Source organism: Erinaceus europaeus, chromosome 6 (genome assembly GCF_950295315.1).
Source record: "Erinaceus europaeus chromosome 6, mEriEur2.1, whole genome shotgun sequence".
Lineage (NCBI taxonomy): Eukaryota > Metazoa > Chordata > Mammalia > Eulipotyphla > Erinaceidae > Erinaceus > Erinaceus europaeus.
In genome coordinates this window covers 11,993,074-12,126,846 of record NC_080167.1, presented here as the reverse complement: position 1 = coordinate 12,126,846, position 133,773 = coordinate 11,993,074, and the positions used below count along the sequence as shown (strand labels likewise).

At 54.0% G+C, this 133,773-nt stretch overlaps 6 protein-coding genes across 14 annotated transcripts in view; 3 read left to right on the top strand and 3 right to left on the bottom strand.

Moving 5' to 3' along the window:
• Positions 1–19,009: 19,009 nt before the first annotated feature.
• On the top strand, positions 19,010–50,510 carry DTX1 (deltex E3 ubiquitin ligase 1). Of its 4 annotated transcripts, XM_007528847.3 has the most exons (10): positions 19,046–19,087; positions 19,719–20,546; positions 35,734–36,424; positions 45,996–46,057; positions 46,499–46,660; positions 46,875–46,936; positions 47,718–47,876; positions 47,955–48,116; positions 48,193–48,282; positions 49,461–50,510. In XM_007528847.3, the coding sequence occupies exons 2-10, from the start codon at positions 20,294–20,296 to the stop codon at positions 49,677–49,679; spliced, it is 1,860 nt and encodes a 619-aa protein (XP_007528909.1). In that variant the 5' UTR covers positions 19,046–19,087; positions 19,719–20,293; the 3' UTR covers positions 49,680–50,510. The 4 variants fall into 4 exon arrangements, with proteins under 4 accessions (XP_060049032.1, XP_060049030.1, XP_007528909.1 ...); XM_060193049.1 differs by having other exon boundaries at positions 19,010–19,098; positions 47,718–48,116; XM_060193047.1 differs by having other exon boundaries at positions 19,038–19,087; positions 47,718–48,116.
• Positions 50,511–51,290: 780 nt separating this feature from the next.
• On the bottom strand, positions 51,291–82,462 carry RASAL1 (RAS protein activator like 1). Of its 3 annotated transcripts, none has more exons than XM_060193045.1 (21): positions 81,735–82,462; positions 78,442–78,498; positions 76,498–76,611; positions 76,339–76,400; positions 66,153–66,282; positions 64,323–64,404; positions 64,115–64,246; positions 61,717–61,805; positions 60,862–60,982; positions 60,599–60,752; positions 60,149–60,213; positions 59,942–60,054; positions 58,976–59,168; positions 56,644–56,781; positions 55,720–55,864; positions 54,602–54,774; positions 53,851–53,925; positions 53,549–53,681; positions 52,759–52,879; positions 52,129–52,205; positions 51,291–51,991 (listed from the first exon to the last, which is right to left on the bottom strand). In XM_060193045.1, the coding sequence occupies exons 1-21, from the start codon at positions 81,797–81,799 to the stop codon at positions 51,852–51,854; spliced, it is 2,379 nt and encodes a 792-aa protein (XP_060049028.1). In that variant the 5' UTR covers positions 81,800–82,462; the 3' UTR covers positions 51,291–51,851. The 3 variants fall into 3 exon arrangements, with proteins under 3 accessions (XP_060049028.1, XP_007529494.1, XP_060049029.1); XM_007529432.3 differs by having other exon boundaries at positions 53,785–53,925; positions 81,735–82,457; XM_060193046.1 differs by lacking the exons at positions 76,339–76,400; positions 81,735–82,462 and having other exon boundaries at positions 53,785–53,925.
• Positions 82,463–96,061: 13,599 nt separating this feature from the next.
• The window catches only part of CFAP73 (cilia and flagella associated protein 73), a 129,346-nt gene continuing 91,634 nt past the window's right edge, over positions 96,062–133,773 (top strand). Inside the window, exons 1-8 of one of the 3 annotated variants that reach the window (XR_009550392.1) lie at positions 96,062–96,209; positions 97,372–97,471; positions 98,274–98,378; positions 98,501–98,701; positions 100,594–100,815; positions 100,909–101,067; positions 102,777–102,857; positions 102,992–103,471. Coding sequence is in view for 1 of the 3 variants with exons in the window: in XM_060193042.1 (XP_060049025.1) it covers positions 96,154–96,209; positions 97,372–97,471; positions 98,274–98,378; positions 98,501–98,701; positions 100,594–100,815; positions 100,909–101,067; positions 102,777–102,857; positions 102,989–103,027 (963 nt within the window). In the remaining 2 variants the exon portion in view is untranslated. Of the gene's footprint in view, positions 96,210–97,371; positions 97,472–98,273; positions 98,379–98,500; positions 98,702–100,593; positions 100,816–100,908; positions 101,068–102,776; positions 102,858–102,988; positions 104,073–133,773 lie in introns of those variants that run through there. The other 2 variants (XR_009550391.1, XM_060193042.1) reach the window with 2 other exon arrangements.
• Positions 104,202–119,997, bottom strand: DDX54 (DEAD-box helicase 54). The gene is made up of 20 exons (XM_007528836.3): positions 119,799–119,997; positions 117,654–117,783; positions 116,754–116,824; positions 116,098–116,286; positions 115,944–115,993; positions 113,560–113,601; positions 113,368–113,463; positions 112,669–112,790; positions 112,501–112,562; positions 112,291–112,422; positions 110,836–111,046; positions 108,487–108,621; positions 107,578–107,808; positions 107,419–107,492; positions 106,793–107,011; positions 106,264–106,406; positions 105,939–106,052; positions 105,657–105,758; positions 105,458–105,570; positions 104,202–104,711 (listed from the first exon to the last, which is right to left on the bottom strand). Exons 1-20 carry the CDS (start codon positions 119,955–119,957, stop codon positions 104,479–104,481), a joined length of 2,628 nt encoding a protein of 875 aa, XP_007528898.2. The 5' UTR covers positions 119,958–119,997; the 3' UTR covers positions 104,202–104,478.
• On the top strand, positions 120,144–127,458 carry RITA1 (RBPJ interacting and tubulin associated 1). The gene is made up of 3 exons (XM_007528826.3): positions 120,144–120,670; positions 123,677–123,997; positions 126,587–127,458. The coding sequence occupies exons 2-3, from the start codon at positions 123,708–123,710 to the stop codon at positions 127,071–127,073; spliced, it is 777 nt and encodes a 258-aa protein (XP_007528888.1). The 5' UTR covers positions 120,144–120,670; positions 123,677–123,707; the 3' UTR covers positions 127,074–127,458.
• Positions 131,122–133,773, bottom strand: part of IQCD (IQ motif containing D) — a 25,265-nt gene continuing 22,613 nt past the window's right edge. For both annotated transcript variants that reach the window (XM_060193041.1, XM_007529409.3), the window contains 3 exons: positions 133,045–133,278; positions 132,243–132,314; positions 131,122–131,554 (listed from right to left, as the gene is read on the bottom strand). In XM_060193041.1, coding sequence (XP_060049024.1) covers positions 131,234–131,554; positions 132,243–132,314; positions 133,045–133,278 — 627 coding nt within the window. In that variant the 3' untranslated portion in view covers positions 131,122–131,233. The remainder of the gene's footprint in view (positions 131,555–132,242; positions 132,315–133,044; positions 133,279–133,773) is intronic.

Here is a 133,773-nt window from a genome sequence, read left to right as displayed (position 1 = left end):
CGCACCTGGTTGAGTGCACATATTACCATGTTCGGGGACCCAGGTTCGAGCCCCCACGTCCCACCTGCAGGGAGGAAACTTCACAAGTGGTGAAGCAGTGCTGCAGGTCCCTCCCTCTCCCCCTGTTCTCTCCCTCTCTCTTCTCCCCATCTCAGTTTCTAAGTGCCCTGAATTTGTAGGCACATCAGACAGAGGTGCGAGTGATCCAAGCCCTCTCCCTGTGGCTGGTACCTGAAGAAGGGACAGTCTTTGGGGACTCTTCCCCTTTAACTCGTGGGCTCTGCACACACTCCAGGCCGTGTCTGAAGCAAATGGAACAGTGGGGCTCCTGAATTAGGCCAACGCTGGTGTTGGAATCCCCCACATGTCCAGAGCCAGAGCAAAGCAGCAGCTCACACTGCAGGGTGATGAAGGAGAGCCCTGAGCTCACAGCTACCCGGCCAGGGCAGAGCCTGTCGTCTGCCTCAGCCTGAGCCAGACACGGAGAATGAGGACAGGGAAGTTATAGGGCCAGGCCACTTACGCCCAGGGCTTCTGATATACCCAGAGCAACCAGAACACAGAGCCTAAGTTCCTTAAGAAGAATTGGAGGGACATCAGGTTAAGTGCCCATATCACCATGCGCAGGACCTTGGTTTGAGCCCCCAATCCCTACCTGCAGAGGGGATACTTCCTAAGCAGTGAAGAAAGTCTGTAGGTGTTTATCTTTCTCTCTCCCCATATCTCTCAATTTCTTTTTTTTTTAAGAGATTTTATTTATTTATGAGAAAGATAGGAGAGAGAGAAAGAAGCAGACATCACTCTGGTACATGTGCTGCCAGGGATTGAACTCAAGACCCCATGCTTGAGAGTCTAATGTTTTATTACTGTGCCACCACCTGGATCACATCTCTCAATTTCTGTACCATCAAATAAAAATAGAAAAAGAGAGAGAGAGGGAGAAAGAGAGAGAAAGAAGGAAAAATTAGCCACCAGGAGCAGTGGATTCATAGTGCCAGCACTAAGCCCCAGCAGTAACCATCGTGGCAATTAAAAAAAAAAAAAAATGAAGCCGAGTGGGCTGGGCGGTGACACACCTGGTAGAGCACACTCATTACCATGGATGGGTCAAACGCCCGTTGGTCTCCATCTGCAGGGGAGAAGCTTCACAAGGAGAGGAGCAGTGCTGCAGGCATCTTTCTTTCTCTGCCCCTCCTCCCAATTTCTCTCTCTCTATATCAAAAAAAGAAAGAAAGAAAGAAAGAAAGAGAGAAAGAGAGAGAGAGAGAGGCATGGCCACTAGGAGTGGTGAGACCTGAATCCCTACAATAATGATGGAAAAAGGAAGGGAAGAAGAGAAGGAAGAGGGAGAGAGAGGGGGAGGAGAAGGAGGAGGAAGAGAAGAAGACAAATGAAGGGTGGGGCCAGGCAGTGGCACACCTGGTTAAGCGCTCACATCATAGTGTCCAGGGATGCAAGTTCAAGGTGGCCCTCACCTTCAGGGGGAAAGCTTTGCCAGTGGTGAGGCAAGGCTGCAGGCGTCTCTCTTTCTCCCTCACTATCTCCCCCTTCCCTCTCAATTTCTGGCTGTCTCAATCCAATATATAAAGATAAATAATGTGTGTGTGTGTGTGTGTGTGTGTGTTGTGTGTGTGTGTGTGTAAAAGGGAAAAAAAGGGACAAAAATTTAAGGGACACTTAAGGACCCAGTACTAGATGTTGTGACACAGTGAACTGAGACGAGCAAGAATAAATAAAGCCACCCAAAGCAGGAAAGGGCTGGCCAGTCTTTTGCCAGCGTCTTCTCGGCAGTAGCTACTTCAGTAGCTACTTATGTTCATAAAGAGCAAAGACAAGGCCAAGGGAAGTGGTGCAGTGGTGGCACACTAGCCTTTCATGTCTGAGACCCCAGAGGTCCCAGGTTCGGTCCCAAGCACCACCTGAGTAGCACGTGATCTCTCTTCCTCTCTGTCTCTGTCTTTCTCTGTGTGTCTCTCTCATGAAGATCAGGAAGCACATCTTGGTCTTAAAAGAGCAAACAGAAGACAGAGATCATAGCAACCAAGAAATGTGGTCACCACGAGAGTGACAGTGTGTCATAACAAACCAACAGCATTTTCAGAGAACTGAAGACGGCAGGGAGCTGGCCATCAGGAAACCCAGCACTAACTTCTTCCCAGTATAAACAAACAGCTGTTACTGATGAGGGAAGTTAGCCTTTTTTTTTTTTTTAACCAAAGGCATCTATTTAACATATGTCGAATGGGTGACAAATTGAATATGTCACCATTTCTTCCTCTCTGCTGCCATTGATGACTTGGGCAGAGATTGTCTGGGGTTGAAGCTGCAAGGGGAGATGTGGCTGTGGACTTCCACGCCACGGAGGGGTCAGACTGTCAGCTCCCAGACACATGGTGTAATCGGGACACCAGGGGGACAAGGACAGCCAGGCGCCATGTGCCCCCTAGTGGCCAAAAAAAAGAATAAAGTGTGGGCTGGGTGGTGACACACCTGGTAGAGCACACTCATTACCATGCACACGGACCTGGACTCACACGCCCTCCGGCCCCTGTCTCAGGGGAGAAACTTCACGAGCAGTGGAGCAGGTGTCTTGCTTTCTCCACACCCCCCCAATTTCTCTCTGTCTTTATCAAGAAAGAAAGGAAGGGATGTGGGGGCCGGTTCTTCACTGAGCATCGGAGGAGTGGGGAGACGGGCCACACCGGGGGTCCTGGGGACCCTGCTGACAGTGAGCAAAGAGAAAACACGACCACTCCAGGAGAAGCTTCAGGGAGACATCTCATTTATTTGGGGGTCCAAGCAGGTAGACATACCCAAGGCTTAGGAGAAGGTTAAGATCATCACCAAGCCACACACACACTACAGGGCTAAGTCGTGATCTATCAGGTGAAGTTACTATATAAGGTCTGGTCATGAGCTCACCGTGCACAGGCAGGCTTCTCTCTAAAGGTAACTCACGAGCACCTCAGGGCAGGGGGGAAGGAAGCAGTTAAGCAAGACCAGGATATTTGCGGTGGGTTTCAGTTGGCCATTTACGGTCATCTATGGCCTAGTTCAACAGAAACAAGGAAGTATGTGCAAGAAGGCTCCCAGTCTGGAAAACTCCATCCATCTTAAAAGACTTTTTTTATTTTATTTTATTTATTTATTTTCCCTGTTGTTGCCCTTGTTGTTATTGTTGTGGTGGTTATTAGTGTTGTTGTTATTGATGTCATTGTTGTTGGATAGGACAGAGAGAAATGGAGAGAGGAGGAGAAGACAGAGAGGGAGAGAAAGATAGACACCTGCAGACCTGCTTCATCACCTGTGAAGCGACTCCCCTGCAGGTGGGGACCCGGGGGCTCGAACCGGGATCCTTACGCCAGTCCTTGCGCTTTGTGCCACATGCGCTTAACCCACTGCGCTACCACCCAACTCCCAACTCCATCCATCTTAAGGTCATGGGGTCAAGTGGAAACCTGCCTACCGCCCCTCCTGTGAGGAAGGGGCTCAGGGTCAACCCTCTCAGATAATGTCTAGATTTCCCAGACACTGGGCCTTTCCCCACAAAGGGAGGGAGGGAGGGAGAAAGAGGTCAGAGAGACAAGAGTCAGCAGGGAGACTGGGACGATAGCTCAGCCAGAAGAGCACAGGACTTGCATGTTCCCAGTTTGATCCCTGGTGTCACATGTACCAGAGTGGTGCTCTGGCTTCTCTGTCCATCTGCCAGTCTCAAAATAAATCTATTAAAAATACTATAAATCTTTTTTAAAAATAATGAGGGGCCTGGTGGTGGTGCACCTGGTTGAGCGCACATGTTACAGTGCACAAGGACCCAGGTTCAAGCCCCCAGTCCCCACAAACAGGGGAAAAGCTTTGTGAGTGGTGAAGCAGTGCTACAGGTGTCTCTTTATCTCTCTCCTTCTCTATCTCCCCCTCTCAATTTCTGACTTTTTCTTCTGAGATCAGACAAGATCGGGCGTGTTCAGGATGGTATGACCGTAGACTTCTGTTTCTATCCAACAAATAAATAAAGATAATTTTTAATTAAAATAATAATAATAATGAGACAAGGAGAGTGATGAGGAAGGATGTACTTTCACCACCACAGAAGGAGACTGAGGTAAGAACAGAAATGAGGGAGTCGGGCGGTAGCACAGCGAGTTAAGCGCACGTGGAACAAAGCGCAAGGACTGGTGTAAGGATCCCGGCTTGAGCCCCCAGCTCCCCACTTGCAGGGGAGTCACTTCACAGGTGGTGAAGCAGGTCTGCAGGTGTCTGTCTTTCTCTCCCCCTCTCTGTCTTCCCCTCCTCTCTCCATTTCTCTCTGTCCTATCCAACGACAAGAATAATAACTACAACAATGAAACAACAAGGGTAACAAAAGAGAATAAATAAATAAATATTTTTTAAAAAGAACAGAAAGGGGGCCGGGCAGTAGTGCAGCATGTTAAGCGCACATGGTGCAAAGCGCAAGAACCAGCATAAGGACCCCAGTTCAAGCCCCCAGCTCCCCACCTGCAGGGGAGTCGCTTCACAGGCGGTGAAGCAGGTCTGCAGGTGTCTATCTTTCTCTCCTCCTCTCTGTCTTCCCCTCCTCTCTCCATTTCTCTCTGTCCTGTCCAACAACAATGACAACAATAATATTAACAACAACAACGATAGACAACAAGGGCAACAAAAGGGATAAAACAGCCTCCAGGAGCAGTGGATTCGTAGTGCAGCAGTGCAGGCACTGAGCCCCAGCAATAACCCTGGAGGAAAAAAAAAAAGAACAGAAATGAGAGGACCAGGTGTTGGTGCGTCCAGCTGAATAGCACACACACTACAATGTGCAAGGACCCAGGTTCAAGCCCCTGGCCCCCACCTGCAAGGGAGAAGCTTCACAAGCAGTGAAGCAGTACAGCAGTTATCTCAATTCCTCGCTTTCCTGTCAAATAAAAGAAAAAACACCAAAGTAAAAGACTCTGGGGTGGGTGGGTGGGTGGGGAGAATACAGGTCCATGAAAAATGACGAATGAAATAGTGGGGGATGTATTGCTAAATGGGAATCTGGGGAATGTTATGCATGTAAAAAAAACAAAAAAAGGAAGAAGAAGTAGAAACGCAAAGCAGAAATTGACTGAGTTTGGAGTATGGCACCAAAGTAAGAAAGCAGAAGTATACTAGAGTTTGCAGTGAGTACCTCCCTAATACTTCCTCTCCACTTTTCCAAGCTTTGGGTCCATGATTGCTCAACAATTTGTTTGGCTTTGTATGTTAACTCTCTTTTCAGTCACCAGGTTCCAGGTGTCATCAGGATGCCAGCCAGACTTCCCTGGATTGAAGACACCACCAATGTGTCCTGGAGCTCAGCTTCCCCAGAGACCCATCCTACTAGGGAAAGAGAGAGGCAGACTGGGAGTGTGGACCGACCAGTCAACGCCCATGTTCAGCGAGGAAGCAATTACAGAAGCCAGACCTTCTACCTTCTGCAACCCTCAATGACCCTGGGTCCATGCTCCCAGAGGGATAGAGAATGGGAAAGCTATCGGGGGAGGGGGTGGGATATGGAGATTGGGCGGTGGGAATTGTGTGGAGTTGTACCCCTCCTACCCTATGGTTTTGTTAATTAATAAAAAAAAATAATAAAAATAAAAAAAGAAAAGAAAAGAAAAGAAAAAAATAGTAATAAAAAAGAAGAGGGGCCAGGTGGTGGCGCACATGGTTAAGCGCACACATCACAGTGCACAAAGACCAGGGTTCAAGCTCCCAGGCCCCATCTGCAGAGGGGAAGCTTCAGAGCAGAGAGCTTCCTTCCCTGTGGCAGAAGCCGAGGGTGTTTTGAAGAAGTACACCACCAGCAACGTGAGGGTCCAGGAAGCAGATTCTCCTGAAAGGATTTGGGGGGGGCAGGTGAGAGGAAAGGAGAGGGAAGGGGAAGGGAAAGGAGCTGGGGGATAGGGGGATAAGGGAAGGCTTCTCTGCTTAAATTGTTTTGTACAGTTTTGACTTTTGAAACCATGTTGGTTTTCACTAAAAATGGGAAACATGAAGCCAGCCAGGACAAGAAGGGAAATTGGAAAGTAGCTGACAAGCAGAACAGAAGAACGAAGCCCGGTTTCTGAGGAGTGGCTCTCGGTGAGGAAGGGTGAAGAGAACAGCACTAGAGACTCCGAGCCCAGGAGAAACCTTCACCGCAGTAACTGGAGCTTGTGCTCCATGATAGCTCTCTGTGCCGAGGACAAGCAAGTGGTATAATGTGGATAATGGCAGCCATTGTGGAATGCAACCCGGCACTGTGTGGGGTTGCTGCTTTTACGCTCACACACTGTGGTATATACAAGCACCTGTGAACACATGCACAGGGCGAGGAGATAGCAGAACGGTGATGCAGACACACTCTCATGCCTGAGGGTCCCAAGTACCAAGTTCAATCCCGACTACACCACCAGAGCTGAGCATTGCTCTGGGAAAAATAATTAAATAAAATAAGCTCATACACACATAAACACACACCAACATCTGGCCCCTCAGAGGGCACACAATCATTGATATTCTTTTTTTTAAATATTTATTTATTTCCTTTTGTTGCCCTTGTTGTTGTTTTTAATGTTGTAGTTATTATTGTTGTTGTTATTGATGTTGGATAGGACAGAAAGCAATGGAGAGAGGAGGGGAAGACAGAGAGGGGGAGAGAAAGATAGACACCTGCAGACCTGCTTCACCGCCTGTGAAGTGACTCCCCTGCAGGTGCGGAGCCAGGGGCTCCAACCGGGATCCTTCTGCAGGTCCTTGCACTTTGTGCCACCTGCACTTAACCCACTGCGCTACCACTGGACTCACCAGTCATTGATATTTTTGTCTTGATCAGCCCCCCCCCCCTTGCCTGGTGCTGGGTTTCTAAAAACTATTCTCCCATCAAAAGAAGCAGAATTTCTGGGAGAAAAGGCTGTTTCCAGAACTGGGGCAGGGAAAATACAAGAGGAGTCTGGAACATCTTATTCCAGAAAGCAAGGGGATACTCAGAGAATGGTGGGGATGCAGCTGAAGGACAGGGCAGGGCTGCGTTCTTGGAAGGTTCCCAGAGCCGTAACCTGGGACAACTTGAGCATCTAAACAAAGCCCAGCAAATAGTTACAAACCAGTAAGAGTCCCCTAGTGCTGACATAAATCAAGCAGTTAACTCTCTGAATGAAAGGAGGGGAGAACGCTCATCCTATGAATGAATGCAAGAAAGAGAGAAAGGAAGGGAGGGAGGGAGAGAGAAGAAAGAACTGAGTCACACCTGAAGGACCATGTGGGCAGAGAAGGGGGCATTTAGTAATATCCAGATGCAGAGAGAACCATCATCAGGGAGCCAGCTCCTCCTTAGTGTCCTGAGGGGCCCCACACTAGTAAGAGAAGTCCCCAAGAATAGCCCAGGTACAATTTCCACTCTCAAGGAGCAGGAGTCTGGAAACAGAGTTCAGTCGTTAGATGGAAACCAAGACTCCTGTCTGGCTCCTGACACACCTGCTCTTTGAGAGACCAACGCCCACCCCAAGTCCCTTTCCATCTTTACCATTTGGTGGCTCCTGGGGCTGGCTCAGACCCCCTGTCTTCATTATATTATTCTAGAAAGCTGGAATTTCTGGAGGTCTTGAAAAATTATAGACCATACTGTCATCCACCTTTTAAAAACAATTAATTTATTTTAATGAGAGAGATACGGGAGTAAGAGAGAGACAGAGACCAGAGCACTGCTCAGCTCTGGCTTGTGAGGAATAAACCTGGGACCTCAGAGCCTCAGACATGAGAGTGTGGTTGCATAACCATTATGCTGTCTCCCCAGTCTGCCATCCTCATGTTACAGGAAAGGAAACTGAGACCCAGAGAGATGAAACCTCTTATCTAAGATGCAGATAGGCCTCTAGCCTAGAATGTTCTCTCTCTCTCCGTCTCTCTCCCTCCCTCCCTCCCTCCACCTCTTTCTTTTTCTCCCTCCCTCCCTCCCTCCTTCCCTTCCTGTCTCTCTCTCTCTCTCTCTCTCTCCCACCCTCCTACAATTCAATTCAAGCTGTTTCAGTTTGTTGGCCTGCAAGCATTTCTGCAAGCATGTGCAGAGCACTTCTGGACCGGAGCCCACAGTGACTGTAGGGAACGCTGCCATCGCGAATAACTTTCCACAGGTACTCAGAGTCCTTCGCCATCCCCAGTCCCCCCTTGTCTCCCTCATTCCCACTCAGAAAGGAAAACACCAACTTTCAAATACTTGTATGTATGATCTGAGCACATCAACTCACGTGCATGGCGTCGGCTTGAACTCTGGTCAGTATCACAGGCCCACTAACAAGCAGCCCCAGGGGCACCAGCCTCAGGGGGCTTTATCTGTCCTGCTCATCCCTCATCCTTCCTTCCCATTCCTTCTCTCCACATCCTGTCGGGTCCTTTATTCTAGACCAGCTCCCTGCTCTTGCTGCTACCTTGTGGTGAGATAAAGGATTACATCACTCTGAGTAGGAAGCAGGACTGTGAGGTGATGAGGGAAAGGTTCATTTTGGATGGTAACCCATGCAGTAAGACCTGTGGAGGCGGGTGTGGGAGGGTGGGAATCTGATACTGCTTCATAGTATTCAGTTGCTACTTACTTAGGAGAAAGAAAAAAAAAAAGCAAACGTTTACCAATATCTCTAAAAATAAGGGTTTTGTTTCTTTCCTTTTAATTCTGCTTCCCACAAAGGTGAAGACAATGGAGAGGTTACTGATTCAATCCACTGTGGTGATTCTGAAATCACTCCACGTGACATATGCAAGAAGCAGGTGCTTCTCATTGACCTCAGGTTTGTCCATCTGGGATTCAAGTTTGCAAATCCCAAAGGCAGCCCTACTCTGAGGGATCTGATAGTAAGAATTGGTGGGGGAGGGGGACACCCAGTAGATAGCACATGTCACCATGCACTCAGACCCAGGTTCAAACCCCCGGTGCCTGTGTGCAGTAAAGCAGTGCTACAGCAGGTGTCTCTCCTCCTCTCCCTCTCTGCCCACCCACCCAGAAAGCCCACTCCTGGGGTCTGGGTGATGGTGCACCTGGCTAATTGTACATCGTACTAAGCACAAGGACTCGAGCTAGAATCTGAGTTCCAGCCCCTGGCTCCCGACCTGCAGGAGGGATACTTCATAAACAGGTTTACAGGTAATGTATCTTCCTCTCCCCCTCTTTATCCCCCACTTCCTCTCTCAATTTCTCTCTGTCCTATCCAATAAAAGTGGAGGAGAAATGGCAGGACCAGTGAGTTCATAGTACCAGCACTGAGTCCCAGTGATAATCCTGGATACAGACAGAAAGAAAGAAAGAAAGAAAGAAAGAAAGAAAGAAAGAAAGAAAGAAAGAAATCCCACTTCTAACTTCATCTCCAAACAGTGAGATGCAGAAATATGCAAGAGAATGTTCATAACACTACTCACATTAGCTGAAACGTGGAAACCACATAAGTGTCCATTAACAAGTGAATGATTTAGCAGAAAGTGGACGGACTGTAACTCAGTCATAAAAGAAATTCAGTGTGTCTGGGAGGTGGCACAGGGAGTAGGGTGCTCAACTTGAAGCATGAAGTCCAAGATCGACCCCCAGTATCCCATGTGTCAGAGTCATGTTCTGGACTGACTCTCTCTCCCATCACTACCTTGTGTTAATAAGTAAACTGTTATTACACAAAAAGGAATGATGCTTTGACACACATCGCATTATGAATAGGTCTAGGAAATAGGCTAATGAAAACAGACAGACTGGTGGCAAATCCAGAGGAACAAAGCAGGTGGGCTCCAGGCAGACTTGACCTCAGCACTTACAGAAACCACATTATCTGTCTCTTGGAACTTCCGGGGCAAACACCTTCGAACTAAGCCAGAAAGCAATTGTGTTGGGAAGAGGTCAAGCAGGCAGTTGTTTGAGCAGTCATCCGGATTTCTCACATGAATGACTATGGGCTTGTTGCTGGGGAGGAGAAATCAATAGCCCATCATTTAGCACTGAGAATAAGTAGTTGGAGCTTGTTAACCCATGAACTCTTTCTCCGCCTGTTTCTCCTTAGTTTTCATCATCATCTTCTTTTCTTCCCATCTTCTTTTTCTTCATCTTCAGTGCATTTTAGGGTTCTAGCTGATTCTGTGTACCTGGATGGCAGCCTTCTGATAAAAAAAAAACAAAAAACTTGCTTTGCTTGTCAGTGGCCTCTTGAGTTTTTGGGTTAACAGAGATTCCTAGAAGCAAAAGGAAGAAATCACAGGTGGTCACTGCTGAGCAGGTGCAGAGCTCACGTTTAAGATGGTGGGAAGCTGGAGCAGAGCAATGGATCACTCAGCTGAGCGTGCATGTTACCATGAGTCAGGACCCAGGTTCAAGCCCCCAGTCCTGCAGAAGGAAGCTTGACAAGTGGTGGGACAGTGATGCAGGTCTCTCCCATACCCCACTTGACTTCTCTCTGTCTCTATCAGAGAGGAAAGAAAGAAAGAAAGAAAGAAAGAAAGAAAGAAAGAAAGAAAGAAATGCAAAATAAACGGCCACTGGGAGTGGTAGGGTCATGTAGACACTGAGCCTCAGTGATAATAACCCTGTTGAGGAAAGAAAAAAATAAAGATGATGATGATGGTGAAAAATTTCAGACCTAGAGATAATGGTTACACAGATGTGAGTGTAATTCAAACGCAATGTGCACAGCCAGCTGGACAGGGCTGTGGTGGGCTGGCCAGGGAGGGAGCTTACAGCAGAGCGAGTGTCGCGCATGTGTGAGACTCTGAGCTCAATCCATGGCACCAAGAAAATGAAGAAAAATCATTGAAGTTGTGATCAGTGGGGCCAGAGGTGGTGCATACGGTAGAGCATACATGCTACAGTGCTCAAAGACTTGGGTTCGAGCCCCTAGTTGCCACCTGTCTGGTGGTGAAGCAGTGATGTAGGTGTCCTTCTTTCTCTCTCCCTCTCTCCCCTTCCCTTCTCAGCTTCTTTTATTATTATTTTTTATTCTTTTCTAAAATTTATTTTCCCTTTTGTTGCCCTTGTTGTTTTTTATTATTGTTGTAGTTATTATTGTTGTCATTGATGTTATCATTTTTAGATAGGACAGAGAGAAATGGAGAGAGGAGGGGAAGACAGAGAGGGAGAGAAAGATAGACACCTGCAGACCTGCTTCACTGCCTATGAAGCAACACCTCTGAAGGTGGGGAGCCGGGGGCTCGAACCAGGATCCTTACGCTGGTCCTTGTGCTCTGCGCCACGTGTGCTTAACCCACTGCGCTACTGCCCAGCTCCCCCTTCTCTGTTTCTTCACCTCTGTCAAAAAGAAAGGAAAGGAGAGAAGAAGGGAAGGAGAGAGGGAGGGAGGAAGGGAAGGGGGAGAATGACTGCTGGGAGTAGTGGGTTTTTGTACAGGCACTGAGCCCCAGAAATAATCCTGGTGACAGAAAAAAAGAAAGGAATTAAGGAAGGGAGGGAGGGAGGAAGAAAGAAAGAAATGAGAAAGGAAAGAGAAAGAAAAAAGAGACGAGCAAAGAGCTGGATGGGGGATATAGCATAATGGTTATGCAAAAAGACTCTCATGCCTGAGGGTTCCGAAGTCCCAGGTTCAATCTCCCATAACACCATAAAGCAGAGCTGAGCTGTGCTCTGGTAAGAAGAAAGGAAATAAGGAGAGAAGGAAGGGAGGGAGGGAGGGAGGGAGGGAGGAAGGAAAGAAGGAAGGAGAAAAATAAGACAGGGCCCAGGTGGTGGTACACCTGGTTGAGTGCACATGTTACACTGTGCAAGGATCAGGGTTTGAGGCCCCAGTCCCCACCTGCAGGGGGAAAGCTTCACGAGTGGTGAAGCAGTGCTGCAGATGTCTCTCTGTCTCTCTTCCTCTCTGTATCCCCCTCCCCCTCTCAATTTCTGGATATCTCTACCCAATAAATAAAGACAATAAATAAGTAAGTAAGTAAATGAATCATTTTTAAAAAAGAAAGAAAACAAACGGAAAGCCAGCTAGACGACGAGAACTAACTAACGATGAGTCTGCAGAAGCAAAGTGGGATGGGGCGCCCTGGCTTCTCTTTCTCTCATTCTCCCCATGTTAATAAATAAAATTTGTTTTGAATTACCTGGAACACACACCCCCAGGAAAGTTACTATTAAAAGCAGAGAGAAAACACCAGGTTTGGGGAGGGATGTCGAAAGCCTAGAGCCGGAGGCACTGGCAGGGAAGGAAGGGACGTGGTGGCACCTCCTTTACCCGAGTCCCCCACAGCCAGGTCTCCACAGAAGGGGGCAGGCAGTGTGGGGGAGTTGTCTACATATGAGATGGAAGTGGAGGACAAAATTCCTTCATGGCACACACCGGGCCCGAGACACTCCACAGCCAGGTGCAAACCAGAGGCACCGGATAGCAGGGCCTGAGAGAGACCTGTGCGCATGCCCACAGCAGCACTGCTCACTGCTCCCTGCTCACTGGAAGCAGCCTGAGTGGGGGGTGGACAAAGACAATGGGGTCTTGGAGCAGGACCTAGCTCATCTAGTAGGACACGCACCTTAGCAAGCCCAAGGGCCTGGGTGTGAGCCCTGGCACTACATGGCAACACCTCATCACAGACCCCTGCAAGCGTCCACCCGGCTTTGACCTAGCACGTTATGACTGGGCCCTCCTCAATCGCTATCGAACAGGCCATGGCCGGTGCGCCGCTATGTTCCATCGCTGGGGAGCCAGAGACGACCCGAACTGCCCCTGCGGCTCCAGACAGACTATGACCCACATAGTCAACGACTGCCACCTCTCCAGATTCAAAGGAGGTCTCGAAACTTTACCTCAGGCTCAACCTGACGCTGCTGACTGGCTACGGAAGAAGGGCAAACGCTAGAAGAAGAAGAAGGAGACGGCAGCACCAAGGACAGCACCGGGAGAGCTCCCTGCGCCCTGGATGGTGGAACCCTGCTGAGGAAAGTCCTTCTCTCTCCCTCTCCACCCCACCCCACCCCACTCTCTCTCTTCCCTCCCCCTCTTTCTAAAACAAAGAATTAAAAAAAAAACAAAATAAAACTGCTGGCAGAGGGAAGTTTCACAAGCAGTTAAGCAAATGTTGCAGGTGTCTCTCTGTCTCTCTATTTCCCCTCCCCCCTTCAATTTCTCTTTGTTCAGTCAGATAAAAAAAAAAAAATGCCTCCAGGATCAGTGGATTTGCCATACAGACACTGAGGCCAGAGATAAGCCTATTGGCAAATAGATAAATATCTACAAACTAGTCCTTTGCTATGTGTGAGACTCAGGTTTGAGTCTGTCTGTCTGTCTCTCTCTCTCTCTCTCTCTCTCTCACACACACACACACACACATTGAAGGAAACCGGTGTTCTACTCAATCTCTCTCTCTCTCTCTCTCCACCCCCCCTTTCTGCTTCTGTCTTTACCTGAAAATAATCTTAAGTGGGAGGTAGATCAGCAGTAATATCACATACAGATGAGGTGCTGTGTTCCTTCCCTGGTGCCACCAAAACTGAGGCAGAAAGAGAGAGAGAGAGAGAGAGAGAGAGAGAGATGGAGGAAGGAATAGGAGAAAAAGAATAGAAAAGAAAAGAGAAGGAAAGGGAAATGAGGGCTGGGGGGGGGTAGCATATGGTTATGCAACAACTATTTTCATGCCTGAGGTACCAAAGGCCCCAGGTTCAATCCCCAGCACCACCATAAGCCAGAGCTGAGAGGAGAACAGAGCAAGAAAGAAAGTGAGGCCCAACAGGCATTGTCCTGCCCTTAGTGGGCAGGGAATTCCAGCCATGGTGCGGCTTGTGCTTCAGGGACACACACTCAGTGCAGTGAGCCTGTCACAGGGAACAGACTCCATGTGGTCACATGTGTACACAGCATCTGAAGCAAGTCAGTCCACAGAAGCAGCAGGTGGAGTGGTGACTGCCGAGGTTCAGAGAGGGGAGGAAAGCAAGGAGTTATTGCAGGGGGTTGGGGTTCCAGCTTCACGGGGAATGTCAGTAATGCTAAGCCCCATGTGTGTTCAGCATAATTATTAGGAGCGAATGAAGTACGTGACCTGGAAACCCCTCCAGCATGCATGCCATGGCCAAAGTCAGCCACCAGGGGGCGGTGTGCTCACGCTCATTTCATGTCAGCCTCCTCCCGCAGGTGGAGCCGGTGTTACTGGAGGGGAAAAGTAAATAAATAAAAATAAAAGTATCCGGGACCCATAGGTAGTCAGAGCCCCTCTTCCCCTTCCAGCCCGTTGGGAGCCCCAGAGCTTCCCTGCACCCCAGCCGCCTGACTCTGGGTCCCCTCCAAGATCCGTTTCCTCTGTGATGGGGTGAGTCCATGTACTCAGGTACCCTCCAGATCAGCCAAAGGCTGGGAGCCACAGGGGAAGTGGCAGGGGCCACCTGCTCTACCTCCCCACAAATACACACACATGTCACCCAGAAAGAGGGACTCCGAGATGGAAATGGGTCAGAGACCTCTTAGCTCAGGGACAGACCTGGGTTTTCCTGCCAGAAAGTTCTAGACCTTTGTCTCTCTGAATGTGTGACACCCTGGGTTTTACTTCCTTATCTGTTTTCCATCTCTCTTTCCTACAAATCTGGGATGCACTTCCCCATCCCCTGCCAGGAAGGCCAATAGCCCATCATCTTGGTCTCTCTCTCTCTCTCCATCTCTCTCTCTTTCTCTCTCTCCTTCTCTCTCTCTCTCTCTCTCTCCATATTAGTTTCTTTTTCTTTTTTACCAGAACACTGCTCAGCTCTGGTTTATGATGGTGCTGGGGACTGAACCTGGGGCTTTGGAGCCTCAGGCAAGAGAGTCTCTTTGCATAACCATTATGCTATCTATCCCTACCTGCATGTTTGTTTCAAGAGAGCAGAGCACCACCTGAGCACATGCAGGGCCTCACATGTGTGGGTCCTGTGCTTCACCCACTGAGCCATCTCCACAGATGACTGTCTTTTGTGTTCACTGTGTTTATTCCCGGTGTCTAGTCTCCTGAGAGCGGCACCCTCAACAAATACTTCCTGATGGGATGAGCGAGTGCAATGGCCAAAAATGAGATTCCAGAGCTCAGGGGTACTGTGGGCCCAGCTGCCGTCAGGTGGGCTGGCCAGCTCTGTTTCTAGGCTCCTAATTCCCCTTCCCCCACTATGGACACCTGAACCCCAGAACCAACGAAAGCTGGGGTGGTGGAACTTGCACTAGGTGATCCTCCACATCCCTCCCCCCCCCCCAGAGTTCTGTGTGCAGTTAGATTGAGACCCAATACCTTGGGTGGTTCTTCTTCTCACTCAGAGATGACCCAGGGAGTCTGTCCCTCACCCACCCCCATATCTCCACATGCCCCTCAACCAGAGTCGGGGTGACAGTTGCCTCTCAGAGCTTGTACTCCAACTGTCCAGGACCCCACATAGCCTTTCTGGTCATTCTTCTCATCCTGTGTCCCCAGTCCAGGCCCCACAACTGGGCAGACAGGAAGAGAGCAGTCAAATGTAGCCACTGTCAGACTCCTTCTAACACACATCAGAACAAATAAATCTTTTTTTTTACTTTCTTAATAAATATTTGTTTATTGGATAGAGACATCCAGAAATCAAGGGGAAGGGGGAGAGAGAGAGAGGCAGGGAAACACCTGTAACCCTGCTTCACCACTTGTGAAGCTTTTCTCCTGCAGGTGGGGACCAGGGGCTGAAACCTCGGTCCTTGGGTCCTTGCTCACCTTAATGTGTGTGCTCAACCAGGTGCGCCACCTGGCCCCCCAACACATAAATCTTCAATACCACCTGTCCCCAGGGTTAGAAACCCCACACCTACCCCTGCAGAGGCCCATGAGCTGGCAAGGTAGGTCTCCTCTCATCTCCCCACCAGTTTCCCCAATTTTCAACCCTGTCCTCCAGCATCCTGTCATTCTTTCCCATATCTGAGTATCTGCACTTGTCTGTCCCTTCTGTCCCTCCTCCACTTACCCACAGGAAGACTATGGGCACCTCAGGGAATCGCTTCCTCTGAGAAGTCCTTCCCGGTTTCATAGATCTGTGGGATCCCCCTGGGTCATGGAGGCCCTCATGACACCCTGAACTTCTCTTTCATGGCTCACGCAAAGCCCCATAAACACACTTGCATGACTTCTGTGTGACTCGAGTACACAGGAGTGCCCCGGGCTCCTCCGTATGGTCCAGAGCCTAGTCTGGTGTTTTCTGAACAGATGGGTAGGGGGATAGATGGACAGGGGCAACTGAGGGAGGAGGAAGGGGGACATACTTGCATGGGTAAATGGATGGATAAAAGGATAAATAGATGGGCAGAAGGATGGGTTATGGTCGAGACAAGGAAGTACAGCCACGCGGAGAGTCTGCCATCACTGAGGGACACAGAGCTGAGAAAATCTCTGTGAGCCCCGTGCAACCAGCCCCGGGGTTGGTGTGTAACTCAGAGACCTACAAAAGTGACAGGACGACCTCCTCCTGTCTTGTCATATTGCTGTCACTCTGCTCGGTGACCTCAGTGAGCTTCACAGCCACACAGGAGGGAGCTAGAGGAAAACACAGAAAAGGGGGCTTGCCGGGACTCTGTCCCAGGAGTGGGGAGCACACACACACACAATGTCTGCCTTGTTTGGCTTCACCTCTGGATTCTCAACCATCCCCCGGCTGGCTCCTTGAAGACCAGCCCCCCCATCCACCCAGTGTCTGGGTGCAGGACTTTGTGCTTCCAGGTGTGTCACAGCTCAGATGAGGGGTCACAAGGGCCACAGCCCACCAGGGGCTCAGCTGGAGACCTTCATTAGTGGCTGAGCAAACACAAGGGCAGCACGCACTGTGGGAGGTGCAAAAGGGCCTGGGATTCAAATCCCAGCTCTGCAGACGCCCAGAGAATCCTGAGCAAACTGAGAAAGGCTGCTCTCTGAGCTTCGGTAGTTTATTTTCCACCTATAAAATAAGGACAGGTGGATGCATGCATGCGTGTGTGGATGATGGATGGATAAGTGGAGGGATGTATAAGTAGATGGATGGATAAGTGGAGGGATGGATGGACAGGTGGATGGATGCATGCGTGCATGGGTGAGTGGATGATGGATGGATAAGTGGATGGATGGGTGGATAAGTGGATGGATGGGTGGATGGATGGATGGATGGATGGATAAGTGGATGGATGGGTGGATGGGTGGATGGATGGATGGATGGATGGATGCATGGATGGATGGATGGATAAGTGGATGGATGGGTGGATGGATGGATGGATGGATGGATAAGTGGATGGATGGATGGATAAGTGGATGGATGGGTGGATGGATGGATGGATGGATGGATGGATGGATGGATGGATGGATGGATAAGTGGATGGATGGGTGGATGGATGGATGGATGGATGGATGGACAGGTGGATGGATGCATGCGTGCATGGGTGAGTGGATGATGGATGGATAAGTGGATGAATGGATGGATGGATGGATGGATGGATAAGTGGATGGATGGATGGACAGGTGGACGGATGGATGGATGGATCAACAGGTGGGTAGGTGGTTGGATAGTTGTATGGAGGATGGGCAGATGGAAGATAAACAGGGCCGTCATGAAGAGAACTATTATATCAGTGGTTGGTACTTGCAGGTGTCCATAACACTACCATCTCCTGAGCAGCAGCTACACCCCACAAAGGTGACATAGTGGGTTTCTCTCATAGGGTCTCACCCCAGCAGAATCAGAATTCATGGAAGTGGTTGTGAGGCGGGAGTTACATCAAGGCAAAGGGGAAGGCAGATGGGATGGCTTTAGGGAAGGCTTCCTGCAGGAGGTGTCATTTAGTGAAGCCTTAAATAGCATTATAGAATCTGGAATCTCGGGTTCTTCTTTCCGATTTGCTGTTACACCCATGTGACCTGGAGCCAGCCTCTTCCTTTGTCTGGGGTCCCAGGTCCCCTTTTGTCATCGGCTCAGAATCCAAGTCACAGCCTCCTTTGAGAAGAAGTTGTTGAAAGCCAGAGCCCTTCACCCACTCACCCCCCCAAAAAAATGGACAGATACATCAGTACTTGGGGGCTCTTGAACCCCCCAAACAGCCATCTATGGGCTGAAACTCAAGTCACCAAGCTTAGTGCCCTCAGGCACAGTCCTTCATGGGGGTGGGGGTGCAGACTAGATCACTGGCCCCATCTGGAACAATCCATGGGGTCTTGGGGTACTGGGCTGTGGGTATCCAGGAGACCACATCCCTGCCGTTGGTTAAGCTCAGTGCTGGGCAAGATCTCTGAGCAGTCTACCCCCTACCTAGCCTGGCCTGGTGTGTGTGTGTGTGTGGGGGGTCTGCTGCTGGCAGACACCCAGCTGGCCACTGACACCTCCCAACCTGGGGTCTGACCACTCATGGCTACCACAGGAGGGACAGCTGGCCAGCCCCTTAAATCTGAGCTGCTACCACCCAGCCAGCCCTCACCCAGCACTTACTGGGCATCTGGTTTTCAGGCACCCAGAAGCAGAACGGGGCACATTCTGCCCTCACTTTCTCCCACCCTCCTCCCGCAGCACCCCAACAGGCTGCCGTGGCTCCCCCACTCACAGAGGGGAGGGCGCTTTGGGGAAAGTGGGCTCTGAGCTGCTGACTCAGTTGTGAGATAGTGTCTGGACACTCACCTAAGCTGCTGTGTGACCCCAGGCCTGCCTCTTACCGTCTCTGGGCCTCGGCCTTCCCAGGGGGACACTTCAGATACCGCACTTGCATTTGTCCCCACATGGGCCTGGGGCCCCACCCCTCCTCCAGGGGAGCAGGGGAAGGAGAGAAGGTGACCCCATCTTTCTGCCTAGGCCCCCGGGGCGCCAGCTTAGTGAGCACCACCTGAGCGCACCAGGCCCCGGCTGGACAGAGGAGAGGTAAGATGGCCAGGGTTCAAGCAGGTGACCCCCTGCCCCCCGCGCCCCGCGCTGCGCCCGGTGCCCTGAGCCCTGCTTGGACTCCCGAGGCCCCGTGAGGTCTGCGGTGGGGGAGCCCTAGCCCAAGATTGGGGGGGCGGGCCAGAGACACTGGGGCCCATCGTCTCCTCCCCTTCCTCCTCTCCGCTCCTCCCCGCCCTCCCCCAGCGCTGCCGCCGCCTCCCACCCGCGGGATCTGGCGTCCAGCGGCGGCTCCTGAGTCCGTCTGTCGGTCTGTCGGTCCATCGCTGGTAGTCTGTCCGTGGGGCGCGGGCGCGGGGCCGGGCGGGGCGGGGCGGGCGCGGAGGCGGAATCGGCTCCCGCGCTCGGGGGGGGGGGGGGGGGGGGGGGGGACAGGAGGCGGCGGAGCTGGAGCGGCGGAGCGGGAGGCAGAGCCGGAGAGGCGGTGAGCCGGGCGCCGGGCGCCGGGCGCCGGGACCCCACCCCCGGGGAGCCCCGGGCTGGGGAAGGGGGGCTGCTGCCAGGGAGGGGGGCGCGGGAGGCGGCGAGGATCCGCTTGGCGAGGTCTCCTTGGTGACGCGACCCCCATCCCGGGGGCCCTAGGCCGCGTCCCCCTCCTTGTCCCCGCGCACCCCGAATCCCACCCCCACCCGGGCAGGGCCGGGGGCGCAGCGCACTGCTGCTGAGGACTGGGCGCGGGCGGAGGGGTGTCTGTGGAGCTCGGCCCCTAGGTCCAGCCCAGCCTTCGGGCCTGGCCCCCAAGGGAACAGGGCCTTCCATCTCCCCCGACCCCCTCTTGCCGCCCCCCCCCAGGCTCCCCATTGTTCTCCACCAAACCTCTTCTGGGAAGGGGGAGGGGGTGCTGCTTTCTCCTCTTAAAGGGCCCTCTCCCCTCCTTGTGTCCCTGCAGGTCGCGAGCACGAGTGGGGTGGGGCGTGCCCACGCCCCCGCCCCTCTTACCCCCCCTCCAGGCCCGGGAGCCGCAGTCCACGCCGCTGGGGAGTCGGGGTCCACGCCGCACCCCTCCCCCTTGTCTTCTCAGCTACCCAGGCCTTTCCAGGACACAGAGCAGGGACAGGGACACAGAGGGACAGGAACGACCCCCCACACACACTTAGCAGAAGCCCAGTGGTGTGGTGGGAGGAAGAGGCAGTGGTCTCAGGGAGTGGGCCTAAGTCTGGGCACAGGTGCAGCGCAGAGAGCAGAGGCCAGGACTTGGGGTGACAGGCCCAGTGCCAGTGAAGAAGGACAGTGGCCCAGCAGGACAGAGACAGGACTTGGAGGGTGCAGCTGAGCCGGGGGGAGCTAGGGATTTAGAACAGCACCTCCCATCCTAAGAAAGGCTCTGCTTCCCAGGATGCCAGCCAGCGAGCTGAGCCAGGCCACCAGAGCACTCCTGGACTGAGAGAGAGAGAGAAAGGGCCGGGTGGAGGGGGGCTGGGCCATCCCTGTGGGGTCCTGGCCCCCAAGGCGTTGGCCGCGGCCATGTCACGGCCAAGCCAGGGCGTGGTGGTCAGCGGGCTGGGCTTCCCGCCGCAGAATGTGGCCCGGGTGGTGGTGTGGGAGTGGCTGAATGAGCACAACCGCTGGCGGCCCTACACGGCCACCGTGTGCCACCACATCGAGGACGTACTCAAGGAGGATGCTCGTGGCTCCGTGGTACTGGGCCAGGTGGACGCACAGCTGGTGCCGTACATCATCGACCTGCAGTCCATGCAGCAGTTTCGCCAGGACACGGGTGAGCAGCCCCACCCACCCCCTATATCCACCCAGCCCCCTGAAGCCCTCCTGACTCCTGAGGCTTCAGCCTCAGCTCAGCTCCCATCACCTTTCCCCTGAGCCTCTGCTTCCTCATCTGTAAAATGGACATGCTGAGGTCTCCCACCTGCCTGAGGATTGAATAAAATCCAGCTCACGGTGCCCAGAGCCCAGGAGAGTAGCACTACTGGGTTCTAGTACTCAGCCTGCTCCTAGGCACTTCCTGGTCTAATTCTTCCCAACAGCCCTCACAGTGTTGCTCTCAGCAATCCCATTTTACAGAGGACAAAACCAAGTCTCGCTGAAGCTCGGTTCTCTTTGGGACCCTGTGCTGGCTCCCGACAGTGGTGGGGTCAGGGTGGTGAGGGTGAGAGGTGGGGGTGGCGTTCCTGGATTGGGGGTGGGGGGACAGCAAGGTGGGGGAGATCGTGGTGGTGTTAGTGATGGCATTAATTGAGGGAGCTGCTGGTGGTGATGGTTGGTGTTGGTGGCCCTGGAGGTGTTGATGGTGCTGGCAGTCTCGGCAGTTGTGTGAGAGGTGATGGTGGAGGTGAGAATGGCGAAGGCTTCCTTCGGCCTTTTGGTTCTGAAAGTTGCTGTGCTGGTGTCTGTCACTGGATGAGGGGCAGTGGAGACTGGCAAGGCCCTGCCTCAGGGAGTCATCCACCCCCAGGACACAGGGCATGGTCCACCCCAAGAACTGTCCAGTAGAGGTTTGGGGGAGTCCTTGTGAATTCCTGAGTGACAGAACTGCATGGGACATGGGGCCGGTGAATTAGCTCACCTGGTTTATACATTGCTTTTCCATGTGTGAGACCCAGGTTCGAGCCTGGCTGCCACCCTAGTGAAAGAAGCTTCTGGGGAGTCGGGCGGTAGCGCAACGGGTTAAGCGCACGTGGTGCAAAGCTCAAGGACCGGCATAAGGATTCCGGTTGGAGCCCCCGCTCTCCACCTGCAGGGCAGTCACTTTACAGGCGGTGAAGCAGGTCTGCAGGTGTCTATCTTTCTCTCTCCCTCTCTGTCTTCCCCTCCTCTCTCCATTTCTCTCTGTCCTATCCAACAACAACGACATCAACAATAATAACTACTACAACAATAAAAGCAACAAGGGCAACAAAAAGGAAATAAATAAATAAATAAATATGAAAGAAAGAAAGAAGCTTCAGGGCTGTGAAGTCTCTCTCTCTCTCTCTCTCTCTCTCTCTCTTTTTCTGAAAAAGTCAGCCAGAGAGGTGAATCTCCAATGCTGAGAGAAAGAAAGAGAGAAGGAAGGAAGGAAGGAAGGAAGGAAGGAAGGAAGAAAGGAAGGAAGGAAGGAAGGAAGGAAAGAGCTGTATGGCACAGCCTTGGTCCTTCTGTCAAGACCTGTGACCACCCAAGCTGGCAGTCACTAGCCACCTGTGACCAGGTACTGAAAATTCAACACCAGGTCAGGTTCACTCGCCTTCTCCACCAGTCGCCTTGTCAGCGGCCACTGTGTCTCTCGGCTTTCCTGTGGTGCATGGGGACACTGCATGGCACCTGCCTCGAGGTGGACGCGCTGGTGTTTCAGTAACTGGTTACTCCCATGTGCCATCATAGGGCCACCTGCTGAAGGTCAGAGATGGGGCCTTAGCATAAGCCTCTCCTCGCGAAAGATGCTGGTGCCCCCGTGTTGGGGACGGGGGATAAAGGTGTGTAGCAAGCAAACACCCCACCTCAAGGATCACTACTGGTTGTAGGTCTGAGGGCATAAACTAGATCTGATTTGAGCAGAGATCTGAAGACAGCAGGAGGGACCGGTGTTCTGTGCAAAAGCCCTGTGGTAGAAAGGAGGTGCTCGATGGGCTTGGCACTTCTGGACCTACCGTGTGGGCCAGCATCAGCCACGCAGGGTGGAGTGTATGTGTGTATTGGGGGGGAGGGTCTGGATTTTACCTTGAGAACAGAGGAAGCCCCTGTTGAGCTCTTTGTCCATTCTGAGTTGCTGGCGATGTAAGAGGGGCCGGTGTACCTGCCCCATTCTCTCTGCTTTCTCGTAACTGTCTGAGGGGAGGGCCGGGGCTGACTGCAGGAGGAGGTGGTTTTCTCCTGGGCTTGAGTTCGGCATTTCAGACAGTGCTGGGTGTAGAATTTTCCAGAACCTGACTTTGACAGGTGGGCTGGCTCTTAACAGGAACAGCCTCCCTGCCCCCACCCTGAGTTGTCAAGCTGACCATTTTGCCTTTGACCTCCCACTTTTAGGGGGATTTCTTGATTCTGAGTGCCCCAACTTCCTCTAGCCCCCCTTTCTGCAGGCCTCTTACTCCCAGTGGCATCCTTACTTTCTGGCTGGGTCCCCTGGAGGTCCAGCCTGTCACTTCCCCAGAGGCCCCTCCCCTTGTACCCTCTCCAGCTGCTCACTCCACACCTCCTGGCTGTTTGCAGGGAAAGGAAAAAGAACACTCCCTCTTCCACCCGCTCCTGGGACCCTGCCAAACCCCCCAGGGAGAAAGGAAAGCCTGGAGACCTCTGTGTGGGAGGAGGGGTGGGCAGTGCGGGGAGACCTTAGTGCCAGGAAAGCACCGGAGGGAGGGCAAGGTGCCTGCCCACCGGCCACATCACAGCACACCCCCAGTCCTCTCCGAGGCTGACACAGCCCGCTTGTGCCCTTCCTTCTTGGGGCCTCAGTCGCCATGTCCCTGCAATGGGCTGTGTGCACAGAAAGGACCAAGGCTCTGACCTTCCCTCAAACACTGAGCAACCCCCCACCGTGTGCCCCACCTGTGCTGACCACTGCAGATGCAAAAGGCATAAGTAGGAAAGAGACCTTTAACCTTGAAAAGGGCATATAGCTCAATGGGTAGAGCCCAGCACTTGTCTGCACAAGACCCTGTGCTCAATGCCCCAGATACTCTGATATCTCTCTCAATGCCCCAGATACTCTGATATCTCTCAATGCCCCGATACTCTGATATCTCTCTCAATGCCCCAGATACTCTGATATCTCTCTCAATGCCCCAGATACTCTGATATCTCTCAATGCCCCAGATACTCTGATATCTCTCTCAATGCCCCAGATACTCTGGTATCTCTCAATACCCCAGATACTCTGATATCTCTCAATGCCCCAGATACTCTGATATCTCTCTCAATGCCCCAGATACTCTGATATCTCTCAATACCCCAGATACTCTGATATCTCTCTCAATGCCCCAGATACTCTGGTATCTCTCAATACCCCAGATACTCTGATATCTCTCTCAATGCCCCAGATACTCTGGTATCTCTCAATACCCCAGATACTCTGATATCTCTCTCAATGCCCCAGATACTCTGGTATCTCTCAATACCCCAGATACTCTGATATCTCTCTCAATACCCCAGATACTCTGATCTCTCTCTCTCAATGCCCCAGATACTCTGATTTCTTTCTCTCTCTAAATAGCCCCTCCCCAAAAAAAGAATGCAGACACACAAAAGTATTTGAATTGCAAAACCTAGAACTCATCTACCCATACTGACACAAACACAGCTCCTAGCCAGACTGTTAAACTTTAAAATTCACAATAAACCTATGGAAGCCAAAATTTGTATTTTGTGTGTGTGCGTGGGGGGGGGGGGGGTGCCCAGCCATATGAGTGCCCTGCCACGAGGTTAGGGAGTAACTATCAGGGGCCTTGCAGCCTCTGTGGTCACCTGGGGCTCCAGCAGCTGTGAGCCCCAGGAAAAGAAACCAACCAGTTGAGTTGCCACAAAACTGCCTTTTGAATTCCCGTCATGTTCACGGGTCACAAAACCGCCTTTTCCTTTCAGCAACTGAGAAGCACCATTCACATTCTGAGCCTGCAGGCTGCAGCTCGCACGCAACCCCTGGCCTGCCCTGGCTTTTCCTGCCATTGGGCGACCAGGCTGATGTGGGGCACAGGGGCATGGCAGCGCTGAAACACATGCACACAGCACCAGCCTAGAGCCCAGCTTCTGGCCCGCCCGGGCCCTGTCTGTGTGTCTGTCATTCAGCCAGTGGAAAAAAAATAATAAACCCAGGTGTGGACTCAGACTGCAGGGGGGAGTCAGGCTGGGCCCCGGGGGGACTGCTGTTTGTTCAGCCCGTGCACCCCTTCACCTCTGCCCTGCTGGGCTGTTTCCATTGCTCCCCCTTGGGATGAGGGCAGGGGAGGAGTGTCTGGGAAGCTGTGACCTTGGGCCACCTGCAGTTAGCTCCCTGACAGCAGTGTCCCAGGCTAGGGGGAGGGGTAGCAAATCATTGGGAAGAGCTGAAGTGGGAGCTCTCTTTGGAAGGCAGGCATTTCCGGAACATTCCAGCTTCCCTCCCATTTTCCTCTGTCTCCTGTGTTCCCCACCCCAGACACGCCAAGGCATCACAAAAGGGGAGCCCTAGATGAGGGGACCTGGGGAGGCACAGCAGCCGGCAGCATTGCTGGGTCCTTGCTGGGTCTGGGAGCCTCCTTGTAGCAGAAGGGGGGTCAGGGGACTTAGGGCAGCTGGGGCCACACTGTCCTGAGAGGCCCAGTCCCCACAGCTGGGCAGGATGTGACCCACTACCTTCAGTCCATGTCCAGACCTGCCCCCCCCATGTGGCACAGAGGACAAAGTCCCCCAGCCTCCCCTCCCTCTGTGGTGACAGCCTTCCACCCATTCTGTAGAGGGGACACTGAGGCTAGGGGAGGCCAGCTGAGAGTGGCCACCATGCCATTGTCCCTGAGGCTCCACGCCAGCTGTGTCTGGCACTGACAAGTTGCTGAGCCCAGCTAGCAGGTGGTGGCTGGCTCCTAAGTCTCCCAGTCCTCCCTCCAGTCTCTGGGGAGCGAGAACGCAGTCCATCCTGAACTAGGGCCCAGAGAGGGTGAGTGACTTGCCCAAGGTCACGCAGCAACCAATCAGTCCTACCCCAGCCCCAGCCCTTTCAGGTGAGGTGCAGTGCCCAGGCTCCCCACACCTCCCCCCGCCCCCGAGAGCTCTGTTGGGGCTTGTTGTCAGAGGCTGAACCAAAGCAGGAACAGCCCCTAGAGGCCTCCAGGGCCAGCGCCCCGGTGACTAGAACCCAAGGGACCCCCTGATAGCTACACTGGGAGGCCCCAGGGCTGGGCCTGACACCAAGCACAAGGGCACCAGGAGTCTGGGCAAGAAGGGACTGTCCCTCAGGTGGCGAGTCCTGCCTGTCAGGGCACAGGTGGGGTCCCCACAGCCTGCACTCTCCCATCACAGACCCTCCCTCTGGCCTGCAGCCCTTCTAACACCACCAACTCACACATCACCTGGCACTTGGTCCCTTCATGGAGCCGGCCCAGTCCTGAGTCCTGAGGTCTCAGAGAGACAGACAAGACCCCCGCCCTGCAGGCTACAGGGCCCAGAGGGGGTGCAGAGAAGTGCACCAGCACAGCCGCTCACCCCTCGGACGTCTGGAGTCCAGGTTGGCTCATGGCCGGCTGTGTGACCGAGGGCAGGCCCTCGACATCTCTGAGCCTCAGATCCCAGAGTCCCTTCCCACCCCAGCTGGGCAGAGTGAATAGTTAGCATGTGCACTAGAGGAGGGAAAGGACCCCAGTGCCTTACTAGAGAGATGCAGGTTGTCTTCAGTCAGCTGATGGGGGCAGCGTGTGTCCTGAAAGGGAGGACTTCCTAGAGGAGGTGTCCTCCAAGAGTCTGTATCTGACTGAGATAAATATAAACGATGAGGGAAAAGGTAGATAGCATAGTGGTTATGCAAAGAGACTCTCTTGCCTGAGGTTCCAAAGTCCCAGGTTCAATCCTCTAGCACCATCATAAACCAGAGCTAAGCAGTGCTCTGGTAGTAAAAGTCATAATCAAACCATGAGAGGAGCCCTTCTGGGTGGAGGGAACAACAAGGTCCTGGAAAGGAAGCACCAGGCCTGGGTGACAGTGGAGGCTGAGATGTGGAGGGAGAGAGAAGGAGGCCTCTGGGGACCCCCAGGACAGGCTGAGCTGTCAGGTGCCGCCCTTTAGCTGCAGAATCTCTGGGGATCAACAGACTCCTTAATCGTGGACCCTGGGAGGCCAGAGATGCCGCAAGCACCTTCTCACAGCCCCGCCTCCAGCGGCAGTCCTCTATTTCCACTGAGGCCGGGAGCACGCAGCCACGCGCTGGACCCAGGGCCAGGTCTGCAGAGGCTGCAACGCGCCAGGGCTGTTGGCCCAGCACCTCGGACAGCGCATGGACCACTCTGGGCTGTGTGGGAGAGGCGGATTCAGCATTGCCTTGAGGGTGGAGGTGAGGGGCTTCCCCTCCGCTCTGGCCCCTTGACACTCCCCTTCTCCCCTTTCTACTCTTCCTTGCCTCTCCAACACCCCCTAGCCCTCCCCCCCGGGCCCCCTCTTTACCAGCGAGCTGTGGAATCTGACCCAAAGATTGGGAGTTGGGGGCTGGTTCCCTGGAAGCCTCTTGTCCAACACAGTCCTGAAACCCAGAGCCCACCCAGCCTCCACAGTGACCCAGATGCCCCCCCAGCCCCCTGCTACCTGCTGATGCTGCCAGGGGACACAGGACCCCAAACCCAAGGCCAGGCTGTCTCAGGGAGCCCTGTTAATGAAACCCCAGTTCCAGATGTCCCTCCCCAGCATCTGCTTTGGGCTCAGAGATTTGGCGTGCCTCCCTCCCTGAGCCTCAGTTTCCCCTCATGGGCTATGGGCCCCCCTCCCTCAAACCAGCACTGACCAATCCCTCCCTTCTTCAGGGACTTAACAAGTACTTGTCATGTGCTGGGTGCTACCTGGGCAGCGGGCATGCGGCAGTGGGCAGGACAGACTCAAGGGTATGGCAGACACTGAGGGGAACCTCTGACCCCTGAGGTGGGGCTGTTCCTGACATTGGGCCCCGGGCACTGCCTGGCTGGACACCAAGCCCCCACCTGGCCTGAGCCCCTCGCCTCTGCCCCCCAGAGCTGCACTAGGCTGCCACCTCCACCTGCCTGGGCCGTAGTGGCAGGCTGGTGACAGGCACGGCGGGGAGCCTGGCACGGGGCCCAGAGCTGAGTGCCCTGAATGCGGAACAAAGGATGAGACTGTCAAAGGCTGGTGCCAGTAGCCGCAGCCCCAGACCACCTCTCTTCTGAGTGACAGGCTGCCCTGTTCTCACTCACTCTGACTACAGGTTGAGGCCCCAGGAGGAGAGCTGGTGACCACCTGAGACCCTCTGGCAGGGCCTCCCCAGCACTCGCTTCCAGGGGAGAAAGGGCCAGTCTCCCCTGGGTGCTGGCTGATTGGTACCCCAGAGATGCGAGTCGGAGGTCTGGGCTCAAGTTCTGCCCAAGCTCTGGGTACTTGGGCCAGGTCTTTCCTCTCTATTCAGCCACCTTCCCACTGAGACAGACCCTGTGAGCTCAGGCACTCATAGATGTGTGTACAGTGGCTGGGCAGCAGAAGGTTTTAACTCTGGATTCTCTAATCTCAGGTGCATAGTAGCTGCTCAGTAAAAAGTCAGAATGGAACTTTTGCTGATCGTTGCCTTCATGACTACCTCTGATTTTTGGCATGAAGACATAGCTGGTTTTTAAATGTTGGTTTTTAAACACACACACGCACTTTATTTATTTATTCCCTTTTTGGTGCCCTTGTTTTATTGTTGTAGTTATTATTGTTGTCATCGTTGTTGGATAGGACAGAGAGAAATGGAGAAAGGAGGGGAAGACAGAGAAGGGGAGAGAAAGACACCTGCAGACCTGCTTCACTGCTTGTGAAGCGACTCCCCTGCAGGTGGGGAGCTGGGGGCTCAAACCGGGATCCTTACGCCGGTCCTTGCGCTTTGCGCCACATGCGCTTAACCCACTGCGCTTAACCCGCTGTGCTACAGCCCGACTCCCACACATACACTTTTTTAATCTAAATAGCAGGTGGACCACAACACAGTATCTCCGCCGCCAGCTCACAAACCTCGTTATCTTACAGCTGTCAATCAGGCCTGTCAATCAGGTTGCTCATTCATTCATTCATTCATTCAGCATCTCTAAAGGACCTACCTCCTTCCCCCCTCCCTACCCCCACTCCAGCTGAGGAGAAATGCCAAGGTAGCTGGAGGCCAGCACAGCCTCTAGCAGCCCCTAGGTTGGGGTGGGGGTGGGAGGTAGATGTGCCTCAGCACCTGCTGAACTGATGGGGGAGGGGAAGGGGCCTCAGGGAGACAGTGACTCTCTGGAAGAAAGCAGGAGAGGATCCCAGGAGGACAGAGCTGGAACTGGACCAGGAAGGCTGGCTGAGCTCAGCAGGAAGGAAAGTGGGGTGGGGGTGGGGAGAGGGGGGAGGCGTGTCTAGGAACAACATGAATGGACTACGGAGGCACTAGAGCTCAGACTGAGCCCTGGGGGCGCCTGGGAGCTCTCGATAGGCATTGGGAAGAGGGGTGATTTGGTTTGCAAAACGACGGCTGTGTGAGGAGGTGCTACAGGACCAGGAAGGTGGGAGAGGGCAGGCTGGTGGCAGGACTTGGAGAAGCTTGGCTGTGTGGCTCTGGGCCATGTGCAGTAAGAGCGTGCTCAGCACACAGTAGGCTCTATCCGCCAGTGCACCTGCCATCCTGATGCTCACTGCTTGGGTGAGAAAGGGGAGGACTGGGAGAGAGCTTACATAAGAGGGGGGTCTTCCCAGCCCCCTACAGTGACTTTCTGCTGTCCCTACCATCATAGAGGCCAGGGGACCAGGCAGCTCCCATACCCAGCCCACCAAGAGGGCACAGCCAAATCTGGTGGTATACTCAGCACCCCTCCCCCAGACCTGGAGCATCCCCTTAATCCCCACTGCCTGCAGCCCCCCAGGGCCAGATAAGCCTCAAATGAGTGAAAACCACTAATGGGCCAGTTTCCCTGGACGAGCCCCCTGGGACTCTTGAAGGGAACAGAACCCAGAATATTGATCACAAGGTTGGGGGGGGGGCTGTGGGTTGCGCCTGGAACCTCAGGCAAGCTCCCACAACTCCCCAGAGGTCATTAGCGTCTGAACTGATGTTAGTGCCCCAGACCCCAGGGCTGCTGTGAGGGCCAGAGGATGCCCTAGGACAGGGAACAGTATCCAGTGGGCCTTCAACTCATGCTCCTCCAAACATCCAGCCCATCCCCCACACCCAACACAAGTCCCCGGACCACTGCCCATGGCCCCCACTTCCTAGCAGGGCCTGACACCCCCAACTCAGGTCCCTTCTTCCAGGAAGCCACCCCAGAGAGAGGGCCCTCCCACTAGGTTGGTGGCCTGGCCTGGCCTGCCTCTGGGAAGAACTAGGCACTAGGTGTGTGTGTGGGGGTGGTATTCCCCTGACTCTGTGGGCTCACTCCTTAAGTTTTAAATATTTTGTCAGAGAGAGGGGGGAGGGGAGGGGAGCACAGCTCAGCTTTTGCACACAGTGGCACCAGAGGTTGAAGCCACACCCTCAGGGACCTCAGAGTTGAAGCCTGGCACCACCTCTGTGCCCAAACCCAGCCCCAGAGTTAAGTTCTCTGGGTTGATTTGCTTCTGGAGCTTCCACTCGGGACTGACTTTTATAGACAGAAAGAGTGAGACAGAGGGACAGAGAGATGGAGGCATGGGAAAGATGCCATACCACCAAAGCTTCCCCCAGAGCAGTGGGGGCCGAAATCGAGCCTGTGTGCACTACAGAGGAGGTACGCTATCTCTTAGGTCCAGGAGTTAGTATCTCTAAAGGGTCAAAAAAAAGTATGCAGACACCCTGTATGGCCCCACCATTCCTAGTGGCCATTCCTCCCTCCCCCTTTTTTTTTCTTTCTTTTGACTTTCTTTTCTCTTTTTTCTGATACCAGGCAAAAGACAGAAAGAGAGAGAGAAAGGGAGTCTGGCAATAGTGCAATGGGTTAAGCGCAGGTGGCGCAAAGCACAAGGACTGGCGTAAGGATCCCGGTTCGAGCCCCCAGCCCCCCACTTGCAGGGGAGTTGCTTCACAGGTGGTGAAGCAGGTCTGCAGGTCTCTATCTTTCTCTTCCCCTCTCTGTCTTCCCCTCCTCTCTCCATTTCTTTTTGTCCTATCCAACAACAACAATAACTACAAAAATAGAACATCAAGAGCAACAAAAAGGAATAAATAAATAAATATTTTTAAAAAGAGAGAGAGACAAGTAGAGAGACTCCTGCAGAGCTGCTTCACCACTTGTGAAGCATTCCCCTGCAGCTGGGGACCGAGAGCTTGAACCAGGGGCCTCACACAAGGTAACCTGTGTGCTCAGCCAGGTGAGCCAACACTCAACCCCCACAACCATATTTTTAGGGCGGAGAGTTCTGTAGGAGAAGCAGCTGAAAGCAGAACCAAGGTAGTGAGCTGCCTGTCGCTGGATGCATCCTGGGGGAACCCTGGCTGAGTCACCTCCCTTAGAATCAGTCCACCTGGCCCTGCCTTGACCTCAGGAAACCCAGTCCTCTGTTGTCACCCACCCAAGATGTCACCTCTGGACCCTCATCTGCCCCTCTCTGGAGGCAAGAGCAAGAGGGGAAACTGAGTCAGAGGTGCAGAGCACCACAGCCAGTACCTGGCAAACACCAGCTCTGTCCTCACTCCTTGCCCCTCTCTCTCTCTCTCTCTCTCTCTCTATCTCTCTCTCTCTTTCTCTGCCCTGGCTACGAACCTTCCACTGACTACTGTGCCTCCCCCACATCCTCTGGAGTGATATCTGACCATAGCTCTTATCACCTGGCTCAGTGGGAACAAGATAGGAATTGCTCAACCAAACATCCAGCCACGAACAGTGGCTGGGGGACAGAGCTCAGAGCAGGTGCACAAAAGAAGAGCCGGACACATAAGTGGTATGAGCTCCTGATGGGCTGGGGGACCCAGATTCTGGTGACTGGAGCAGCCGGGTGCCCGGGAGAACAGCCTCCAGCAGTGAGCTGCCCCTCTGGCCCACCCACAGGGCCCCCTTCTGTCTTCCAGGCTGCAGATACTACGTAGACCCATTGTGGCTGGAAATCTAGGCCAAGGCCACAAGGGGAGGAGAAGGAGCTTTTCCGCCCCTCGCTGCTCCCTTGGAAATCTGGGGATGGCAGCCCAGGCCTGTCACTAGGCAGCTGGGGGCCCCCCTTGGCCTGGTCTCCAGCCAGCTAGCGGGAGAGGTGGACGAAGGGCCTCCGCTGCCCTAATTACTCAGGGTCTCCAGGTTCCAATCTCATTTGAAAAGGACTCTGGGGATGCAGCCTTTAATAACTACCAGTAAACAGGCAGGAAAAATCAATAGCTGGTAAACAGAGCCCTGGAGAGAGGGCCCCGGGCTGGGAGACGCTCCCAGAGTGCTTTGCTGCAGAACTGGTCACCACTGGTTTTTGGAACCCTCACCCCTCCCTCTCCCTCAGTGCCAAGCCCTCTTCTCTGTGCTTCCACTGGCCCTGACCTGTGCCAAGTCGGAGGCCCATTCCAGTGGCAGTGCGAGGGTGCTGCACTTCTGAGCACATGCCAGACATAGCAGGCAGTAGAAAAGCACTTCCTGGGGGAAGCAGGCCATGTCAAGGGTTTTAGTGGGTGAATAGGAGTATGCCAAATGAAGCTGGACTGGGAGCCAGGAAGTGCATGAAGTAACTGGAACCTTCTAGGCTAATATCCCTGCCCACTGACCGCAGCCAAACTTGAAGCACACTGGACCCTCTGATGACCAGGCCCACATTTTTGAGGTGGGGAAACTGAGGCTCAAAGTGCAGTGCTCTGAGAAGAGCAGAAGTCCATTCAGGATGTCCTCCCTGGTCCCCCCAATCACCACCTCTCGGGGCTGGCCTGGGGACACACACAGTTAAGGAGGCGGCTCCAGGGGCCCAACAGTCATGGTCATATGATTGCATGCCACAGGGAGATAAGATAGCTCAGGGGCAGAGCACATATATAAATATATATATAAATATATATATTTTTATATTATATTTATATTTATTATATTTATTTTATTTTTTATTATTATTATATATTATTATATTATATATTATATATATTTATATAAATATAATATATTATATTATATATATTATATATTATTATATAATATATAATATAATATAATATAATATATAATTATATTATATTATATATAATATTTATTTTATATTATATTATTATTATATATTATTATATTATATTATTATATTTATTATATTTATTTTATATTTATATTTTTATATAAATATATATAAATATATTTTTTTATTTTTTATATAAAAATATATAAATATATATTTTTATTTATTTATATTTAAGAAATGTTATTCTTTTTTTATATTTTATTTAATTTATTTATTCCCTTTTGTTGCCCTTGTTGTTTTATTGTTGTAGTTATTATTGTTGTTGTCGTCATTGTTAGATAGGACAGAGAGAAATGGAGAGAGGAGGGGAAGACAGAGAGGAGGAGAGAAAGACAGACACCTGCAGACCTGCTTCACCGCCTGTGAAGCGACTCCCCTGCAGGTGGGGAGCCGGGGTTCGAACCGGGATCCTTATGCCGGTCCTTGTGCTTTGTGCCACCTGCGCTTAACCCGCTGCGCTACAGCCCGACTCCCAAGAAATGTTATTCTTAGATAATAGATTTGTTTAAAAAGATTGTCCGCTGGTCGGGCAGTGGCACAGCGGGTTAAGCACATATGGAGCAAAGCGTAAGGACCGGTGTAAGGATCCTGGCTCGAGCCCCCAGCTTCCCACCTGCAGAAGGGTCTCTTCATGGGCGGTGAAGCAGGTCTGCAGGTGTCTGTCGTTCTCTCCCCCTCTCTGTCTCCCCTCCTCTCTGTCCTATCCAACAACAACAGCAATGACAATAATAAGAATAACAACAACAACAACAAAGGTAACAACAAGAGCAACAAAACAGGGAAAATGGCCTCCAGGAGCAGTGGATTCATAGTGCAGGCAGCGAGCCCCAGCAGTAACCCCCCAGCAATAACCCTAGAGGCAAAAAAAAAAAGATTGTGTGTAGCCTTACAGGGACCATGGGCCCCTCTTTATTCCATCCCCTTCTTATGGAGGTCACAGCTGTGGGCCTCGACCTCTGCAGCTCTCAGATCTGGGGGTCTGGGGTACAGCTGGGCAGTCTGACACCCTTGGGGTTCTGTCAGAAGAGAGGGCAGCGGGACGTGACCTTTCACCACAAGTAGGAATCCCAAGAGAAACCTGTGTAGGACAGTGTGGGAGGGGCTGGTGCTCAGGGAGTCTCACAGAACCTTCCTCTCCCAGCTGACTATGAACCCCTGGACCAGGCATGAGGAGGGGGGGAGTGTACTACCAAGGAAACGAACTCACTTGGTCACCCTGATTGCACAGGCTGGCAACCTAGAGGGGAAAGAGCAAGACAGAATGGCTGTGACTTCACTGAGCCAGGCAGCTCTGAGCATTGAGGGAGACAAAGCCAGGGGCCAAGAATGGCACAGGAAGCGACTCCCCTGCAGATGGGGAGCCGGGGGCTCAAACCTGGATTCTTCCGCCAGTCCTTACGCTTAGTGCCACCCGCGCTTAACCAGCTCTGCTACCTCCCTGATCCCACTTTTTAAAAAATTTATTTCTACTTTTTAGAGAGAGACCACAGCACCAAAGCTTCTTCCAATGTGGTAGGTGCCAGGCTTGAACCTGGGTCGTGCACATGACAAACAGCACACTATCCCTGTGAGCTATTTGGCTGGCCCTATGGGTGTACATTTTGAAGGAGTGCTCGACACTTAAACACTGATAGCCTCAAAAGAGCGGACCAGCAGCCAGTGTTTGTTCAGGAAGAAACAAATAGCAGCAAATAGCTGGAGGACAGGGTGGACCCAAGCTGGCAGGAGCCCCGCAGGGGGGAGGGGCTGGGAGAAGCACCTAGCCCAGAAAGGCCAGGTGCCTGAAGTCATGAACTCATTCGCACACTCAGTGACTCTGGGGACAGCACCTGCCAGCTGCAGACACTGGGGACAGAGTGGTGACACAGCCAAGACCCTGCCTCAAAGTGGGGACAGACAGAAAACAAGATAAATGAGTAAAACACAGAGTGGAGCCATGGTGCCAAGGGACTGGGAAGGAGAGAGGGAGGAGCCTGTGAATAGAGAGAACATTTGTAAGTGGGACAGGAAAGAAGGGACAAGCCATGAGCTCAGGAGAGAGAGAAAAAATACAGGTGTGGGTGAAGGACTGAAGGGCCACTGCAAATGAGAGTGAACTGGTGAGGGAGTGAATGAATGAATGAATGAATGAATGAATACAGGAATGCATGAAGAAAGAGGTGAATCAAGGTCAGGTGGTGGTGCATGTGGTAAAGCATAGATGCTACAATGCACAAAGACCCGGGTTCAAGCCCCCACCTGCAGGGGGGAGGTTTCATGTTCAGTGAAGCAGGGCTGCAAGTGTCTGTCTCCCTCCTCCTTCTGTTTCTCTCTGTTTCTATCCAAAAACTGATTTTTTTTTTTTTTAAAGAACTATCGAATGAGTGAATGAATGAGCAGAGGAAGACTTGAATGTGTGGACTAAGCATGATGCAGGGAGGAAACCAATGTCAGAGCATTGAGTGAGTGAGTGAGTTGATGTCCATGGACCCAGGTGAACCTGAGCTACCAAGAGAATGCATGGGCGCAGGAGGGAATTCTTGCGCCAGGGACCTAATGAAGGCGGGGGGTGGGGGGGCTGCATGCCACCTGAGGCCTGCATGGGCATGACCACAGAGGACCCCTGTCCCCACTTCCCCCCATCCTACTACCCATAACCCCACACTCCTGCAAGCCTACCACCTGGCAAGTGATGACTCCGTAGAAGTGGGGGTGGGGAAGCTGGCCTGTCCTTCCCCCCCGGGGTCTCCCCACTGTCCCCTTTCCTGTTGGGGTGACCTGTTCCTCCATGTCCCCACTGTCCCTTCTGTCTCCTGCCTCCTGGGGTGACCCACCTTCCCATCTCCTATGGGTGTACATTTTGACTGTTTCCTTTGACCCCTGAGGAGACCTGTCCCCACTTCATCTCCCTGCTGTTCCCTTGCCTGCTGGGGTGACCTGATCCCCCCATCTCTCCACAGTCCCTTCTGCCTCCTGGTCTCCTGAAATGACCTGCCCCCATCTCCCAGCTGTCCCCTCTGCCCCTTGAGGTGACCTGTCCCCCCGGATCTCCCCACTGTCCCCTTGTCCCCTGGAGTGACCTGTCTCCCTCTCCCCCATCTCTCTGCTGTCTCCTTGCCCCCTGAGGTGAACTGTCCCCCCCACATCTCCCCACTACCCCCTTGCCCCCTGGGGTGACCTGCCCCCCCTTCCAGGCACCATGCGGCCGGTGAGGCGTAACTTCTATGAGCCGTCATCAGCGCCAGGCAAGGGCATCGTGTGGGAGTGGGAGAACGACGGTGGGGCGTGGACGGCCTACGACATGGACATCTGCATCACTATCCAGAACGCCTACGAGAAGCAGCACCCGTGGCTCGACCTCTCATCGCTGGGCTTCTGCTACCTCATCTACTTCAACAGCATGTCCCAGATGAACCGCCAGACGCGCCGGCGCCGCCGCCTGCGTCGCCGCCTGGACCTGGCCTACCCACTCACTGTGGGCTCCATCCCCAAGTCGCAGTCGTGGCCCGTGGGCGCTAGCTCGGGACAGCCCTGCTCATGCCAGCAGTGCCTACTGGTCAACAGCACACGCGCCGCCTCCAACGCCATCCTGGCCTCCCAGCGCCGTAAGGCGTCCGCCGCACCGACATCGCCACTGCCTCCTGGAGGGCCTCCAGGAGCGCCCCCGGGCACGCTCTCCACCATGCACCCCAGTGCCACCTTCGCCAGTGCCACGCTCTGGGCTGTGCCCACCGCTGGCCCCACGGAGCCTGCGCACGCCCCTGGGGCATCCCTGAGGAGTCCCCTCAACCCTGGTGGTGTGCCCACCCCCGGACAGAACAACCTCAACCGGCCTGGACCCCAGCGCAGCAGCGGTGTGAGTGCACGCACCTCGGTCCCACCAGGGTAAGCGAGACCTGGGGAGTTAGTTACATGTAGTGGCTGTGCAGGACTCATGGCTTAGGGTCCAAAGGCCCAACTTCAGTCCCCACTACACCATCATCAGCTCGAGCTGAGCCATGCTCTGGTTAACAATGAACGGGGCCTGGGCGATGGTGTCTCCAGGTTCGAGCTCCGTCTCCCTATCTGCAGGGGGGGGAGGCTTCATGAGTAGTGAAGCAGGTCTGTAGCTGTCTGTCTCTCTCCCTCTCTATCTCCCTGTCCTCTCTCAATTTCTCGCTCTCCTATCAAATGAAAAGAAAAAAAATGGGGAGTCAGGCGGTAGTGCAGCAGGTTAAGGGCACGTGGTGCAAAGCACAAGGACCAGCGCAAAAATCCTGGTTTGAGCCCTGGTTCTGGCCCCCAGCTCCCCACCTTCAGGGGAGTCGCTTTTCACAGGCAATGAAGCAGGTCTGCAGGTGTCTATCTTTCTCTCCCCCTCCCCCTCCTCTCTCCATTTCTCTCTGTCCTATCTAACAACAATGACATCAATTACAACAATAATAACTACAACAATAAAAAAAGGGCAACAGAAGGGAAAATAAATTAATTTTTTACAAAAAGAAAAAAATGGCTTCCAAGATCAGTGGATTCACAGTGCAGGCATCAAGCCCCAGCGATAACCCTGGAGGCCAAGAAAAATAATTTAAAAATAAATAAATAAACAAAATGAGGGACAGGCAAGGCGGCATAGTGGCGAAGCAAAAAGACTGGGGAAGGACTCAGGGCTATTGTACTCACTGTGACTCTTACGGTGAAAATTTGTTTTTTCTTTTACCACTTCTCAACTCTGGCTGAAGGCAGTGCTGGGAACTGAACCTGGGACTTTGGAGCCTCAGGCCTGAAAGTCTTTTCCTCTCAGTGACACTGGAGACACAGGGTGCCTACCTCGAGGGGTCTTTGCAAGGAGATCGGCCTTGCACAGAGAGAGGGCCTCACAGGTGGCTGACATGACCTGACCTGAGCATCACTCTTGAGTCAGGCACACTTAGAGCTTCCTTCGTGCTGGCACAGATGGCAAAGACACCCCAAGGCAGGCATCCCCATGTCCCCAGTGTCACTGAGAGGAAATGCCTTCCCCGGCTTCCCCTGGAGCAACAGCTGTATAAAGCCTGTGTGTGTTTCATGTACACTTCATGTGTGCTTCATGCCTGCAGAATTATCAGTCACAGTAGATGCTGTGCTTAGGCCCACGGTGTTTTATTTATTTAGTTAGTTAGTTAGTTTGGATAGAGGCTGAAAGAAATTGAAGGGGAAGGGGGGAGATAGGGAGAGAAAGGGGCCAGGTGGTGACACACCTGGTTAAGCGCACACATTACAGTGCGTAAGGAGACAGGTTCAAGCCCCTGGTCCCCACCTGCAGGGGAAAGCTTCACGAGTGGTGAAGCAGGGCTGCAGGGGTCTCTCTGTCTCTCTCCTTTTCTATCTCTCCCTCCCCTCTCAATTTCTATCTCTACACAATAATAAATAAATAAATCTTACAAAAGAAGAGAGGGAGAGAAATAGAGACACCTGTAGTACTATTTCAATACTCATGAAGCTTTTCTTGCTACAGGTGGGGACCAGGGGACTTGAACCCGGATCCTTGTGTGTTGTTATGTATGAGCTCTACCAGGTGTGCGGCCGCCTGTCCCCAGTCCCACAGTTTTCAACAATGGGGAGTCCTTCTCTCATTTGACAAATGAGGAAACTGAGGCTCACTCGGGAAGGGAAGGGAAGGGAAGGGAAGGGAAGGGAAGGGAAGGGAAGGGAAGGGAAGGGAAGGGAAGGGAAGGGAAGGGAAGGGAAGGGGGAGGACCTGGCTGCAGATGTCACAGCTCCCAAGTGACCGAGGAGGGATGTGACACCTTCAGGAGGGATGTGACACCGTCAGACTCGCCAAGGGAAAGAAGGCAGAGAGAATGGTCTGCAGTCAGACCAGGCAGAGCCCCAGGCCCTGTCACCTGCAAAGGTCAGCTCTGGATGGAACCCCTGCAGGGACCCCTCTCATGTGGGGAAACTGAGGCCTGGGGAAGAGCAGGGACCAGAACAAGGTGGCCCTGTCTGTCTTCTGTCCTTGGAGTGTCTGAAGACTTCAGACACTTTTCGGCCGCTGGTGAGCTATGACATCTAGAGCTTCATGGAGCCTCAGTTTCCTCAGTCAAACAGGAGCAGGGCTCCCCTGCTGTTGCCAACTATGGACCCCACACAGCCCTACACATGGAGATAGTTGATCAGTCACTTCCATGACGGGAGAGGGGGAGCTGGAACTTCCCACAGGAAGGGCTGCAGCCGCTGTCACCTACCTGCCTCCCCTTCCCTGTCCCCATGCCCTTTCCTCCAGGCTTCTTGTGAAAAGGAACCGTGACCATGGGGGGCTGGGTGGTGGTGCACCCAGCAGCACACATGGTACAATTGTCAAGAACCTGGGTTCAAGGCCCCAGTCTGCACCTGTGGGGCAGGGAGTTCATGAGTGGTGTAGGGCTGTGGGTGTCTCTCTCCCTTGTCTCGATCTCCCCCTTCCATCTTAATTCCTGTCTCTATCCAAAATAAATAAAGTAAAAAATATTTTTTGAGAGAGAAAAAGAAAGAAGAAAAGTGGACATGGAGGCCCCCAAGTGACCAGCCTGGTGATGCAGGGGCAACAGAACCAGGAAAGCTTCAGAGACCACTACAGGAAGAGTTCTAGAACCTTCTCTCTGGAGCTGCATTGTTGTAGCCCTTCAATGGATGCTGAAGTCAGAGTTATGACCAAAATGTTCTCAAAACATAGGATAGGAAAGGATAGGATAGGATAGGATATGGTTGGGGTATAGCATAATGGTTTGCAAAGAGATTTTCATGTCTGAGACTCTCAAGTCCCAGGTTCAATCCCCCACACCCCTATAAGCCAGAGCTGATTATTGCTCTGGTAAAAAAAAGGGGGGGGGTAAAATAAATGAACAAATAAATAAGCTGGACAAAGGATAGGATAGGATAGGATAGGATAGGATAGGATAGGATAGGATAGGATAGGATAGGATAGGATAGGATAGGATAGGATAGGAGATATCACACACAGAAATGGGCAGAATGTTCCCGGGAGCTGCATGTGTTGGCCAAGTGACCTGAATATCTGATTACTGAGGAGAAGTGTGAAACCTCTATTTCAGAGCAGGCTGGGAATGGCTTGGACAGAGTTAAATGTCCAGGGAGACAGACACAAAGCCAGGGAGAAAGTGGGGGGGGGGGCAGCATGGGAGGTGGTGGTCAGGATGGAGTAGCTGGGAGAGCACAGAGTCTCCGGGAGGTCTCTCTGAGGAGGTGGCCAAATCTAGACAGTCCATCCCGACAGAACATCATGTGCCACTCTGCTTGAGTTTGAAGGGCCTGGAGCGTTCCGGAAAGGGCTGAAGATAAGAAGGCTGAGGGATTGCGGGTACTGCAGGTATAGGGGTGGATGGGGATGGTGGCTCCAGCAGGCTCTGGACTCCACGTGGGGGGGGACTGTCCCTGTCCCTCTCTGAGTTCAGACATTCATCTGCAAAGGGCCGGCCATCCCTCCTCAGCCACCAGCTCCCTGCCCCGTCTCAACTCTGAACACCTCCTCCCTCAGCACACAAACCTGTGTCCAGGCCTCGTCCCCTCAACTCTCACCTTCAAGGAGCCCCTAGTTCAAACTACCCCAGGCTTAGAGTGGAGGGAGGGGGTGCAAACAGAGGTACCTGCTTCTAGGGGGTGGGAGGAAGTGGGGCCAGGGCAGGCACCCCTGCTCCTCAGGCTGAAGGTGCCCTGCCCAGTGCAGCTTGTGAAAGAGGGGGTGGGGCCTGGGGGTCTGGTGCACACAGCCTGTCCTTCCCATGACCCAGGCCCTCAGGGCCATTCCATGCTCTCCAGCCTGGATGCCAGGCCTGTGCCCGCCTTCTCCAGCCACCCTCCTGATGCCCTGGCAGAGGCCTTCTGTGAGCTTCACCAGCAAATGTGTTCCCTCACGGCTGCTAGGCCTGTGAGGGTGAGGTGTGAGGCCTGGGTTCTGCCCCGGGCACACGATCTTCTCTCTGGCCTGCAGGCTCAGGTGTCCTCTTTCTGGGGACCCCTGTCCCCGTCAGAACTTCAACACGTGGGCTCTGGGGGAGACCATCCCACTTGGAGCAGAGTTCAGCCTCGGGCCTCTCTTTCAAACTCCTGTCTGTCTATCCGTCTGTCTCTCTGTTGGTCTTCCTCAGTTTCCTTTCCCTTTTGCCCCCATGACTCTCTCTCTCCCCACCCTCTCACCCTACATCTCTCCCACTCAGGGCCCAGACAGCCCCAGGGTCCATGCCACCGCCCATTCCTGACCAGGCACCTTAGACTGGGCGACCCCTTCCAGGCCTCAGTTTCCCCATCTGTCAAAACCATCACTGCTCACCACACCAGCTCAGCAAGCCTGACGGGTGTACAAACCATGCCTGTGCAGGGGAGCACTGGACTCTTGGGAGAGCTCTCCCACCTTTCCTCACCTCAACCCTGGCTGGGGAGGCAGACAGAGCAGCAGAGAGGGGGGTCTTGCTTGCCTAAGATTACACAGCAGATGGGGACAGAGTGTCCCCTGGCCCCCACCCCCACCCCCTGCACATGTGGCCCAGCTGGCTGTCTGGGCCACATGGGGTGGAAAAATCTAGCCTTATCCCCAAGAGGTCAGCGTGCAGGACTCTGGGGGCAGACTCCAGGTTCCTACCCATGCAGGAAGAGGAGAGGATGGGAGGGGACAGGGCAGCATGCTAAGCCTGGGGCAGCAAGGCCAAACCATCTCATTCTTCCTAGGAGAAAATTGAGCCTCTCCAGGGCTAGCACCTTTCTCCCGGACTCTGGGTTTCTTCCCTATCCATCTGCATGTCCTCTTTCTGCTGGGCAGTATAGTCCCCTGTCTGTCATCATCCCCCCAGTTAGCTGCTTCTTCCTGCTCCCTGTGTGGCCCACATGCATCTGTGCCCTGATCTATGAACCCAGTTTTACTGAGCAACTACTACTGCATGGGCCCTGGTGACACAGCAGATGCCTCCTGTATCCAAGGCAGAAGCCAGAGCTGCAGCAGAGGCAGCCTAGGGGCTGGATCACTGAGTGGGCTGTCACTTCACACACACAGAAGTCAAAATGCAGCCCTTGAGTAGAGATTGAATGAGGTTAGCATAGACCACACAGAGATGGGGTAGGGTATATGAAGGGGAGCAGCATGTGCAAAGGCCCTGAGGCACGTTTCAAGGTGGTTGTGGTGTGGCTGGCATGCTGCAGGGATTGCAGCTCAGGGTGAAGAGGGCAGAGGTGAAAAGGGCCCAGTCCTCCGGGGCCTGGAGGCAGTGGTGAGGACTGGCTTTTACTCTGTGTGAACTGGGGGTGGGGTCAGTGTGGGGGGCTGGTGTGAGAGTTTTGGCTTGTAGCCTGCAGGTGACTCAGGAGTTTCTGGGAAGCTGGGTTTTGCCCATGCGGTGATTATTTTTTTATGCTTGTCACTCCCAGTGAACTCCTGCCTAGTTTTCCCTTTTACTTTCCCATGGATACAGAGAGTGAGAGACACACAGAGAGAAGAGAGACACTACAGCACTGTTCCCCCATTCATTTCCCTCAGCATGGTGCTCTCCTGTGGGGGCTAGGGCCTCGAACCCAGGTCTCCATGCATGGCAAAGTGTGCACTCTACTGGGCGAGCTATCTCCCAGCCTTGTGAGCAGTGGTGTCACATTGCTGTTTTCAAGAATCCACATTTTCCCTCACCAGTTCTGTCCCAAGTATTCCACTGCGATTTTCAAAATATTTACAAAGTGCCAAAGGGCTTGACATGGAAAATTGGGCCCAGCCGTGTCCCCACCTGCCCCCTGGCCCCCCTTTTCCTGGCCTGCTCCTGCGTGCAGAGGCTGTAAGTCAGCTGCTGCCTCACCACAAGGTTAACCAGACACCCCCACACCCTACCCCCAGACCTGAAGCACTTCCTCCCCCCTCCCTGAGAGGACAAACCACACACTCCTCTCTGACGGGACTCCCAGGCTGTGGGAACCGGCTCTCCCTCCCCTCCCCAGACAGGTCACTAAACAGACTGGGAAAAGAGGGGAGGGTGCTGTTGTGCCCCTAAGACCTCTGAATACCAATAGCCAGCCACCTTCAAAATGACTCGGGGGCTCACCCTTTAATCTCCAGAAGTAGATGGGGCCAGATCTAAGGGGTCTCAGTTAACAAAGGGGAAACTGAGGCCCTAGGTGCTTAGCAGCCTCTCTGAGGGAGAGGGCGCTGGGCCAAGTGGGGGGGGTTCCTGAGCAGGCCTGCAGAAAGCAGCCCTTGAGGCCTGGGGGGCCAACTCCATCAGGGAGGCACCTTCTGGGAGCAGAAGAAAGCAGGGACTTGGCTCCAGGCTGGGCACCCTAGGACTGTGGGGGCTTCAGGGAAGGGGTGGAGGGCGCTGGAGTGGGGTGGGTCACAGAGGCAGACTCAGCCCCCCCCCCCCCCCGGTGCTGCGCCACCTCCTTCTCCCCATGATGTGACACTCTCACTTCTGCCCTCTCTCTCTCTCTCTCGCCCACTTGGACCCAAATGACACCCAAGGGGCGTCTGGGCAGCTGCCAGGTGTCCCAAGGGGCCTGGGAAGCACCGGGCGGAGCATGTGACCCAAGCATGGGGCCACTGTGGGTGTGGACAGGAGGAGGAAGTCCCTGGAAGGAGTGTGGGTGTGGCTTCCTGCTTCCCTGGGGTCTGGAGCTTGTGATGGGCCCCATGAGAGACCCGTGATGACCAGGACAGAGAGGACTGCCTACAGCAGGTCATGCCCCTGGGGGCAGCCCTGGCACCACCCACCCAGGGCAGGACAGAGGCAGTGAGGGCACAGAGGGCTTGGAAGAGTGGCTTAACCCCAGAGGGTCCTCCAGATCTGCCTGAAGGGGTCACCCTGGCCTCTGATGCAAACTCCAGAGCCCAGTGCCAGCTGCACCACGGCCCCACCAGGCGGCCTCAGTGCATTCCCTCCCCCTCTGTACCTCAGCCCGGTCATCTACACGATTAATGTGACAAACTGCACCAAAGAATGTGCTTGAGGCTGAGCTCCTGGTGCCACTTATTAGTGTCAACTGATTTGGCCTCTCCATGCCTCAGTTTCCCTGCGTGCTGTGGAATATCAGACAAGGGAATGAAACAGAGTGAGCAGGTGGGGTGGCTGACAGGTAGGAGGTGAGATCCTGAGGACACAGATGTTACTTGTACCAACCAGGCACTGCCACCCCAAAGTGCAAACAAGGCTAAAAGACAGAGGCTTCTTGGAGCCAAGTGTTGGAGAGCTTTCCCTGTCCGTGGAGCAGAAAGCAGTGCTGCATGAGGGAGCCAGGCATGAGCCCATCTCATGAAATGCTTCCAGGAGCTGGGCCTGCAGGTGCAAAGGCCCTGGGGTAGGAATATGTGGGCCTGCTGGAGGAACAGCAGGGGCAGAGTGGTGAGGGGTGAATGCAGGGGAAACCAAGTCTAGGGGACAGATGCTGGCTCAACCTTGCAGGGTAAGGGGGGCAAGCTTTAATCTAAGTGAGGTAGGAGCCCCCAGCTGAGGGGGTTAGGGAACAATTCTGATGGGGTGTGGGGCAAGGGGCAGGCATAGGAAGCCCATTGCTGCCCCAGGCTGGCCAGACCTGACTTCTGTTCAGATCCTTTTGCAAAGGAACCTGCAGATTCCTCAGCCCAGGAAGGACGAGCAGGGGGTGTGGCCTGGCCCCCCTTCCGGGAGGCCTGTGGGCAGCGGTTGCTTGTCCAGGTCAAGAGGATGTTCTCACTGGTTTGAAGGAAGCAGCACACCCCACATCAAACGGGGGCTGGTGGCTCCCACGCTGGGGTGCTGTGGGAACCCTGCTGCCCGGGGTTCTCGCAGAGGGTGCAGACTGGGAGCGGCTGGGGACTGTCCCCCAGCTCACGGATGTGTAAATAGAAAGCAGCCCCACTGCCCAACCCACTTGCAGCCTCTGCCAGGAGTAAGGCAGCTTTCTGTGAGCCAGGGCTCTGAGGCTTCTAAGAGGTGTGCAGTGATGGGTAGGCTGAGCCTTTGGGTGTGGTAGTGGTGGTGAGGACCCCAGCAAGGGAAGACGCTCAGACTAGGCTTCAGTGTGACATAAGCCTGGGGCAGCAGCTATGCATAGGCTGCCTAGGGGACTGTGCTGAGGGTTCTGCTTGACTTAAGCCTGCTGTGATCGATTAGTGATGTCTGCCATAGGTAGAGGACCAGAAGTGGTGGTCTGCACACTGGGTATTGTTTTCACCTCCACCTTTCAGATAGTCCTGGGGAATGGGGTGGGGGGAGCATTGTTCTCAGACAGAAAGGAAGGAAAGAGGGGGCTAGCTTTGTTGAGGGCCTCAGCAGTATGACCCCCCTTAGAAGAATCTCAAGGACAAGGAGTGGGGGAAGTTCTAGGTTCATCCCTCATGCCTTCCCATCCAGTGTGGCGAGACAATGCCACCCCCAGGAACTTCCTGCAGGTTTATGACAGACCCCCTAAAGAGAGAGACAGGTGGCTCCTCAGCCCCAGCTCTTGGATCCTGGCAGGCTGCTCAAGGCCCCTCCACTCACAGCCCTGCACCGTGAGTGCTGTATGTTTGGACTCTACAAATAGGGAAACTTAGGCTCAGCATTTCGCCTCCCCTCCACACCTCAACAGATCCTCAGGCTCCTGCAGCAGATGCCTTCTTCTGCACCGCCCTCAGGAGCTGTGTTCAGTGACATCGAGTCACACAAAATGCCAATGTGGGTCCCCAAGTTCACACTCTGCTTTTCCTGAGTTGTATGTGTTTGGTGGGGCAGCTGAGACGGGGCACACTGCCCTGCAGTGTGTGTGTGTGTGTGTGTGTGTGTGTCCATGCATGCCAAGGGTACAATTTGCTTGAAGACAAACCCCAGACAGCTCCCCGAGAGGTGAAGTCACATTTTGCAGAAACTCAACGGACTTAGGGCTGAGTGACCCATCCAAGCTCCCAACTGCCCTGCTGCCATGTCCCTTCTCCAAGGTGGAGGAGAGTCCTGCTGACTCAGAGCACTGAGGTTCAGCAAATCAAACTCCCAGCCAGGATGGCAGTGGTGATGACAGTCTGTAACAAGTTCCCTGATGTGTGAGGCTGCACCAGCTCCCCACAGGATACCCAGGGAGGGCTGTGTCTCCCCCATGCTGCAGGTGAGAAGAGAGGCTTATGGGAGAGACTCGTAGCCATACGACCCAGATGCTTAGCAGTGAAGCTGAAATGTGGGAGCCACTTTGCCTGGGTCCAAAAGTCAGAGTTCTGTAGGAGGAGGGACAAAAGGGGGGAGCAGGGAACATTTTCTGAGGCCTTTGTCTTTGGAAAACCTGTATTTACATCACTGATATTTCCTTGTGCAGAACTTCTCAGTGCCTTGAATATGCTCATGTTTGTGCCCGGATGGCTGAATCACTAATGTTTGGGTGTCTGGCCTCTCATACACCTCCCCGGTAATAGAGGGCTGGCAGAGGAATAAATGGGGTCCGAGTATGCCCAGGACTCCCAGACCTTCTGATGTGGCGGGTGGGTGGGGTCTGGAGTTCACCTCAGCCTCTTCTCTTCTCTGCTCAGGGTCCCTGCGCTCCCAGTGAAGAACTTAAATGGTACTGGGCCTGTCCATCCGGCCCTGGCAGGTGAGGCTCAGGACCAGACACAGGAGAGGCTAGCTCATTGGCTGTCCTGTGGCCCCGCTCCTTAAAGAAGCTAATAAGTTTAAAAAAAAAAAAAAAAGCTAATAAGTTGATGCATCATCCAAGTGGAGGTGGGCGGGGCTATTTGGTTAACAGGGGCGGGGCTGGGGGGGGAACAGGGCTCAGACCAAGCACTCCTGTCACTGGACCACGGTGTTGAGGTCCTAGGAGCCATGTGGGCGGGGCCCAGAGCAAACAGGCCTATCATTGGATCATGATTTGGGTGGGTGGAGCCACGGAGCTATTAGGTTATGCACATGGAGGCAGGGTTGAGTGGGCGTGGTTCTGATGTTGCCCCGCCCACCCGGTTGTGCCCAGAATCCAGGCTGGACACTGGGCAGCCTGTGACCACTCCAGTCCCTTGACTGTTCCACGTGTCCCCAGGGATGACTGGAATCCTGCTGTGTGCAGCCGGCCTGCCTGTGTGCTTGACCCGGGCCCCCAAGCCCATCCTGCACCCGCCGCCCGTGAGCAAGAGCGACGTCAGGCCTGTGCCGGGGGTGCCCGGGGTGTGCCGCAAGACCAAGAAGAAGCACCTCAAAAAGAGTACGCCGACCCCAGCCTCTCAGACCCCACCATCAGGGTGACCCCAATCTCCCTGCACGCCAGGCCTCAGCGCAGCCCACCCCCATAGTGCATGCAACCTGGGACACCTTTACAGCTTCTGAGCCAGCACTCTGACCCCTGATCCCCCCCCAAGCCAAGCCTGGGGACAGACTCTGGGTCCCCTCACACCATCCTACTGTGTCTGTCTTCTCAGGTAAAAACCCCGAGGATGTGGTTCGAAGGTACATGCAGAAAGTGAAGAATCCCCCGGATGAGGTGAGTGGGTCAGAGAGGCAGGGCCTGGGGAACAGAGAGGGGATTCCTCCCCCCACCTCTCTCTACACTAGTTCCTCCTGGGCTGTGTGTCCCTGGTCTGGTCTTCCCCATATGCCACTCTCTGTACCTCTTCCTCTGGGGAGCAGAAGTGCCTTCATTCCATAGTCAAACATCAGCTTGATGATCTGCAGTGCTGGGTCTTAGTTTCCTTATTATTATTATTTATAGAAACAGAAATTAAGAGAGAGAGAGAGAGCTGCAGCGTTGCTTCACCTCCTGTGAAGTTCCTCCTGCAGGTGAGGACATGGGCCTTAAACCCCAGTCCTTGTGCACTCTGCTGAGTGCACCACTGTGTGTCCTCCACTTCTGATGTGGACCCTGCTATTTTGTAAAGATCTTTTTAATTTTATTTATTTAACCTGATAATACCTAAATTGAGAGAGAAAGAGGATAAAGAGGGAGAGACACCTGCAGCGCTGCTTCACTACTGCTTGTGAAGAAGCCTCCCCCCTGCAAGTGGAGACATGGGACTCGAATCCAGGTCCTTACATGTGGTAATGTGTGCACTTAACCAGGTGTGCCACCACCCAGGCCCCAGTGTGCTTCCAACCCCTCTCTGGAGTTGGGGCAGTTGAAACCATGTCCTCCTCTGCTGTGTGTCTGAATTCCATGTCCAGGGGATACCCACTCCCTGTGCCAAGTGGGTAGAGGGAGCCCACTGCCCTTGGTGGCCCAGGGTCCTGCCCCCCTATGGGCAGCACTGAGTCCCCCTTCCCCCCAGGACTGCACCATCTGCATGGAGCGTCTGGTCATGGCGTCCGGCTACGAGGGCGTGCTGCAGCACAAGGGTGTGCGGCCAGAGCTGGTGGGCCGCCTGGGCCGCTGCGGACACATGTACCACCTGCTGTGCCTCGTGGCCATGTACTCCAACGGCAACAAGGTGGGCTGGGGGCATGGGCAAGGGGGTGGGGCTGGCCGACCGGGGCCCATGGACCTCACTGCCACCTTCCTGGGCCAGGATGGCAGCCTGCAGTGCCCCACCTGCAAGGCCATCTACGGGGAGAAGACGGGCACTCAGCCACCCGGGAAGATGGAGTTCCACCTCATCCCTCACTCCCTGCCCGGCTTCTCTGACACCCAGACCATCCGCATCGTCTACGACATCCCCACTGGCATCCAGGTGGGCCCCCGCCCTGGGCCCCCTGAGCCCTCCAGAGCCCCCCACTGTGACTCAGGCCCTGCTGTCCTCCCCACAGGGCCCTGAGCACCCCAACCCAGGCAAGAAATTCACCGCCAGAGGCTTCCCACGCTACTGTTATCTGCCCAACAATGAGAAGGGCCGGAAGGTGGGTGCCAGTCCTGAGGGTGCAGGGGTGTGGGAGCAGGCAGCCCCCACACACACACACACTCTATCAGCCTGGGCCTGTGTCCCCACTCTCTCGCCTTTCTATCTGTACCATAGCCCTAACCCTGCCAGGCCCTGCTGAGATCCTGACTCTATTGTATGGATAAAGCCTCAGAGGACAAGCAACTTGCCCAAATCCACACAGTCACTGATCTGGCCTGATGGGTTTTTTTTGTTTGTTTGTTTGTTTTTTAGAAGTCATACTCAGAAGATGTTTTATTACATCATGTGTATATATATTTGCTTATTGGATAAAGAGATAGGCAAGGAGAAATTGATAAGGGAGAGAGAGGGAAAAAAAAGAGAGAGAAAGAGAGATAGTTGCAGCACTGCCTCACCACTGGTGAAGCTTCCACCTGCAAGTGGGGGCCTGGAGCTTGAACCTGGGTCCTTGCACATTGTAACATGTGTGCTTTATCAGGTGCACCACCACCCGGCCCCTAGGTTTGTTTTCTTTTTAAATAAAGATCTATTTTATTACTTACTAATGAGAGAATCACAGAACTGCTCCGGCACATATCATAAATGCCAGGGATCCAACTCAGGACCTCACACTTGAGAGTCCCACACCTGACCCACTGCACCACCTCCCAGAGCTGTCTGAGCTGGGGTTTATACTGGCACAGTGTGACAGACCAGCTGCTCTGACTTTGTTTCCCAAGAGAAGCCAGAAATGGCAGCAGTCGTGTGAATCCTCCAGGACTGTGGACGTCACGAAGTGACATTTTTTTAATGTTTTATTTTTACTTATTTATTTTGGATAGAGACAGAAACAGATGGGAGAAGACAGAGAAAGAGATACTTGCAGCACTACTTCACTGCTAATGAAGCCCCCCCCCCCCCGCCCGTGCAAGTAGGGACCAGGGTCTTGAACCTGGGTCCTTGCACATTGTAGCATGTGCACTCAACTGGGTGCACCACTACCTGGCCCCCAAAGTGACTATTTATGCCAGTCTCACATATGGTCCAAACCCATCAGTTTGAGGCCTCTCCTTCACCCCCAGAATAGGCAGATGGCATGCAAAGGTCTTTTACTGGGGTGAGGCCGGGGCAGGGGGTCAGTCCAGGAGGAGGCTCTGAGGCCAGGCCCCTGCACCTCACCCCGGCACCACCCCACAGGTGCTGAGGCTGCTCATCAGGGCCTGGGAGAGGAGACTCATCTTCACCATCGGCACGTCCAACACCACCGGCGAGTCTGACACCGTGGTATGGAACGAGATCCACCACAAGACCGAGTTCGGCTCCAACCTCACGGGTCACGGCTACCCGGACGCCAGCTACTTGGACAACGTGCTGGCTGAGCTCACAGCACAGGGCGTGTCTGAGGCTATGGCCTAGGCCTGAGGGCCAGCAGCCCACCTCCCTTCCTGCTTCGCCCGTGCCCGGCACCACCTCCCTCCCGGCCTCCCTCCTCAAGGGCCTGAAGCCTGACAGATTTGGCTAGTGGCCCTGGGCTGCTGGGGGGGACCCAGATGGCCTGCAGAGAGAGCCCCGGAACCCCCTTCATCCAGCATACGTGTCCTAATGAACACATGCACGCACACCCACGTGCCTCAACTCCCCCCCGAAGACGAGGGGGGCAGACAGAAAATGCCCTGTGACCTCTTGTGTGACTTCCCACCCGTGTCTTCAGTGTCCCTCAGAGGCTGGGCCATGGGGGTGGGGGTACTTCTGGGGCTCCCTGTGGGTGGGGGAGGGCACTTGGGGAGCTCAGTCATCCCTCCATCTCTGCCACCCACTGCAAACCCCTCTTTCCCCCCAGATTACTGTGCAGTTTTGCAAACCGATGGAGCTCATGTCTTACTCTGCACTTGACTCTTCATCCTTTTGGGCCCTCCTCCTCTCCGTCCCAGGCCTCCTATCTCCCCAGATCTTTAAAGGTCCCCGTTCCTCTCCACCGAAGCCCTCCCCGTGTCAAGACCTCCCCATGTCAAGGAAGCTCCTGGTCCAGGAGCCTGCTAGGAGGCCCGGCTAGGGACCGACTGGACAGCCACGAGTCAGTCCCCTCCCTGTCCCGAGAGCACCAGAGCGGCCAATCAGGGGCCCGTTGCCCCGGCAACTCACCAGCTCCGCCTCTGCCGATTGGCCGCCCGGCTGGAAGCAGCTAGGATTTAAACCTACCAGTCCCACTGTGGGTGGAGAAATAAACGCTCTTTCTCCTCCTCCTCACCCAGGCTTTTCCTGTGGGAGTATATGCGTGGGAGTGGGGGAAGGAGTGTAGCTCTGACCCTGGGGACCTTCGGGCCACCCTAATGGGGACCTTGCAACAGAATGGTGACCTCAGGACGGGTGCCCCGCGGACTTGGGCAGGTGGGGGCGGAGGGTCCCCCTAACTGAAAAGTGCCTTTTCCTTGCCACAATGACCAGGTCTGAGAAGCTCAAGCTGGGAGCTTCCAGACCCTGGGCACCTCTGAAGAAACTGGGGTACTCCATGACCGGCCCCCGGGGGCCTCAGAGCCCGGGCACCTTTCCTCCGGGAGGGTCAGGACCAAATTCCGTTTTAGGGCGAGGACCGGGCCCAGAATCACCCTCAGCGCAGGATGCTACGGCCCTGGGCGACCTCTGCTGGCGATTTCTGAAACAGCGCCGCACCTGCTCACCCTTCCTCCTCCCAACTCAACCAGTCACTCAAAGCCTACTCGTGCCCCTTGTAGCTCTGCCAGTGGGTGTTTCCAACCCTTCTATCCTCTGCGACTGTGTCTCAAAAAAGCTCACCTCAAGCCTCCAAGCCCTGTTATCCTGCTCTCTTAATTCCCTGACAAGATTGTTAAAATTCTGACTCCTGCCTGCACACTCCCTCAAGAAGCTGGTTCAGCAAGTCTGGGTGGCTCCCGGGAATCTGCATTCCCAGAAGATATCCCAGGGAGTGGGTTTTTAGGCCACAGTCTACAAGATCCCTCCCGAACTCCCAAGCCAGTTCCAAGGAACTGGGTTTGAAAAACACACATCTAGACTCGCTCCCTCACTTTATGCAGGGTGGGTAAACTGAGGCTGGGGTGTGGGGTGGGGGTGATCCTGGCTCCAAGAGACTCCTTTCTTGCTGAAGTCACCTGATTCTGGAAGCCAACATCTGGGGTCCTTGTCGAAAAGTGAGATTCAGGGGAATCGGTGAGGTTACAGGCATTGGTGGACGTGAACACAGGACAGGCTGAACCCATTAGTGTTTGAGGCAATGAGGTCACATGAGAGTCAGGAATTCAGGCACAGCTGTACTCTGCAGCTCAGGGCCTAGCTGTCCTTGCCAGTGTGGGAGAGGCCCGTCTGGTAAAGCAGGCACCTCAGGCTGAGCCAAACAGGCCAGGTTCCTTAAGCTGAGAGAGCGAAGCTTATTCAGTGCAAGGTTGGCCACTGCTTCCTCTGTGTCCTGGTTCTAGGGTACTTGGAGCTCAGCTCTCTCTGGAAGCCTCTGAGCCCACAGCATCAGAAAGATACTGGACTAACAGCAGGAGACTCCTGGGGCAGCTGAGCAGAGAGGACTCCTTTCTCTTCCTCCACACTGGCTCTGCCAGCTCAGGGTCTGAGGGGCCCTGGGGCTTCCTCCCCCTCTTCCTGCTGCTGGAACTCTTCATGGGCACGATCCAGGGCCTCAAGTACCTCCAGCAGGCGGGCAGCTGCTTCTCTCTGCCCAGAAGAGGCAGTAGGACTGGCCCCTGGGGGGAGACCAGGGAGCATCGGGGCAGGATCTCAGCCTGGGTGTCTCTTGAGCCCATACATGCCCCCCAGCCCCAGGGGACAGTGAGTGTTTGGGCCAGTGCTGGAGAGGATGGAGACCCACTATACCCCTTACCTTCTGGGGTGCCAGAGTCACCCCCTGGGTCTGCCTCCTGAGCTGCATCAGGGCTGAGGTCCTCCAAGAACTTCATCCTGGTATGTGAGGGGGAAGAGAGGCAAGCTGGGGATGTCACAGGTCCCCAAGCATCATCATCACTGCTAGTGGACACAGTCACTTAATTGTCACCAGGAAGTATCCATGGCCTCTACTCATTCAGTCCTCTACACGAAGGATCACTAAGACCCAGAGATGCAAGCACAGCACTGGACACTGGATCAAAAGCACGGGATGCTATTGCTAGATATGCCTCCTCTGGGTGAGGAAACAGGCACAGGGGCGAGAAGTCACTCGCCCATCACACAGCCTGTGTGTGGCCAGGCCAGATGTGAAACCAGTGGGCCAGCCTCAGAGCTCACCATCAGAAGGGGCGGGGACTGACCTGTCACCAGGTGCCAGAGATCCTGAGGCCAAGGGTGGGGACACCTCTGAGGCCTGTCCCTGGAGTTCCACTATGAAGAGGCTGAGGTCGAGTTCCTCCATGAGGGGCGAGTGGGCTCACTCCACAGTGCTCAGCCCTGGCCCCTCCCCAGACTCCAGGGCTAGAAAGGGAGAATCCCTGAGGGAGGTCAGGCTGGGGACACTCACCTGATCTGGTCCCGGCCCAGGAGCAACTGCCGGTACACTGTCTGGACCTCTGCATCTGGGTCCAGGGGGTCACTCCAGTCCCCCAGGGTGACAGCAGAGTGTGTGCGGCTGCAGCCCGGAGCTGGGAGTGGGGGGACGACACTGCATCACCAGCGACTCCTCCCACCTCCCTTCCGGAAGCTTCCACCACCCCTCCCTTCCGGCCTGTAAAACCCCTCTTGGTTGGGGGAGGAGAGTACACAGCATAATGGTTATGCAAAGACACCTCTGATGTCTGAGGCTCCAGGGTCCCAGATTCAATCCCCCACACCTCCATAAATAAATAAATAAATAAATAATATCCCTCTTCCAGCCTGTCACTCTCTGCAAGATCATCTGCCTCTGCCGCCCTCTCTCCCCCTGAACTCTCCATCCATCCCACAGACCCCTTTTCAGTCCTCCCTCTCTCTCCATGTCACCTCTGGGCCCCTGCTGATATCTTCCTACAACCCTTCCCTACCCCATCTCTGTCTCCAGCTTCACTCCTGCTCTCCCCAGGGCACATCTGAGCAGCTCCTCCTCCCGTAAGGCCTCCTTGCTCTCACCCCTGAGGCTCAATGAAGGCCCAGAGTGGAGTCTTTCAAAAGGACCTTCAAAAGGACTCCTCAGTGCCTGGCAGTGTCCTACATGCCTAGTGGATCTCAGCTCCCTCCAGCTACCCACGGTATCTCCCCCACCACAGCACAGAGAGGTGGAGCGACCTCCCCAGGCTTGCTCAGCACAACGCAGAAGGGTGGGGGCGGGGCCTGACCTGAGCGCTCCGGGTGCAGGCAGCAGGTCCAGCGTGCGCGGAAGGCCCCGGGGTGGCAAGCAGCCAGCTTGTCCGGGTTGGGTGCACTGGCCTTTCGCAGGGCCGACAGCCAGTGGTTGAGCTCATTGACATTCTGGGGGCGTGGGGAGAGGGCGGGTGCAAGAGGAGGTCAGGGTACTCCAGGAGCCGGGGGATGGGCCCGGCCCGCCCCGCCCCGCCCTGCCCTCAGGTGTCACCTTGCACTGCAGGTAGGTGGTGTGCAACGCACCCCCTGCACCCGCCCGCGTCACCACCTGCATTACGTGTGGCAGCTGGAAGGCGCCTTCGTCCACTCGCTCCACGGCACGGATGTGCGCCACAGGGAGGCTGTGGCGTATCTGCAGGGGACAGTGGCTTCGGGTGGCCCCTTGGTCCCAGAGACCGGCACCACTGGGGACCCGCGGTCCCCACTGGGGGGAGGGGTATGGGCCCATCCTGTGAGCCTCCTCCCTGTCATCACCACTGTCCCCAGGCTGCCAGGCTGACCCTGAGATGACCCCAGGCTGCCCCCAGGCTAACTCCAGGCTTACCCCAGTTTGTCCCCAGCCTGGCTCCACTACTCCCAGCTTGCAAGGGTGGGTCACCCACCATAAGTGGAGCCCCAGGATTTGAACCCTGGAACCTTCCCGTAACACCGCTGTGGGCACCCTCCCCAGTGTCGCCAGCTCTGTGCACAGAAATGAGGAGGGCCTTTTCTTTGTTCCTTCGTCCTTTTGCTTAACAAGATAGGAAGAAATTGAGAAGGGATGGAGAGATAGACACCTAAGGACTTGCTTCACTGTTTATGAAGCTTCTCCCCTGCAGGTGAGGACCAGGACCTTGAACCTGGGTCCTTGTTCGTGGTAATGTGTGTGCTCAACTGGGTGCACCACCGCCTGGCCCTGGGGAGGGCCTTTTCTATCCATCTCTAGAGTACTTTAGCCTGCCAGTGGCTCTGGAGCCCCCAGGCACACCCCTGCCCCAGCCGGGCCTCACTCTCCCCCTGCAGCAGGAGGCCAGTCCCCTAGACCCCACCTGGCACTCAGGGCCCTTGGAGTAAGACAAAGTCTCCCCGCTGAGCCAGAAGTAGCGCTTCTTGAAGGCAAAGCGGGTGGCCAGGCCGGCGGGCTCCTCCTTGCGCTTCAGCAGGTAGCCTTCCCGCACCGTCACTGAGGGGGGCACCAGGGCCCGCGCCAGGCACCCCGACTCTGGGGAAGGGCGGATGGGGACGGTGAAGTCCTATATTCCGGGCTCACGCTGTGCCCCCTTGGGCCCCTGGGGTATGGACACTCAAGCATCCTTCTCTGCTCCCCAAGAAGCAGGAGAAAGAGCTGGAGGCTGAACCTCACTCCCTGCCCCACAGAGGCCTGGGGAGCTCCGGGGGTCCCTGCTGTGCAGGCAGAGTGACAGCCAGCCAGCAGGGGGCGCTCCGCCCACCAGGATCCTTCCAGTGCTGCCGTGGGTTCAAGGGCACACCAACCAAAGCCCTCACAGACCCCTCCACAGCTTCACAACCCCCTCCATATCACAGGCGGCTGTTGTGTGACTCAGAGCCAACTATCTCATGCTCTAGAGGGAGGTGGGGACAGGAGCTTTCTCAGCTGGTGAAGCACCGGACTTGCACGCCCGAGGCCCCCAGTTCAATCCTCAGTGCTGCATGTGCCAGAGTGCTGCTCTGGCTTTTCTCATGCATGAAACTCTCATGATATATACGTATCACTATTATTTTCTAAGTGTCCCATATCTCCATCTGGCCCCCAAGTTAAGGCTAAAGTCTCCCCACACTACCTAGCCCCTACCCCGCCCAAACCCCTCTGTCACTCTTTTTCACTCAGTCCTTCCCTGTGCTCTCCCCCTGCCCTGCCCCAGGATCTCCAGACCCGCTCTCTGTCCCCCTGTCCTACAGAGCCACCCTTGGGGGCCATCTGCTCAGTGACCACTGACTCATCTGGTGTCACCTCTGGCTTGTCCACTGGAGCCACAGGCTAAAATACAGTGTCGCACACACAGCTTGTTGTGATAGTCCCTCCCTGAGCTGCAGGGTGGAGGGTCAGGAGAGGTGAACCTAATCACTCACTGCCCACCAGTTCTGGGGTCTTGGTGCTGGGTGCTGGGGGAAGAAGGGCCGGTGCCTGGGACACCCTGAAACTCACCCTCTGCCTCAGACACGTCTACCAGCTGGTCCAGGAAGTCCCTCACGCGTGAGATGCTCTGCAGCAGGAAGGGGTGCAGGGGAGCCATCCACAGCTCCTTGCCCTGGCCCAGCTGCTGGCCCAGGTTCCCGATGCTCTGCACAGCCTGGAGGGGGTGAGGGGGCAGATCACCACAGGGTCACGAGGGGCTTGTGCATCCAACCAGAGCCCCTCAGTGCTGGCTCCCAAATCAGCACTCCGAGCAGCACCTACTCGGGACAGTCCTCCTGGGCCCATATCCCCTAACCTCCAGCCTTCACTTTTTTTTTTGTCAACTCTGGGTGCTTCATGGCTGCAGGCTAACTTTTCCAGATAGAAACAGAGGGATAGAGCCACAGAGGCAGAGACAGAGTGAAACAGACCACAGCAACGTGGTGGGGGCCGGGTGCGAACCTGGCAAGGCAGTACACTATCCCAGTCAGCTATTACGCCAGCGCCCTTTCCCTTTTTCTGCCAGGTTTATTTCTAGAGCTATGCACCCTCCACAACTCCTCCATTTGCGGGAGGGGGGCATTGTTCCACCACAGCACTTCCCTACAGCTTGGGAAGCTTCTCCCTTGCAGCTACTTACGTGCAGTGATCAGGGCTCAAACCCAGGTCCTCACTCATGGCTAAGTGTGCCCCTATTGGATGAGCCACCTCCCCACCCTGCTATCCTACCCTGCATATTCGGAAGCCCACCAGTGCTTTGCAGAGGAAGATCTAATTCACTCTAAGCTGGCAATGACTATTAGGCTTCTCCCAGGAGGGGAGGCTTTGCCCATCAACAGAGGAAGACAGAGCCCAGGTCACGTGACAGGGAGTAAGGTGGGACCCCTGTGGCTCTGCCCCCAAACGCTGAGCTCAGAATCTCCCCACCCAGGGGTGGAGAGGGGTGGCCCCCACCTTGGCAAGCAGAAGCAGTGAGCGGCTGGTCTGGGGGTCCGCGTGGTGTTCACGCAGGTGGAACAGCTTGGGGGTGAGGATGGCAGGTGCAAAGAAACGCAGGAAGAGGAAACCGCTGATGGCCAGGTACTTCACATCCTGTGACAAGAGTGGCAGGTGAGAAGGGGAAACCGAGGAGGCAAGGGTTGGTGTTACAGGTGGACAAGGAATGGGGGATACCCGAGAGGCAGCTCCCCCCCCCCCGGGCCTCAGTTTCCCCATCTGTTAAACAGAGTAACAATACCCTCCTGCCTAACTGGATTGCGCCAAACATCCTCAGAGTCCCTTTTGTGCCAAACACTGAGCTAAGGGACCCAGCTGGATGTGGGAGAAAGAATCCAGGCTTGTTTTCTTTTTACAGAGGAGCAGACAGAAGCCCAGAGACTACAAGTGACCCACCCAAGGCCATACAGCTGCTGAAAGGAGGCAGGACCCACACCCACAGCCTTGGCTTAATTGCCTTTAACTTTTATTTGATTTTTTTGCTTTTAACTAGAGCACTGTTTTAGCTCTGGCTTAAAGTGGTGTGGGGGGTTGAAGCTGGCACCTCAGAGCCTTTTACAAAACCATGATGCTATCTCCCCAGCTTCCCCCTCCCCCCATCAATATCCATGATTTATAACAAGAATAACAACAACCACAAACAGTTTAATTAACTTCATTGTCACCCAATGGGGAGTCAGCCTTAATTTGCAGCAAAGGCAACCTGCCCAAGACCACACAGCTTAAGTAAATGACACAGTCAAGATTTGAACCAGGCAGACTTTGGACTCTCTGCTCTCCACCACACTCCCCTGCATTCCACTCGAGCTGAATAGGCCAGGTCACATCTGACCCTCACACCCTCTGGGTGGGTACTGTTATCTCCATTCTCTAGGTGGGGAAACTGAGGCACAGCTGAGAACCAAGTCCTGCTGGCCCCAGAGTCTGTCCCCCAGGACTCTTTCTTATGCAAATTATAAAGCCCCACTGGCTGAGTCTGGGGCCTGACCACCTCAGATGGGGGGAGCAGGGGAGACAGAGGAGTGGGTGTACCCTCACCCTGGTTGTATCCGGCTCCCCCAAAACTGCCTGCACCCACCCTTCACACCCACCCAGCTATATTTAGCATGAATGTGCTAATGTGTTTATTTGGGGGCTGTATTCACACAGGAGACAATGCCCTCCCTGGCTCTGTGCCAGCCTCCTAGGGCACCTCAGGCTCAATGGTGAGCCCTGCCAGGCTGGGTTCCCTGAGGCACCCAGAGGGAGGGTCTCTACCACATCTTACCCCTTTTCATCCAGAACCCAAAATCCACCCCAGCCACTGCCCACCCCACCCCCCACTGCCTGCCAAGTTCAAGGGGTGCTTTCAGCTTCCCCAGAGGCTCTGAACTGCCTCCTCACCGGAAAAGGAGGAACAGGTGTCAGAGCAGACAAAAGGGCCCCCTTAGGCTCCCCTGACCCCATCTGCCCCCTGCTTCTGCTTCTAACATGGGGCTGAGACCTGGGGGATCCGTGGGTGTCACTGGCATGGGCTCCCCCATGAGGCCCGAGCTGTCTAGGGAGCTGCTATACACACACACATACACACACCTCCTCCCTCCCACCTTGTGTCCCACTTGACACCTCCACAGGCCTGTGAGAGCCAGGCAAAGTAGGGCGCAAAACAAACGAACAAGGTCCCAGTTGACAGGCCTGAGCTCATGCTCAGTGGAAGGTGAGGGGAAGAAGGGTGAGCCCCCCAGGCTGAGGGGATAGAGTCTAAGTCCACAGCTCTTGGCCACAGCACTCTAACCTCTCCAGGCCTAAGTTTCCCCATCTGTAAAGGGAAAGTGGGGCGAGAATCACTAGCTCTTTATTGTAGAGAGAGAAGGAGGGCAGACACCACTCCATGGTGCCCCCACATGTATCAGGGCTTAACCCCAGGTTCCACACAGGGTAAGGAACACACACTCTTCTGGGGGAGCTCTCTCTGGGGCCCCTCAAATTAATTTTTAATGAGAGACCTCACGTAGAATCTGAATGGGGGTTGAAGGGGGGAAAAACTGAAGATCTGATAATACAAGGTTCCTGGTCCCGTGTGGAAATAACACCATCACCACCATCATCACCACCATCACCACCATCACCACCATCATCACCATCACCACCATCCCTACCAGCATTCCCACCACCATCATCATCATGGTGATTGCCTTGGGTCCCAGAACCCCCAGGAACATTGTCCTTCCTGCTGGGCCTTCAGCATAGCTGGCGCACGTCTGTCCCTGGCCCTCATGCCCTTCATGCCCATCCCCGTCTCGGTCCCCACCTGGTGCTCTGCCTGTGGGAAGCGCTCCTCTACACGCCTGCGAAGCTGCTGGAAGGCGAGGCGCATGGCGGGCGGGCAATGGTCTGCGGAGCCCACGATGGCGTCCACAATGGGCCCCAGGTAGCCCGTCAGCAGCCCCAGGCTGGCCTCCCGCACGTGCTCCTCTGACATCGAGCCCTTGAAGGAGATCCTCCTTGGGGGTGGTTTGCAGGGGAGGGCTCAGGGCACAGCTCCAACTTGCCATCAGCCCCCATCTATCTCATGGTGGGCTAGGGCTCAAACCCAGCAAGGCAGGCCCTTTACCAGGTGACCTGCCCCCCACCTGGGAACAGCATTTCTCTGTCTGCCTGCCTACTGCACCCTCCTCTCTTATTCCCATAGCACTGGGGTCTGTCTTGTCTGCCTGGGGCTGCAACCCCCATGGAGGCCAAGCTGGGGGGGGGGTCTCACCACCCCCCGTGTCCCACATCAGAGAACTAAGCACTGTGCTCTGACCACCTTGAGGCAAAGGAATAGACTGGGGTCCCTACTGGTTTGTCTAACAAACAAGGAAACTGAGGTTCTGCAAGGCCCGTGATGCCCACCCCCACAGCCCTGAATCCTTCCATCTTCGCCAGCTTTCCTGAGGCTCAGGACCTGGGGGTCCAGTGCCCACCCCCAACCTCCTAGCTGTGCAGCCTCAGGCATATGGCCATCCCTCTCTGAGGAATGGCTTCACTACCTTAGAAAGGGGTTCCAGTGCCCACCTCTGGGTGGCATTTGCTGGGCACAGTCCCAGTAAAGAAAGAAAGACCCTCAGCTGTCTCACCGTGGTCCCTGAGGGATTGGCACTGGTGGCCTGCCGGAAACCGACCCACCCTGGCTAGAGGGTGGAAGGTGCTAGAAAGAGATCTTGGCCACTTCCTTGTGCTGGAGCTCCCTCACGGGACCTAGGTGTGGGGGTGCAGGCGCCCCCCAGCTACTCACCGCGTGCGGCCCAGGTCTATCTTGCTTGGGTCCAGCTCCATGTACTTCCTCTCCTCGAAGATGCGGCTGATGACAGGCTTGAGGACCTCGTGCAGGTAGGGCATGCCCACGAGCTGGGGGGGGGGGGCAGTGTGATAAGGGAGTGGACTGGGGAGTGCATCATGAGGGAGAGGGACCTGGAGTCCCATGAAGCCTTCACCCACTCACCTTCATGAACTGCTCCACCGACTTGGAAGCCAGGGAATTGGAACGGAAGAGGGTGTTGGGGTCAGCTGGGGAGACAGAGGAAAGTGTTTGGTGGGATTTGGGGTGGAAGCTGGATGCATGTCACTCCACCTCCCCCCCAAGGCAGGGGTGAGTCATGACTCTTCAGTCCTCAGGAATCAGGGAGACCTGTGTCATCGGCTCTGTTAACAATGCAGAGGACCAGAGTGGTTAAGTGCACTACCCATGATCACACAGCAGCTCCCAAGTGGCAAAGCTGGGGTCTCACTCAGAACTGCACCCCCAGATGCCTGGGGTATGGAAAACAGGGGTCCCCCAATACACACATGGCACAGGAGTCCCTGCTATAGCCCCCATCCCTCTACAAAGGCCCTTCTGCAGCCCCCTCTCTGGGGAGTGATCTAGAGGGCCAGGGGCACCCAGACAGCTCACTGGTCCGTGCCACTTCACGCCGGGTAAGGTAGTCCAGGAAGGGCCCGGCCAGGCCTTGGCCGAGAAAAAGCTTCACCAGCTTGGTGGCGAGGTCCTGACGGCAGTCGCCCAAGGTCAGCTCCTCCAACAGGGCCAGCGGGCTTGTGGTGTCCTCCTGGGGGTAAGAGGCAGGAGACGGGTCCCAGCACCCTGAGCCCTGTGACCTGCCCCCTGCCCAGGAGGAGTCCGTGCTCGGCCCCACCCCCTCACACCCAGACACCCACCTCTGCCGGCCTCTGCTGCACCGACTCCATGAGCAGCTGGGTGAGAGGCTGGTAGTGCCGGGATGGAAGCACTCGGTCTTCGGTGAGGCGCACCTTCAGCCGCAGTGCCCCCAGGCTCCCCCTGGGTGGGCAGACCACAGGGGAGAGGCACAGGTGGGCAGGCAGGTACACACAGCCTGGACGCACATGGGCAAATGTTGGGGTTGTTTGCAAGACAAGACAGGTGGGAACAGCTGCCGACAGGTGTGTCCAGCATTAACAGCTGCCGACAGGTGTGTCCAGCTTAAACAAGTGCTGACAGGTGTGTCCAGCATAAGCAGGTACTAAGAGGTCTGAACAGGTGGGAATAGGTGCTGACAGGTGTGAACAGCTGGGAACATGTGCTGACAGGTGTGAACACTGTGGACAAGTGGGAACAGCTGCAGACAGGTGTTTCCAGCATAAACAGATGTGAACAGTATGAACAGGTGGGGACAGGTGCTGACAGGTGCATCCAGCATAAACAGATGTAAACAGAACAGGTGTGTCCAATACAAATAGGGGGGTTAACAAGTGCTGACAGGTGTGAATAATAGCTAACAGGTACATCCAGTATAAACAGGTATAAACAGGTGTGTACAGCATGAACAGGTACCAATAGGTGTGGCCAGGTCTGAGCAGGTGTGGAAGGACCCCAGGTTCTGAGCACACACAAAAACACGGGATCTGAGCATGTGCAGGAATCTATTGAACATCTGACAGCATGTGTGTGGAGATGGAGGGGTGGGCAGGGTGATCACTGTGGCCTAGCCTGGGCACCCAGGAAGATAGAGCCCCTCCACAGTGCCCGCCCAGCCTCCTCCTCACACCGTTTACCCAGAATCCTCCTCAGCTTTAGGGAAGGGCAGGAGGCGGAACCAGCCGTCAGGAGGGTTCTGCTGCAGGAGCTGGGGAGGAAACTCCACCTGGGGGAGACACCCACTGACCTTCAGCTGAGCCCTCCCCACCACGTCCCACTCACACAACACAGTCAGTGACCTCTTCCCCCCCATCCTACATAAGCCTGCCGGCCTCCGAGATCCTCTAGAAGACACAGAATTCACAGCTGAGGGCACTGAGGCTCAGAGAGGTACAGGGGCCTGGCCAGGGTCACACAGCAGTGAGGAAAAGCATGGCTCCACTGTGTGTGTTTTCAGAAGTGCAAGTCACATATGTGGAAAAGTGTGACCCAGTCTGAAAGCAGCCAGGTCCCGGTCTGATCTCTTCTTTAGATCAAAAATTAATAGATGGAAGGGCTAGGTGTTGGCACACCTAGTTAAGTGCACATATTAACATGCAAAAGGACCCAGGTTCATCCCCCCGGTCCCCACCTACAGGGGGGACGCTTCGTGAGAGGTGTCTCTCTGTCTCTCCCTCTCTATTCCCCCTCCTTCTCAATTCTATAAATAAAAATAAAGTTAAATTTTTTTAATCTTTAAAAAATTTAATAGATATAACCAATACCCCATGGTACTTGCGTATCTGTGAAAAATGTGTAACACGGGGGTGGGGATTTCTAGTGTCTTTAGATTCTAGTGTATTCATAGTTGTTCAATCACCACCACTAATTCCAGGGCACCTTCCATCACCCCTGAGTCCCTGTCTCCCACTCTCAACAACCTCTCACCCACACTCGTGTCTCTACAGATCTGCCTGCTCTAGACATGTCACACGTGCAAAATGATGCAGGTGGTGTTTCTGGATTAGGTTTTTTTCTTTGTTTGTTTGTTTGGTTGGTTTTTGTTTTTTGCCTCCAGGGTTATCACTGGAGCTTGGTGCCTGCACTACAAATCCACTGCTCCTGGAGGCTATTTTTTCCCTTTTTGTTGCCTTTGTTGTTATTATTATTGTTATTGCTACCACTGTTGTTGGATAGGACAAAGAGAAATTGAGAGAGGAGGGGAAGACAGAGAGGGGGAGAGAAAGGTAGACACCTGCAGACCTGCTTCACCACCTGTGAAGTGACCCCCTCCAGGGAGCCAGGGGCTCTAGCCAGGATCCTTACACCAGTCCTTGTGCTTTGTGCCGTGTGCTTAACCCGCTGTGCTACCACCCGGCCCTTCTGGATCGGATTTTTTCACTTAGCAAAAGGTGCTCAAGACCCAACCATGTAGTGGCACATTATGGGCACCACATTCCTTTTCATTACTAAATAATAGTACATGGCATGGCTATATCTGCTTTTGTTTGTTCATCTGTCTTTGGCAGCTCTGAATAGCTCTGCCCTGAACACTCAAGCCACAGCGGCTGAGGGCCTCTGTTTCCTGTTCTCTTGGAGGACAGTTTCCATGGCAGGTACTGGCTCCCTCTCTAGCCATCTGAGGACCTGGTGAACTGTTTGCCAGAGTGGTCACCCTACGTGACCTTCCCACCAGCCACGCGAAAAACAAATTTCCCCCTCATCTGCTTGAATCTCACCTCCTCTTAAGAATGAACTGTCAGCCCTAGGAAGTGGGAAGAGACACACCCAGTGGAGTGCACATGTCACTATGTGCAAAGACCTGGGTTCAAGCCTCTAGTCCCCATCTGCGGATAGAAAGCTTCATGAGCAGTGAAACAGTACTTCAGGTGTCTCTTTCTCCCTCTCTAGCCCCTCTCCCCCCTCTTGATTTCTCTGTCCCTATCTAATAAAATAAGTCGGGAGTTGGGTGGTAGTGCAGCAGGTTAAGCATATGACATTAAGTGCAAGGACTGGTGTGGTGTAAAGATCCTGGTTCAAGCCCCCAGCTCCCCGCCTGCAGGGGAGTCGCTTCACAGGTGGTGAAGCAGGTCTGCAGGTGTCTATCTTTCTCTCCCCCTCTCTGTCTTCCCCTCCTCTCTCAATTTCTCTTTGTCCTATCCAACAACAGTGGTAGCGATAACAATAATAATAACAACAAAGACGATAAAAAAGCCCCCAGCTCCCCACCTGCAGGGGAGTCACCTCACAGGTGGTGAAGCAGGTCTGTAGGTGTTTATCTTTCTCTCCCCCTCTTTGTCTTCCCCTCCTCTCTCTATTTCTCTCTGTCCTATCGAACAGCGACGACAACAATAAAACAGCAAGGGCAATAAAGGGAATAAATAATTTTTTTAAAAAAAAGAATAAAATATTTTTTAAAATAAAATAAAAATCACCAGCCTGAACATACAGCACTGCAAAGGAGACCACAGGGTGATGGGGGGCCCAGCCCATCTCCACTTTGCTCCCCCCACAGAGTAGTATGAAGCCATGGTAGATCTGAAGGGCCGCACTCACCATTCCCAAAAAGTCATTCTTGCCCACCATGTCCCAGTCCCAGACCTCCACCCGCAGCGGGGCTGGAGGGCCAGGCTCCTCCCTCAGCTCCAGCACCTCGTCCCAGCGTGGGAAGCGGGTCTTCTTGATGGTCTGTGAGAAGAAGGAGTGAGGGGGATGCCTGCTGGAGACTCTGCTCCCCAGGGCTCCCTCCCCACCCCACACTCACCGATGTCTCCAGGCTCTGGCTACCCCAGAAGACACGTGCGAAGGGGTCCGATGTTCCTGAGCTGTCTCGGGGGGCCAGGTCCCTGGGGGCAAAGAGGAACACGTGTGAGGAACTCGACTGGACCCTGGAGGAGGGATGCAGGGGAACCTGGTGAGGGGCTCCCCCCCTCCCTGTGCCCCTCCAGGCTGGGTGTCTGCAGCTGACTGCCCACTCTCCAGACAGGGAAATTGAGGCACAGAACGGTCAGTCCTGCATCACACAGCCCCACAGAGGAAGGTGGAGTGGGGGAATAGGAAGGGAGCCCCAGATCACACACAGAACACCAGACTCCCAGCTCTGGGGACACTTGGAAAAGTGGCCTTCCTAGAGTCTCAGTTTCCTCATCTGGACAATGGGGGTGGATTGAACCCACCCCACAAAAGGCAATGGTAAAAGGACCCCTGAGCATGGAAGGTGGATCACTCATTCACTCACTTAACAAACACTTGTGGCCACACCCTGCCCAAGACCCCCAATGAGGCACCAGGCAAGAGGACCCCTGCCTTTGGTTGCCATGGCAGCTCAAAAGACTCATCTCCTGACACTCTGTAGTGAGGTCCCCAAATCCAGAGACACACCCCCCTTAGAGGCTGCCTCCCCTTCCTACCCTGCCTCACCCCAGAGCAGCCTCTGTTTTCCTAGGAGCTGGCAGTTGCTAAGCAACACCACTCAGTGCCTCTCCTGCTCAAAGAAGGCCCTGTGGCTGGGGAGGTGGCTATGCCCCTTGCAGAGCCTCTTCATCTGCCCCCTGCCCCCCACACATACACTCCTTCACTCAGACTCCAGGAAGCCCCATGGGGTCCAGCCTGGAGTCAGAAATTGGAAGAGAGGCACAGAGAGGTCAAGAAAGGCCCTTAGGTCACACAGCAAGAGAGAAAAGCTCCTCCCCCAGCCTTGAAAAAAGAGGAGGGGGTCTAAGAGCAGAGGGGAGGGGTTGCAGGAGCTGGAAGGGGGCTCAGAGTGTGAAGCAGCAGGTGGGAGGGAGACACCCCCTGAACTGAGCCCCCCGAAGGCTCAGCTAGAGGTTTTATTAAGCCCACGTTTCCTTGGTTTGAAGTTTGAGGTAAAGCCCACACCTCCCTCTCTGGAAAGGTCATATTTGCCTCCTCCTGGAGAGAGACCACCTGAGAAAGAAGCCCACAGGAAAGATAGATAAGAAATCTGCCCTAGGGCTGGGGAGACAGCATCATGGTTCTTCAAAAACTCTCATGCTGGAGGCTCTGAGGTCTCAAATTCAATCCCCAGCACAACTAGATACCAGTGCTGTGCAGTGCTCTGGTGTGTGTGTGTGTGTGTGTGTCTTTCTCACTGTATCTCTCTCTCTCATTAAAATAAAATAAATAGGCAGGGATAGAAAGCATAATGGTTATGCAAACAGACTCTCGACTCTCAAGTCTGAGGCTCCAAAAGTCCCATGTTCAATCCTCCACACCATCATAAAGCAGAACAGAGTAGTGCTCTGGTAAAGAAAAGAAAAGCTGTCTCTGCAGGTTCCTGATATCACTGAGCGCCTGGATCCAGCCACACCTGAAGCCACCTCTCTCTGATCTGGGCCTGGGCCAATTTGCTTAAACCAGCGTGGCCTGGTTTAAGTACCACTCTCTCACGTGGTATCTGATGGCCACATCAGCCTGAGTGACCCGCCTCTGGTTGTCACAAGGGATCCCAGGAGAGAAAGAACCCAGAAGTGGCACCTCCACCCCCCCAGTAGTGGGTGTGTTCCAGAGGCGTTAAAGGCAGCTGGGGGGGGGGGTGCAGGTGATCCTCAGGGTCCATCCCCCGCGGCCCTACCTGGCCTGGAGCACGTGGCAGCGCAAGCAGCGGCCCCGCGCTCCCTCCAACACCTGAACGGCCAGGCGCACCTCCCCCTGCACCTCAGCATCTGGGTCCACGCGGCTCAGGTTGATCCAGCTGTCGATGCCTGCAGGGGTGCAGGGGGTGCGGGGGCGGGGGTCATTCACACGCCCACAAGCAGGAGGTGCAGCAGGTCACCACCTTCCCCACCCCTGCACAGGCACGCAAGAACAAAAGCCAGAGGATGACAGAGCACGGATTTGAACCCGGGTCCGCAGAACTGGGACAGTGCCCCGAACCACGCTCCTCACCCACGCATGTAAATAGCCCTTCACTTGGGTATCAGAGGCTCGTCCTTTAAAATGCAGGGGCTGATGGTGGAGCCGGGGCACACCCAGTTGAGCGCACATGTTACCATGTCTAAGGACCTGGGTTCGAGCCCCCGCACCTTCAATGGGGACGCTTCACATGGGGTCTCTCTGTCTCTCTCCCTCTCTGTCTCTCGCTCCCCTCTCAATTTCTCTCCGTCCTACCAAATAAAGAAGGAAAAATGGCCGGTCAATTCTTTATTGCTGGCACCAAGCCCCAGGGATATGCTGGCGGCAATTAAAAAAAATAATAAAAGAATGAGGGGCAGCGACCTAGAAGGTGGTGCGGTGTGAGGTGATAACCGCTAAGCTATGGGGGAAACAGGCTGAAGGTGGTGCAGTGGATGAAATGCTGAGCTTGCAAGTATGAGGCCCTGAGTTCCACGCCAGGGTGATGCTCTGCTCCTTCCCCCCCACTCCATTTTTTTAATTAATTTTTTTATTTATTTCCTTTTCGTTGCCCTTGTTGTTTTTATTATTGTTGTAGTTATTGTTGTTGATGTCATCATTGCTGGATAGGATAGAGATAAATGGAGACAGGAGGGGAAGACAGAGAGGGAGAGAGAAAGATAGACACCTGCAGACCTGCTTTGCCACCTGTGAAGCGACTCCCCTGCAGGTAGGGAGCCAGGGGCTCGAACCGGGATCTTCATGCTGGTCCTTGCGCTTTGCACCACATGCGCTTAACCCGCTGTGCGACCACCCGACTCCCACCACCCCATTTTCTATATGATAGGACAGAGAGAAATTGAGAGGGGAGGGGAGATAGAGAGAAAGGCAGACACTACAGACCTGCTTTACCACTTGTGGAGAGTACCCGCTGCAGGTAGGGAGCAGGGTTTGAACCCGGGTCCTTGCATGGATCCTTGTATATAGTGCTATGTGCTCCCAACCAGCTGCACCACTGCCTGGCCCCCTCTGCTCTCTCTAATGAATGAAAGCCTGTGGGGAGGGTTGTCTCTCTGTTTTAATCTAGGACATTCTTGTCTGTGGCCAGTATTCTCTTCCTGAACCAAGTTCCCTCTCTCTCTACCTCTCTTCTTTGAAAACATCACTCTGCCAGGGACCAGGTGGTACCACACCCAGTTGAGCGCACACATTACCATGCATAAGGACCCAGGTTCAAGCCCCTGGTCCCCACCTGCAAGGGGGAAACCTCACAAGTGGTGAGGCAAAGCTACTGGAATCAGTCAGTCTCTCTCTCCCCCTCTCTCTCCCCCCTTTCCTCCCTCCCTCCCCTCTCAATTTATCTCTGTCTCTATTCTATAAATAAATAAATAAATAAATAAATAAATACTAAAAGCAATAATAATGTTGTAGAACTCGATTCTGAAGTCTCTGTGGGTCTAAAGCTTACTGTTCCTCTAACTCTCACAGTTATCCATTTTTCTGTGTGTGTGTGTGTGTGTGTGTGTGTGTGTGTGTGTGTGTGTGTGTGTGTGTGTGTGTCTCCCCAAAGATCCCCCCGGGCCAGGAAGTCATATTTGATGGACCTGACTGTGGGGGAAACCCAGGGGCTGTCCACCTCAAGAGGAGGGGGACCACTTCCTGTAGGACTACTTCCTGTAGAACTCTGCAGGAGTCAAGTGCTCCCCACCTCCTATCAGGGTGCAGCTCGTGGTGAGTGGGCACACTGAGGACTTGTCCTCCTTTCCAGCACCTGTTAGGAATCTAGCCGCACTGCTAGGTGGCCCAGGGAAGCTTCAGAGCACCCAGCCTCCAGGCCCCCAGGAGGTTCAGCTCTCTCTAGCTCACCACTCCCCAACCCCACGTCCAAATGTTCTCCCCATCTCGCTGTGACTGCTAACTCATGTCCCCACATCTACCCTGTCCCACAAGGATTCAGTGCCCACAAGGCATCCAGGGTCTGCCAACAGCAAATTACTCTCTGTCACTCAACCTCCACTACTGTGGCAGCCAACCCTTCACTGTATTGCTCAAGGAGTATCAAGGAGTATAGGTCCCTAGTGCTTCCCCAAGAAAATCCAGTGGGCCCCTCAGGCATCCCCAACCGATCCCCCCACCCCACCTTCATCCCTGTGCTGCTGCTGGCCTGGCCCACAACTAACCCAAGAGGAGAATCCACAGCATCTTTGCCATAGCTCCTCTAAAGACCAGCTTATTTCCCCTTCCTCCAGGAAGCTTTCCTTGGTCATATTAGTCATTACTGCCCTTCTGTCCTCACCCCCTGTCATGCAGGTGACAGTAATGTTCTACATACCCTCACTCCTCTATTCCTGTCCTGTTAAAGAAGCAAAATGTACCCACTTGCAGACATTCAAAAAGTGTCTTTTCCTTTTCCTTTTTTTTAGACCACAGAGAGAGACAGAGAGGCCACAGCACTGAAGCTTCCTTCAGTAATGGGAGCCTCACTCAAACCTGGGCCATGCACATGGCAAAGCAATGCATTACCCAAGTGAGCTGTTTCACCTGCTCCAGTGTCTTTTCTTGTTATGCTGAGCTGACTTCTTTCATTCAAATTGACAGAGAGACAGAGAGAAAAGGAGAGATATCACAGGGCCAGGACCCCCGCCACCAGCACCACCAAAGTGGTATCCCATGTGGTGCTGGGCTCTGATTCAGACCAGGCACCTACCAAGACCGGCATGCAGTCATCCTGGTGAGCTCTGTCTCTGGCCCCACTCAGGGGGGGCTCACTTCTCCTCTTGCTCCCTGCTATGTGGGTGTCCTGTTTTTTCCTCCTGCTCCTTACACTCCTTAAAGGAGGAACCCAAGCTTCATCCATTTGATCCCGCCCCCCCTGGGGTGGGTGTTGGAGGACCACTGTATACAACTCTGTGGACAGGTTCAGAACCCAGGATAACACTGTCAGGCTGGAGTAGTGGCTCTGACTGTGGACTCTGAAAGGGAGTTGGGCAATAGCAGTGGGTTAAGCACAGGTGGCGCAAAGCCCAAGGACTGGTTAGGATCCCAGTTCGAGCCCCTGGCTCCCCACCTGCAGGGGAGTCGCTTCACAGGCGGTGAAGCAGGTCTGCAGGTGTCTCTCTATCTCCCCCTTCTCTCTCAATTTCTCTCTGTCTCTATCCAATAACAAATAAATAAAAAATAAAATAAAATAAAAAACCCACGATGGGGAGGGGCGCCCAGCCAGGATCCTCACCTCTCCAAGCCTCACTGCCATCAGCTTCAATGTCAGAACATTCTATGACTTACGTCACTCAGTGCTGTAGAGACTTAGTATCCTGCCTGGCACACAGTCTGTCCTCACCAAATAGCATCAAGATTGCCATGGTGACCACATAGTAGGTTTTCATCTCATTACATCAATGATAAAATATACCACTCAATAAGTGTTGTCAGGACAACTATTTGTCACCTAGACACAAAGCAATACCAAGTTCAGTCCCTAGTCCATACTTTGGACCTAGATGAGTTACAAATAGACTAGAGAATTGACAGTATGGATTGAAACAAACTATTGCTAGGGGAAAACACATCTTAAAAAGTGCCGATGGGGTTTACAGTCTACAATATTTATACACCTTTCCCATATTTAGGAGCTACTCTCTTCCCTGATCCAGCTTTCTGGTCCTTTTTCCAGCCAAGACATCATCTCCCTAGACAATAACTTGGATCCACCTGAATATCAGATGTCAGGCTCAGGGAAAGAAAAAAAAAACTAGTATAGTCACAGGCCCTTTGGAATATAACTAAAATAGGACTACTAGCTATCTACAAAACGGAAACCCCAAAATCTTCATCTGCACTATATCAGCCTTTAGGTTCATGATTAGTCAACAACTTGTTTGGCTTTATATACTAACTCTCTTTTCAGCCACCAGGTTCCAGATGCTAGCATGATGCCAACCAGACTTCCCTGGACAGATAACCCCACCAATGTGTCCTGGAGCCCTACTTCCCCAGAGCCCCGCCCCACTAGGGAAAGAGAGATACAGCCTGGGAGTATAGATCAACCTATCAATGCCCATGTTCAGCGGGGAAGCAATTACAGAAGCCAGACCTTCCACCTTCTGCATCCCACAATGACCTTGGGTCCATACTCCCAGAAGGATAAAGAATAGGAAAGCTGGGAGTTGGGCGGTAGCGCAGCAGGCTAAGCGCACATGGTGCGAAGCACAAGGACCGGCATAAGGATCCTGGTTTGAGCCCCCGGCTCCCCACCTGCAGGGGAGTCGCTTCACAGGCGGTGAAGCAGGTCTGCAGGTGTCTGTCTTTCTCTCCCCCTCTCTGTCTTCCCCTCCTCTCTCCATTTCTCTCTGGCCTATCCAACAACAACAACATCAATAACAACAACAACAATAATAACTACAACAATACAACAACAAGGGCAACAAAAGGAAAGAAAGAAAGAAAGAAAGAAAGAAAGAAAGAAAGAAAGAAAGAAAGAAAGAAAAGGAAAGCTATCAGGGGAGGGGACAGGATACAGAGTTCTGATGGTAGAAATTGTATAGAGTTGTACCCCTCTTATCCTATGGTTTTGTCAATGTTTCCTTTTTATAAATAAAAAATAAAATAAAGTGAAAGAAATAAAAAAAAGTACATAAGACATTCTCTAATTAGTCTCAATTTTAAAAATATGCATGTGGTCCGGGAGGTGGCGCAGTGGATAAAAGCATCAGACTCTCAAGCATGAGGTCCCGAGTTCAGTCCCTAGCAGCACATGTACCAGAGTGATGTCTGGTTCTTTCTCTCTCTCCTCCTATCTTTCTCATTATAAATAAATAAAATCTTTTTTTTAGTGTGTGTATGGGGGGGCTGGGCAGTAGCACACTGGGTTAAGCACACATAGTACGAAGTGCAAGGACCTGGGCAAAGATCCAGGTTCAAGTCCCCAGTTCCCCACTTACGGGGGTGGGGGTTTCACTTCACAGTAGTGAGGCAGGTCTTCAGGTGTCTACCCTCCTCTCTCAGTTTCTCTCTCTCCTATCCAATAAAATGGAAAAAATGGCCACCAGGTCCAGTGGATTCATAGCGCCAGCACTGAGCCTCAGAGATAGGCCTGGAGGGAAAAAAAATGTGCATGACAGTGTGCACAAGACAGAGAAGTAAGTTCAGATTTTTTCCCTGTCACCCTTTCTTAATAATAATGAATAATACTGAAAAAAAAATAAATGAATGCCAACCTAAAAATAAATAAAAAATGGTTTAGTCTTAGAGTTGGGAGTAAGTTAAGAAACAAAATAGGGGCTGGGCAGTAACACACTGGGTTAGGAGCACGTGGTGGGAAGCACAAGGACAGGCACAAGGATCTTGGTTTGAGCCCTTGGTTTCCCATCTGCAGAGGGGTCGGTTCACAAGCAGTGAAGCAGGTCTGCAGATGTCTTTTTCTCCCCTTCTCTGTCTCCCTCTCCTCTCTCAATTTTTCTCTCTGTCTTACCTTCAGCAACAACTATAATGGGAAAAGGTTGGCCTCCAGGAGCAGTGGATTTGTAATGTAGGCACTGAGCCCCAGTTATAACCCCGGAGACAAAAAAAAGAAAGAAAAAAAAAAAGATGAAGCTGAGTACAGGAAAATAGATATGTGGGGGGTGGTGGTGGTAAGCAAAGTCAAAATATAAGCAGAAAAGGCAGAAAAGCAGTTGTATCTAATATGATGAAGAGGTGTTTGCTTTAATGTGTAAAGAGTGTTTACAAATCACTAAGAAAAGGCAAACAAAAGGGGAGGAGTAAATAGTCAATATGAATAGGCAACAGGAAATGAAATAAATGATAAATACATTAAAAAGTTTTCTCTCGGGAGTCTGGCTGTAGTGCAGTGGGTTAAGCGCAGGTGGTGCAAAGCTCAAGAACCAGTGTAAGGATCCTGGTTCAAGCCCCTGGCTCCCCACCTGCAGGGGAGTCATTTCAAGGGTGATAAAGCGGGTCTGCAGGTGTCTATCTTTCTCTCCCCCTCTCTGTCTCTCCTTCCTCTCTTCATTTCTCTCTGCCCTATCCAACAACCACATCAATAACAACAATAATAACTACAATGATAAAACAGCAAGAGCAACAAAAGGGAATAAATAAATAAATTTTTTTAAAAAGTTTTCACTCCTAGAGAATGCAAAATAACCTAAGAGACTTCTTAAAAGTCAAAACACTGTCAATCTCAAAAGTTTGGTCACTATTGGCAAAGATGTGGGGCATGTAAACTGTGACCTCCTCTCCAGGGAGGGTAATTTAGCAACACGTATCAAACATGCTCCTCTGAGTAGTCTTTGATCCAGCAAGTGCAGCTCTAGGGAATTACTGAACTGGCTGAGTAAACCTCCTTGTGTGTGAGGTGGTGTTTGCCCAAGTCTGCTCACTGCAGCACGGTGGGAATCAGGTCAAGACCACAGCCAGCTCAGCCATGAATGAGAAGCTATCAAATCACAGGCAGGACACCTGCACTGCAAAGTGTCACCAAGTCACACACAGGCCACAGCCTGCAGAGGGGAGTGGGCAACAACAGGGAAAGAGCTCCAAGGTCGCCAGGCTGGACAAATGACACCCAGAGGATGCTCGGGACAGGAGAGAAACAGAGAGAAACTCCCAGAAAGCAGCATCCACAGCGGATGGGGGAGCTACTGGCTAGAATGCTGGCACCAGCTAGTATCTTCCTGACCTAGACAAGCCCTGTGAGTCTCTGGGCTCAGCACAAAGGGGGTCTTATAAAGGCATCTACCTCAGCATCCCAGGAGGTGACGCTGTGACTGACCACTGGACACAGAAGCAAAAGGTCCTGGGTTTGATCCCAGACATCACATGTGCTACAGTGATGCTCTGTTTCTCTCCCTGTCTCACAAATTAGATGACAGATAGGTAGATAGATAGATAGATAGATAGATATGTAGATAGATAGGTAGATAGATAGATAGATAGACAGACAGATAGATATGGGACAGGCAGTGTTGTACCTGGTTAATCACACACATTACAGTGAGCAAGGACCCGGGTGCAAGCCCCTGGTCCCCACCTGGCGGGGGAAAGCTTCATGAGTGGTGAAACAAGGCTGCTCATGTCTCTCTGTCTCTCCCTCTCTATCTCCCTCACCCCTTCTCAATTTCTCTCTGTCGCTATGAAATAATAGACAAAGATCAAAATTTTTAAAAAGATAAAAATACTCTTTAAAAGATAACCTACTTTACAAGTTAGAAATCCAACAAAAGTAGGTTTTCTCTTTAAAATTTTTATTTTGAGGACTGGGGAGATAGCATAATGGTTATGCAAAAAGTCGTTCATGCCTGGGGCACCAAAGGTCCTAAATTCAATCTCCAGAACCATCATAAGCCAGAGTTGAGAAGTGCTCTGGGGAAAAAAATAATAAAATAATATATATTGTTTCATTTTAATGAGTGAAACAGAGAGAGGGAAAGAGAGATACAGAGAGAAAGATACACACACACACACACAGAGAGAGAGAGAGAGAGAGAGAGAGGGACCGACCGACCAGAGCACTGTTCAGCTGTGGTTTATGGTGGTACTGGGGATTGAACCTGGGACTTTGTAGCCTCAGGCATGAAAACTGTTTTGTTTATTTGTTTGTTTGTTGTCACATAACCATCACATATATTATTTGGGTGTTCTCATCAAAGTAGAAAAATTAGGGCCAGGCAGTGGTGCTCCTGGTAGAAACACATGTTACAATTCACAAGGACCCAAGTTCAAACCTGTAGTCCCCACCTGCAGGTGGGAAGTTTCACAAGTGGTAAAAAGTAGGTCTGCAGGTGTCTCTCTTTCTCTCCCCCCTCTATCTCCTTCTTCCCTCTTTCTCAGTCTCTGTCCAATTAATTAAACATTTAAAAAATATATATAGAAATCAAGCTTCAGGAGACCTCTGTCATCTTACAGATCGGGACTCTGAAATTGGAATCCTTCACCACCTCATTTAGGCCACACCCCCAGTGGGGTCTGGATAAGAGCAAGCCTCCTTGCCCCTTTAGAGTGTGACTCTCAGTTGGCACACTGAGTAGTGGCCAATAATCCCTATTATTCGATGGTTACATGAAGCAGAGGCAAGAGACACCCCTTCCCAGAGGTCGCCGTGCTTGCCTCTGCTCGTCAACAACACTCACTCAGAATGTTAGCTTGAGATGGCCTTGATTTTATAAAACCTCCAAATAAGATGCATTTTAAATGTTTTTATATTTATTTATTTGTTTATTTATTCCCTTTTTTTGCCCTTGTTTTATCATTGTTGTGGTTATTGTTGTTGTTATTGATGTCGTTGTTGTTAGATAGGACAGAGAGAAATGGAGAATGGAGGGGAAGACAGAGAGGAGGAGAGAAAGATAGACACCTGCAGACCTGCTTCACCGCCTGTGAAGCGACTCCCCTGCAGGTGGGGAGCCGGGAGCTTGAACTGGGATCCTTATGCCAGTGCTTGCGCTTTGTGCCACTTGCGCTTAACACACTGCACTACCACACGACCATAAGATACATTTTTAAATAGGATTGTTCAAAGCCAGTAAGTGTTACATATTGTTTTAGGAAGAAGCTCTTTGTTTGGTATTTTAACCAGCTAAGCAACGGCGCCTTGTTTGATTTTAATCAGTTTTATGCTTCCTTGTGCCTGCTCAGTAGTGAGAAAAGCACTGTTTACTACAAATAAATCTACTCATATATGTGTTTGAGTAGATGATAAACAGGCTGACAGTCTGGGGCTGGGGAGACAGAATAATGGTTCTGCAATAGATATTTATACCTGAGTCTAAGGCCCCCAGGTTCAATTCCCTAAACCCCATAAACCAGAACTGAGCAGTCCTCTGATAAAAAAGAAATGATGGGTATTATTGGGAAGGTGGGACACAGAACTTTGGTGGGTGGGTGTGGTGTGAAACTACATACCCCGTAAACCTACAATCTCGTAACCCACTATTTTTTTAAACTTATTTATTTTATTTATTCCCTTTTGTTGTCCTTGTTGTTTTATTGTTGTTGTTATTGATGTTGTTGTTGGATAGGACAGAGAGAAATGGAGAGAGGAAGGGAAGACAGAGAAGGGGAGAGAAAGACACCTGCAGACCTGCTTCACTGCCTGTGAAGCGACTCCCCTGCAGGTGGGAAGCCGGGGTCTAGAACTGGGATCCTTAAGCCGGTCCTTGCACTTTGCACCACCTGTGCTTAACCCGCTGTGCTACAGCCCTACTCCCGTAACCCACTATTTTTTAATGGCTTGGGAAAAAAAAAATAAGTAGAATCTGTCTCGGGGTCCAGGAGACAGCTCTCCTATCCAGTAGTGTGCACACTATACCATTTCCAAGGACCTGGGTTCAAGACCCTGGCCACCCAAGGGAGCACCACACTAAAAGGGGGGGCCTACTTTGTGAGCAGTGGGACAGTGCTAGGCGTCTCTCCTTTTCTCCCTCTCTGTCTCTCACTGCAGCAGAATTGCACAAGTGCAAACCCCTGGCAGTAAATAAACAAACTCTTTCTAGAAGCTTCCACTGAGAAACTAACAGTAGCTGGCGGGGGGGGGGGGGGGGAGGGGGGGGGCTGAGCCACCTGTGAGCACGGTCCCGGGTAGAGAAGGAGCCATTCAACAAGTGAACTGAAACTATCACAACCAGGGGCTGGGCTTGGCATATCTGATAGAGCACACGGGTTACCATGCACAAGGACTCAGGTTCGAGTCCACGGTCCCCACCTGTGGGGGGGGGGGGGAAGGAGCTTCACAACCAGTGAAGCGGTATTGCAAGGGTCTCTCTCTGTCTCCCCCCTCTCTATGGTCCCAAGCCCTCTCAAGTTCTGTCTCTGTCCAAAATAAATAATATATTTTTTAAAAGGCTCCTAAAGGTTCTAGGGTCCTTGCACCTCAACCACTCCTGCAAACACCCCACTCTAAGCACCCCCTCGCTGGGCCCCTCACCCACCTCGGGGGTCTGCTGTGATCTCCCCCCGGGTCAGCAAGATCTTGCCAATGATGTCGTCGTGCCTGTAGAAGATCCAGGTCAGGGGCTCCACCCACAAGGGACAGGCAGGTGCCTGGGACTGGCTGGTGGGGGGCTGGGCAGGGCTCCCCGAGCACGCACCCCACCGTGTCCTCATCCAGCACGTAGAAGGCCAGGTGGTGGAAATCCAGTGGCAGGTGTACCGTGTACTCCTCACCCCAGAACGGGCTCAGGCTGCGCCAGACTGTGGCTGTCCTACATGGGGGGTGGGGGGGACAGGGCTGAGCATCTCAGAGACCTGGGGCCGGGGGTGCTTGATCCCCTGCTCTCGTGGCCCCTGGGGAAGGCCCTCAGCACCCAGCTAGGTCGGGGCAGGTGGGGTTGGGGAGGCTTCCTGCAGGAGCCTGTCAAGCAAAGGGAGAGTGAAGATGAGGACAAGTGCTCCAGATGACTGGAGGGGTATGTGTAAAGGCCCTGGGGCAGGAATGAGTGCAGAGACTGAAGAGCAGGAAGCTACAGGATGGGAAAGGGGGGGGTAACATGAAGGGGGCAGGAGACCATGAGGACAGAAAGCCCCAGAGCAAGTGGTCAGCAAAGGAGGACCACAGAGGGGTCAGGAGCCTGGACATGCACACACAGCCTCTTCCCCCGGGGCCCAGAAGACTTTCACCCAACAGGGAAGGAAGAATCCTTGCAGAAGATACATCTGCATCAGGGGATAGAGTGCGGTCCCTGCACCTCCCCATCCAACCCCTTCCTTCCGCCACACTCATCCTCAACCAAGACTGAGCACATGGGCCAGACCGTGGCACACCCAGTAGAGCAAATGTATCACCATACTCAAGGACCTGGGTTCAAGCCCCCCACACCTGTCCCCACTGCAGAGGGGAAGTGAAGCAGAGGTACAGGTGTGTGTGTGTGTGTGTGTGTGTGTGTGTGTGTGTGTGTGTGTGTCTCCCCCCTCTCAACTTCTGTCTCTATTAAATAAAATTTTATTATCTTTATTTATTTATTGAATAGAGACAGCCAGACATTGAGATGGGAGGGGTGACAGGGAAAGAGACAGAGAGACACCTGCAACACGGCTTCACCACTCACAAAATTTTCCCCCTGCAGGTGGGGACCAGGGGCTTGAACCTGTGTCCTTCCACATTGTGAAATATATGCTCAACCAGGTACACCACCACCCGGTCCCTAAATAAATATTTTTTAAAGATGGAGGACGCGTGTGTTCCCATCCTCCCAATCCCCTCACAGCCAGGGGCACCCCCAGCAGGGGAACCCTCAGATCTTCTTCCCCAACCTGGCCTTTTCCCAGCTAGAAGTCCCCTATTCGTGGACCAAAAACCAGAGTCCAAATACAGGGAGACAGCAAGCTGGGGTCACACAGAAAAGCCATCCACCAGCCTGGGGGAGTCAGAGTTTGGTGGGGGTGGGGGGTAGATGTGTACAGGGAGGATGGGGGAGGAGTCTGCTGGGGTGCGTCAAGATGGCCCCGCCCCCATGCCGCTCCCAGCCCATCTGGTCCAGGAGCATCCTGTATCCTGCCATCTCCATAGCAACCCAGCCTCAGCCGCCTGCCCCCCTCCAGCCTGAGGGGGTGGGAACACCCACAGCCCACCCCGTGCCCCCCTCCAGATTCACCTACACACCCGACAGCTTCACTTGCTCACACACCCCACATAAGCCAACGATGGCCCACGCATGAACATACAAGGTGTGCGGCTGAGCCCCAGGCCTGACACCCCAAAGAGCAGCGCCCCAGACTCCCACGTGCTCCCCCCCCCCCAGCTGGACACGTGCTCACACGTGGTGCCCGCAGCACCAGCAGGCCCGGAACCAGTGGCCCAGCCAAGCGTGAGCACCCACCCCCAGCCACCGTGGGTGGCACCGGCTGGCGGTGCTGACTCAGCCCAGACGGAGGACCTAGCCAGGGCTGGCGGGAAGGCGTCCACGAGGTGGGGACAGGCCCCAAATCCCCAGAGCCTCCTTTCAATGCCGATGACTGGGACTCCAGGGGTCAGATGGGGGTCCCTCTCCTCCCCCGCCCCTGCCCCTCTCTGCCCCAGCGTCCTCACACCTCACCTGGCTACCACCTCGTCGTCCACTTTTACGATGCAGTAGGGGTCACTGCTACCCGACCTGTGGAGAAAGGAGTGTCAGCAGGGGTGGTGGAAACCCAGAGAGGGCAGGGCACTGGCCCAAGGTCAGACAGCAAATTCATGGAGAGAAGGGACCTATCAGGGGACCACAGTGCAAGCACCCACAGAAACAGAACACAGCAGTGTGAAGCCACAAAGCTCGTCACTGACCTGCGTGGCCCAGACTGGGTGCTGTGGAGAGTCGCCCCTGCTTCTGCCAACTGCCAGCTGTGTCTCCCTACAAATGCCTCAGTTTCCCCTCTGCCAGCCTCAGTTAAATGGAGTGCAATGGAAACCACACCCCCAAGACTGTCTGAGAAATCACAGAAAGTTCTCAGGTGACTCTCACTGCAGGTGTCCAGACCTCAGAAAGCAACAGAGCAGAGGAGCCTGAGCCAACAGCTCCACCCCCCCTTCAAAATAAGAGTCCTGGTTCAGTAGAGACAACATAGTGGTTATGCAAAGAGATTCATGCTTGAAAAGTCCCAGGTTCAATCCCCAAACCACTATAAGCCAGAGCTAAGCAGTGCTCTAGAAAAAAAAAGGGGGGAAGGTCGGGTGGTAGTGCAGTGGGTTAAGCGCACATGGCACTAAGCTCAAGGACTGGAGGAAGGACTCCTGTTCGAGCCCCTAGCTCACCACCTGCAGGGGCATCGCTTCACAAGTGGTGAAGCAGGCCTGCAGGTGTCTGTCTTTCTCTCCCCCTCTCTGTCTTCCCCTTCTCTCTCCATTTCTCTCTGTCCTATCCAACAACAATGACATCAATAACAACAATAATAACCATAACAATGATAAAACAATAAGGGCAACAAAAGGGGAAAATATAGCCTCCAGGAGCAGTGGATTCGTGGTGCAGGCATAATAACCCTGAAGGCAAAAAAATATATATATCCCCACACACAAGGGACATAGAACAGCTCAGCAGATAGGGTGTGAGCATGGCCCAGGTTTGAACCCAGGCACTGAATGGGAGTGCCACAGCACCAGAGGACTGCTATAATATGTCTCCCTCTCTTGTGTCTCTTTGTCTATCCAAAATAAAAAGAACCATTGATTTGGCCCAGGAGTGGTGAAACCACACATCTGTGAGACTCTGGAGACATGAGTGTAATTAATGAGTGAGTTAATGAAACTAGAAGTTAGGAGGGGTTCCTGTGTTACCCACCCCACACCCCCATCCCCTCCTGAGAGCCAAGATTCAAACCCAGGTCTTCAGGGCGCTTAGGTAAAGCTGCCTCCACACCAGCTCAGTGGCCTTCTCCAAAGGACCCTTCCCTTTGACACCACCCCCACTCAGTGCTCCCTCTGTCACCAGCCCACAGACAACTCAGGCCTCCCAAGGAGGGCACTGAGAGACCGGCCTTCTCTGTGCCTCAGTTTTCTTCTTTTTCTCCCCCAGCCCGGAGTCTGGATACTCCAAGGCCACCACTTTCCCACTGGACCCTGCCCCCTTCCAAGCTGCCTGTCATTCTCTGACGGGCTCTCTTTGACCCCTAGTACAAAAAGAGGGGCAGCTAGCCTTCACCCTCCCTGACCCAGGCCCCCCCTGGGAGCCCAGCTCAGCAGAGCTCTGACGCATGAGGGCTTATCAGACTCCCATCAGGTAGGGGCAAGGTGCCCCCACCCACACTCAGAAGGTTCCAGGCACTCCATCCTGCCAAACCCTCCACCTCTCCCATGCCCCAGACCTTGTCCCAGCCCTCACCCCAGCCCTGGCCCAGCCCCAGTGTGGGAATGCAGCCTGGCCTGTGCAGGTCCCAGCTGTATGACACCAGGCAGGTGACTCTGCCTCTCTGGGCCTGTCTGCCCAGAACAGCACAGAGAGGCCAGAGGCCAGCAGGGTTGACCAAGCATTGAGCATAGTGCCTGGCCCTCAGCAACGCAGCCGCCATCACTAATATTACCCATAATTCTGAAGTCACTGGCCTTTGCTTCTCCTGAGCTAGGCTGGACCACCTTCACCCCACCACAGACCCTCAAACCAGGGAGAATCTGGGCCCCTTTTCCTTCTGGGGGGAAATTGGACACAGCGCATGCTGGGGATGTGGGGAGACTGAGGCAGTGTGACTGATTCCCTAGCTGTAACCTCCTGCCCCCCTTGCTCCAAGGTGCCCCCACCCTTGGCTCACCCAGCTGGGTGTGGCTCACACCCTAGCAGGGGAAGTAGGTGCATGAGGAGTCACCTGCCATTCACAGAGGGTCCTCACCCAAGGCAGGGAAGGGGCTGGCGTGCAGGGACCTGGTTTTTAGAATCCCAACCTTTGTGGAGAGGGGGGCATCCACACTCCTTTGTTTCAATTGTACGTTTTGGGGGTGAGCTGGCAAAGGGGGAAGTAGCTCTCAGGAGCGCCCCCCACACCCACACACACGTGGCTGTAACGTTGGGAAGGGGGGGCTTCCTGAAACTGAAGGGCACAGCTGAGCCCCAACCTATCCCTGTCCCCCAGGCCCCAGGGGACACGCTGGTGGGGCCCCTGCCCTCCCAGCCCCTCCCTGCAGCTCCCAGAGGAAAATCAAACGCAGAGAATCAGGGTTCCAGGTCGCTGGGCGGGTGCTCTCCGAGTGTCCCACACCTGGGGGGGGAGGGACACATCCCCTTGAGGGTCCCCGGAGCAGGAGAGGGACCCTGGGACTCTCTGCTGGTCCCGCAGCTGCTGGCTCAGCTGTCGGTGAGGGTGGAGGAGGAAGCCCCAGACCCGCTGTCAGGGTCCCCCTCCTCCGTCCACATCACACCTGGCTGGGTGGAGCTCAGGGGGTGCTGACTCTGAATCTGCAGGGGCCCCACCCGGGGCTGCTGCACAAAGGGCTCAGGCCTGGCCTGGGGGGTACTGGGGCACTCTGGGAGCCATACACGTGATGCCCACAGAGGCATGCAGGGGGACCCCGGCCCAGCTCCCTGGAGCTCCCCCACCTTTCTCCCGATGGGTACCCATCCAGGCCGGACAAGACAACACCTGCCTGGACTGGGGAGCCCCCGCGCTCCCAGCTCTGGTCCCCTCTGCAGCCCTGGAGACCCCCCCCCCCAAGACATGCCCGGAACAAATATTCCCCTCCCTGGGCTGGGCATCTGCTAAGTGTGGGCGCACCCTCCCACCAGGTTACCTGGGGGTCTCTAGCCCGCTTATGCAAGTCTGCCCAATGTGGGGAGTGTCCCAAGCTTGGGCCCTGCAGCCCCCACCCAGGCCCCCTTCTGGTCCCCTGGGCCCCCACCCCTCAGCCCTCCGGCCCCCCACTCACACGTCCTTGGCGGGCAACGCGCGACCCTCCACCACGCGAACATTGAGGCAGCTGCTCCTGGCCATGGCGCCCCAAACTTTCCTGCGGCGAGGCTGCCCCTGGGGGGGCTCTACATACCCCCCGGGCTCCCCACTGGGCAGGCACGTCCCGGGAAGGAAGCGCAGGCTGAGGGGTGTCTGGGAGGGGCGCCCCTGGACTCCACAGGTAGCAGCGCCAGCAGCAGGCAGAGCGCACCCGGGTCCTGCCTCCCGCTCCCAGCTCCCGGGGTGGGGGTGCTCCCCACAACCCCGCCTCCCGGGGTCCCCGCCTGCCCTCCCCCGGCCTCCCGTGCACGCCCCCTGCCGGCGTCCAGGCGACCCTGCCGCGAAGACCTAGAGCTGCCTGCTGGAGCTGGGGCGTCGGGGGCGGGGGCTGGCGGGCGGGGGCCAGGGGGTCCCCCTTCGATGGGCGTGGCCGCGGCGACTGTCACCTGCTGGCCTGCCTCCCACCACGTTCACACCTCCCGGCTCCCCTCGCGGCCTGGCTGCAGAGTCGCACTGTCCCGGGATGGGGAACTGAAGGGAGGGGGCAGCTCAGACACCCGGGGGTCCCCTAACACCCCCGTGCATCTCCTCCTCGTCTCCCAGGGAGCCTGGGCTTGAGGCGGCGGCGCCCACGTCACGGGCTGGCACTGCGGGGGCGGCCGCCGTGGCCGGAGGGGGAGGGGAGGCTGGCAGGAGCCGCGGGCGCTGCGACTGTCATCCACCGCGGCCCGTCCCCTCACCCTGCACCCCGGGGTCACCCCACCGTCCCTGTAGCTCTGCGCTGGACCCTGAGGCCCCTGTTTCCTGCTCCGGGAAATTGAGTCTGGGAGGGGTGGAGCTTGGCAGCTGGGAGCTTTGCGGTCCAGACCTGAGCCCTGGCTGTGCATGGGGTGGCTGTGTGGCCCCAGGCAAGTCGCTCGACCTCTCTGTGCCTTCTTTGGATGTTTTTTTTTTTCCACCTCTTCATTGAGGAACAAAGCAGTAGCTCACTCGAGGACTCTGAGTGAATAAAAGAAGGTCGAGACATGTTTCACAACATCACAAACTTTCCCAAAGTGATGACTGCTGTCCTTCAAGGTGCGGCTCAAACGCCACCTATCCTGGGAAGTCCTCCAGGACTCCTTCCCGCCCTTTCTCTTCCACAGCTCCCTGGTGATGCATTTTTCAAATGTCGGGTGAGGACTGACTAGCCGCAATGTCCTGCGTCGGCTGGAGCAGACTCAATCATTCTTTATCACCACGAGTTTGCTCACGGGCCTGGGAGCTCTGGGAAGGGCTGGCAACTCGCCTAAGGTGCTGGGGTCAACCGGGACTGAGAAGTAGGGAGAAGGTCACTGTAGAATAAGCCCACACCCAGACCAGCAGGACAGGATCAGGAAAAGCCCTGCCCAGGCTCAGGAGAACCCCAACATCTGTTGCCCAGCTCCCTCCTGGAATCCCACCAACCACCCAGCCAGGCAGATGAGGGCCTCTCTCCCCAGGGAAGCACTATCTAGGGACTCTCAGCCCCCCAAGACTGCACCTGAGTAAGCTCCCCTGGAAATGGGGTCGAGGGGCTGGGCCTCAGGCTAAGCACTATTGCAAAACCTTTAGTTTGGGGGTTCCTGGGAGTAACTTAATGTCCCATCCTCTCTGTCAGCCACCCACATTCTCACTGAGGGAGAGAGGAAGCTACAGGGGCCCAGACCCAAGCATCCCACCCATCCACCTAGGTGGGAGCTATTGACTAACTCTATAGAAACATTTTATTTGGGAATCGGGCAGTAGCACAGTGGGTTAAGTGCAGGTGGTGCAAAATGCCAAAGATTGGCACAAGGATCCCGGTTGGAACCCCCAGCTTGCCACCTGCAGGGGAGTCATTTCACAAGTGGTGAAGCAGGTCTGTAGGTGTCTATCTTTCTCTCCACCTCTCTGTCTTCCCCTCCTCTCTCCATTTCTCTCTGTCCTAGCCAACAATAATGACATCAATAACAACAATAGTAACTACAACAATAAAACAAGGGTAACAAAAGGGAATAAATAAATATTTTTAAAAAACATTTTATTTAGGGACTGGGCAGTAGTGTACCAGATTGAGAGCACACATTACCATGCGCAAAGACCCAGGTTCAAACCCCCAGTCCCTACCTGCAGGGAGAAGTTTCACAAGTGGTGAAGCAGTGCTGCAGGTGAGTGTGTCTCTCCCTCTCTATTTCCCCTTACCTATCAATTTCTCTCGGTCTTATCAAATATTTTTTAAAAGGGAAAAAAGGAAAAGGAAAGAAAAAGGCCTCCAAGAGTGACGGATTCATCCTGCAGGCACTAAGCTCCAGCTATAAACCTAGTAGTAATATATGTGTTTGGATAGAGACAGAGAAATTGAGAGGGAGGAGGGAGAAAGAGAGACATCTACAGACCTGCTTCACCACTCATGAAGCCTCCTCCCTGCAGGGGGGGGTGAGGGGCTTGAACCCAAGTCCTTGAGCATCATAAAGTGTGTACAAATGGAGACATTACCACCAGCCCCTGACTTGTTTTCTTTTTAGATAAAGACAGAGAGGCAGAGAATGAAAGAGACCACAGCACCAAAGCTTCCTTCAGTGCAGTGGAGGGTGAATTTGAATCTGGGTCAAGCACATGGCAAAGCAGCACACTGTCCAAGTGAGTTATTTTTCCAGCTCTGCCTTTATTTATTTGTTTGTTTGTTTGTTTATTTTGCCACCATACCAGTGTGTTTTGTGCCTAGATGATTCCACCACTCCTGGAAACCACTTTTTCCCTTTCCCTTCTTTTTTTTTAAATCTTTTTGTTTATATTTGGGGGGGGGGTTATCGCTGGGGCTCAGTGCCTGCACTACAAATCCACCACTCCTGGAGGCTATTTTTTCCCTTCTATTGCCCTTGTTGTATATTGTTATTATTGTTGTTGTTGCTGTCATTGTTATTGGATAGGACAGAGAGAAATGGAGAGAGTAGGAGGAAGACAGAGAGGGGGAGAGAAAGACAGACACCTGCAGACCTGCTTCAAGGCTTGTGAAGTGACCCCCCCTTATAGGTGGGGAGCCAGGGGCTCAAACCAGGATGCTTATGCTGGTCCTTGTGCTTTGAGTCATATACGCTTAACCCACTGCGCTAACACCCAAACCCCTCCCTTTTCTGACAGAGTGAGAGACAAAGAGCAAGAAGGAGAGAGAGAGACAGCGAAAGACAAACACCCGCAGCACTGCTTCACGGCTCATGAATATCCACCCACAAACACCCAGGTGGGACTGGGTCTCCATGCATGCTAGCGTGTGTGCTCTCCTATGTGACCACTGCCCGGCCAAAAGCTGGCTGACCCTTTTCTCCCAAGATCTTGCAGAGAACTCTGATAGGCTTCCGGGGCTCCAGGGTTCCAGGTCCTGAGGTCACCTGGGCCACCAGCCAAACTGCCACCCAGCCTGTGTCTTCTGGGCCTGAACAGGAAATCACATTCCTAAGTGCCCTTCCCTGGGCCCCAAGGGGAGAGGGTGGGTGGGTGGCAGAGGCTGTGCACTGTGCCAGTCAGGCCTTCAGGGAGCCAGGCTTGTCACCTGCCCAGGATCTGGCGTCTGACCCTGCCGTTCCCCTGGGGCTGTGGCCACGGTCCTCAAACGTTCCAGATGGCCAGGCCTCTTCCTGTTGTTCTGAGACACTTTGAGCCAAAACTGGCCGAGGTTTGGAGGCCTCTCCCAGGAGCACCTAGCAGGGGCCAAAGGAGCTCAGAGCAGGAGAGTGGCCCACTGGAGACCACCACATGGAGGGAGGGACAGGCTCGTGAGCCTGAGCTGCCTTGGGGACAGGGTCACCCTGCTGTCACAGGGCTACATTCCATTCTTTGGCACTGAGCAGGTGTTCAAAGTGGTTACTCCTCTTCTCACTTTCTTCCAAGCTCCTTACAAACCAACCCTTGGTCATCTTCTTGCCAGCTCCCTAGAGGGGAGACTGGCACCCAAGAGACATACCTAGCAGATGCCCCGTTAAGTGGAGGAGATGCCAAGCTCAGCAGTTGAGAGCAGAGGTTTGAGGCTGGGGAGATAGTTCACCTGGATGATATTCCTGCTTTTCTGAGTGTGTGACCCAGGTTCCAGCCTCATTCCCCACTGCACTGGAGGAAGCTTAGTGCTGTGGTCTCTCTCTCCCCCCCCCCTCTTTTTCTCTGTGTGTGTGTGTGTCAGCCCAGAACAGTGAAGCCTTTGTTTGCCTCACTGTGATCAATAACAATAATTGACAGAGGTCTTAGAATTCAGTCAGCCTGGGCCTGCATCCCAGCACCACACGTCCAAGTTCTTGGCCAGGTGAGCTACCTTCTTTGTGCTTCTGTGATTGGGGTAATAACCGTGTCCATCTGGCAGGATTGAGTGTGAGAACAGGCATGGTAAGCATCAGAGACCAGGCACATGACAAGTACCTCAAAAGTCATAGCCATCAGGGGACACATTAGGCCCTGCCATGTGGGCACTGGAGTGCACTGGGAGGTTGGGCTCTGAGGCTGATCCTGGGGACATGGTGGGGGTGGTGGATACAGGTGCAGCCCTGGATCCCAGGCATGAATGGAACAGTCACAGCTCAGTGGCACTTGTGGCTTCAGACTGCTCAGCTGCAGGAAGCTGAGACATCTGATGGAGAGATTGCAAGATCAGGCTCCCGTGCCCTGATGAGCCCCAGTGCCCAGGACTGGCTGGGTGCCCCATGTATGAGCTGATGGGGCGTGTGCAAGGAGAGCTCACAGACAGAGTGGAAAGGGCTCCCTAGTCCTGGGGTGGGGGGCAGACCAGGACATGGTGTGGTTTCTACTGAACCTGGCCCTGCAGAGCATGACAAGGCAGCTGTGACCTTGCCTTTGAGGCTAACATCAGGGACATTGGCAAAGGCTGCCTGGGGTGTCTCTGGAAAGTGGCAAATGTTACACCTCAGGGGGAGGGAAAGTGTTTTGGGTTTTTGTTGTTGTTATTATTTGTTTGCTTTTCAGTATCAGTTTGATCGATTCATTCATTCATTGATCCATTCTTCATTCATTTACTAGAAAGAATCTGAAAGGGAAGGGGAGATAAAAAGGGAGCGAGAAAGAGAGACACCTGCAGCACCGCTCCCTGGCTTACGAAGCTTCTCCCCTGCAGGTGGGGACCAGGGCCTTAAACCCAAGTCCTTGTGTGTGGGAACATGTGCGCTCAACTAAGTGCACCACCACCTGGCCTCCTTGCTTTTATTTATTTGTTTATTTAAAGAAAGAAGGGCAAAGAGAGAGAGAAAGAGAGGGAGGGGGGAGGGAGAGAGAGACTATGAATCCACAACACTGAAGCTTCCTTCAGTGCAGTGGGGCTCAGGCTCGAACCCGGGTCACACACACAGCAAAGCAGTGCACTGATTACTTAAGCGCAGCCCAGGGAAAAGCAGCATAATAACACACTACTGGCCTGGGAGTCCCCGGCCCTCTGACCTCACTTCTGAATATTCAAGAGTCGGGACTGTACTCCTGCTCCTCACAGCCGCTGCCTTTGCTCTTCTAGTTCCTTCCATCAAGAAAACCCCTTACAGGGGCCAGGCAGTGGCGCACCTGGTTATGTGCACATAGTACTAAGTGCAAGGATCTGGGTTCAAGTCCCCCTGCTCCCCACCTGTAGGGGGTCCACTTCTCGAGTAGTGAAGCAGGTCTGCAGGTGTCTATCTTTCTCTTTCCCTCTCTGTCTCCCCTTCCTCTCTCAGTTTATCTCTGTCCTATCCAATAAAATAGGGAAAAAATGGCCTCCAGGAGCAGTGAATTTGTAGTGCCAGCACTGAGTCCCAGCAATAACTCTGGAGGCAAATAAATAAATAAATGTCCTATATATTTCTTTCCCTATGTCCTTGTTTAAGGCCTATGGATATGATAGAGGATGTTGGGTGAGTATAAGGGGTAGGGTAAAATAAAATACAGATGATGTAATATCAGTTTGATGGAGTACTACATGGTTGTTTAAAAGGGTACCCTCGGGCGGGGGAGACAGCATAATGGTTATGCAAATAGATTCTCATGCCTGAGGCTCCTAAGTCCCAGGTTCAACCCCCCGCCCCACCATAAGCCAGAGCTGAGCAGTGTTCTGGTGTGTGTGTGTCTTCATCTCCCTCAAAAATAAAATTAATAAAAAAATTTTAAAAACTCATATTTAAAAATAATAATAATAATAATAATAATAATAAATAAAAGGGTACCCTCAAAAGGCTATTTAAGGGTAGGGCATTTTTCCTTTCCCACCCAAAGTAGTGAGAAAAGCCACAGTATACAGGATCATATACACAGCACCCACGTGCATCAAATATTACAGGCATTTATAATATTCTTTTTTATGCATCAGGTATGTATCTTTAAGACTTTTTATTTGATATTAATGAGAGAGAGATACAGAGACACAAGGGCACTGCTCAGCTCTGGTTTCTGGTGGAGCCGGGGGGTGAACCTGAGACCTCAGAGTCTCAGGGAAGATTTTCTTTGCATCCTCACTCTGCTTCCTACCTGTCCCCTCCTCCTACATCAGAAATGGATTGAACACCTATTATGTGTTCAGCAGAGGAGTAACAGGGAACTATGAGACAGCCCAACCTGCTCTCAGAGGATGCTCAGCAGATACAGACGCAGAGAAAAAGGAATTCTTGGCTAAAGAGGAAAATGGCAGGAAACAGACAGAGCAGGTGTGGGAGGAGCACAGGACAGAATGGCACCTGCTTCTTGAGTTGCTTTTAAGATCTTATTTATTTTCATATATTTGTTGAATAATGAGAGCGAGAAGGAGCCAGAGCACCACTCTGGCACATAGTGCCGGGGACTGAACTCAGGACTCTATGCTTGAGAGTCCAGTGCTTCACCCACCACGCCACCTTCTGGGCCTCTCATTTCTTTGAAAGTCAGAAAAGAGGGTTAGAAAGAGAGGTCACCAGGTGGGGCACCTGCCTTCCCAGCCCTGGCACACAGGGCAAGAGCAATATCAAAGGAGGGGCCTAGAGCCCTGGAGCTCTAGTCTCTCTCTCTTTTTCTCTCTCCATCTGAATGAAAAAAAAAAATATCGCACCAAAGTAAGACTCCGGGGTGGGTGGGTGGGGAGAATACAGATCCAAGAAGGATGACAGAGGACCTAGTGGGGGTTGTATTGTTATATGGGAAACTGGGGAGTGTTATGCGTGTACAAACTATTGTATTTACTGTTGAATGTAAAACATTAATTCCCCAATAAAGAAATTAAAAAAAAAAACAGAAAAAAAAAAGAAAAAGAAAAAAAGGCTGGTGCTCTGTGCCTACACCATGAGTCCATCACTCCCGGGGGCCATTCCCCCACCCCACCCCCTTTTTTCATACACACACAGGTGGGAACTGGGGGCTTGAACCAGGATCCTTGAACATGGTAGCATGTGTGTTCAACCACATGACCAGAGCCCAGCCCTACTTTATTATTTTAAATGATACAATCAGAAAGCAGCAGCACATGCTTCCTCCACCTTCCAAATGCCCGACTGCCCTGGCTCCCCCCCCCCCCCCCCCCCCCCCCCCCCGGTCTGTTGACTACCTCCGGGAAGCCCTCAGGATAACACCCCGCCCCCCCGCCCCCCCACACACCTCTTCTGGCTTCTGGCACCACCTGTGACCTTGGTCTCCAGTCCCCTTGCTCTATGGTGATTTACATACATCTTTCTCCCAAATGTCAGGGACAACGTCTGACTCACAGGAGCCACCCGCACAGCTCACAGGGAGACCACAGACACCCAGGGCTGGGGGCTGCACCCAGCACCCTCCTTCCTCCTTCCACCTACCTTCTTTCCTTCCTTCCTTCCTTCCTTCTCCTCCCTCCCTTCCTTTTTTCCTCTTTTCCTTCCTTCCTTCCTTCCTTCCACCACCCAAAAGGGCAGCTGCCCCCTCCCCCTGCAGCAGCTCTGCAAGCCCAGGACCCAGTGGCCTCCAGGCCTCAGTTTACCCTCCCAGGAACGGCACCATCCCCACTGAGCCCAGAGCAAGTGGGGCGGGGTGAGACCTGTGTGAGGCCTGTATTCTTTGTGGCGCACACAAAGCCCTGTTTGTAATGCCTGGCACGATTCCGGGGCGGGAAGCCACAGGGGACTGGGGGGGGAGGGGGGCAGATGCCCTTGAGTCCCCTCCTCCCATGGCTAGGGACAAAAAAACAAGGTGCTAGTCTGTCTGTCTTCACCCCCCACTTCCTCCTTCCGTTTGCCATTTGCCGCCTCCTCAAGCGCCCCCACCTAGAGCCCCACGTTGGAATGGGGAAGGAGGAAGGGGAAAATCGGGGAGTGGGGTATTTCCAGAATGTTCTGGGGGGGATGCCCTGTTAAGGCTGGCTGAGGAGATGTGTCCCCCACCCAAACCCAGGACGTAGGGACAGAGGTACAAGGCACACTAGGACCTGTGTCTCAGTGGCATGGCAGGGGAGCCCCAGGAGAATTTGGGGAGCTGCACCCTATTTACAGAAAGGAGTGTGGAGGCCTTGTGTTGCCCTTCCCTGTCCTCTAGCTCCCAGGCCAGGAATAAACTGTCACTTCTAAGCCTTGCACCCCTTCCCTGGAACTGGGGTTCCCCCTGTAGCAAAGGTCTCAGCCCTACTGGTAGATCCCATCAGCCGTGAACACCACTTTCCCAGCCTATAGAGTTTTGCCACCTTCTAGGAAAGGGGACACGTCCTCCTGCCTCGGGACCTTTGCACATACCTTTCCCACAACTCCCAGCATTCTTCCCATCACCCTCTGCTCTCCGCCCACCTGCCTGCTTCAAGTCTGAGCTCCATGTCCCTCTCTGAAGGAGGCCTCCCTGACCTGTCCTCGCTCTCCAGGCTCTCCTGCTGACCCATCCCTAGGTAACAGCATATTAGCAGGTGACTTGATTCCTGGGTGTCCCCCACAGACAGGTCTGCAAGCCCTGTGAGGGTGGGTTTCACTTTATCCCAAGAACATATAGTAGGTGCTCAATAAGTGTCTGTAAAGCATAGCTCTAGTTTAGCACTGAAGCGGGGAGGGGTGCGCATCAGCTTCGAGACAATGGCATCCCCACCCCTGTTCCATCTGGAAACTGGTGCTTAAGACAGCAGGTCCTGAGCCCACTGATCTCAGCTCAACAGCCCCCCCCCAACCCCCACCCCACACACACACTTTAGACACAACACCAGAGTGCCATCTGTCAGGGAGAAAGTGACATACTGGGCCTCATTCCCATGTGAGGCTTGGCTGTGAGAAGACTGGGTGAAGAAGGGGAGAGCCACCTGCAGCCTGGGAGCAGACATCCCACAGAGGCTCCTGGAATGCCTAGACACATCTAGAACATGCAGAGCAGCCTGGGAGGGGCACAGTGAATAGAGCATTGAACCCATAAGCGTGAGGTCCTGAGTTCGATCTTCGACATTGCATGTGTCAGAGTAATGCTCTGGTTCTCTCTCATCAGTAAATAAATGTATCTTTTAAAAAATTGTTATTAGGAGTTGGGCGGTAGCACAGCGGGTTAAGTGCAGGTGGCGCTAAGCACAAGGACCAGCGGAAGAATCGGGGTTTGAGCCCCCAGCTCCCCACCTGCAGGGGAGTCGCTTCACAGGCAGTGAAGCAGGTCTGCAGGTGTCTACCTTTCTCTCCTCCCTCTGTCTTCCCCTCCTCTCTCCATTTCTCTGTCATATCCAACAACAATCATTAATAGTAACTACAACAATAAAACAAGGGCAACAAAAGGAATAAATAAATTAAATTAAATTTTTTAAAAGTTTTCATTATAAAAAAAAATGTTATTACCTTTATTTATGGATGGAGACAGCCAGAAATCGAGAGGGTAGGGGGAGATAAAGAGGGAGAGAAGGGCCAGGCAGTAGAGCACCATGTTAAGTGCACATAGCACAAAATGTTAGTTCTGGCTCAAGGATCCTGGTTCAAGCCCCTGGCTCCCCACCTGCAGGGGGGTCACTTTGCAAGGATGAAACAGGTCTGGAGATGTCTATCATTTTCTCCCGCTCTCTTTCTTCCCCTCCTATCTTAGTTTCTCTCTGTCCTATCCAACAACAGCAAGGACAACAACAACAATGGAAAAAAGATGGCCGCCAGGAGCAGTGGATTCATAGTGCAGGTACTGAGCCCTAGAGATAACCCTGGAGGCAAAAAAAAAAAAAAGAGGGGTAGAGAAAGAAAAACACCTGCAGCCCTGCTTCACCACTAGCAAAGCTTTCCCTCTGCAGATCGTTACCGGGGGCTCAAACCTTGCACACTGTAACATGTGCACTCAACCAGGGTGACACCACCTGACTCCAAAAATAAATATCTCTTTTTAAAAAATAGTTGGTGTGGTGTGGTCAGGAGATAGCACAGTGGATAAAGCATTGGACTCTCAAGCATGAGGTCCCAGAGTTCAGTCCCTGGCAGCACATGTACCAGGGTGATGTCTGGTTCTTTCTCTCTCTCCTGCTATCTTTCTCACTAAGTAATAAATAAAATTTTTTTTTTAAGTTGCATAGTGGGTAGAGCTCTGGAGTGGCAGGCATGAGGTCCCTATTGTGACCCATACATGCCAGAGTGTTGCCTTGAGTCTCTCTCTCTATGTCATGAATAAATAAACCTTTGCCCTGGGAGGTGGTGCACTGGATAAAGTATTGGAATCTCCAACATGAGGTCCTGAGTTCAATCCCTGATTTCTCAGAATATAACAGAACAACACTCTGATTCTCTCATATTTTTTGGTTCTCTCATATTGATGCATGTTAATAAATCTTAAAACTAAACCTTTTAAAAGTGATGGTCACATGGCTGTGGAGAAACTGGCTCAATCAGACATTACTAGTGCAGAGTGCAAGCCACTCTGGAAAAGAACTCGGCAGTTTCTAAGAATGAATGAATGAATGAGTGAATGAATGAATGAATGAATGGGGAAAAATAACATGCATTCACTATATGACCCAGCCTTTGCCCTTTTCTCTCAGAGAAATGAAAACTGATTTTCCAGGACATGGATCCTCATAGTAGATGTCATGCGTCACAACCCTGACCTGGAAAACACCCACAAGTCCGGCAGCCTGGCTGGCTACACAGATGGCACAGACAGACTTGCCGAGCAGGTCAGACGGCCCCAGGGAACTCTGCTGAGTGGGGGGTAAAAACAAACAAAGTCACTGAAGCTCGGCTGGCAGAGCTTAGGATCTGCATGCCTGATGCCCCAGGTTTGATCCTTGCCACTGCATACAGGAAGAGCACTCTCTTTATCTCTCTCTAATGAAACTCTAACATATCAAGTCAATGAAAGCATTTTTTTTTGCCTCCAGGATTATTGCTGGGGCTCAATGCCTATACTACGAGTCCACTGCTCCTGGTGGCCATTATTTTTCCACTGTTGTTGTTGGATAGGATAAAGAGAAACTGAGAGAGGAGAGGAAGACAGAGGGGGGAGAGAAAATAGACCCCTGCAGACCTGCTTCACCACTTGTGAAGCAACACCCCTGCAGGTGGGGAGCTGGGGGCTCAAACTGGGATCCTTATACTTTGCACTATGTGCACTTAAACTGGTGATGCACTGCTGCCTAGCCCTCAACAAAAGCATTTTTAAGACAGAAGCAAAAAAGAGGTAGAGAGAAAAGCGGGGGGGGGGGGGGGGAGTCGGGTGGTAGCACAGCAGGTTAAGCGGAAGGACCCGTAAGGATCCCGGTTCGAGCCCCCAGCTTGCCACCTGCGGGAGAGTCGCTTCACAAGCGGTGAAGCAGGTCTGCAGGTGTCTGTCCTTCTCTCCCCCTCTGTCTTCCCCTCCTCTCTCCATTTCTCTCTCTCCTATCCAACAACAACAATAACTACAACAATTAAACAACAAAAGGGAATAAATAAATAAATAATAAAAAAGAAAGAAAGAGAGTGAGAGAACAGCACTGAAGCTGTCTGCAGTGGGATGGGGGCTGGGTTCACATCTTGGTCACACACATGGCAAAGCAGGGCGCTATCCAAGTGAGCTATTTTACTGACCAAAATAAAGGCCTTTTTAAAAATTTTTTTCTTTATCACTTTTTTTAAAAATACTTTATTTATTTATTTATTTACTGAGAAATATAGGAGAAGAGAAAGAACCAGACATCACTCTGGTACATGTGCTGCCAGGGATTGAACTCTGGAACCTCATGCTTAAGAGTCCAATGCTTTATCCACTGTGCCACCTCCCGGACCATACATAAAGGCCTTTTTTAAAAAAGTCACTCTCAGAAGGGTCTCACATACCACAGGAGCACAGGGGAGGCATCCCAGAGGGAGGGAAGCAGGGCAGGGGAGAAGAGAGAGACAGACAGTAAAAGGAGGGAGGAAGGGAGGTGGCCCTGGCTGGTACAGGACAGCACAAAGGCTCCTTGTGAGGAATGTTCTGGATCTGACCTGTGTGGTCAGCGAAATCTACAAGCTACATAGAATGGTACAGATCTAAGTATACACACACACGTGCAAATGAGGGCGTACACATGGGTGATAACTGAATCAGGGGGCTGTCTTGTCTCCCTGCCAGCTTCTTGGTGGGTAAAGAGAATTGCAGTTGGGCAGTGGGTTGCCACCCGGGAAAATTGGGTGGAAGGCATTTGGGGGTCACTGTTCCTTGGTTTTTACAACGTGCCTGCATACATCATTTTCTCCAGGTGAGAAACACACACACACACACACACACACACACACAGAGAACTGCATTTGGTAACAGTCTGAAGCCCAGGCTCAGTGGCTGCAAAATACCAGGTCCCCTTATAATATTCTGGGAACCAGCAGACTAAGGAGGGAGAGTAGCCAGTGAGGTCTGAACCCAGTGGGCGGGAGGGCAGGGGGAGTCCACTCTGGGGTGGGGCAGAAGCTCCTTGTCTGTGATGGTGGTTGCTTGGCTTCCTGCATTTGCAAAACCCACAAAGCTGTCTGGAACACAAAAGCCTTTTAGTTTATGGAAATCACCCCTAGATCTGTTTTTTAAAGCAAGAGAAAGAAAAATAGAGCAGACATCTCTACACGTCACATCGATCTATGCAGGAAGCTCTGAACTGAGATTGAATGCAAGCACTCTGGGAGAAAATGTGCATTATCTGTGCTCAGTTTTTGTCTTTAAAACATGTTCTAACCAAATGCCTGGGCACTGTTTTAAGAATTACAGGCATCACAAGTAACTACAGATTAAAAAAAAAATTATTTATTCTAAGGAGACATCAGAGCACTGCTCAGCTCTACCATACAGTGGGGCCAGGGATTGAACCTGGGACCTCTGAGACCTCTGGTATGCAAGTCTGATACCCTGCTGTTTTGTATCTCCCAGGCTCTGGATTAGTTATTTATATGTTTCTCCCACCCACACACACACTAGGGTTGTTGCAGGAGCTTGGTATCTGCACAACAAATCCACTATTCCCAGGGACCATTTTTCTTTTTTCTTTTCTTTTTTTTTTTTTTTTTAAAAAGACTATTTATTTATTTATGAAGATAGGAGAGAAAGAACCAGACGTCACTCTGGCACATGTGCTGCCAGGGATTGAACTCAGGACCTCATGCTTGAGAGTCCAATGTTTTATCCACTGTACCACCTCTCAGACCACGGGGCCATTTTTCTTTTATTTTTTCTTTCATGCTATCTTTCATTCATTTTTAGACAGAGAGAGATTCAGAGGGAAAGGGAAGATAGTGAGAGAGATAGAGACACCTGCAGCATTGCTTCACTGTTGCCCTGCAGGTGGGGACAGGGACTTCTACCACCACTGCCCCCCGCCCGGATTTCTATTTTCAAAAATAACATCACTTCACAAGAGGAGAATATCAACAGGTTCACTGCACGTGGGAATCTAATCTTCCTGTGTGGAAAGAGAAGATTCCCTCATGCAGAAGGCCTGATACCAGTGCAGCCAGGGGAGTACTTTCCCCTAGTACTCTCCCTGCCGCCAGGCCGCTTTAAGGGTTAAATAAGATACCACTAGACCTGCGGAGCCCTTAGCACCATTCTGGAGCTGCAGTGAATATTCAAACTGTGCCAGCTCCTCCCAGTCCTGGGCCCCTTCCAAGCCAGCTCTCAGTCTCCCTAACCAGGCTGGGGGATCCCCAAAGAGCAGTCCCACCCCTCACCCCACAGATGGAGTGAACCCCTGAAGAGCTGTAGGTTCTCCGCATTTTGTCTGTAGGGGAGACCTGGCAAAGGTCAGGCAGAGGCTGCCCATGAGCTCTCTACTGCACCCCGCTCTGGGGAGGAACTGAGTCCCCCTCCGCAGCCTCTTCCCTGCCAGTCAGGTGACGGAATGTTGTGTTGGCCGTTGCCTGGGCAACCCAAGCCTGCGCTGTCAGCCTTAGGGAGCATCTAGCTGATGGGCAGCAAACAGCCCCAGACCCCAGTCCCCCAGCGCAGCCTCTGTTCCTGCAAAGCCCCCGGCTGGTGGGGGGGTCCCTGGAGCCCTTGGCAGGGGAGGGATGGCGGTGCCTTGGGAGGAGTACTTCCAGCTGGTGCTGCAAGAGAGACTGCCCCCGTGAGTGACCGCCCTGGAGAGCAGGACCCAAGGGGGAGAGGTGGGGAGGCCTCTACTGAGGAACCCCCCTCAGTCGCAGGGACTGTAAATCAAACGGGGTGGGGGGACTCCCTCGGGCCAGCTGGGAGAGCCTGGCCGAATGGGGTGTTGGTGGAGCCTATGGGGGGTACCCAACCTTCCTCCTACCCCCTTCCCCCCTGCTGAGCCCAACCGGACTTCCCTCCTTTGGCTCCCAGCATCAAGGTTATAACCTCCCCACCAACACCGCAGCCCACCACACTGGACCCTTACAGTCCCCCAGCTCTTCATGTCTGTGTCAGCAGCCCTGCCCCCTCAGCTGTATTTGCTCTTACTCTTACCCCCACAAAGTCCACAGGGCACCCAGCACTGGCTGTCCCCTCAGCCCAGAGTCTGTTCCCTGCAATATCCACATGGCCTTTGGTTCTGCACCTGGACGTCTCTGCCAGGATGTCACTCCCCTCAGTGAGACTTTTGCCCTCCCTGCTGTAAGATCACCTTTAGTCTGCTTACTTTTTAAATTGCATTACTTATTTATTTAACCAGAACATTACTCAGCTCTGGTTTATGGTAGCGCAGGGGACTGAACCTGGGACTTTGGAGCTTCAGGCATGAGAGTCTTTTTGCAGAACCATTATGCTGTCTCCCCCACCCCAATTATATATATGTAGTTTTTACAAGAGGGCTGGAGAGTTATGTCGCCAAAGCCTGGCTCTGAGCCCTAGCAGCACTAGGAGGTTTCCATGGCACTGGGGAAGGCTTCTGTTCTTTCTATGTGTCTCTGTTTTCCACTCTTTCTGAATGAAAAATCCATCCAGGAGTGATGAATTCACGTATGTGTGAGACCCCAGCTGTGGAAAAAGAAATTCCTGCAAGTGAGAGACCAGCACTCGGCTGCTCTTGATCTGCTCTTGTTTTTGCCCGGGGTCTCTCGCGTTCAAGGCGGGTGCTCGTGCCACCTGCCATCCCAAGTCACAGTCCTGGGCAGTCCTGGGGCATCCTGAGGAGCAGAGGGCTGCACCCAGGGCCTGTGTGGGGGCTGACCAGATGGAGAATCCGGTGGGCATTGGGTGCAGGTCCAGGTCCTTGCAGGCACCAACAGGGAGTCTGGGGGCCTGACCACCCTCCTCCGGGACCCCTCCAGGATACAGCAGGACAAGGTCCCCCTGCCACCCCTGCTGAGCCTCCTAGAGAAGAGGCAGGAGCTGGAGGCTGCCGACCAGGGCCTGCAGGCCCAGAAGGAGGTGAGCCCCAAGACTTTGGGGGAGCCCTGGAAAGAGCAATGGAGCCACTCACTGATCGAACAGTGGGAACCCATATGGCGTGCTCTTCTCCATCTGGGGTGGTCCAGGAGGGCTTCCTGGAGGAATTAGCGGGCGAGGGATTTCAGGTTGGCTTACCCAGCAAATGAGAAGGGCTGGGCCGGGGCAAGAGGGAGGTTCAGGCAGAAAGAAACACTGACCAAGAAGCCTGGGAAGCAGACACAGCTGGAGTATGGGACAGGAAGGGTGGGGCCTGCTGGCTGGAGGCATGGGTGGGGGTGGGGTGGGGGTGGGAGCCAGGGATGGAGTCAGGCAGTGGATTTATCTGGGTCAAAGGAACCCGAAAAAGCTGAATGACAGGGAATAGGCGGTAGTGCACCTGATTGAGTACACATGTCAATATATATATATGGCCTCCAGGGTTGTCGCTGGAGCTCGGCGCCTGCACTACAAATCCATTACTCCAGGTGGCCATTTCTTCCATTTTGTTGTTGTTATTGCTGTCGTTATTGTTGCTGGATAGGACAGAGAGAAATGGAGAGAGGAGGGGAAGACAGAGAGGGGGAGAGACAGACAGACACCTGCAGAACTGCTTCACCGCTTGTGAAGCGACTCCCCTGCAGGTGGAGAACCGGGGGGCTCAAACTGCGATCCTTGTGCGGGTCCTTGCGCTTCGCGCCACGTGCGCTTAACCCGGTGCGCCACTGCCCAGCCCCCAAATATATATTTTTCAATTGCTGAGTGACTTGAAGCCCCAATGGCCTACCCGGATTCCTACCACCAGGTGTTCCAAAGCAGGATGGAGGCCCTGAAGCAGCGCAGGGAAGAGCTGGAACAGAAGCAGCAGGAGCTGAAGGGGTCCTTGGTCCGCTTTGACAAGTTTTTGCTGGTAGGTACCCTCGGGAAGAGGAGAAAGGGGACCAGAAGTTTGGTTCTGGCTGAGTTCGTCCCGCACACCCTTAATGTGGAGATGTTTAGGGGTTCACGCCTCCTCCCTACCCCACTGCCCAGGACGCGGAGGCCCGTCGCGTCCGCGCGCTGCAGAGGGCAGCAGAGGAGCGCATCCGGGCGGGTCTCCAGGAGGCGGCGGCGCAGCGGCTGCGCGCCCAGCTGGCCGAGCTGCAGCGGGAGCGCGCGTGCCTGCACAGCCGGCTGGAGCGCCTGGAGCCCTGCGCGCGCCTGCTGGGCCAAACACTGGAGCTGCTACCCGAGGTGAGCTCCGCCGCAGGGGTACTAAGGGAGGAGCCTACCCAGGCTGGATGCCGGGAAGCACTAATCACCCAGTACTGACTGCGTGGCACCGTGCTCTGTCCTCCAGGCCTCCCCACCGCCCTGGGAGGAACCCTCTCATCTTCAACCCATTTTCTCCGCAGGAAATGACTCCAGGAAGACTTTATTTAATACTTTCTTTCTTTTTTAAAATATTTATTTATTTTCCCTTTTGTTGCCCTTGTTTTTCGTTGTTGTGGTAGTTATTATTGTTGTTATTGATGCCGTTTGTTGTTGGATAGCACAGAGAGAGATGGAGAGAGGAGGGGAAGACAGAGAGGGGTAGAGAAAGATAGACACCTGCAGACCTGCTTCACCACCTGTGAAGCGACTCACCTGCAGGTGGGGAGCCGGGGGCTCGAACCACGTTTCTTCCGCCGGTTCTTGCGCTTTGCGCCACCTGCTTAACCCGCTGCGCTACTGCCCGACTCCCTATTTAATACTTTCTTTTTACCAAAGCCCTGCTCAGCTCTGGCCGATGGTGGTGCTGGGGGTTGAACCTGGGGCTTCAGGCACGAAAGTCTGATGCACTATCATTGTGCTATTTCCCAGCCTCTCACTTCAGTCCTATGTATTATTTTTATTAGTTATTTTTTGTAGTAACACTTTTTTTAAACCTGATTCCACCATTTCCAGCAGATTTTTTTTTTTCAATAACAGATATACACTGGGGAGGGGACAGCACATCACCCCTGTGCATGGTGCTCCTGTGTGGTGCTGGGCGCAATCCCAAGTCCTTGCACATGGATGACTTATCTCCCAGCCCCCATATAGTCTTTTTTTTTTTTTTTTCCACCAGAGCACTGCTCAGCTCTGGCTTCTTGTGGTGAGGGTTCGATTGAACTTGTGACTTTGGAGCCTCAGGCATGACAGTCTGTTTGTATAACCATTATGCTATCTACCCCCGCCCTAAGATAGTCTTTTTAAACTTAGTGTTACTTATTTTATTATTATTGTTATTATTATTTTTTTTTGATAGGACAGAGAAACTGAGAGGGGAGATGGAGAAAGATACTTGCAGGCCTGCTTCACCACTTACGAATCCCCCCACACATACCCCCACCTCAGGTGGCAGCCATGAGTTTGAACCTGGGTCCTAGCACATGATTACATGCACTCAACCTTGTGTGCCACTGCCCACCCCCATACTCCTTTTAAAGCATTTATTTATTTATTTTTAAATATATATTTTCCCTTTTGTTGCCGTTTTTTAATTGTTGTAGTTATTATTGTTGTTATTGATGCCATTGTTGTTAGGACAGAGAGAAATGGAGAGAGGAGGGGAAGACAGAGAGGGGGAGAGAAAGACACCTGCAGACCTGCTTCACCGCCTGTAAAGCGACTCCCCTGCAGGTGGGGAGCCAGGGGCTCCAACCAGGATCCTCAAGCCGATCCTTGTACTTTGCACCACGTGCGCTTAACCCACTGCGCTACTCCCTAAAGCATTTATGTATTTATTTGAGAGAGAGAGGAGCACTGCTCAGCTCTGGTTTATCGTGGTGCTGGGGATTGAACCTGGGACCCCAGAGCCTCAGGCTCTTACTGCATCACCTTTATGCTGTCTCCTCTGCCCTTAAGATATATATTTGAGAGAGAGAGAGAGAGAAAGAGAGAGAGGTGCCTTTCTCAGCAGCTCTGAAATATAGTGATGCTGGGGATTGGGCCTGGGCCCTCCAGGGCCTCAGGCATGGAAATCTGGGGTGCTATCCCTGACCCCAAAAAGATAAGTGACTAACATAACCACAAGCCCCCTGCCCCCAAGGATTCAGTGAAGCCCAGCCAGTAGGGGAGTTCTGGTGACTCCCCCACTGCATCCCCCCACCCCCCACCTCCAGTTCCAGGGCGTGCCTGAGCTGGTGGAGCGTTTCTGGGCGCTGGCGGAGGCTCTGGCTGCGCAGAGGCTGGGGGCCCATGAGCTGCGGGAGCGGCTGGAGGCCCTGCGGGAACAAGGAAAGCGGCTGCGGGCGGCGGAGCGGGACGAGCTGCTGAGGCTGGGCCGGCAACGTGCTGGGCTGCTGCAGAGCCTGGAGGCGGCCCGCGAGCGCAGGCTGCACGGGGTGCGTGCAGGGAGCCAGCCCAGGAGGTGGGTGGGACCCCCATCTCCCCAGGGGCTCAGGCCTTCACCCAGGATTGGGGTGCGGTTTCCCCAGGAATCCATGTGGATTCAGATCCAGAACACTGCTGCCGAGAAGACCCTACTCCTGGGCCGCGCCAGGATGGCAGCGCTCAACCTGTACCAGCAGGTGTGCCAGTGCCGGGGGCAGCCGCTCGCCCTGGCCCTGGAGGACACGGAGGGTCAGCTGGATCAGGTAAGGGCGGGGCATCAAGAACCAGTGGCCACCCAGGGTGGCAGTGCTGAGAGCGCCAAGCTGAGTGCTGGCTTACTTACCCACACGCTGAGGATGCTGTCTTTGCCTCCCAGCATCAAACAGCACAAGTGAAGGGAACCAGGAGCGAAAAGAAGACTCATTTTACTTTATTTATTTATTTATATATTTTTATTATTTATTTACTCCCTTTTGTTGCCCTTGTTGGTTTATTGTTGTAATTATTATTGTTGTCCGTCTTCGTTGTTGGATAGGAAAGAGAGAAATGGAGAGAGGAGGGAAGACAGAGAGGGGGAGAGAAAGATAGACCCCTGTAGACCTGCTTCAGCACTTGTGAAGTGACTCCCCTGCAGGTGGGGAGCCAGGGGCTCGAATTGGGATCCTTCTGCCAGTCCTTACGCTTTGTGTCACGTGCGCTTAAGCCACTGCACTACCACCTGACTCCCTTATTTTTAAAAATTTATTTATTTTTTTTGGATAGGACAGAAATTGAGAGGGGAGGGAGAAAAGGGGAGACACCTGCAGACCTGGTTCACTACTTGTGAAGCCACCCCCCTGCAAGTGGGGACCGGGGCTTGAACTCAGGTCTTCAAGCACTTTAATGTGTGTGCTTAACCAGATGCGTCACACCACCCAGCCCCTATTTACTATTAATCCTTTACCAGAACACTGCTCAGCCCTGCCCTCTGTTGTAGTGGGAATTCACAGCATGGCTCCCTTAGTGGAGAAAATATATAGGAAGCGCCCCAGCCCTTACTCCTGCCCTGCGCCTACCAGCCAGGACCCCAGCCAAAGGCCAGGAGCTGGGTCCCTGTGGTGCCAACTTGGAGCCCACTTTAAAAAAAAAATTATTTATTTGTTAGAGACAGAAATTGAGAGAGGAGAGGGAGATAGAAAGGGAGAAAGGCAGAGAGAGACCTGCAACCCTGCTTCACCACTTGTGAAGCTTCACACACCCCCCCCGCCCCGCAAGGTAGGAACCAGGGGCTTGAACCTGGGACCTTGCACACTGTAATTTATGTGCTTAACCAGGTGCACCACCGCCTGGCCCCGGAGCCCACTCTTGTGCCCATCCAGAGCTGGGTGACTCCTGTATGTCACTATCGCCTCGGGTGTGGGGATCGAGATACGCACAGTGCAGGGAGGACTCCAGGCTGAGCCTGGAGTCACTCTCCAACTGGAGGAGGCCTGTGCCTCTCCACTCCCCAATGCCAGGAAAGCAGCCCTACAGGGGCCAGGAGCCAAAAACTGCCCTCATCTGGTCAGCATCCCCCAGTGACACTCCACCTCCACTTAGGATAAGGGGGACTGTTTCCTCCTTGGGAGGGATTGACATTTCTCTCTTGAATGTTCATCTCAATTACACGCCAGTGGATTCCTTCCTAAGCCTTAGGTTCAAAGGACAGGCATTGGGGGTGGTTATAGGTGAGGGGGCCAGACACCAGTAAGGGCAATCTAGTGGAAAGAATCAGTAACAGCGAATTAATAGGGGTGATGAGGACACAAAAAACAAATGTGGAAGTGGCACTACCCAGTCAGGTGGAGAATAAGGGGTACAGGATGGCCCTGGGGCCAGGTCTGCTGTCCTGGGACCCTCATGGTCACTGCCCTACAGTGGGGCTCCTCCTCCCACCCCCAATTGGGGGCTGGGTCAGGAACCAGCAGGTGACTCTGGGGATGGGGGCTCCTAGGTACAGCAGTTCATGATGAACCTGACCACCACGCTGGACAGACTTCAGCACCCTGAATCCGCCGGCCCCCGCTCTATGCAGGTGAGCAGAGTGTGTGTGTGTGTGTGTGTGTGCGCGCGTGTGTGTGCGTGTGTGTGTGTGTTGGGAGAGGGTCTCTGCAGACCTGCCTCTTTTCTTCCTGGGTGCACCCCTGAACTTGTTTCTTTGCCTAGAAGACAAGGGGGTATGCAGTAAGGACCACTAGCCCTTGAACTACCCAGGATTTGGGGTGTTCACCCCATCCCCCAGCCCCCTTGCAACCAAGACTGAATTGAGCGGCTGGGAAAATAGCCTAGCCAGTAGAGCACCGGACTTTTCATGCCTGAGGTTCCCGGTTCCGTCGTCGATGGCACTGCGTGTGCCAGCCTGTGCTCTGGCTCCCCTCCACTGCCTCATGTGGGATGCTTACGTGGTGGGCCAGGGGTGGCGCACCTGGTAGAGTGCACGCATTACAGTGCACAGAGACCTGCGTTTACACCCTCAGTCCCCACCTGCTGGGGGGAGGCTGCATGAGTCAGGGAACAGGTTTGCAGGTGCCTGTCTCCCTCTCAATGTGTCTCTATCCATTAAAATACATAAGTAATAATTAAAAAAAAAAATACTCATTGTGGTCTGGGAGGTGGCACAGTGATAAAGCTAGGACTCTCAAGCATGAGGTCCCGAGTTCGATCCCCAGCAGCACATGTGCCAGAGTGATGTCTGGTTCTTTCTCTCTCCTCCTATCTTTCATCTTTCTCATAAATAAAAATCTAAAAAAAAAAAAAAAAAAAAAAAAAAAAACCCACTCACACCTATACAATAAAGAAAAAATTCTGTCCGATGGACAGCCAGCTCTCAGGAGCCCTGGGCTCAGCCAGGAGCATCCAAAGCTGTCTGTCAGTCAAAACCTAGGGACAAAAACCAACAACTCACAAGCTAGGTGATAGTTCACCCAGTAGGGCGCATACCTCGGCCTGCACGAAGTCCCGGGTTTAAGCCCCGAAGAAGCTCCTAGTGGAGAGGAGCTGGGGACTTCAAGTGAGAAAGAGAGAAGTTGTGCAAAGGAAGCGCAGGGCCCAGGCGCCACCAAAGACAGCCTCAGTGGACTCCCGCAGCTGAAATCCGAGAGACGCAGCATCGGATCCCCTAACCCCAGGGGAGCCAATCTGCACCCTGTCTCCAGGTCAGAGGCCCTCCCAGGCCTGGGTCCCTAAATACTCATGCTCACAAAGGTGTCCCCTCTGTGGACCGGCCCCAGACTGTCCCTGACCTCCTCAGACCCCAGGGGTGGGGGTTGTGTGCCCTCTGACCCCAGGTCCCTCAATCCATGTCCCTCCCTGTTGCCATTGGGGACAGTGGTGGTGGTGGGAACCCCCAGGTGGAGTCCTATAGGACTTGCTCACAGGCTGTGCTCAATAAAGTTTATTACATCAAAAATACATCCCGGGACCTATGGTTCTCACAGCTAAAACCCATGTGCCCTTGGCCTCTGAGCCCAGGACCAGGATACAGGCGCAGAACTGTCGGCTCTGGCCTATCTGGTCTTGCAGACCTACTCCTATACACACTTCAAAGCCTTGGTCAGATGTCTGCTGCTGAGGCAGGGGCAGTGGCAGCCCTGCTGTGGCCGTGAGTCCCTCCTTCTCAGGAAGGCAGGCTCCCATGGGGAGCCTCATACCCAAGCCTACATCCTCTTCCTCATCTTGCCCTTTTTGGCATGGGCGCCCCGGCCAAAGGCGCCCCTCTGCAGCTCCCTGGCGTGGCGGCGGTTGCGGGTGGACAGCTGCTTCAGGCCCCCGCGCTGCAGAAAGCGCATCTTCTGGGTGCGGCGCCGCTGTTTCAGGATCTGCTGTTTGGTCTTCAGCTCGGGGCGCAGGCGGCCAGCAGGGGTTCCGGGAGCTCGGGTCTGGGACCCACCTGCAGGACAGGCACATAATGGATGCCACTGCCTCCTCCAGGAAGCAGCCAGTTGCTCCCCTCCCTATCCTCCTCCCTGGTCACCACCAAGTGTGGTTCTGGGTTTGGGCAGGTCACACACTCCTCTGCCTCAGTTTCCCCAGGAATGAGGAGTCAGGAAGCTGTGTGCCCAGGCCTCCCCAGGTGGTAACTCCTGGGACTGCAGGCCATCCCACTGAGGGTAAGGAGGAGCCGCCACCCCACCCACAACCCCATGCTCCAAGCTGGGGGAGCAACAGGGAAAAGGTGTATCCAGGACTCCCCAGAGGTCTCAGAACAGCCAGTGTTGGGGAATTATGCAGATGCAGTCTTTGCCCTCAGGTTTTGCCACTTCCCGTGATATTCTCAACCAATCCTGTCCCTACACATCACTCCTGCTTGTTGCCCTATAAAGCCCTCCCACTTCCTCTCTCTCTCTCTTGCCCTGTGGTGCAGTAGCAGGGGATGGCCATTTTGGCTGGCTCCACATGGCCTGAACCACCCGTCTGACCCAACAATAAAGGATTGTGTTCCCTTTCTGCTCCAAACCTCCTTTTTCTGCGTCTCGCCACCGCGTCAAGCGACAAGCCAGGCCAGGGCCAGCCACACTGTCTGTGCCCCCTCTGCCCTCCCCATGCCCCGGATTCCTCATGCCATCGTTGGAAGGACAGGCAACAGCCCACCCCTCCACTGGCTGAGAGAAACCTACCCCCATCGCCCCAGCTCACCGTGCCCCGGGCCGCGCCTGCCCCCTCCGGGCTGGGGCCCTCGCCGTTCAGCCATGCCTTCCTCCTCCGAGTCATGCTCGTCCATCTTCTGCTTCTTCTTCCACTTCTGGTAGCTAGAGGGGCGTTAAGGAGGCTGCACGTGGCCCGAGGACCCCAGGGACCCCCGCCCGCCTGCCCTCATGCCCCGTCCCCAGGATACAGGTCACGCTTGTAGGAGCTGCTGACGAAGTGGCCGCTCTCGGTCTTGATCTTCTTGTCCTCCTGCCCCGACTGGCCCACGAAGCGCTTCTTCTTCCGGTCCCTGGGGGAGAGGAGGAGGCGTGGGATGGGGGGAGGCCAAAGCTTCTGGAAGGGCAGCCCGGCCTCCTTGACCCTCTCCCCCACTGCTAGAGCCGGAGTGTGGATGGGGGGGCCTCCTGGCTGTGTGAAGGGAGAAGGGTAGTGGGGAGGGCAGAGTTCAGGGTGACCGCCGCCCACTTACCACTTGAGCTGTCGCTGCCCGCGGGTCAAGCTCTGCGCCTCGTCACCCATCAGGTCCAGCACCGCGCCCGCAGCCTGCTGCTCGAAGGCACCCGCGTCCCCGCCCACGCTCAGCCTGGAGGGTGAGGGGCTGCGTGATCAGCTGGGCGCTCCCCAACCACTCCCCACCCCACCCCCGCCTCCCTACCCAAGGGCCACTGGGCTGGACACCCCCCCCCCAAGCCCCCACCCACCCCATGTCTGTCCCCACCCACATGCAGACCAGGAGGGAAGAGGCGTGAAGTGCTAGGCGTCCCCCAACTCCACCCCACCCGGCGGCTGCTCACCCCCGCTCGCTGTCGAAGTCTTTGGGCCGGTACGGGACATAGAATTCGGGATCCTGCTGCCCGGCCTCCTTCCGCCGCCGCTTGGTGCTCCGGGTGGGTCCGGGCTGAGGCTGCCTGCGTCCCACAAGCTCCGTGAAGACATCCTGGGGGGCCAGGTGGGGTCATGACAGAGGGGCTCCTGGGATTCAGGCCCTGGCACCCCCAGGCACCAGTAGAGGTGGCCCTGCTGCGAGCGTGGCCAGGCCCTGCCCCTTGAGGCAACTGAGGTCTGGGAGTGCACTCTCTTCCCACCACCAAACCCCCTCCCAGCCAGTGCCGGGGCCCTTGTTCTGGGGACGCACGAAACAGGCAGGGGAGGCTAACCGCCCAAGCCCATCTGCCCTCTGGGTGTGGATGAGGCTATGGAGAAAAGGAGCCTGCCCCTTCTGCAGACGGGATGGACGCTGTGCTGCTCATCTCAAAGTATAGGGAGGGGGCCCTGCCCTCCCCGTCCCATGCCGACACCAGGAGGGCCCCCAAGGGGCTGCACCTCCACATTTTCCTCCACCACAGCCTCCTCATCCTCCTTGTCATCTTCTGGCTGTTCCTCCTGGGGTGCTGGATGGCTCTGGCCTGGGGTTCTGGGGTCCTCCAGTCGCCTTTCCCGCCGCTGCTGGAAGCTGGTGATGGCCTTGCGGTCCCTCTGCCGCTTGGCACGCATCATCAGGCTGCTTGGATCCCGGCTGGAGGCGTTGACCTCGAAGATGGTCTGTAGAAGGGATGCCTTGGTCCTTTACCCAGCCGTACCCTGACCAGTGCGGGTGGGTGGGGGAGGGTGTCCCTGTGGCCTTCTTCCTCACAGCCACTCCATGCTGTGTGTCACATCAAAATGCAGGCCCAGAGAGGGCAAGTCACCCAGCCGAGGCCATGCAATCCCGACAAGCCAGAGCTGGGATTATTTCAACCTAAGCCCAGTTGATTCTTAGTCACATGGGGGACATGTGGCCCAGCAGGCATGGTTCTAGAATAAAAAGACATCGCTAAATGTGCTAGTAGAGTGTCAGGGCTGCCTGTGGAAGCCCCCAGGGCGATCCTGCTGGAGGTAGGGAGCGTGACTCAAGTGCCGGCATGGCAGCAGCCCCCGTGTGACCATGGGCCCCGGTCACCCTCACTCACCGCCCGGGAGCGGTAGTTCTTGATGCTGTCCACCAGCTTCAGCCGCTGCAGCTCTGGCTCCTCGAAGCGTGAGCCTGGGGGGAGGGGGGTGCGCGGAGACGTGAGGCTGGGCTAGCCATATGGGCGCCACCTGCCACCCCAGCGTCTGCGGCCACTCACTGAAGAGGGGGTGCAGGCCCAGCCTGGTGGGCTCCAGTTCCTTGGCCCGCTTGACGGACTCGGGCGAGGGTGCAGGCCGGGAGCGCAGGTACTGCTGCTGCGCGTTGTCGGCCACGCGGCCCAGGGCCCTCAGCTCCAGAGATGCCTCCAGGCTGCAGCGCAGGCCCCCGTCCTCGTCGTCCACCACGGCCTGCGGCACCCGGCCCAACACACCGTCGGCATCCGCCTCACCTGCCAGGGACAGGGATGGCCGGGTCAGGGAACAGGGGACGGGGACAGGGGGTGAGAAGGAGGACAGGGACTGGGGATGGGTAACAGGATAGGGACTGGGTTGGGACAGGGTTAGGGAGAGCGGATGAAGATGGGATGAGGAGAGAGAGAGAGAGAGAAAGATACAGGGACAGGGACTGGGGACAGGGAACAGGTGATGGGACAGGGTCAAGACAGGGATGGGGAAAAGGGATGGGGGTGGGGATAGGGACAGGGGATGAGGATAGGGACAGGGGACAGGGGATGGGATGAGGAGAGGGCCAGGGATGGGATGGGATGGGATGAAGATGGGATGAGGACGGGGGCCAGGGCTAGGGACAGGGGTGGGGACAGGGAGTAGGTGACAGGGAACAGGACCGTCGGGAGCTTCCCAGGATGACGGACTCTAGGGCCACCCCATCTAGAAAACACAATGGCTGGGCAAAGGCACCCACTCTCCACCCCAGCCCTGGTGTACAGACGGGAAGACCGAGACCAGGGTCCACTGAACAGGAGTGCAATGGTGGGGACTCTCCACATAAAAGCCAAAGGCTAGGCTCCGATGTGAAATCCCGAGTCCACAGCACAGGGACCTCTGGGGGTAGAGTCACTACACTGACCCCTAAACCAGGGCAGCCTCCCCCCTCGTCCCCCACTCACCTGCGGGCTCCTCAAGGGGCCGTGCAAGGCTGAGGCCACGGCCCAGGAACAGGTGCAGGTCCAGCAGGTAGGGGATCTCATCGGGTGCCACCAGGGAGTAGGCGGTGCCACTGCGGCCAGCTCGGGCCACACGGCCTGCAAGAAAAGACGGTGGGCTGGAGCAGGGGCCGGGGATCCCACAGGCCACCGGGTAAGCCTCACCAGCTGTGAGCCTAGTCCTAACCACACTGCTCATTATGCAGCCTGCAAACTGGCCCTCCACTTGTTTGTACAGTTTTATTAGCACACAGACACGCCCATTCTTTTACATACTGACTACGGCCTCTTCCCGCTCCAGGGAGTCCTCAAGGGAATGTGCAGGGCCAGCCCTTCCCAGAGGATTGAACACTGGGCCTCAGCAAGCAGCTGACACCAGGGAGAAGGCCCCTAGGGTGGAGTGTCGTATGCTTTACATTGGCTTGTTCTAGCCCTCCCCCTCCAAGAGAATTGGATGAGTCCTGTTAATTTCGCGGGCCTGCTTGGCCCCGCCCCAAGGGACCCCGGGAGAGGGTTCCGGAGTCCGAGAGTTCCTGAGTTCCCCAGTGACAGAGTTCCTGAGTTCCGGAGTTCGAGAGTGCGAGAGTGCGAGAGTTTCAGAGTTCGAGAGTAAGAGAGAGGGTTCCTGAGTTCAAGAGTGCCAGAGTTCCTGAGTTCGAGAGAAAAGAGAGTTCCTGAGTTCGAGAGTTTCAGGGTTACAGAGTAAGAGAGAGTGCCAGAGAGACAGAGTTCCTGAGTTCCGGAGTTCGAGAGTGCGAGGGTGCGAGAGTTTCTGAGTTCGAGAGTAAGGGAGAGGGTTCCTGAGTTCCAGAGTAAAAAAAAGAGTGCTTGCGCCGCCGCAAAGAGACAGCCGAGTTCTGTTTGGTGATTAGTTTGTCTTAGTTTGTGAATCGTTGTTCCTGAATAAAGAAATACAGCTGCCCTGCCCAGCCGTTGTCTCCGCGTCTCTGTTCACCACCGTGAAGCTAGCCGGCCTGGCAAGAGCATCCGAAATTTTAACAACAGTGGAGAACTCCTCGCACCCAGACTTCAGGTGCAGCAGCCCCCCCCTCCCCGGCTCACGCACGCAGACTGCGTGTTTGTGAGGTGCAGGCAAACAGACAGCCAGGCAGCTTTTGCTTTAAAACACAGATCTGGGGCTGAACCCGGAGCTGGGCACCCGCCTGACTGCTCTGATATGCCTCCTCAGCCCAGTTTCAATATTCTGAGAGACAGAGACACAGAGAGAGAGATGTGTGTATATGTGTGTCTTTGAGAAGAAACTGAAGCACTGCTCCACCTTCCGTGGTGCTCATATGCCAGAACAGGCGTGAGCTTTCCCCGCTGAGCTATCTCTGAGTCCTGAGACTAGTGTTTGGGGGACAGATCCTTGGGCAGGAAGCTGAGAAAGCTGCGGGAATGGATGGCGGTGACATGAAGGCTGCGGTGAAGTGAAGTGAAGCGGCTCACAGCATCGGGACCGCAGGCTCGGCAAGGCAGAGCAGGGAGTGGTGCTACCATGTGAAGGGTCCCAGGTTCACGTCCTTATCTCCACTTGCAGGAGGAAAGCTTCACAAGCAGTGAAGCAGGTCTGCTGGTGTCTCTCTTTCTCTCTCCATTCCCCCCTACCTTCTCAAATTCTCCCTGTCCTAGCTAATAAGAAAGAATAAAATAGTGCAGGAATAGACAGCATAACGGTTATGCCAAGAGACTCTCGTGCCTGAGGCTCCAAAATCCCAGGTTCAACTACTCCCCCCCCCCCCCCCCACACCACTATAATCCAGAGCCGAGCAGTGCTCTGGTAAAAATAATAATAAAAAAATAAACAAACAAGAGGTTCTGGGTTTGATCCCAGCTGCCCCACTTTGCTGCCTATGTGACGCCAGGCCAGCCAGCTCGCCTTGCCGGCCTCGGTTTCCTCATCTTGTGAAATGAGTTTGGTGCAGCTGGGACCCAGTCACAGCCAGGGAAGTGGTTCAGAGGTTTTGCTTATGTGAGGTCCTAGGCTCAGTCAGTGGTACCATAAAAATGGGTGAACGAGCAAATGCTGCAGAGGAACCCAGGGTGGGGGGGAAGACAGGTGGTCAGGGACTTGGGAGATGCTCACATGGTAAAGTGTGCACTTCACAAAGTGTAAGGCTTAGAGTTTGAGCCCCAATATCACCACAGTTTCTCCACAGCAACAGGAGAAGCTCCTCATATGATACGATGCTGTGATATCTCTCTCTCTCATAAATGCAAGGAGGAAATGGCCAGTCCGCAATGGAGATGCAGAAGTGGCCTACTCAGAGTTTCGTCTTAGGACCCCACTCCTCGCCCCCTGCCAGGACTGACCCACACGGTGCAGGAAGAGCTTGCCCTTGGCGGGGAAGCTGTAGTTGATGACTGTGTCCAGCAGCGGGATGTCCAGGCCACGGGCCGCCAGGTCCGTGACAATGAGGGTGGAGCACTTCCTGTGCGTGAAGCGGGCCAGGTTGATCTTGCGGGCTGTCTGGTCTAGGGCGCTGTAGATGTGTGCGCAGCTCAGTCCTCGCACCGTCAGCAGCTGGGGGGGGGGGGAGGTAAGCTGCAGCCAGGGAGAGGCAGGGATCCAGCCTGCATGGCACACAGTGCCCAGCCCCTTCTCTCTCTCTCTCTCTCACTTCCAGGGTTACTGCTGGAGCTCCGTGCCTGCACAAATCCACTTGTTCCTGGAGGCTATTTTCCCATATTGTTGCTGCCCTTGTTGTTGTTGGATAGGACAGAGAGAAATACAAAGAGGAGGGGAAGACAGAGAGGAAGAGAAAGACAGACATCTGCAGACCTACTTCTCCGCCTGCAAAGCGACCCCGCCTGCAGGTAGGGAGCCGGGGGCTCGAACCTGGATCCATGCTCAGGTCCTTGCACTTTGCACCATGTGCGCTTAACCTGCTGCGCTACCGCCCAGCCCCCAGCCCCTTTCTCTATTTAAGTACGTTCCAGGGAGCCAGAGAGATAGCTCACTCGAGAGGACACCTGCTTTGCCATGAGCTGTAAGCACAACCTGAATTTTGCAGCCTCTCTCTCTCTCTCTCCATATATTTCAGATATTCATGTAGCTGTGAAGCCCCAGAGACCACCACCTCCACCACCAGAAACCACACTGTAACAGAGAGTACTGAGCACTCTTGGGAGGTGGTGCAGTGGGTAAGGTGCTGGACACTCAAACATGAGGTTCCAAGTTCCATACCCAGCAGTGCATGTACCAGAGTGATGCTCTGGTTCTTTTTCTCTCCTGGCTCTCTTTATCTTTATTTATTTGATAGGTATCAAGAGATAAGGGAGAGACAGAGGAAGAGATAGAGAGACATCTGCAGCCCTGCTACACCTACTGTGAAGCTTTCCCCCTGCAGGTGGGGACTAGGGGCTTGAACCTGGGTCCTTGTGCATTGTAACATGTGTGCTCCACCAGGTGCACCACCACCTAGCATCTCTCTCTCTCTCTCTCTATTTATTTAGCACTGCTCAGCTCTGTTTTATGATGGTGCGGGGGGATTGAACCTGGGGCCCTGGAGCCTCAGGCATGAGTCTAATCGCATAACCATTATGCTATATTTCCAGCCCTATCTCTCTCTTTAGTAAAGAAATATAATCTTTTTTAAAAAAATTATTTAGAAAGAAAAAGGAGCAAAAGCAAAATACTGAGACCCAGCCAAGTCTATGCACCATGCTGGTGCTGCTCTCTGGTGGCCATATGTGGAACTGCATCTCCCAGCTTGCTGGAAGGCCTGGGCCCCAGGGCCTATCCCAGCGGGTCCCCAGCCTGCTGACCTCACTGAGGTACTCTGCGTGGTGCTTGGTGGCCACAAACACCACCGTCTGGTCCTGCGGCCGCACAACGTTGCGTAGCAGATGGAGCAGCACTGCGGCCTTGCTGTCCTCACGCACCAGGAAGAAGGCAGTCTATGGGAGGAAGGGGGTGAGTGGGATGGGGCTGGGGGTGCCAGCTGATGTGGGGAGGGAGGGAGGGCTGTGCCTGACCTTCAGCTGCTCGTTGAGTTTGGCGTCTACATCCAGCCGGATGAGCACAGGCTCCGTAAGGCCTGTGGTGGGCACGAGGGTGGGGAATGGGGGTCGCTGAGGACCAACCTTTACCCCCCCCAGTTGCCACCCTCACCCCCACCCCCGCCCCCAGGGGGCCCCACACACCTGCACGGGCAAACTCCACCAGCAGTTTGGGCAGCGTGGCAGAGAACAGGACTGTCTGGTGGCCCCCAGGGAGGCGGCCAATGATCTCCTGCAGCTGCTCTGCGAACCCCATTTCAAAGAGCCTGGAGAATGGGGGCAGAGGGCAGGACTGGTCAGCACAGAGAGTTCAAAACCCAATGCCAGGCCCCCCACTTGCACCCCTGGGTGGCATTATATCGACTGCCAACTCTCCCTTCCCTATCTGACGAACACCCCCAGCAACAGCGACCTTGGGGTCCAGTCGGCTCCCAAGCCCTGTATTTGCCCTTACATTGCCCCTCCCCCACTGCCCAAAAGGTGTGTAGTGTTCCAATCCCCCTCTGGGCTCCGGTGTGAGCTCCCAGCCAGATCCAAGTGTCCACTACTTTGTCCCTCTTTGTAACTTTGCCTTTTTATTTTCTTTCTAACTTTTTTTCCTTTCTCTCTTTCTATGTCTATTTTGTAATCAGAGCACCATTCAGCTGTGGCTGATGGTGGAGGGACTGAACTGATCTTCAGAGCCTCAGGCATGAGAGTCTTTTGCAGAACCAGTGTCTCCCACGCCCTATACTTCATGATGCCACCTCAGCACTGTCTTGGTTGGGGGCCCGGAGGTCAGCTCCTGCCCGGGTTGCCTGTGGCCCCCATTGTGGGGGTGCCCTGATTCAACCTCGGCCTCACCTGTCGGCCTCGTCAAACACCACATACTCCACACTCTGCAGCTTCAGGTTCATCTCCACAGCCACGTGCACCAAGCGCCCGGGGGTGGCAATGATTCTAGAAGGAGATGTCAGGCCCAGTCACCCAGGTCCCCGGCTGGAGAGCCCCACCCCCCACCACAGGCACCCAGAGCCTCCTCCCCCTCACACTCACATGTCAGGATTTTCATGCAGGGCTGCAAACTGATCTTCCATTCTGGGGGGAAGACGGGCCAACAGGAGAATGAGTCTCTGAGGACCCCTCACCCACAGCCAAATGCCCTGGGGGGGGGGAACTCCTGGCCCAATGTGTGGAACTGGACAAAGACACTGCCCCAGCACAGCCAGGCAGAAAGGTGTGGAAGGATGGGTGAAACCAAGCAACACAGCTGGCTCTGACCCACAGCGCCACCTAGCAGTCAGCCCCGGCTCTCTAGCCCCACCTGCAGTGCAGGCTTTCTTGTGAGCCCTCACATCTGGAGCTAACATGCACATCTGGGGCCAGAGAAGCCCAGCCAGGCTCAGCCCCGGAAGGAAACTCCCAACCAACACAGGCTATAGAGGGGATGAACTATAATGTAGACAGGGGGCTGGGTGGTGGTGCACCAGGTTAAATGCACATAGTAAAAAGCACAAGGATGCCGGTTCGAGCCCTTGGCTTCCCACCTGCAGGAGAGTCAGTTCACAAGTGATGAAGCAGGTCTGCAGGTGTCTCTCTTTCTCTCTCCCTCTCTATGTTTCCCTCCTCTCTCAATTTCTCTCTGTCCTATCAAAAAATAAAATAAATAAATATGGCCACAGGAGCAGTGGATTCATAGTGCCAGCACTGAGCCTCACTGATCACCTTGGAGGCAAAAAAAAAAAAAAAAAAATGGACAGAAGGGGCTGGATGGTAATACACTTGGTTAAGTGCACATTACCAAGGGCAAGGATGCTGGTTCAAGCCCTCCCCCAGCCCCCACCTGCAGGGAGGAAGTTTCATGGGTGACAAAGCAGGTCTGCAGATGCCTCTCTCTCTCTCTCACTCCCTATCTCTCCTTCCCTCTCAATTTCTCTCTCTATTCCTCTCTCTCACTCCCTATCTCTCCTTCCCTCTCAATTTCTGTCTCTATCAAAATAAATAATTCTTGGGGAGGAAAAAAATAATAAAATAAGAGACTGGACAGCAAACACTCAGAACTGACTGACACGATGAGACTAAGCATGTGTGTGTTGGGGGGGGTGGGGAGGTGGGGTGCAGCCTGGGTGTTCCTCTAAGCTCTGGACCCTCAAGTCCTCAGTCAGCAAGACAGGTGCTCTGGGGCATCACAAACACCAGCAAACGCGGCATTTGGCCAACCCGAGCTGTTACAGACACTCCTGGATTCTTACGTATGCTGCATAAATCCACCAATTCTTTTTAAATCCCACCCCCAATATTACTTTACTTTTTTTTATTTTAGTTTTTTCTGCCTCCAGGGTTATCACTGGGGCTTGGTGCCTGCACTACGAATCCACTGCTCCTGGAGGCCAATTTTCCCATTTTGTTGCCCTTGTTGTAGCTGTTATTGTTGTCATAACTGTTGTTATTGTTGGATAGGACAGAGAGAAATGGAGAGGGGGGAAGACAGAGAGGGGGAAAGATAGATACCTGCAGACCTACTCCCCCTGCAGGTGGGGAGCTGGGGGCTCGAACTGGGATCCTTACACTTGCCCTTGCGCTTTGTGCCATGTGCACTTAACCCGCTGCGCTACCACCCAGCCCCCATATTAGTTACTTTTACAAGATGGAAAACAGAGCACCACTCAGCTCTGGTTTCCAGTCACACCTCTAGGACCTCAGGCACATACACAGTCCTACTATCTCCTCAACCCAGGCTCTACTTGAAAACAACCATCTTAAATAGACAAATTCCAGGAGCCAGGAAATAGGTCACTGGGTAGAGTGCATGCTTTGCAGCACTATAGGACCAGAACTGAGCCCCCAGCAGCACATGGGAACACTGTGCACGGGCGGGGAGCTTCAGAGGTGGCGTGGTGTTCTGATGCCTCTCTTTCCCTCGCCCTCTCTGGAACTCAAAGCAAATGTCCACTGAAAGCAGTAGAATCCACAGGATTCTAATGGAAAAAAGGGTAAGGAGAAGGAGAAAATATATAGAGAGGGGTCAAGAAGTGGTGCACTCAGCTGAGCGCACATATTACAGTGCACAAGGACCCGGGTTCAAGCCCTGCTCCCCGCCTGCAGGGGTCTCTCTTCACTCCCTTTCTATCCGCCTATCCACTCCTCCCTTTCACCCTCCCTCTGTCCTATCAAATAAAAAGGAAAGAACATTTTTAAAAAACTACATCTACATCTACATATATAGACAGGGTGGGGGGGCACGGAAAGAGAGATCCCCCCTCCGTCCCCCCCGCCCATGCTTCAGCCAGAGTGAGAGGGGGCAGCTGGAGTGAGGGAGGTCAACAGGTTCTGCTCAGGTGGCCTGTGCTGTCACAGCCACCAGCTGGGAGTGCTCCGTGGAAAGTGTGCTGCCCCCTTTCTGGTGGGCACAGAGGGGCAGGGTGGGATGGGGCTCTTACTTATCCCCGCCCAGGATGAGAGCAGTCTTGAGGCCAGTGAACTTGCCCAGCTGCGGGGGAGAGAGAGAGGAGGGTGAGATGGTGGGCACCCCCCACACACACACACACAGCCCCCTGGCTCCGTCCCTGCCCACCCCCCCCCCCCACCATGCACCTCCTTGGTGAACTTCATGGTCTGCAGTGCCAGCTCCCGGGTGGGGGACAGCACGAGGGCACGGGCGCCCGTCTGGGCACTGCGGGCCTTGAGCCGCTCGAACATGGGGATGAGGAAGCAGGCCGTCTTGCCGCTGCCGGTTCGAGCCATGGCCACCACGTCTTTGCCGTCCAGGATCAGCGGGATGGTCTGCGGGTGGTGTGGGGCCAGGGGTCAGCTCCTGCACCCCAGGACTGAAAGTATCTTGGGGAGTGGTGATGGGGACCTCGGGGAGGGCCCGCTGCCCAGTCCTGAGCCCCTTCCTGCCAAAGCTGGCTCGCACCCCTCGAGGGCCGGGCAGCCCACCACCTCCACTGCTATTACTAGTGGCGCTTTGTCCTCAGGATACCCCAGGCTCCCTCACCTTCCCGTCTAGTCCCCCCACCCTCACCCCCACCAGCACTCAAGACCTCAGAGGAACGCTGTCCCCCTCTGAGCTAAATGTCTGGGGAGAGTCATATCCTTTTGGGGGGGTTCAGAGAGGTACAGGGTCCAGTGTCGACCCTGCTGGAGCCAGACCCATCCCCCCTCCCATGCTTCAGCCAGAGTGGGAGGGGGCAGCTGAAATGAGAGAGGTCAACAGTTGCCCCCGCCCCGCCTTGCCCCGACCCACATACCTTCCTCTGGATGGGCGTGGGTACCTTGTAGCCCTTCTTCATGATGCCCTTGAACACAGGGTAGCTCAAGCCTGAGAGAGACAGGGTGACTGGAACGGCTGGGAGATAGCAAATACTGTCCCTCCGTGTCCCCAGAGAACAGTGGGAAGGCTCCAGGGCAAGGTGCCTCCTAGGACTGGTCCCCAGAGGCTGATATGGATAAGCCAGCTGGGCCAGCAGACTGGCAGGAGGCTTCTGGGGAGGTGGGGACCCACTCTGCTCTGGCTGCCTGGTGGCTGAAGTGTGCATGCTCGACTTTACTGCTCCTGGGCCAACTGCTTCATTTCAGATAGAAAGACAGACACAGAGAGTGGGGCAGTAGCGCAGCGAGTTAAGTGCACGTGGCACAAAGCACAAGGACCGGCATAAAGATCCCAGTTCGAGCCCCCAGCTCCCCACCTGCAGGGGAGTCGCTTCACAGGCGGTGAAGCAGGTCTGCAGGTGTCTGTCTTTCTCTCCCCCTCTCTGTCTCCCCTCCTCCATTTCTCTCAACAAGGACAACAAAAGGGAATAAATAAATATTTTTTTTAAAAGAGAGAGAGAGAGAGAGACACCCCAGAGCAACACAGCTCCCCCCATGGGGCTATGGGGCTTCCCTATGCTATCATGGCTCGAACCCAAGCCCAGTCAGTGTATGGCAAAGTGTGTGCCCCACTGGGTGAGCTATCTCCTGGCATGCGTGCTATCATGGAGCTGTGTTCCTGACCAGACTTGGTTTTTCTGGTGCGTGATTTCACTGTTCCACTGACTCTTTCAAATAAATGAGAGAGGAAGAGAGAGGGGGAGAAAGGCACCAAAGTTCCCTCCAGGGCTGGCCCAGCACAGACCCCAGACCCCAATGCACAGACCCTGCTCACACACCCATGGACTGGAAGCCCCCTGATTTCTTTTTCTTCTTGTTTTGGGCTCGCACCAGCTCCCGCGTGTCTGGCTCCACGTCTGAGGTGCATTCCGCTGAGGGGAAGGTGGGCAGCGGCCGGCCAGGGCCCAGCTGGGAGGAGATGAGGACAGGTCAGCTGGCCCCAAGGGGCAGGAGGAGGTTGTCCTGAGCTGATGCTCTGGCCCTGTCACTTCCCAGCTGTGACACGGGACCTAAGTCAGTGTTTCCTCAGCTGAGAAGTGGGACACACTGTAGAAACCCAGTAGGTGAGGGTAGAACTGACCATGGTGCCTAGCACACGGGAGGGGGGGGCTGGTCCCACGCACCCCTCCCCAAGCCTGAGCCCCATAAGTAAAAGCTTGAGGGAGCTGGTGGTGCCGGGGATTGAACCTGGGGCCTTTGGGGCCTCGGGTAACACAGTCTGGTGTGCTGCCTCTGCGCTGCTCCCAGCTCACATCAGAAAAAACTGTCACCCTCTGCCCTAACACAGAACAACAAAGTGCAGGAGTTAAATATCATTATTATTTTTTACCAGAGCACTGTTCAGCTCTGGTTCATGGTGGTGCGGGGGACTGAACCTGGGACTCCGGAACCTCAGGCATGAGTCTTTTTGCATAACCACTATGCTGTCTACCCCTCCCCTAAATAAATCTTTAAAAAAAAAATAAATAAAACAGACCGAGGGAGGGGGAAAGTGGTGCATTGGACTCTCAAGCATGAGGCCCCAAGATTGAGCCCCAGCAAGAGCATGTATTAGTCTCTCTCTCTCTTCCCTCTTATTAATAAATAAATGACGTAAAATTAAAAATAAGCAAGTCTTTAAAAGCAAAATAAGAGGCAGGGTGATGAACAGAATGTATGTGTGGGTCACTTAATTCTTTCAGCCGTGTATAAGACACATGCCACCACTGGCCTGCCACAGTGTGGAAACTGAGACACGAAGGGATTAAGCAGCTTCTCCAGTGTCCTCCAAAGGCTGGGCCGGATTTGAACTCAGAGGTCTGCCTGGGTTCTGAACCACACATGCAGCAGCTGGAGAACAGAGACAGCGGGGCTGTCGAGCTATTCCGCCCCCTCAAGAAAACCAGGTGGTGTCTGGGAGGTGGCAGGAATAGTGAGTGACTCAAGCATTCTAAGCCAAAAGCACGAGATCCTGTGTTTGATCCCTGATGTGACATTTAAAAGCCAGAGCGATGCTCTGGTTTTCTCTCTTGTTAGTAAATAAATAAAATAAAATAAATAAACAAACAGGGCCAAGGAGATAGCAGTCCTAAATTCAATCCGCAGCACCACCATAAGCCAGAGCAGAGCTGTGCTGTGGTAAACAGAAGTAATAATACTTTAAAGAATAAAGGGGCTGGGGAGGTAGCCTAGTGGTTATACAAAAGCCTTTCAAGCCTGAGGCTCTGAGGTCCCAGGTTCAATCCCCAGTCCCACCATCAGCCAGAACCAAGCAGTGTTCTGGTATCTCTGTCTCTCTCTCTGTATCTTTCCCTCTGTATCTACTCTTTCTCATTACAATAAACAAAATAAAATATATATATATTTTTTATTTTTACCAGAGCACTGCTCAGCTCTGGCTTATGTTGGTGCGGGGGATTGAACCTGGCACTTTGGAGCCTCAGGCGTGAGAGTCTCTTTGCATAACCATTATGCTATCTACCCTCGGAAATAAAATATTTTTAAAAAGAAATATTACTAAAGCAATAAGAAAAATATTTAAAAAATAAAAGAATAAATAAAATAGTAATGGAGACGACCATTCTCAGTCCGTGAGGCGTGTGTGGGGGGGTTCAGGTTATTTAGCACTGCCCGATGGACACAGTCAACCATACGTCCGTGGTGTCGCTGTCCCCAACCATGTGGCCCAAGCAGCCTTTCCAACCACGCTGGGGAGCAGCCCCCAAACTCTGCGCCCACACTTCTGATTGGCCAGAGAGGCAATAGTCCCACCCCATGAACCGCTGGCAGCCAATGAGAAGCCGGGCAGGCCCGCAGAGCCCCACCCCCACCCCAGTACCAGGCAGGAAGCGGCCCACCGACCTCAATCCCCGTGGCGCAGCCCAGCGGGCCGGAGTCCCAGGCCTCCCGGGGTGGCCCCCCTTCCCAGGGTCCCCGCGGTCCACCTTGTGTGCCCGGGCGTCATCCTCCGCCTGAACCTCGAACTCGCCGTCCTCCGAGTCACTGCTAGGGAGCTGGGGGGCCGCGCCCCGCCGTCCGCGGGGCCCCTTCTTCTTCCTCCATTGCGCCATGGCTCCTCGCCACCCCGATCCGGCAGCCGCCATGCGGGCCCAGGAGGGGACGGGCGGGGGAAAAGGCGGGGCCGGGGCGGGGCCTGGAGAGCCCGGCCCCCGGGACGTGCCATCTGCGGCGCGGGGGTGCCCGTGTCCTCCTGTGTCCCCCCCCGCCGCGTTCCCCGGACCTCCGCCCCCGGCACAGCCCCGCGCGCACCCCTATGCCCCGCGCGCCCCCATCCACGCGCCCCAAATAGGACTCTAGGGGCGCCCCGGAGTGCCCAGGCTCCACTGCTCCACCCCCCCCCCGTGATGGTCGCGGCGCCGCCCCACCTCGCCGGTTGCCGGGCTGCGAGCGTCGGACCCACGTCGCCTGCGCTGGGGACCCCGGGGGTCCTGGGTGCACCCCGCGCTGGCGCGCAGGCCTGCTCGATGGGGGTCGCTGAGCGGGGCCCTCCACGTTCTGGAGCAGTCGGAGCGCTCGGGTAGGAAACAAACCCAGGCTGCACGGACCCCGGGGATGCCACCTGGGGGCCGGGGTTAGGGGGCGTGATTCCCCCTGTTAGGCGCGCAAGCCCCGGACTCGGATCGGGCTCTGGTGCCACTTCCACTGCGGTAGCCGCGCGGATGTCGCCCCCACTGGCGGCTGCGCCTATGGAGGCCTCGCTTGTGGCATCTGTACAATGGGCTTCGTGCAAGCCCCGCCGCGCGCGGGCCTTGGAGCGGCGACAGTGACGCGATGCTTCTAGAGCTTTCTGCACCAGGTACGCCGGGACCCAGGCTGGCCAGCGTTCACGCGCCACACGGGCTCTGCATGTGCCCGGCTCCCCCTTTCCATTCCACTGTGCTGGCATTCTGGTTGCTTCTAAATAAAATGGGGCAGGTTTTGTCTCTTCTTTATCCCACCCCACCCCCAGACCCTATGAATATTGATGGAGCAGACTGGCCTGCTTGTCCATTCATTAAACGACTTCCAGTCTGTGACCTGGAAGATGGGTAAAGCACTGGATTCTCAAGCATGAGGTTCAGAGTTCTATCCCTCACATCGCATGTGCCAGAAGGATACACTGATTCTCCTTCTAGGTAATACATTTTATTTTCTGTTATTTATTTTACCAGTGCTACTCAATTCTGCTTTATGGTGGTACTGGGAATTGAACCTGGGACCTCTGTCTTTTTGCATCACCATTATGCTGTCTCCACCACCCTCAATAAATTAACAATTTTTTTTTTTTTTTTGAGAGCACTGCTCAGCTCTGGCTTATGGTGGAGTAGGGAATTGAAACTGTGATCTCAGAGCCCCAGTCATGAAAATTACTTTGCATCACCAATATGCTGTCTCCCCAGCTGCTGAATACATTACTGGGGCATCACCACTCCACACTGACTTTTTAAGAGAGAGAGAGAGAGAAAGAGAGAGAGGCACACCACACAGTACTGAGACTTGGCTCAGTCTGGGCCAGGCTTAAAGCTGGGTCATGCACATGACAAAGCCAGCATACTGTCCAAGTGAGCTATCTTTTGGACCAAAAAATGTCCTTTAAAAATGTTGATTCTGGGAGTCGGGCGGTAGCACAGTGGGTTAAGCACACGTGGCACAAAGCACAAGGACCGGCATAAGGAACCGGGTTGGAGCCCCAGGCTCCCCACCTACAGGGGAGTTGCTTCACAGGCGGTGAAGCAGGTCTGCAGGTGTCTATCTTTCTCTCCCCCTCTCTCTGTCTTCCCCTTCTCTCTCGATTTCTCTCTGTCCTATCTAACAATGACGACATCAATAACAACGGTAACTACAACAACAATGAAAAACAACAAGGGCAACAAAAGGGAAAATAAATACATATATAAAATAAATAAATAAATTTTTTTTTAAATGTTGGTTCCTAGGGGAGTCAGGTGGTAACGCAGCAGGTTAAGCGCACATGGCACAAAGCAGGAGGACCAGCGTAAGGATCCCTGTTCAAGCCCTTGGCTCCCCACCTGTAAGGGAGTCGATTCACAGGTGGTGAACAGCAGGTCTGCAGGTGTCTTTCTCTCCCCCTTTCTGTCTTCCCCTCCTCTCTCCATTTCTCTCTGTCCTATCCAACAACAATGACATCAGTAACAACAACAATAACTACAACAGTAAAAAAAAAAAAAGGGCAACAAAAGGGAATAAATTACATTTTTTTTAATGTTGATTCTTGTGGAGGGTAGATAGCATAATGGTTATGCAAACTGATTCTCATGCCTGAGGCTCCAAAGTCCCAGGTTCAATCCCCGCACCACCATAAGTGCTCTGGTTAAAAAAAAAGGGGGGGGGGGAGTCAGGCGGTGGCGCAGCAGTTTAAGCGCATGTGGTGCAAAGAGTAAGGACTGGCTTAAGGATCCCGGTTCGAGACCCCGGCTCCCCACCTGCAGGGGGGTCGCTTCACAGGCAATGAAGCAGGTCTGCAGGTGTCTATCTTTCTCTCCCCCTCTCTGTCTTCCCCTCCTCTCTCCATTTCTCTCTGTCCTATCCAACAACGACAACATCAATAACAATAATAATAATAACTACAACAATGTTAAACAACAAGGGCAACAAAAGGGAAAAATAAATAAATATTTAAATAAATTTAAAAAGCAAAAGGGAGTCAGGTGGTAGTGCAGTGGGTTAAGTGCATGTGGGGCAAAGTGCAAGGACTGGCGTAAGGATCCCGGTTCGAGCCCCATCTCCCCACCTGCAGGGGAGTCGCTTCACAGGCGGTGAAGCAGGTCTGCAGGTGTCTGTCTTTCTCTCCCCCTCTCTGTCTTCCCCTTCTCTCTCCATCTCTCTGTCCTATCCAACAACAACAATAATAACTACAACAGTGAAACAGGGCAACAAAAGGGAATAAATAAATAATTTTTTTTTTAAAGTCTATTGATATATTAACACCAGAGAGAGAAAAACATCACTCTGACACGTGATGCTGGGGATCAGTCAAACTCGGCTACAGACAGACTATGACCCACATAGTCAACGACTGCCACCTCTCCAGATTCAAAGGAGGTCTCGAAACTTTACATCAGGCTCAACCTGACGCTGTTGACTGGCTACGGAAGAAGGGCAAACGCTAGAAGAAGAAGTCAAACTCAAGACCTCATACTCCAGAGTCTAATGCTTTATCCACTGCACCATCTCCTGATCCATAATATATAAGTAAATGGGGGGGGGGGGCAAGAGGAAGGCTGGGGGAGACAGCATAATGGTTCTGCAAAAGTCTTTCATGCTTGAGGCTCTTAAGTCCCAGGTTCAACCCCCAGCACCACCATTAGCCAGGGCTGAAATAAATAAGTAAATTTTTGAAAAAAAAAGATCTTACCTAATAGTGTGATGACTTAAGATAAAATCAACAGGTGTGGGAGTCGGATGGTAGTGCAGTGGGTTAAGCACACATGGTGCAAAGTGCAAGGACTGGTGTAAGGATCCCCAGCTCCCCACGTGCAGGGGAGTCGCTTCACAGATGGTGAAGCACGTCTGCAGGTGTCTATTTTTCTTTGCCCCTCTCTGTCTTCCTCTCCTTTCTCCATTTCTCTCTGTGCTATCCAACAACAACATCAATAATAACTACAATAAAACAACAAGGGCAACAAAAGGAAATAAATAAATATTTAAAAAATAAGAGATTTAAAAAAATCAACAGGTGTGTCCTAGTGTTGGCAGCTTCCCTTTGAGGACTAATGGAGGGGGACCCCTGACCCCTTTGCCCTTGAAACAAGGACACGGGAGCCCACCAGTGCTGGCACCAACCTCCTGACTCCTTTGACAGGAAGCTACTGTCCTCTGGGGCCCCGGGCAGCATGAAGCCTCCTGTGGAGGTGGCCATGAGCGGGATGCAGGCCCTGCATCTTCGGCAGCGCTGCCGAGGCACCTGCCGGCTCAAGGCAAAGGCCTCCTACGTGGATGAGACTCTGTTTGGCAGCCCCGCAGGCACTCGGCCCACCCCCCCAGACTTTGACCCACCCTGGGTGGAGAGAGCCACCACCACACAAGGAGCGGGCCCAGAGGCGGCACAGGCTTGTGGAAACGTCAAGACCACTTCCCAGGGTGGCACTCCCCTCCTTACCCCCAGGAAGAAGAATAAATACAGGTAAGGTGGGAGTGGGAGGGGAGGGTATAGGGGATGTGTAGCTGGGTTGTAGTTGTCTATGGGACATTGTTTACTGTTTCACATTTCTAGAGGCTGCAGTTCCAAGATGGAGACACTGCAGCCCTATTCCACTGCTCTTGAAGTTTCCCCACTGCAGCTGGGGACTCAGGGCTTGAACCAAAGTCCTCATTCATAGTAGCAGGTACACTCCACTGGGAGCTCAATCACTCCTGAGGCTTCTCAGTGGTCTCCACTGCCCTCATGTGGCCTTGTCTCTGGGCACAGGACATCCTGGTGGACTAGCACCCCTTCCCCCTTCCATTAACCCTAATTACCTTTTTAAAACCCAGTATGGGGGGCCTGGCAGTAGCGCAGCGGGTTAAGCACATGTGGCACAAAGCACAAGGACTGGCATAAGGATCGATCCCGGTTCGATACCCAGGCTCCCCACCTGCTGGGGGAATCGCTTCATGAGTGGTGAATGGTGAAGCAGGTCTGCAGATGTCTATCTTTCTTTTTTCTTTTCTTTCTTTCTTTTTTTTTTTTCCTCCAGGGTTAACACTGGGGCTCGGTGCCTGCACTATGAATCCACTGCTCTTGAAGGCTTTTTTCCCATTTTGTTGCCCTTGTTGTGGTTGTTATTATTGTGTTATAGCTGTTGTTGTTGGATAGGACAGAGAGAAATGGAGAGAGGAGGGGATGACAGATGGGGAGAGAAAGATAGACACCTGCAGACCTGCTTCACCACCTGTGAAGCGACCCCCTGCAGGTGGGGAGCCGGGGGCTCGAAGCGGGATCCTTACGCCTGTCCCTGCGCTTTGTGCCACCTGCTGCACTACCACCCTGCCCCCCAGATATCTATCTTTCTATCTTTCTCTCTCCATCTCTGTCTTCCCCTCCTCTCTCGATTTCTCTACCCTATCCAACAACAATAACAGCAATAACAACAATAATAGTAACAACAACAAGGGCAACAAAAGGGAAAAAATAGCCCCAGGAGCAGTGGGTTTGTAGTGCAGGCACCGAGCTCCAGCAATAACCCTAGAGGCTAAAAAAAAAAAAAATCCAGTATGAATTTTGGGACATAATTCAGGCCCTACAAATTGGTCAACTAGCTTTAGCTTGCTTTAGCTAGAATCCTTCGGATTCAAAAGGAACATACAGAAACTAGGAATGGAGCATACTTTAGGAGATACAAGTTCAAGGAGGTGAAAGACAGGCCCCATCCCATCACTGTTAGTCAGGCTGAAGGCGGTGTGCCTGGGGCTCCTGACATCTGACACCTGGCTGAAGGTTGCATTAGCAAAAGTATGGTGTACATGACATGGGAGGTGACTGTCAAGCCCAAAGCCACTAGGAGGATAGAATTTCTTTCTTTCTTTGATTGATTGATTTATTTTTAACCAGAGCACTGATCAGCTCTGGCTTATAGTGGTGCAGGATATTGAAATTGGGACTTTAGAGTCTCAGGCATGAGAGTCTCTTTCAACCAAGTGACAACAGTCTGACTTTTTAAAGGCTTAGGGTGGGAAGCACTTGTAACTCTAGCCAAAAACCCAGAGCCTGACACCTTGCATGGCATGTGTAGCTGCAGAAGGAATTAAAAAGGAAAGGGGGGGGGAGTATCCAGTTACAGGTGCAGGGCCAGAAAGCAATGGTGTCTGGCTTAGCAGGGAGCCAAACTGGATTAGAATCTTGTGTTTCCCCACCTTGCTGTGAGGCCTAAGTCTGTTTTTGCCATCAAATGGAATTATTCTGCCTGGTGAAAGGAGGGAGTACCTGTGGGGGAGCACAGGACTGAGTGCCTGGCCCTGAAAGTGGCAAAGCAGAGTGAGGCTCTCGTTCTCTCTCTTTTCATGAATGAGTGAGTAAATAAATTGTGTACACAATAATAAAAGAGGGAATTTCTCCCTCTTCCTGCCTGTCGGTGTGAGATGTCAAGAGCCAGTACCTGTAATGTGAGGAGTCCAGCTGGCTTCCCAGCAGTTTAAGCTGTGCATCCCATGTGATGCCAGGGGCCCCTTGTGCCATTCATGTGGGCAGCTAACCTGCAAGGAGGTCTTGGCTGACCAGACTGCTAGAGTGGGGCGAGGAAAGACCCAGGGTCTATTCATAGGGACTCCTGGCTGCAAGTGGCAGAAAACTTATCCTGACTGGCTTCTGCAGGGGAAGAGCATTTTGGGCTGCTCTGGCAGGGCTGCTATCTCCATGCCGCGCCCTGTTCTGCCAGATATGGTCACCAGCTGCCCTTCTTGCCCTTAAGCCCTGACTGCTCTGCACAGCCAGGTAGCAGACCGCCTTCTTGGGCCTCTTAGTTTAGGCTATGGGCCGGGCGCTTATTGGTCAGAACAGGTCACGTGAGACTATTCATGAGCCAATGAGTGTGGTCGGGAAGTGGGCTATGAGAACTTTCTGGTCCCGGGCATCTGGGAGGGAGGCAAAGACACCAGCAGGGAGGCCTGTGAGCTCCGTTACTGGGGGCAGTGATACCTGGGGACTTCTGCCCCGTCTGTTGGCTATATGTGCCTGGCAGGACTTGGGATGCGGGGGTGAGGCTGGTGGGGGCTCACGCGTCCCTTGCCTTTGCAGACTGCTGGGCCACACCCCCTCTTACTGCGATGAGTCTCTCTTCGGCTCCAGACCCGCGGGGTCCCCTTGGGAGGCCCCTTGGATGGCCAAGGGGGACACCGCGAAGCTCCACACCCTCTTCTGGACACCCCCGACCACCCCCAGGGGCAGCCGGCCGCTGCGCCCCAGGGAGACCCCCTTGCGGGCAGTGCACCCTGAGGGCCCCCGCATGACGGAACCCGCCGTTCACCAGGGCTCCACGGACTCCGCGCGGCCTGCGAGGAGGGGGCGCTCCCACTCCCTCGACCACCTGAGAGTCCCCAGCACCAACCGCCTACCCCCCAGCACCCCCCTCACAAATGGGGCTCCCGGTACCAGGCCTTCCACCTCGGGGGTGACCACCCGCGGCCTCTCGGCCACCCCCAGGGCTCGCTCAGCCAGCATCTCTGCGCAGGCCACCCCCCGAAGAGGTGGGGCCACCCCAAAACCAAAGCCCCCTTGGAGGTGAGTTTCCTGGCCCTATCGTCAGGATTGCCCAAGGGGCACAGTTTTAAAGGATGGGGACCCTCTGGGGAGACCCAGGGACACTGGGGAGTACTCCTGGGGGACACAGGTAACAATCAGGATGCTCCCTGCTTCCTCTCCACCGCCACCACCCCAAGCGAATTTGAGGGCCATCCTATAAGATGCTTGTCCCCCAGTCCTGTGCTAGTCATGAGCAGAATCAGTGCCAACCAAGGGCACTTGTGTGCCCAGGGCAGCACCCCCACCTCCCTGTCCCAGAGTGAGGAAGTGAATACACTCACCCTCCCCATCCCCCAGACTTCCTGACCAGGGGGTGCTTCATAGTCATGTATTTATTTTCTTCTATTAAATCTATCAGTGATTCATCAGAGCTGGGTGTGTGCTCACTTGCTTTCCTTCAAGGTAAGGGCCACTCGAGGGCAGAGTGGAATTAAAGAACAAAGTCACAGAACAGGAGGCCCGGTGTTCATGACAGTGGGTGACAGACTGTCCTGTCCTCTGCCTTCAGTCCCCAGCTGATGCCACTGATCACTGAGTGGCTGACATCATCAGACTTGGGGCCGTGGTTCCTTGTTTTGTTTAGAAGCTGGATAATAGGTGGACTGGGAAGTAGCACCGGAAGTAGCACCAGACGTAGGAGCTGGAGGTCCCAAGTTTGGTCCCCAGCATCACCCGTGCCAGAGGGATGCTCTGGCTCTCTTTCTCACCTCCCTCCACACACACTTTCTTGTTGATTCATCTATCCTCATGTCAATAAGTAAATGTCAAACTAATAATAAAGATTTGGTCATCTCTCCCCATCCCTGCATCCTCCATCTCACACCCAGGACATGTCAACAGGGGGTGCCAGGTGGGGTTCACCCCCATGCTGATCCCCATGTGCAAGCAGCCGGATGATGTGTACCCCCCCCAGCACACACACACCTGAATTTTAAAAAAAGGGGGGTCAGGTGGTAGCACAGCAGGTTAAGAGTACATGGCGCAAAGTGCAAAGACTGGCATAAGGATCCCGGTTCAAGCCCTCAGTTCCCCAACTGCAGGGGGGGTCACTTCACGGGCAGTGAAGCAGGTCTGCAGTTGTCTTTCTCTCCCCCTGTCTTTCCCTCCTTTCTGTCTTCCCCATCTCTCTCCATTTCTCTCTGTCCTATCCAATAACAATAACCACAACAATGATAGAACAAGGGCAACAAAAAGGAAAAAATGGCCTCCAGGATCAGTGGATTCGAGGTGCAGGCAACAAGCCCCAGCAATAACCCTGGAGGCAAAGAAAAAAAGGTCTTCTCTAATAAAAAGGAAAATGTTCTAGGAAAAATAAAAACAGGCATCAGATCATCATGTGCCGTGGGCCTCTGCCATCCCCACTCCCCTAATCTGAACCATGGGATTCCAGAGAGACCAGATGCAAGCAGTTAGTGGAATTATTATTATTATTATTATTATTATTTACTTTTTGATAGAGCATGAGATACAGATACCTGCAGCTCTGCTCCACCACTTATGAAGCTACTCCCTACCCCCACAGCTAAGAGTTTGGACCTGCCGGGCTAATGTGGGGGTGCCTCTTCCCAGGTGCGTACTCTCTGGGTTGGAGAGAACGCGACCGGAGCCAGCCTGGGCTGCTACTCACTCAGCGACGTGAGGGAGATGACTCAGGAACCAAACACGTGGCGCGAGGCAATGCAATTTCTTTACTGATCAGAGAGCCAAGGCTTTTAAAGGGCCGACCTGGAAGTGGCAAGTCGGAATGGAAATGGCTAGGAAAGGGGGGGGAGAAATGCAAAAGGGGCTGGGAAAGTAGAAACTTCCTTAGCAACTGCTGCGAGGGTTGTAACTGGTAGGATTAATATTACCCTGCAGGCAGGGAGGGTCTTGAGGGTAGAAAGAAAATAGATCAAAGGAATAGAATGGGTGGGGATCTTTCAGGCAAAACAGTGATGATGTAGATAGGCCATAATATCAGGAATGCAGGGTGCTTTGTGAGCCCTGCCAAGCTCAACCACATCCTCACAATTTCCCAACATCGCCCCCTTTCTTTTTATCTAATAACCATAGTATCAGGAATGCAGGGTGCTTTGTGAGGCAGGGAGTCTGATAAGACAGGGCACACCTTTGGGGTTACTCCTGTCCCTCCTTGTCAACCTCTGTAGAGAGAGAGACTGCCAGGATAGATGCATTCCTCAGGTCAAGCCCTGCCAGGCTCTACCACATCCTCACAATGTCCTGACATGGACCCAGGTCCTCGCACATGGTAACGTGCACTCTACTGGTAACCACCACCCGGCCTCCTTATTGGTGATTCTTTGCCCCTGCCTTGGGGACAGGTGGAGGAGACCTGCAGTGGCCAGGTCAAGTGACTGGAGACCAGCCCGCCACATGGGGACACAGTCTCAGCCCTTTGAACCTCCAGCATATTTAGAGCTAGAAGGGAGTTCGCGGGGCCAGGCGGTGGTGCACCTGGTTAAGCACACACACTGCAGTGCACAAGGACCCAGTTTCAAGCCCCTGGTCCCCACCTGTTGTATGCTTTACATTGGGTTCTAGTTCTCCCCTGCCAAGAGAATTGGATCAGTCCTGTTGGTTTCGCGGGCCCGCTTGGCCCCGCCCCGAGGAACCCCGAGAGAGGGTTCCAGAGTTACAGAGTTTCAGGGTTCGAGAGTAAGAGAGGGTTCCTGAGTTCCAGAGTGGCAGAGAGAGAGTGCTTGCGCCGCCGCAAAGAGACAGCAGAGTTCTGTTTGGTGATTAGTTTGGTTTAGTTTATGAATTGTTGTTCCTGAATAAAGAAATACAGCTTCCCTGCCCAGCCGTTGTCTCCGCGTCTCTGTTACCCGCCCGTGAAGCTAGCCCGGCCAGCTAGAGCCTCCGAATTTTAACAACACCCACCTACAGGGGGAAAGCTTCACGAGTGGTGGAGCAGGGCTGCAGATGTTTACCTGTCTCTTTCCCTCTCTTCCCCTCTCAATGTCTATCTCTATCCAATAATAAATAAAACTAAATACAATGAAAATAGAAGGGAGCTCAACCAGTAGTGTTCACATTTTGTTTGTTTTACCAGAGCCCTGCTCAGCTCTGGCATACAGTGCTGCTGGGGATTGAACCTGGGACCTCGGTGCTCAAAGCATGAAATCCCTAGGCTATCTTCCACACAGTGCCCACACCTTGTCGTATGTGAAGCCCTAGGTGTAAGCCCCACCCATGGACACCATAGGTGGAGGAGCAGCGCCACGGAATCTGCCTTCTGTCTGTCTGTAAGAGATAAAGAATGAGGGAGTCGGGCGGTAGCACAGCGGGTTAAGTGCACGTGGTGCAAAGCGCAAGGACCAGCGTAAGAATCCTGGTTCGAGCCCCCAGCTCCCCACCTGCAGGGGGGCCACTTCACAGGCGGTGAAGCAGGTCTGCAGGTGTCTGTCTTTCTCTCCCCCTCTGTCTCCCCTCCTCTCTCCATTTCTCTCTGTCCTATTCAACAACAATGACATCAGTAACAACAATAAAAAAAAAAAACCCACAAGGGCAACAAAGGGGAAAAGAAAGAAAAAGAAAGAAAGGAAGAAAGGAAGAAAGAAAGGAGACACCAGGTGTGGGGAGGTGGCTCAGTGATGGTCCCACACCTGTCCAACTCCCTGGCTTCTCCTTTATCTCATCAAAACAAAACGTGCGTTGCGTTTAAATTCGGAGAACCAGGCGAGAGAAATAGCTCACCAGCTATGGTGTGTGCCTCCACTGTGCCCGTGGCCCAGGCTCAACCCCAGCACCATGAGGGGTGCCGTGGTGTCTCCCCCTTTCCGTCTCCATCTGAATGGAACAGCCCAGCAGAGCAGTGAACATGCCAGGCCCCCACGTGCCTCTGCCAGTAGAGGGTGTTCAGAGGCACGTTGTCCTACTAGAGGGGGACCTACCACTCGAGGTGTCTGGGTGACACCTTGGACCCCACCCCCGGCATCCCTGGTGCTGGGTGGGGACGGCATGACATCCTACTCCTGAGGGGCTGCCTGCCTCTTATGCAAATTTCTGGAAGTACAGATGCACACGCAGCCCTGGGGGAGGTGAGCTTTATTTCTAGGAGGTGGTTTAAAGTGATGTTTGATCCCGGGTATTCACCTCTCCCCAGGGCTCCCTGCTACCCCGCTCTGTGGTGAGTGAGGGTGCTCAATTCTTGCCCTTGCCTTTGCCCTTGCCCTTGCCCTTGCCTTTGCCCGGGGGGGCCTTGTCCTTGCCCTTGCCCCGCTTCTTCCTCCTGGACTTGAGCATTGAGCGCACCAGGTAGCCCTTCCACAAGGCCTGGATGAGCGTGGCAGCCCGCACCATGCGCACCATCTCCTGCTCTGCATCCAGACGCTTGCGGTTGTTGACCTCCCGCTCAGCCTGGATCTGCGTGAACTCCTCCACCAGCGCCTGGTGCCTCTGCCGCAGCTCCTGCAGCTGGACCTGCTCCTCCTTGTGGATGGTGTCCAGCTCCTCCAGCTCGTCCTGGGCCGGTGGACGACAGGGTCACCATCCTTCCCAAGGGGCTCCCTCCCTGACCTCTGCCCTTGGGCCCATCGAGGCTGATCACTGGATGGGGCGCACGACTGGCTGTGCATTTGGCCCAGGTCTGAGCCCCAGCACCACCTGGGAAGAGCCAAGGCACCAAGGGCAAGTGTCAGTGCTGTGGTTTCTCTCTGTGTCTATCTGGACACGGGGGAGGGGGGTCCTCCAGGACCCAGTGGCAGGAGGGACATGGTGGGGACATAAAGGCCAGCTGCTGCCTCTGACACTGGCACACAGACCCCACCTCCTCTGAAGGAGAGTCGCCTGAGCCCTGACGCTCCCCCCAGGTCTAACTGAGCTTTGGCCTTGGTTTCCACCTGCCTCCTCCCTCTGCCAGTGAGGACTAAGAATCTTCCAGTATCCAAGTGCTCCCAGGACCCACAGCCAAGGAGCTGGCTCAGTCTCTACTGGTGCAGGTTAGGAACAGATGCCAGGTTTGAACCCCCGCCTCGAACCCCCTGCCTCTATCTGTCACAAATAGAACCTGGCTCAGGGTGGGTCAAGTCCCAGCTTCTGGCTCCTCTCCCCACTTTCAAAGCCCCTGAGGATGGGCAGAGGGTTAAGACAGTTAGCACAGACCATGGTCCCTCTGAAACCACTCCCAGCTCCCAGCAGCCTTGGCCAGTACCTGCTTCTCCCTCATCTCTGAGTCATACTTCTGGATCCAGTTCTCGATTTCTGTCTCCACTTTGTATTTCTTCTGCAACAAACCAGTGTGTCACTGTGCAAAGGTCTGACATCAGCACCAAATGGAAAATGGAGCAAGAGAAGGCCTGCGGGGCTCCAATCACAGGAGAGTGTCCTGCCTCCTCCCCCTTCTCCAGCCCCCACACCCCAAGGGTTCAGTGGCTGGTTGGTTGTTTCCCTGGTGGAGCCCAGGCCTTCACACATGAGCGATCTCATTGTTCCCAATTTCATTCATAGACAGAGATGGGGAGAGACTTGTCATATCACCTCTGTGGGGCTTGAACCTGGACCCCATGCGTGGCACATCATGCCTGTCTGTCTGTCTGTCTGTCTCCAGCAGAATAAAAAAGTAACCCAGGAGCGGTGGGACTGCGCTCACGAGAGACTCCAGCTCCACAAAGCCCTTGGGGCAGCCTGGAACACAGGGCACAGAGTGAGAGGAGCAGACAGAAAAGCCCCTGGGGGAGGGGAGCGGGGTCATCAGGGAGATGCGTGGCCCTGGGGAGTGGCGGGGCGGGAAGTGTCTGCTCAGTGGGTACAGGGTTCAACTGTGGGGTGGCCGTGAGCTGTTGGGGGCGGTGGGCGCACACAGAGAATGTGCCAGCAGCTGCTGCCCTGCATCTTAAAATGCTCAGCTGGGCGGCCTTAGAGGTTCAGATCAGGAACCGGCTCCCCTTCACTTGGGGGCCACAGAGGTGGGTTTTGCCGGCTTCAGCGGGAGATCTCCCCCCTTTCCCGGGCACCTTACGCAGCGCCTGCTCAGCCTCGCGGTTCTCTGCCACCAGGTTGTGGAGCTGCGTGCGTAGCTGCAGGATCTCCTGCTGCGTCCGGGCCAGCCGGGCCTGCGAGGCGCGCGAGTCAGCCTTCTGCTGCTTCTCTGCCTCCTGCTTGGTGCGCAGCAGGTTGTTCTCCGAGAAGCGGAGCACCTGGTGCAGGTGGTTCTTCAGCTCCTGGATCACGAAGTTCTCCTTCTCCACCTGGGCAGGGCGGTGGGCAGGCTTGTGAACACACCTCCCTGCTCAGGAGGGCCCCCCACACCTGAGGAGACAGGGGCAGCCCCCATAGAAAACCTCTAGAGGTGTGAGATTGACACCCATTGGGTGGGGTTGGAGGCTGTCCCTGGAGGGCCTGACTTGTCCCCTGTCCCCACAGTAGGCTCTGTGGCAGGAACAGGGCTGAACACACCTGGCTGGGTGGGCTAGCTGCAGGAGGCCCAGCACTGGACTCACTTCTGCCACCAGGCGAGGAGGAAGGGCAGGGGTGCCTGTGGAGCCTCCTGAGCACTAAGTGAGGCTTCCGGCTCCACAGAGCAGGAGGTGGTATATTAACCCTCGGAGCTTGGGTTCAAGTCCACTCCCTCTCAGCACCCTCTACGGTTACCCCATCCTACTTTTTAAAAAAATATTTATTTATTTATTCCCTTTTGTTGTCCTTATTGTCTTATTGTTGTAGTTATTATTGATGTCGTTGTT

What these genes read in the sequence shown, in the direction of transcription:
- DTX1 (XM_060193049.1), top strand. Translation starts at nt 20,294, where the DNA reads ATGTCACGGCCAAGCCAGGGCGTGGTGGTCAGCGGGCTGGGCTTCCCG. An exon ending in GAAGAAGCACCTCAAAAAGA is followed by an intron (nt 46,661 to 46,874) that starts GTACGCCGACCC and finishes CTGTCTTCTCAG; the next exon opens with GTAAAAACCCCGAGGATGTG. An exon ending in TGAAGAATCCCCCGGATGAG is followed by an intron (nt 46,937 to 47,717) that starts GTGAGTGGGTCA and finishes CCTTCCCCCCAG; the next exon opens with GACTGCACCATCTGCATGGA.
- RASAL1 (XM_007529432.3), bottom strand. Translation starts at nt 81,799, where the DNA reads ATGGCCAGGAGCAGCTGCCTCAATGTTCGCGTGGTGGAGGGTCGCGCG. An exon ending in AAAGCTGAGGAGGATTCTGG is followed by an intron (nt 60,983 to 61,716) that starts GTAAACGGTGTG and finishes CTGCCCACCCAG; the next exon opens with GGGGAGCCTGGGGGCACTGC. An exon ending in TCCCACAGGCAGAGCACCAG is followed by an intron (nt 56,782 to 58,975) that starts GTGGGGACCGAG and finishes CTCTTGTCACAG; the next exon opens with GATGTGAAGTACCTGGCCAT.
- DDX54 (XM_007528836.3), bottom strand. Translation starts at nt 119,957, where the DNA reads ATGGCGGCTGCCGGATCGGGGTGGCGAGGAGCCATGGCGCAATGGAGG. An exon ending in AGGGGGCTTCCAGTCCATGG is followed by an intron (nt 116,825 to 117,653) that starts GTGTGTGAGCAG and finishes TGTCTCTCTCAG; the next exon opens with GCTTGAGCTACCCTGTGTTC. An exon ending in CCATGAAGTTCACCAAGGAG is followed by an intron (nt 115,994 to 116,097) that starts GTGCATGGTGGG and finishes TCTCCCCCGCAG; the next exon opens with CTGGGCAAGTTCACTGGCCT.
- RITA1 (XM_007528826.3), top strand. Translation starts at nt 123,708, where the DNA reads ATGAAGCCTCCTGTGGAGGTGGCCATGAGCGGGATGCAGGCCCTGCAT. An exon ending in AGGAAGAAGAATAAATACAG is followed by an intron (nt 123,998 to 126,586) that starts GTAAGGTGGGAG and finishes TTGCCTTTGCAG; the next exon opens with ACTGCTGGGCCACACCCCCT.